The 144,179-nt window shown below is 36.9% G+C and overlaps 7 protein-coding genes across 16 annotated transcripts; 4 read left to right on the forward strand and 3 right to left on the reverse strand.

The window, feature by feature from the left end:
* Positions 1-4,489: 4,489 nt before the first annotated feature.
* LOC308701663 (SLAM family member 5-like) lies at positions 4,490-29,621 on the reverse strand. Of its 10 annotated transcripts, none has more exons than XM_081384037.1 (8): positions 29,567-29,621; positions 26,873-27,275; positions 26,327-26,486; positions 23,381-23,698; positions 15,403-15,693; positions 15,043-15,195; positions 14,853-14,914; positions 4,490-4,795 (listed from the first exon to the last, which is right to left on the reverse strand). In XM_081384037.1, exons 4-8 carry the CDS (start codon positions 23,670-23,672, stop codon positions 4,748-4,750), a joined length of 846 nt encoding a protein of 281 aa, XP_081240163.1. In that variant the 5' UTR covers positions 23,673-23,698; positions 26,327-26,486; positions 26,873-27,275; positions 29,567-29,621; the 3' UTR covers positions 4,490-4,747. The 10 variants fall into 10 exon arrangements, with proteins under 10 accessions (XP_081240163.1, XP_081240164.1, XP_081240157.1 ...); XM_081384038.1 differs by having other exon boundaries at positions 26,873-27,098; positions 29,567-29,617; XM_081384031.1 differs by lacking the exon at positions 26,327-26,486 and having other exon boundaries at positions 27,013-27,275.
* Positions 28,845-36,527, forward strand: LOC308701666 (uncharacterized protein). Its single transcript, XM_081384042.1, has 5 exons — positions 28,845-29,035; positions 32,982-33,302; positions 34,336-34,461; positions 34,615-34,643; positions 35,445-36,527. Exons 1-5 carry the CDS (start codon positions 28,990-28,992, stop codon positions 35,646-35,648), a joined length of 726 nt encoding a protein of 241 aa, XP_081240168.1. The 5' UTR covers positions 28,845-28,989; the 3' UTR covers positions 35,649-36,527.
* A 12,133-nt stretch (positions 36,528-48,660) lies between these two features.
* On the forward strand, positions 48,661-57,880 carry LOC308701779 (uncharacterized protein). Its single transcript, XM_081384211.1, has 6 exons — positions 48,661-48,712; positions 49,929-49,980; positions 55,004-55,363; positions 55,773-55,892; positions 56,518-56,597; positions 57,329-57,880. The coding sequence occupies exons 2-6, from the start codon at positions 49,929-49,931 to the stop codon at positions 57,374-57,376; spliced, it is 660 nt and encodes a 219-aa protein (XP_081240337.1). The 5' UTR covers positions 48,661-48,712; the 3' UTR covers positions 57,377-57,880.
* An 8,436-nt stretch (positions 57,881-66,316) lies between these two features.
* LOC308701668 (uncharacterized protein) lies at positions 66,317-70,736 on the forward strand. The gene is made up of 6 exons (XM_081384044.1): positions 66,317-66,429; positions 66,736-67,056; positions 67,247-67,558; positions 67,670-67,789; positions 68,381-68,437; positions 68,905-70,736. The coding sequence occupies exons 1-6, from the start codon at positions 66,381-66,383 to the stop codon at positions 68,982-68,984; spliced, it is 939 nt and encodes a 312-aa protein (XP_081240170.1). The 5' UTR covers positions 66,317-66,380; the 3' UTR covers positions 68,985-70,736.
* On the reverse strand, positions 69,872-83,653 carry LOC308701667 (uncharacterized protein). The gene is made up of 7 exons (XM_081384043.1): positions 83,278-83,653; positions 82,209-82,541; positions 81,105-81,416; positions 74,344-74,679; positions 73,943-74,065; positions 73,782-73,819; positions 69,872-72,137 (listed from the first exon to the last, which is right to left on the reverse strand). Exons 1-7 carry the CDS (start codon positions 83,318-83,320, stop codon positions 72,081-72,083), a joined length of 1,242 nt encoding a protein of 413 aa, XP_081240169.1. The 5' UTR covers positions 83,321-83,653; the 3' UTR covers positions 69,872-72,080.
* Positions 83,654-90,089: 6,436 nt separating this feature from the next.
* On the forward strand, positions 90,090-98,039 carry LOC308702132 (uncharacterized protein; the record flags this gene model as incomplete). The annotated part of the gene is made up of 6 exons (XM_081384800.1): positions 90,090-90,232; positions 90,321-90,688; positions 95,730-96,014; positions 96,138-96,233; positions 96,528-96,622; positions 97,166-98,039. 6 exons carry the CDS (start codon positions 90,090-90,092, stop codon positions 97,274-97,276), a joined length of 1,098 nt encoding a protein of 365 aa, XP_081240926.1. The 3' UTR covers positions 97,277-98,039.
* A 4,015-nt stretch (positions 98,040-102,054) lies between these two features.
* On the reverse strand, positions 102,055-118,353 carry LOC308701669 (uncharacterized protein). The gene is made up of 5 exons (XM_081384045.1): positions 118,148-118,353; positions 105,746-106,081; positions 103,249-103,593; positions 102,855-102,920; positions 102,055-102,354 (listed from the first exon to the last, which is right to left on the reverse strand). The coding sequence occupies exons 2-5, from the start codon at positions 106,038-106,040 to the stop codon at positions 102,245-102,247; spliced, it is 816 nt and encodes a 271-aa protein (XP_081240171.1). The 5' UTR covers positions 106,041-106,081; positions 118,148-118,353; the 3' UTR covers positions 102,055-102,244.
* Between the last annotated feature and the right edge of the window lie 25,826 nt (positions 118,354-144,179).

The following is a 144,179-nucleotide window of genomic DNA, read 5'->3' on the forward strand; positions in this document are numbered from 1 at the left end:
AGAAAAATAAATAAAAAACTTTCGTTCCATTGACATATGTTGTTTATGTTATAAGATATTTTCTAAAGCAGGGGCCGATCCTGATCCTGGAGATCAACCTACCTCCGGAGTACAGATCTAACCCTGATCAAACGCTCCTGTCTTTAATTATCAAGTGCTCCTGAAGATAGGGTGTTTTTAACACGTGTTTGTAGTTCCTCCATGGAAGCACAATGGGTTGTGGGCAATATTAGCCTTTAGAGTGAGGATAGAGCGACATCAGAGAATGTCTAATAAGGCGATAAGTTTCACTCTCAGTACACTTCCGGCTTCCGAAATGGTTGCAGTTCCACTTTGATTCCATATGAGGGCGCTCACAGGACGAGTGCAGAATGAATGGAGGTCTATAGAGCTATACCCCTCAAAATCCACTTTTCTCAGGATATAATTTTTTGTCTAGTAATTTGAATATTGTATTTGAAAGGAGATGCAAAGAAATTACACATTGCTGGGTGTTAGATTTTTTAGAGTCACTTATTTGCTTTAAAAAGTCTTTTAAAGTGTCAATGACGTCATACACATCGTACGACCAGAGATACTGCTTTACGGGAATCCTTCAGTCACTTTGGTGCTTTCGCGCTCTGCACTTTCTTTTCTCTCGAGGCATCGACAACACAGCTGACACAGGTAAATACACGTGCTAGACGAGTTTTTGTTTTGTTTGTTTCTGGTCCCGCTTCGGATGCCACGATGCCATCAAGCGGTATCTCTGGTCGTAATCAGTCCTTCACTGACCAATCAGCGTTCATTAGCAGAATGCTAGCGTGTTATGGGCAACAACAACTCAACCTGTAAGAAATCGAAAGGACATAAGTACTCGTTCATTCAACCTTCGACCTATAACCCAGGTTGAACTTGCAAAACCTATCGATTCTGAGATTTCTCAACGGCAATCGGGTGAAAGAGACAAATTTAGCCGTCTAGCCCCATAGACTCCCATTCAATCTGCACTCATGGGCGATCGCCCCCAGTGGAACTCTGGTGGAACTACAACCAAAATTCGGTACAATAGGACTTAATAGGGAGTGGGCAGGCTCTCCGTAGACGGGCTCTGGCGACACTCACACTTTTTTGACAACAAAAGACAACTAGACAGCACTAAACTCGGACTTAAAGTGATAGTTCACCCAAAAATGAAAATGCTGTCATCATTTACTCTCCCTCAAGTTGTTCCAAACCTGTATGACTTTCTTTCTTCTGCTAAACACAAAAGAAGATATTTTAAAGAAGGTTGGTAATTAAACAGTTGCTGGTCCCAATTGACTTCCATAGTATTTTTTTTTTTTTTTCCTATGGAAGTCAATGGGGTCCATCAGTCGTTTGGTTACCGACTTTCTTCAAAATATCTTCTTTTGTGTTCAGCAGAAGAAAGAAAGTCATACAGGTTTGGAACAACTTGAGGAAGAGTAAATGATGACAGCATTTTCATTTTTGGGTGAACTATTCCTTTAAATGCACAAAAGAGAACAAGAGGAATTAATGAGACTTATTAACAAGACAGAAACCATAGAAACAAACAGGGAGAGAACGAATGAGAACTGAAGGAATTAACAGATTAGAAGAATTACTGACTAACTTAAACATGCACAGAGCACAAAAGGTGACTATATGATATTAGAATAGATTGGCCTGTAGTTAGGGAGTACATGTTATTCTCCCTTCCCACTATATCATAATTACTGTTTAGTTACCATGGTCTGAACATCACATCCGTTGATCCTTTGACTTTCCATCAGATGTAACACAATCTAACTAGGTGGTTGGATACAAATATTTAGACTTACCTCAAGTTAGGCAAGGCAAGGCAAGTTTATTTTTATTTTATTTGCAGTCCCTTAAAAGAAGTTCTGAAGCGTGAAACATAATTCACATGAGCCAACTCACTACATAATGACATGCAATAGGTGTTTTTTAAAAATACAAACCACTATGTAATTATTAAACAACATAAACATACATCGTTAGACAGGTAATTAACATAATTTAGCTGACATTTATCATTTATTTATGGCTGAAATGTTAGCAATGTTAGCAAAAGTTAGCATCAGCTAGCTAGTTATCTAGCCAGTTAGCATCAGCTTACACTATTTTTCAAAAAGGCTAATTTTCAGCATGGTTCATTAATAAATATTCATTTGTCATTTTAGCTTGTCTTTTTTAATTTGAAGCTAAAACTAATTGTACTCAGATTTTTGCTGTAAATGCATAAAGCAAATCGCTTTGTCAGAGTGGGGGCATTTTACTTGCACCTGTGGGGCAAAACGGGGCTTGGAACACATTCAATTTGTTTTAAAAAATTTAACAACATGAAAACTCTGGATATTTTCCATACTTGGTTTATAATTTAAACCTCCACTCTACCCTATAATTGTTACATATGCATGCAACATTTCAGCCATAAATAAATGATAAATGTCAGCTAAATTATGTTAATTACCTGTCTAACGATGTATGTTTATGTTGTTTAATAATTACATAGTGGTTTGTATTTTTAAAAAACACCTATTGCATGTCATTATGTAGTGAGTTGGCTCATGTGAATTATGTTTCACGCTTCAGAACTTCTTTTAAGGGACTGCATACCAATTCAGAGGCTAAATCCTTCGAAGGAAGCATTCGAAGGCCGTTTGCGTCACCGTGGAACGACAAAGTCAAAGACTCCTTCAAATGTGGCCTCCACATAAGGATACAACAAAAGGATCCTTTGTGGCCATGCCAACCCCAAAATTCATTGCAGTGAAGACAGGAGTTTTTAAAAAGAAATGACCAAATTCCACTTTTAAAAGTAAGGATTAGGTTTCAATTTACTCAAATATCTAATTATAAAAATGTAAAATTAAAAAAAAAACTATTTAAAGCGGTTCAAATGTTGACATATCTTACTAAGATGTGATTATATATAGTTTATACTCTTTATTATACAGAAATAGACCATGGTGAACATACTTAGTTTGTAAACCTTGTTTTGTTTTCAGACATGCAAACGTTACTGCCACTCATCAACAGCAGCAGTCACAGCTGCTAACCGACAAGAACAATCCCTTTTAACGTACCATTTAACAACGTATGTCTGACCTTCGTGGCCTTTGAAGTCTGTGTCCTTAGAAGGATGCAGCCTCTGAATTGGGACGCAGCTCTTGTGAGCATCGATCCTCCCTGGTTTTCATGGTGCATTGTGGGACTTTTTAGGGAGTGAATGCTTCAGTGCAGTGGAAGGATTTTGCAAATGAGACAGCCCTTAAAATGTATAAATCCCTGATCAGTGCCCTGACTACTGAACTAGGGAGCTGACTGAAACACAACCATCATCATTAACAGGTTCACTTGTTTTTGCTATATCTCCAGGAACAGGATGAAGGTGACTGACTTACTACAGGCGAGATTTGGCCAAACTTCTGAAATGGGCCTAAAAACGCTTGGAGAGTCAAGCTGCAAATATGGAAATAAAAACATTAAATTATATTATTTGAGTCATGATATGCTGGATGATAGCATGATAGCAATAAATCAATTTCCAAGCACTTTGAATGGGTGATATATTCCTGTGCTATATACCGGACGGTAACCGTTTTCGTGCCCTGCCGCAACAGTGAAAAAGAAAAGCAAATTAAACTCTGTCCGAACAGGACATCAGCAAATACTTTAAACATCAGTTTACTGTTGGATTTGTTGTGTTGCGTAACGAAGCATCCAGTGTAAACAGAGTCACTGATTACAATGGGTTCATTTAATTCAATTGAGATAACCTCTGTGACCTTCACGTGCACTGCAAGTAACACACAATTATCACACTGAATAACAGGCATAAATGAGTCAGACTTCCTGTGCATTGCTGTGATGCTGCTGCTGTTCCTCAAAAACCCACCACATTTACCAGTTAATTCAATATCACATAACTGATGACCATAGAAGAAAGGTGTATACCAGTCAAATATATCAGTAAACCCCATTATCAGTCGATCTAGTAATAATGACAAGACTTTATCATGAAATATCCACGTATGTCTTAAGATAAGGTATTGGAAGAATATGTGTTGCTGTTGTTCTGGAACTGGTGTGATTTATTATCACTGCAGTCACTCCTCACAGAACACGAGCTCAGCAGAATGACAAGAATTACACTGCTGATTAAATACAATTGAATTATAATAGGTTTGTTGTTGAAATAGCCATCAGCAGTCATGCTCTTAGGCGGTTCCTCTATGAGAACAGCAGCATCTATTTATAGCGAGTAAAAGTAGTGCTATTCTAAGAGATGTGATTCTCTGCTTTGGACACTAGAGAGCGATGATGTGATTGTGTTACATTTGACAAAATATCCAGCAGATCATATTGTGTGATACAGCAGTGCAGTCACTATGTAATGCAGTTAATATCCAGTCAAATTTCCCTAAAAATAATAATTCAGGAACAGTAAATTACAGACAAAAGAGTACAGAGACGGGTGTGATTAATATTTAATAATGAATGTTTATTCATTTCCATATGATAAATTAAAAGTAGAACATTTTAGTTGAGTTTCTGGATGCTGTTATATCGGGGAACCACTAAATTAAAATAGAATTTCATACACCACAATACCAAAATATATGATACAGAGAATGAAGTCAAAACAGATATATCCTGTCTGAGAATAAATGTGGTCAAGAGGTGTGAGTCAGTGTGCAGTACTAACTCTAACATCAGATCCAGTACATACAGTATTTGATCATCGTTTTTTGGGGACATTTTCATACACAGCATCCGTCTTTGATTTCTGTAAGGAAACACAAACTCAATCAGGAACCTGATGATGCGACAGTTTAAAAGCTAATAATAGAGTTTTGCTTCAATTTCACTCATAGTGGAAATGAATTGCATACCAATTCCACTGTTTAACGTATTGTTTTTTTAGTTTTATAATTTATTTAACTGAATGTTTATCTGAATGCCTCTTGATTATTTCAAAATATAGAACAGTATCAACACAGAAGTACAAGAACAGCAGCTAAAGGAAATGACATCATACATGTAAGTCATATACATCACATGACTTAAAATACTAGAAAAAAGGTTGTGAACCACTGCACTACCCCACTGTATTGTGTAAAATGGCAGTGATCTAGCAGTCAGATAATGATACACCACAAACTTCCTGTGTAGACACGGCAATACTTTTCTTAGCACAGGCTAAGCTTGATAGAGCAAGACACGTCATGGTTTTAAGATTTAGAAGTTTTAATTGATTATATGTATTTTATAAAAATGATTTTAAGGTTTGGACCAGGAAGTTTCTGACTGCCAGAGATGCTGGAATAGGCTCCAGCATACCCACAGGACATAGTAGGACTACTATGATATTAGACTACATAGCCTATAGCCTAATAAAAGATCATGAATTTCAAACCTGAACCAAACGTATTTTTATTCAAAGATTAACAGTCTGTCATTAGTCTGCCACAAAACAACAACATTAAAATCATGAACTCAAATGTCATTGTGAAAAAAAAAATGGAAAAAAAAAGACTGTTGTCACAGTGCATAGCTAATCGGACCTTTCAGGTTATAGCCTCTAATAAGCCTTATGCCAAAATTATTATTACAACTAAATTGTCAATGTCGGTCATTAAATAAGAAAACTAAATAATTGTGTAGATGATTTGCTTTGTGTAACCCGACATCAGACATTAGGCCGAAGTATTTTTTGCACACAATGCCGCGACCAATCAATCACTCCTCTAAGACTGGCTGCCTGCACATTCACTGTCTTTGCGACTCCTAGAAACTTGCGCTCACTTCATCTAGGCCAGTGGTTCTCAACTCCAGTCCTCAGGACCCGCTGCTCTGCACATTTTGTATGTCTCTCTTATCTGACACACTCAGTTCAGTTCATGGAGTCTCTCCTAATGAGCTGACGATCTGATTCAGGTGTGTTAAATAAGGGAGACATACAAAATGTGCAGAGCAGTGGGTCACGAGGACTGGAATTGAGAACCACTGATCTAGGCCTACTCTATAAAACAAAAAGGGGAACCAGCCATGTCAACGAAACGAATGAATGAACATTAGCTTATCAATGCATATCTAAATTCGCATATCTAAATTCGCGCCTACGGCATATTTGTAGAACTTCAAAAAAAAGAAATAAAAAAGATGCTGCAGCCAATGATCAGCCGGCGGGGGCATGGCTGCAGGACGACTTAACCTCCACGGACAGTTTTTAATGTTTTATCAGAAAATAACTACTCAAGATTTTGCTTAGTATAATTTTCGGGACAATTAGGGCCGGACTCGGGACAACAGCTTAGATTTCGGGACGTCTGGTCATCCTAGTGTTGGCAGAATGTTGGGCACTGACAGTGACAGTTGGGTAAGGACATTGTGTCACACACTGGCGTTTGCAAATCCATTTGTCCTCCATTTCAGAAGCAGCGCAGGCATGTGTGTCAGGAATAGAATACGGATTGAGTAAAAAGCAAAACTTTTCCGTGGTAGCCTAATACATTTTTTCAGGTGTGCACTGCGCTGAGGTGCAAACAGTACATGCACAATGTACATAGTTTAAAAACATGCTTAAAAAATATAATTTTTGATCGGCCCCCTTAGTGAATATTTTTTAAAAAAGCTAATTTTATTGTTATTTATATGACATTCATGACAAATTACAGTGATTCTATTTTGTATACAGAAAAATTGCCATTATTTATACACATTTTTTTTGTTTTCTTAAATTACATGGAAATGTATGTAAAATTACAAAAAATAATGGCGATAATAGTTGCCATATCACAAAGGACAGTTGGCACTCTGTAAAAAAATCATAAAAAAATGTCTGCCAACAAAAAGCATAAAATAGAATAGTAGAATATCATAGTAAAAAAAAAATAAACTGCAAAAACTTTTACAGAAATTTTCATTCAGCATTTCACAGGAAAACTGTTATTTTACAGGTTTTCCTGAATTATAATGATCTTCACAGTAAAATATTTTGGTTAAAAAACAAAAACAATCGGTGGCAGCAACAGAACATTAAACGCTAACAGATCTGTCATGATATCAGCATATTCACTTATTACAAAATAGTTAGTGGATTAATTAATTTCATAATAAAGTTATTTTAATGAATTAACAGAGGTTAAATGTTGATCTTTTATTGAAAATAATAAAGTTTGAAGTCACCATTATGGTGAGAACATTTGTTGTGGCAATAAATGTGAGAGAAAATCTGATCAAATGAAGTTACTACTTGATTACTACTTGAAGTTGGCTGGTGATATAATCATCACGTAGTGGCCTGATTCATCCAGAATCTATCTCTGAGTATTTAGCTGTTAATTTCACATGATTTACAGCTACCTTGTGATATTATGGAATCAATGTTATTACAACCATGTATTCAGTTAAAAATTTTTTTTTAATCATTATACAGAAAATGTTTTGAAAGTTTAGGCATGCAGAAACATCAAGAATCAACATAACAAAAATCAACAAAAATGGTGACAATCAACAAAAAGCTTTTTTTGTGACTTTAGTAGCTTGTTTTGTGACACTCAGAGTTGATCTGTTTATCTGAATATTTTGTCAATTGTCACATAAGCTGATTCTTGATGTCTGTGTGTGTCTACATGATAAAGTCAAAATATTTTCTGCATTATGACTTTATAAAATGTTTCAAAATATCAAAGCATTGCAGAATTTTATGCAGTAGTATTGTAAGGCTACAATGTGAAATTAAAAAACTCCTATTTTTAAATAATTTAGTTAATGATTTGACTCTGGTTAGTATCAGTGAATCAGGCCACTACATGATGATTATATAATCACCAATAAGTAACCAACATTATACAATCAGATTTTCTCGTGCATTTTTTGTGCCATAACAAATGTGGTTTAGAGACACACAGTTACATCAGCCAGAAAAAAAAAAAAAACATAATATTAAAAAGTCAAGGGTCAAAAGCCCAACTAAAGCAAACACTGATCACCATAATGGTTTTTTATAATTAATAAAAGATCAACATCTAAACCTCTGTTAATCCTCAACAAGAACTTTTTTATGAATTAAATAAAGTCAAACTGGTTTGTAATAAGTTAAGACGTTAAGACAAGACAAGACAATCTTCTGTTAGGATTTAAATGGTTTCTGTTGTCTGAGTTTTGTCAAGTCATATCACATTTATTTATATAGTGCTTTTTACAATAGGTTTGTGAGATTACCATTGTGCTAAAGAGCAGAGCTTGTGCTTTAGTCCAATTTCAGTAATTTATTTATTTATATATTTTGCATTTGAATAAAACAAGGATATTTTACTTACATTTTTGTTTGGCCACCGTAGCGGCCAGTCATTTGACCGTTTATTTTTTATTTATTTTTTTGCATTTAAGTCTCTCTTTTTTTTTTTTTCTACAGTGAACGCATGCGCATTCGACTGTTTCGAATGCGCATGCGTCGCGTCTGAGCGCGTTGTTGTCTTTGGAGCTCCATCGATTGATTTATAATTCTTGATTTCTCTTTAAACTCACTTACAACGAACATTTTCTACTTTTCCTCACCTCATAGTTATAACGCGGATTGTTGAGCAGACGCGTCTCAAGCCTTGTGATCCAACGCTGGATACTCTTATAGGTTACGTCCGTGGATCACGGCTGAACGCGTCTTCTCCGCACTCATTTAAGTTACAAACAAACATTTTTCACCTATCGTGCGCAGGGCCGGTTCTAGACATTAGGAGGCCCTAGGCAAAATTCATGTTGGAGGCCCCCCACCCCCAATAAAAAAACACTTGAAACAAATATGATTCCTAACCTTTTTATTTATACAACATTTAATTTTAAAAGCAGTATATTTTTACTTACACAGTACATAAGTTTGGACACATTACTATTTTTAATGTTTTTGAAAGAAGTCTCTTATGCTCATCAAGCCTGGATTTATTTGATCAAAAATACAGAAAAATAATATAGTGAAAATAGTTAAAATTTAAAATAATGGTTTTCTATTTTACTATACTTTATATTTCTGTGATGCAAAGCTGAATTTAGTGCCACGTGATCATTCTGATTTATTATGTTAGAAATGGTGCTTAATATTTATTTTATAACCTGTGATACTTTTTTTCAGGATCTTTGATTATTAAAAAGTTGTTTTAAAAAAGTCTTCACTGTCACTTTTTATATATTTAACACATCCTTGCTGAATATTCCTGTTTTTTTTTCTCTGTATTTTTGATCAAATAAATGCAGGCTTGTAGAGCATAATAATAAACTTCTTTCAAAAACATTAAAAATAGTAATGGGTCCAGACTTTTACCGGTACTGTATGTACATATTAATCAAACTTTATCTAAGGTAATCTCTTTTTTGTTTAATGAAGATGTTATTGTTGTTGTTGTTATTTTGCTGTTTTATTCAATTTATTCACAGTTCCAGAATCCCACTTCAGTAGATGAGCATAAGTGATTTTATATTGCATTGCTACCTTAAATATGCTATACACAAATCAAGTGGAAGAGAAAGACACGATCGCTACTGAGCAGAAAAAAATATATAAAGTGATATTATTGGCGTAATGTCAGGAATCTAATCATCAGCAGAATTTAGAAGATAGACCCATAGATATGAGATCCTTTATTTGAAACATTTAAAAATGTTGTAGTGTGTTGGCTTTTTAACTTAGAATACAGACGTCTTGTCTTTTAATTGTGTAGCTTTTTTACTAGTCAGCTCCCGACGCGATGTTATTCATTGTACGCGCAAATTCAAAGCGTCGCGTCTTGGGCACGTTACGCTCGCGCTCTTTTAAACTCGTAATAAAGCGGTGAATGATTTTTCCAGAAATGACGCTGATCTACAGTACAAGTTTATATTTAGAATACATTGCAATCACTCCAAAATAGATGACGACAACTAACACATCCATGCTGTATGAGATGTGCTTCTTTGTGTGCTTATTAGGCTTTTGCCTCGCAGCACCTGATGGATGCGTTCTTTACACATACTTTCAGAAGCCGGCACCCGCTTTGTAACGGACACATTAATTGGTTTAACTGTAGTAATGTAACAGTCTATGGTTAAGATAAACATCGTCACTATTTTTAGTTAATAAATAAATATTGAAATAAATTGTAGATAGGACATTTGTACATTTTTTTTTTTTTTTTGTCCCTCTGTCTGGGCCCCATCCCGCCAATCGGGCCCTAGGCACGTGCCTAGTTTGCCTTTGCGTTAATCCGGCTCTGATCGTGCGTCTACTCTACACCCGTACCACTGAAAAGAAGGATTATATCCAAGACTTAAGCCATAAATTAGTATTAATATTGATAGCACCACTGGTAGCGTCGTTGCTAACTTAACTTACTGTCCATCTGTTAAAATGGCGAATATATCAAATGTAAGTAGTCTACCTTTTGGTGCAGGTGAGGACACATTTGAGCTGCACGCGGTGCAGTCTGAGCTGGAAGCTGTTGAGAAACAGATCCACGACCTTTTAGTAAGAAAAGCCGAGCTGATAGACCGGCGTTTGGCTCTCGAAACATCGCGCGCCGAGGCACACAAATCAGAGATTAATGTTACTAACCCGCTGACTCCGACCTCGTCTACTCCGTGCGTTCCTCAACATCGGTCCCGAACGTCGAGGTCGCGATCAGCCATGGTCTCGTTCACTCCGGCTCCAACATGCCATCACGAAGCCTGGATTTTTCCGCAGCGGAAGTCGCGAGTCAGGTCTAGACCAAGAAAACTCTCTCCGACCCTCCCGGTTTTCGAGATATCCACACAAAACCGCTTCTCCCCTCTTCGCGAAACAGAACGCGATGCTGTGATCATCGGCGATTCCATCGTTCGACACGTACACGTTACGTTAAATAAAAGTAAGGTGCATAGTCACTGCTTTCCTGGTGCTCGTGTTTCCGAAGTCGCTGCTCACGTTCCCGAGATTCTGAACGAGCGCGTCGGAACCGTTGTCCTGCACGCGGGAGGGGCCGACATCAGGCTGTGCCAGACGGAAGTTTTGAAGAAAGACTTCAGGAATCTGATCGATACGGTACGCAGCACATCGCCTGATATAACGATTATTGTGTCAGGACCGCTTCCCACGTACCGACTAGGTCATGAAAAGTTTAGTAGATTATTTGCGCTTAATGAATGGTTAATGTCATGGTGCAATGAGCAGAAACTTCTCTTTGTAAATAATTGGAATCTGTTTTGGGAGCGTCCTAGGCTTTACCGTGCTGATGGCTTACACCCAAACAGATTCGGATCGGATCTTCTGTCAGATAACATCTCCAAAATGTTAAATACCTTTTGACTAGTAAACAAAAGTCCAAATCATAGTCTCTGCTGCACCAATTTAACTGATATAAATAGTGTAGAACATTGCATAGAAACTGTGTCTATTCCTCGTTTAGTGAGATCAAATCATAAATCTACTGCAGGATCTAGAAAAAATCTAATTGTTATTAAACCAGAAAATGTTGCTATTGGTAATCAAAAACAATTTTTAAAGCTAGGTCTTTTAAACATTAGATCACTCACACCTAAGGCAGTTATTGTAAATGAAATAGTCACAGATAATAGCTTCGATGTACTTTGCCTTACTGAAACCTGGCTTAAACCAAATGATTATTTCGGTTTAAATGAGTCTACTCCTCCTGGATACTTCTATAAGCATGAGCCCCGTCTGAATGGTCGTGGCGGCGGTGTTGCAACAATCTATAGAGATTTTCTCAATGTTACTCAGAAAACGGGTTATAAGTTTATTTCATTTGAAGTACTTGTACTAAATGTTACGCTCTTAGATGATAGAAAAACATCCCAATTATCTCTAGCCTTGGCTACCGTATATAGACCGCCTGGGCCTTACGCTGATTTCCTAAAAGAGTTTGCAGATTTTCTCTCAGACCTATTAGTTAACTTCGATAAAGCATTAATTGTTGGAGACTTTAATATCCATGTAGATAATCAAAATGATGCGTTAGGGGCTGCGTTTACTGATTTATTAAACTCCTTTGGGGTCAAGCAAAACATTACCGGACCGACTCATCGATTTAATCATACACTCGATTTAATTATATCACATGGAACCGATCCAACCGATATAGATATCATTCCACAAAGTGACGATGTCACTGACCATTACATGGTAACTTGCATATTACGTACTCCTGTAATATATCATGCTGCGCCGCGTTATCGATTAGGCAGAACAATCCTTCCATCCACCATAGATAATTTTTCAAACAGCTTATCGGATCTGTCTCAGCTGCTCAGTGAACCCAAACAAACAGATGAACTTGAGGAATTAACTAGCACTATGAGCACCATTCTCTCTGGATCATTGGATATTGTTGCGCCCATTAGATTAAAAAAGGTCAGAGAGAAAAGTAAAGCACCATGGTACAACAGTACTACGCGTGTTCTAAAGAGAGAAACCCGTAATTTAGAGCGTAAATGGAAACAAACCAACTTAGAGGTCTTTAGAATCGCATGGAAAGACAGTATGTCACGTTATAAAAAGGCCCTAAAAGCGGCCAGGGCTGAGCATCTACGCAAACTAATAGAAAACAACCATAACAATCCTAAGTTCTTATTTAACACCGTGGCGAGACTAACAAATAAACAGATGTCTCCTGAACAAAGTATTCCATTACAGTTTAGTAGTAATGATTTCATGAAGTTCTTCACTGAGAAAATAGAAAACATCAGAACCACAATTGTAAACGTTCAATCCTCAATCGCGCCTTATAATTCAGCCTCAATTATCACGCCGCAAGAACAATTACAGTGCTTTTTAACTATAGAACAAAAAGAGTTAAATAAATTTATCATTTCCTCTAAAACAACAACATGTTTATTAGATCCCATACCAACTAAACTATTGAAAGAAGTGTTACCTGTAGTGGAAGAGCCTCTCCTCAATATTATTAACTCGTCTTTATCTTTAGGTCATGTTCCAAGAACATTTAAATTGGCAGTTATAAAACCTCTCATTAAGAAACCACAATTAGATCCGAATAATCTAGTAAATTATAGACCCATTTCAAATCTACCTTTTATGTCTAAAATACTAGAAAAAGTTGTGTCCGCTCAACTGGGCTCTTTCTTACAAGAAAATGACACCTATGAAAAGTTTCAGTCTGGATTCAGGCCGCATCATAGCACTGAAACTGCGCTCGTTAAAATCACAAATGATTTACTTTTAGCTTCTGACCAAGGCTGTATCTCAATATTAGTTTTACTTGATCTTAGTGCTGCGTTCGATACTATAGATCATACAATACTCTTAGATCGACTACAAAATTATACTGGTGTTCAAGGACAAGCATTAAGCTGGTTTAGATCGTATTTATCTGACCGCTACCATTTTGTTTATTTAAATGGAGAAAAATCTATCATAACTCCAGTAAACTATGGAGTGCCGCAGGGATCTGTGTTAGGCCCTCTATTATTCTCAATATATATGCTGCCACTTGGAAATATTATAAGGAAACATGGAATTAGTTTCCATTGTTATGCTGATGACACTCAAATCTATATTTCATCACGGCCAGATGAAAACGCTAAATTATCCAAATTGACAGAGTGTGTTAAAGATATAAAAGATTGGATGACGCATAATTTTCTTTTATTAAATCCAGACAAGACAGAGGTACTACTTATCGGTTCAAAAAACCACCCACAAAACCTCTCACAATACAACTTTAACATAGTAGGATGTCCTGTTACTTCATCCTCTACAGTAAAAGACCTGGGTGTTATATTAGACTGCAACCTGTCTTTTGAAAATCATATTTCATATGTTACAAGAACAGCCTTTTTCCACCTTAGAAACATTGCTAAGCTACGTAATATGCTATCAGTTTCTGACGCAGAAAAGTTAGTTCATGCATTCATGACCTCGAGACTAGATTACTGTAATGCGTTATTAGCCGGTTGTCCTGCATCCTTAATAAACAAGCTACAGTTAGTCCAAAATGCCGCCGCTAGAGTTCTAACTAGATCAAGAAAATATGATCATATAACACTGATTTTATCATCCCTACATTGGTTACCTATAAAGTCCCGTATTAATTACAAGGTATTGCTACTGACTTATAAAGCCCTAAACGGCTTAGCTCCAGTCTATTTAACCGATCTTCTATCGCCCTATAATCCATCGCGCTCTTTAAGATCACTAAATTCGAGGCTTTTGGTCATACCTAGGATATCCAGATCCACCAAAGGAGGGAGAGCATTTTCACATTTAGCACCAAAACTCTGGAATAGTCTTCCGGATACTGTTCGTTGCTCAGACTCACTCTCCCAGTTTAAAACTAGATTAAAGACGCATCTCTTCAGCCAGGCATTCATATAATACTTTTAATCCTACAGTTAAATCCGACCTCTAGTTCATAAACGCCAGAGGAGAACTGGCCCCCGACTGAGCCCGGGTTCTCCCAAGGTTTTTTTTTTCTCCATTAGGTCACCTGATGGAGTTTTTCGGTTCCTTGCCACTGTTGCCTTTGGCTTGCTCAGTTGGGGATATTTGGGGATATTTAATTGAATTAATCAATCAACGATACTATTGATCAGCATTACCGAACGTAGACGTTCCACTAGAAACAAACATTGATGTATTGTTCTAATTTATTACTGTGAAGCTGCTTTGATACAACCTGTGTTGTGAAAAGCGCTATATAAATAAACTTGACTTGACTTGACTTGACTTGAAGGCAATTATAACAAAAATGGATGGGCCATTATTCACAGGTCTGTTCACTGACTGTCTGATGCTGCAAGAATAAATCAGACTAAGTGGCTGCAACAACTTCTTGTAACACAGTCATGAAGGATCTTACCTTTTGTCGTGTTGTTGGTTTACACAATGCTGAATCGGTTCTGTCTCCCTCCTGGGTCTGAACTGCTTTAACAATAATACTTAATGAATAATTAATGAGTTAAAAACAAGAGAGCTTGCATTCTTATATATAATTTTGTATATCTGATTCAAATGCATTAATAGTTGTAGTTAATAATTGAATTCCTGACCTGTTTTTCTACATTTCCTGCAGATGCAGAAGATCCCGACTACAGCAACTACAATCATCAGAGATCCAGCAGAGATCAACACTATCAGAGACACTGAGACTGGAGGAACTGAAGGAGACTGTGACAGAGTCTGTGGGAGCAGTGCTGTAACGGCTAAAGAGAGACAGTCATTAGTGTAAAGAATGTGTCAGTCTACAACAAAAGAGACCAGGGCTGCGTTTCCAAAAAGCTTTGTGAGCCAAGTTGATCATAGAAAACACTGGTGGCAATGGTCTCCACTATCAACTTGGGCTCACAATGCTTCAGGGAAACACAGCCCAGGTCAGTAAATACACACATATATCATCAGTGCTGTGGTACCTGCACATGTGTGACAGAGTGTGTTGATGTCCAGATGTGTGGTCTGGTTGCTGATGGGATTGTTCAGCACACAGCTGTAGGTGTTTTTATCCTGATATTCCACCTCCAGAGGTAGAGAGAGACTGATGCTGAGATCACACACACTGATGCTGGACAATACACTGATTCCTTTGTACCAGGAGAGAGTTGCATCACACACATTCACCACTGAACACAGCAGTGAACATGATGATGAGGATGATGACAGATTTTGTGAAAAATCTCTAGTGATGTTAGGAGTGGGCAGATGAGCTGGGAAATATGAGAGAATAAACATAACCACAATTTATTGTCAGCAGAAACGCAAAAATCTGGGTTACAATAAGACTCACAACGGCAGTTAATGGGGCGCATCCTCCAACATTAAAGGGATCTAGAATATGTTTTCATGCTTGATTGTAAATAAAAAAAAAAAGAAAAGGGAAAATTGACTTTTTTCCTTTTTTATTAATTTTCTTGTCGAGCACTAGCCTGGCTAGTGTCAGACCTCTTTCCAGAGCTGGACAGTAACGGAGTACATTTACTTGAGTACAGTACTTAAGTACAATTTTGAGGGATCTGTACTTTACTCGAGTATCATTTTTGGGGAGTACTCATGACTTTACTCAAGTACATTTGAGAGGCAAATATTATACTCTTTACTCCACTACATTTCTATCCATAACCGTGAGTACCCGTTACTTCTAAAAAAGAAAAAGAAAAAGGAAAAAAGAAAAATCTCGGAAACCCTCAATTTGTTGTTTCCCTCTCAAACGTGATTGGATTGTGCAGGCGCCACTGATTGGGACAGCCTATCAGCAATCACCTTCAGCTTTCCGCCCAAAGTCAACTCCATGGTCAGATTTAGATAAGAGACGAAACCATAGACGAAACAATGGATGAAGATGCAGCAGGTCCATCCCGGGAATGTGCCAACCCATGGCCCCACCTCGCCAGACTATTTCAATTTTCTGAACAAGTTAATGATAGTTTTCGCTTCAAGTGTGTGCTGTGTTTACCAATGTAAGCACTGTGGCAGAAGTAATGCAATATTTAAAAAATTTACTCTTGTACTCTTGATACTCAAGTACTTTTAAAAACAAGTACTTTAGTACTTTTACTTAAGTAGACATCTGACTGTAGTACTTTTACTTGTACTTGAGTAAAATTTAGCAAGGTGTATCTGTACTTTTACTCAAGTAATGAAGCTGTGTACTCTGTCCGCCTCTGCCTCTTTCTCATTGAGACGTGGTCTGGGAAGCACATGTTCATTTTCTCGTATTTGAGGCGTGGTTTACGAATGCCCAGAGCCGTTTATTTGGCGCTACGAATGTCTATCAAATGCGCCTGTACGTAGCTCATAGCCAATCGTTTCAATTATACCAGATGACGTATGTAGAGCGACAGAAATTCGACGAGGAAGAAGACGAAATAAACTTGCGTTCTAAACTACTTAGAACACTATCTAAGGCTGCATCGAAAGGTAACTTCACGTCTGCTGCCATGTTGTATCCATAGATATAAACAAACTGCTTCGGTGTGTCGCAGAGACGTCGTCATCGTCTTGCTGCTCCCCGTTCTGTGATTGGTTCCTTTTTGAGGGGAAAATCTGGGCCATGGTGTCCAGGCTGCCTAGCAGCGTGAATAAAATCGCGTTGCGTGCAAGGCAGCATGGGGAAACCCAGGATAGTCGAGCACCCAATTTGAGCACAATATTGCTTTGCCTAGGATGTGTGTGCTTTGGATCTGATTGTTCAAAAAACAAATTATTTTTCATGTATTTTACATACATACAGCTCCTCTCTCTCAAGTCTGGCTAAAATACGAAATGTGCTGTAATTGTATGGAATTAATTTTGTTCCAATAATAATGAACGTAACTTTTCAAGAAACTAATTAAAATATAAATTGAAACTGAATAAAACATCTTTGAAACTGAAAAAGAATAAATTGCAGGCAAATTTTTTGACTTCGTTTTTAATACACTGCATGTTTTGCTAACTATTTCTCATATTTCGTTCGCTGATCTGAACTTACAAATGCGCTTCCAGGGTTTTCGCTTAAGCTTCTGAAGTTTTCGTTTACGCTCCCAGAGTTTTCGTTTGCTGTTCTGACACATTTCTCTCGTGGGGGCGGGGCTAGTAGCAGTGTGCTCTTATTGGCTACTGAGTGTTTGATTGACAGCTTCTTCACCTGGAAGTGAAGACGTCAGTGCTGTGTTTATGTGTGGATGTGAGCGTCTGTAAGCACAGCTTTCTATTTAATTTTAATGATATTAAGTTTATATCTGTATTTTTTTTGCTGCTACACTATATTGTTGAGATGATTTCTTATAGAAGGAATAGTAGCCTACAGACGAATCGTTATCATTAGCGATCGTCGCTATCAGGATACTGGATAGCCTACTCGTGGTAAGTCAAATTTATTTATTTTTAATCAATACTATACTAATACTATTTATAATACAGTACTGGCTTTTTTCAGGTGGAGAGGCATTTTAGAGCTCAGTGAGAGCCCATAACATTATACAGCTGAGCTGTGTTGTCTTGATTTAACTGTTAGCCCAATCATTACATGACTTATCTACATTCGGTTACAGTCTTCGATTAGATCATATTTCCCCCCAGCCACCCCAAACAACATTGGGCTAGAGTAATGTACAGTATCTGTACTGTAGCCTACAGTACAAAAAGTACTGTATCAGTCAATGACCGATTCCATAGGACCAGAGCGCTGTCAATCACTGCCTGATTCAACTTTGGCAATGTAAAGCCTTTTTTTTACCATGCCAATAAAGCTATTTAAACCTGAATTTCTCAATTGCTGATTAATTTGCGATGCAGAGTTTTTGAAAGAGGAGAGACACGTCTTGACCACAGAACACGTCTCTGTTCATAACATGTAAACACTCAATTATTTTGAATCTTGAAAATTATTTAATTATTTAGAAATTATTTATTCTGATTACTTTTGTGTGATAAAGATGACTGATAGATAAAGCTATTATATGTAGCTAGTATGAGTAAATACTTTTTCTGTCCATATTTGACTAATAATAATGCCAAAAATTGCACTTCAAATGAACATTTCTGAGAAAAATGCTTAATCTTTAATAGTCTTTAATAATAAATATATGTCCAAATTAAAACCTTAATACATGCAAGTAATTATGACTGAAAACATCTAGCAACTGGGGAATACACAGCCATGGATATATGTTTATATATAGGGCTATACAGCCATCTACTGGTTACACGACAGTATTACAAATGATAAATGCTTCATGACTCCCGAGGTAAATATTTAAGCTAGTACTGTAAAATCCCTTAAAACATTTATATAATTTGTTTGGAAAAAATATTTTAAATCTGCAACTTATTACTGTATGTGGGAGTTCAAAGTAGTTTGTATTGTTAGATTATAATACATTTCCTATCTCATTTTCCAGGGAGTGGAGCAACTTTTCCATAAACAAAATTCTGATGCTGACACAGAGGATGGAGTGATAGTACCAGAGATCCACTGTCCCTGTCAGAAAATAATCTTACTTTGTTCAGACACATCACCTTTGAATGACTGGGATCTTGATCTTCAGACACCTGATTTATTTTATTTTAATATAAACTAGCAAATATTTTAATTTCCTCTAGATTAAAACAAACACAGTTCACAAGAGGTTGCACTTTATTCTTATTAGTCTATGCTGATCTTGGATTAGCATACCAACAGCAAATGTATGTTAAGGGGATAGTTCACCCAAAAATAAAATTCTCTCTTATTTTACTCACCCTCATGCTGTCCCAGATGCATTTTACTTTCTTTCTACAGATAAACACAAATCAAGATTGTAAGGAAAGTAATCCATCTCTGCGAGTCCTAAAGACGCTTTAAAAACCACACACAGTGAGCGTGATGGTAATCCATGCGAAAAATCACTTCCGACCAACTGTCTTACGTACATGGGTTACAATCCACTTGTTTTATGGACTCACAGAGATGGATTATTTCCTTTAAAATCTTTGTCTATGTTATAGTATGTTTATGTGAAGAAGAAATTCATATACATCTGGGATGGCATGAAGGAGAGTAAATGATGAGAGAATCCTCATGTTTTGGGTGGACTATCCTTGTACTGCTTGTGTCCAGTTACTGCTTTGTTACTTGTACTGCAACAGGAACTGCTCAAAGAATCATTGCAACATTTAAAATGTATATGAATTTTTAAAATGTATTCTGTATTTGTAATTTTTCATTTTGTATAGTAATGTATCATGAGAATACTGTGCATTACATGTATATTATGCAGTTAATGTTTTGTGAATTCTGGTCTTTCCTGTCACACCATAATTGCATCTCAAGACCTTCACTCTGATACTTGTGTGTATGCTTTAGTGACAATAAAGAATGTACATTTATTTGAATTCATATTTTCAATTACATTAATTTAACTGGTTGTATAAGTCACAATTGAAATGGTAGATGATTGTTAAAATATATTTACAATTTTAAATCTTAGAAGATAGTATTAATTAAATGAAATAACTAAATACAATTATCAATTAAAAAAAATGGCAACAAGAACATTCTTTCTGTGACATATGTAAAGAAATGCCCTTTGAGGTCTGTATCTGACAGCAGGCCACGATTGTAATTTTCATATTGTTTAAATTCCTCTTATTTAAGTGATCATTAATTTTGATGGTGTAAATGTATATCATGCTAACAGTTAGTAGTGTGCTGGCCATGGCTGCCAACCTTGAGGTTGAAGTTTGACTTTCTTGACAGCTGAATATATCACACACGTTTGCTAGCATTCTCTTTAAATTGTAACAGCTCAACCTAATCAGAGCCTAACATGCAAAAGAATCATCAGGAATAAACAAATATTATCCGAAAACATTGGACACTATACAACATTTTAAGTATTATGTACAGTACTTTAATGTACAATTACACATGAATAGACTGAATAGATCTCTTGTGCTCCTAAAAGCTTCTGTCGACAAAGTAGTAGCAGCAGGTAAATACAGATAAAATTAAAAAACAAACCTAACTTAATATCATTAAAATGAAATAGAATGCTGTGCTTACAGACGCTCAAATCCACACATAAACACAGCACTGACGTCTTCACTTCCTGGTCAAGAAGCTGTCAATAAAAACCTCAGTAGCCAATGAGAACGCACTGCTACTAGCCCCGCCCCCACGAGAGAAATGTGTCAGAACAGCAAACGAAAACTCTGGGAGCTTAAACGAAAACTTCAGAAGCCTAAGCGAAAACTTCAAAAGCGTAAATGAAAACTCTGGAAGCGCATTTGTAAGTTCAGATCAGCGAACGCAATATGAGAAATAGTTAGCAAAACATGCAGTGTATTAAAAACGAAGTAAAAAAATTTGCCTGCGATTTATTCTTTTTCAGTTTCAAAGATATTTTATTCAGTTTTAATTTATATTTTAATTAGTTTCTTGATAAGTTACGTTAATTATTATTGGAACAAAATTAATTCCATATAATTGTTTGGCCCAGCTATGGTAATACAAACAGCAGGGGTGCCGCCAGAAATTCTGGGCCCTATGGAAACCACAATTTCTGGGCCCCCTACATTTTTTTACAGATAAAATTTAACCCAATAAACATGCCCTGTATACTTTAAAAAAGATACTTAGCACATTGCGTAGTTAAAATGTCTAAAGATGAGTACAAAGCCTACAAAAACAAGAAAAAAATTAATTGTATTTATACAAATTTGACTTATAACTCAAACACACGTAATAACCATATTATTTCTATTGGCCTATTTAGTTTTCATAATATAAAATATTAAAATATCTATTTTGTTAACTCCTTATAGCCAATGGTTACTACAGACACTTGTTTTATTCGTTTTTTTATATAATTTTTTTTCTGGGGCATTTTATTCATATTAAGAACGTCAAGTTTGACAATCGATCGTAGCAGCAGCACTGTCACTTCACAGAACACACGGCAAACTGATTTTGTGATTTTTGAAGCGTATACTTTTTGTTTTGTAAAGTTATCATCATGTGGCGAACACAGTAGATAAGACGAGTTGAGAGGCTTCAATCTTCGCGAAGTTTCGCGCTCAGGGCAGGCTCACCTTGTTCGGCTGAAGGTCCTTGCACACTGAATCCGAAATTTTCGCATGCGTTTTTTCGTATCCGTCATTCTGTGGCTCTAAACTGTCAAAACACCATTCAAACCCTTGTTACGGATGCGAAAAACGCAGAAAATCGAACCCGATCCGATTTTTTTTTTTTTTTTTTTTTTTTTGACGGGCGAAAGTTTCGGAGGCAGTGTGCAAGTGTGATTGACATAACGTGAGGTTGTATTTATTTTTTAACGCGCTAAAATATCGGACGCGAATTTGAGAAGGAGAAGGAGGACGTGGGTGTGCAGCAGCCGCTGAATCTGGGTAGAGCTATTTTTTACAGTCTATGGTGTAGAGACATGATAACCCAGAGATGTTATTATTGTTGGATGTAGGCTAAATCATAATTCAGTAATTATTTTACTAAGCTAGCTAGATAAAAGCAGGTCATGTAGCAACAAAAATAAGTAACTGAAAATTTTGGAATACAGGAATAGGGCAAGCTACCTTTCTTTTTGAAAAACTGTGTGACATAGGCTACTGTCGACTTCGGCGTTCTCTGTCTTCTCTTTCCTTTCCTTTTTTGATGCCCTTACTTTTGATGTGACATGCCTGCGTGTGTCACTGTCTGCGCAGCATCATAGCAAGTGCAATAAGCAAGAGACGCTACACTAGCGATCGTAGCTCGGACAGCGCAGGTGGAATGAACAATTGTAAGGGGGAGGGGTGTGACTGAAACAGTAAATACATTATTTGTTTTTTAAATATTAAATCTATGGTCAAAACGGACAAAATACACATTTAGTGCATGAGGGGCCTAGCACATTTAATGTATGTATAAAAAAGAGAAAAGAAATAAGAAAAGAAAAAGGGGGTCTGCTCTTCTGGGCCCTAAATCAGCCTGGGCCCTTAGAATCGTCCTAACCTTCCACCCCTTTACGGCGCCCTTGACAAACAGTAATCGATCACAAAACAATGGTTATATTTCCAAAGGAGTGGTGAACAGCCTTACAAAAGCAAGAGCTTACAAAAGCTACAGTAAACACTATATCAACAGTAATGTTGGCTAGGAGGTGAGATAAAACTTATAATTGGAAATGTTAATAGAAAACGCAACTAGAAATAATAAAACACTTAATTGTGATCTGCAAACAACAGATTGTCCTGACAAAGTGGGAACTGCTCCATTTCAGGATAATCTTTTGTATGTTGCCTGTATTGTACTCATCTTAGCTTCTAGAAGCTGTTCTCCGTAAAATGTGCAGTACACAGATAAACGTTAGGGTTATAATGTTCAGCAACAGTGTTTAAATAAATGTAACCACACTAAGTCCGTCAGTCTTAGGAAGGCTTTGAGCTTCCGCAAGAACCAACAAGGTTCATTCTTGTGTTACGCAGCACGTTTGAGATTCAGTAAAAACCTATGAGGTTTGTTCTAATGCGTCAAGCAGGTTCAGTTGAGCTTCTGTTTATGTGCACTGATCAATGATTGTATGTGAAAAAAAGCCTAAATTCAATCTGATCATAATATAAAGCGAACCATCGCTTTATAAAGAGTCTCTTCAGAAGATTTGGACTAAACCACCTGAATTATATGAATAAGTTTAATGATCTCTTTATGAATGTTTTGATGGAACCATCAATGGATGGACAGTAAACGCTTAGATTCAATTCAAAATATCTTAATTTGTGTTCCGAAGATTAATGAAAGGCATACGGGTTGGAATGACATGAGGGTGAGTAATTAATGACAGAATATTCTCTTTTGGGTGAACTAACCCTTTAACTCAGAATATTCCTTTAATAAAACAAGAATATGTGAACATTTGGACAAATAAACTCTCTACTCACCATAGACAGAAACACTGAATGTTTTTGATGAATGTTCAGCTCCAAATATATCAAGTTTATAGAGTCCAGAGTCTGTGGTTCTGGTGTTTGTGATGGTCAGAGATCCAGTTTGATCGTCCAGCTTCAGTCTGCCTCTGAATCTCCCATCAGGAACATCATATGTGGAGAAAATATGTTTCTCTCTATTTAATTTAGCTAAAAGAGACTTTTCAGCTCCAAAAATCCACAGTACATTGTCGTCTTCTTGTATTTCAGTTACATCAGAGCGTAGAAGGACCAAATCTCCCTCCATCACTGACACTGACTCGCCAAACACACCTGGAGAACATTCAGAAACAGGTTTTATGCAGATTAAGGCTCCTAATGGTTTGCGAAGGATGAAATCAGTTGTGGTTTGAAAGTAAATATGAATTATTACAGTCATTCATGATTAACGCAGAACTATTTTTAAATTTTTTTTATGATAGCTGGGCATGAATTTCCATTTGTTCATTCTGTATGAAATCAATATATATATATATATATTAGACATTTCCCTTATTCTACATGACTTTAAACATTTTAATACATTTACAGGATTTTTCCAGACATAAAAAGTACAATTTAAAAATTCCCTGACAACCAGAGACCTGAATCCGAAGTAAATCTCAAAATAAAATCAAAGTTTGATTTGATCTGCGATAAAAAGTTCAAAAAGTTTAATCTAAACATTAGCGGTAGTTTGTCACTTTGTTCTGAAACAAATGAGATATTAAGGCATGAAAATGCTTTTAAAACTTACCAGTAGGACACCTCCAGCACAAACAGAACAAAACAAACATGCGAAACATTCTCTTCATCTATTCAGTGTCTGGTCTAACAAGACTATCTGCTGAAAACACTCAACCAGGAGTGCATCCTCTCTCTCTCTCTCTCTCTCTCTCTCTCTCTCTCTCTCTCTCTCTCTCTCTCTCTCTCTCTCTCTCTCTCTCTCACACCTTCATCTTTATCATTAAACATTGATGATGTTTGAAAGATAGTTGTCTAAATGTATATTATGTAATACTGATTTTATAATTCAATTGAATATCCAAATAAAAATTGTGAACATGGAAAAACAAAACAAAAAAGTTAAAACCATCTATCATCTCACATAGCCAGTCCTACTGAGGTGTGATTCTAGCAGCTCATCTATTGAGTAAGACTGAAACTGCTGCGGTCGGTTTTCTTCAGAAAGTTTGATCTGTTAGATAGAATGACCTGCAGGAAAGTGGGCTTTTTTTTTTTCTTTTTTTTATGTTTGTTTAGTTTGTAGATGAAGAGCTTCTTCCTGTTCTATTGTTATGAACCCGAGTAAGATGGCGGAGTACATTCTCTTAATTTATTACACAAAAATACAGTAAGGATCTTAAACTCTTGTTCTAGAAAATGAAGAACAAAGAAATGTGCATCAGGTGTACTTTGTTTTTTTATGTTTTTGATTCATTTATGAAGCCACTGCCAACTTTATCCAATATTGTTATATTATAATGCCATCATATTCACTGGTAACTTCTGTAACAAAGTAAAATCTCCAGAGAAGTCATTCAACTCGTGATATTTAGAAGGACAAATATTGATTAATACCTTGATTATAATCACTCATTACATATACATTGAAGCAGCAGAGGATGCTTCAATGCACCAATCCAAATCCACCCCCTTCAGAGATAAGTAGTGGTCACGTGACAAATGAACGACTCGGATTGGTGGAGAGACTCGGGAGGTTAACTAATCATGGCTGTGTTTCTCAAAAGCATCTTGAGCTGAGAAATGCAGCCTATTTCTGTTTCCTTTACAGAGCCGATTTAAGCTGTCACATGACAAAAGAACGAGCGACTCAGACCAGAAGACTTGAGAGGTGAACTAATAATTTCTGTACATTTGCAAGAGCGGCTGTCACGTGACAAGGAACGGCTCGGACCATGAAGACCCTGAATTAATCTAGTCTTTCTTGTTGTCATTGTCTGCATTATCATTTTCAAACTTTTTCATAATATGATCAAAGTTTGCTTAAGTAGACGTAATGGGGAATCTGGCTATGTATTGGCATTAATTAAATTGTGCTTAAATTAATGAAATTAATTGAATAAAGATTTGTTCTTTTTGCTAGAGGAGATTCAAAGATCCAAGTCAGTAAAATGATCCAATCTTCTTGAGTCTCTTCAAATATCTCATCTTTTAGCGATTAGAGCTGTGAAAGACCAGTGCTGAAACAGGTGGGGTTCATGACACAAGGGCTCACTGCAGTTTTTCGACAAAATTAAAGCTTGATAGTTTAACCTCTGTATTATTGTTGAAATTTTACAGTTGTACTATAAATTTATTTTTATTAAACACTATTTTTTACTAACTTATGTAAGATTAATTGCAGTCCTTCTGAAGTTTTTTTCTTCATTTATTAATTTTGTTTTGCCATGTCTGTGTAAATCAGGTGAAGCAGGAGACTGAATTATTATACTTCTGATTACTTCCGACATAACACTATGCTGCTATTTAAATGGTTATCATAATTTTTGATAATGTACCATAAGTCCCCCACCCCCCAGTGGGTCTTGACAGATTATACTTGTAGAGTTTTGGAACCTCTGCTGTGGGCTCTATGTAATGTTTAATGCGTTTTATTTCCACATGGCTGCTTTCACATTACTGGCGTCAAGTTATTTTAATCTTATGTTAACACTTTCTTGTTTTCCCATGTCATCTTAATTCATTTGCTGCTATGACAGATGACAAAACAAAGGTGAAGTGGATAATAAAAATATAATTATTTCAAATATTTTTAGTCTCTGCACAGCAATTACATTATGTCTAAACATCAAATTATACTATAGATTTAGTAGTTCATAGAACACAGAATTGATTTCATGACACCATTTCATTATTTAGATTAAATTAAAAAGGTATAAATCAGAACAACTCTTAAACCTTATATTCTGCTCTCGCAGTACGACGTCTGCTTTGTACGGCTAGACAGATAGTTAACAGCAATGAAGAAGAGAAACTCCAGAAGTCTTGTTGAGGATTGATGTTTTATCTTTTGTTCTCTTTTCTTCCTCAGTTTTATTTCTTAAGTAAGTCTGTAAGACTGAAAGAATAAACAGAAAATAAACATTACAAAAGTAACTCTCTATATTCAGTATACAGTATTCTCTACATCAACACTTTTACACAATAAACTACAGATGTTCTTAATGTATAAAAATTAAACAAACATCCGCAGTATCACCAAACTCACTGCTACACGCATTATCCATATGAATAAACAGATGAAAACAAACCCACTAATTAACCTGAGACGTAGCGCCAAGGCTCATTGGTTAGGCAGATATAACAGTGTGTCAGCAAAACAAAAGGCTTCAACCGAGAGCGTAACTAGAGAAAACTGTTAGTCACAAAAGTAATAAAATACATTACTGAAAGTAAACATGTACATCACATAGTAATTTACAATGCTGATGTGTAATTACTTACAGACAAAGATCTGACCAAGCTCTTTAATGAAGCAGACTCATGAATGATTTCCATGCTGTTGCCATAGACAGTAAAAGAAATGGACACAGCGACCCCATAGACTTCAACGGAGAAAAGTGAAGTCAATTAGAAGCACTCACTTCCTGATGGCTGAGCGTACTGCGCAGACTCAAACTGAGCTTGATGACGTAGATGTGACGTGATCAACCCGTCTGTCTTCTAGTAGCTGTGCCAAGAGAAATCTGAATCATTCCCTTCCGAAACTTGCAGAGACGGAGAGTGTGAGTATGAGCTGTCCATGAGCTAGTAGCAGGAGCAACTTTATGATTCTCTATGGGCTTCTCTCTTGACTTTATGCCTCCACGTCCCCCCGATTGACTGCGAGCTTCTCCTCCTGTCTATACTGTAATTTCCAGAGAGTCGCGTGGTTATGACGCAATCGTTAGCCTAATTTTACAAAACCTGCTTGTACGGGGCCATAACGTAAGATACAAGGTAACGGAGCCTTTTATACATTGTCGTGTTTCTTTAGAAATAAATAATGGACAAATGGAGTCTTTAAACGCCTCAGATGTAAAGTTATTCGCTATCAAAGTGACGCCAAAATGAATGGGAGTTGAAAGATTTAGTATTTTCAGTCATCAGATTCATTTACATTGTGACTGTGTATCAGATGTAATGCAGTCTGTCTGTGTCTGCAAAGGTGTGTGCCAAATGGCCCATACAGATGAATGACCCATTCAGATGTATGGCCCATAGAAACTCAGTGTTTCCCCTACCATTATATAAGGGGGGCCTCGCAAATATTGCTGTATAGTCTTGTCATGTTCGGCTCACATTCTTTACACATTAAAAAGTGTGTGCTGCTCTGCATCTGTGTACAGTAGCCTATAAATCCCGCCTCCTTCGATTTGATAGGATATCTAAAAAATAATTGACATTGACGAGCGTTTTAATTCAAACCGCTGCAGTGAATCTGAAAATACTAAATTGATTAGAGAGTTATTGCATCAAGTGGGCAATTCTTCTGGGCTGAATGAAGGATATAGGGCAGGCTATGTAAATTAATTAATTCTTCATATACATTTACGTTAGTGGCGTGCACAGAGCACCTCAGGGGTCAGGGCGTGAAGGACAAAAAAGTAAAAAAAAAAAAAAAGTAATGTGCATTCCTTGGCATTCTATGAAAATACATTGATACAATTAGAATGCATAACACATCAAACGAAAATAGGGAAATTATGATATTACTAAATATTACCAAACAAAACAGTGAGAATCAAGAAGGTAATTATGAGGAATGCATGTTTAGTTTTGTTGATGTTGTAATTTTTATGTATGTATTATATGCATGAAAGTGTTAGCCATCATGAAATCAGTAACACTTTTCAATAAGGTTTCATTAGTTAAATTTGTTAACATGACCTAATAATGAACTGCACTTCTACAGCATTTATTATATCTTAGTTAATATTAATTTCAAGATTTAGCCTACTAAAACATTAAAATCAAAAGTTTTATTTGTTAACATTAGTTAATACACTGACTGTGACATTACATGGACAAACAATTAACAGTTGTGTTATTATTAACTAAGATTAACAAATACAGTAACAAATGTGTTGCTCATGGTTAGTTCATGTTAGTTTGTACATGAATAGCAAAACAAATTAAACTTATTGTAAAGTGTTACTATGAAATATAATATATAAATTCCTTACAATTTAGAGTTGGACACGGACTTAAAATTTCCTTTCACTAGATGTATTTCCCTAAGCTAATAGCATTGCTATGGGTCTCTTGGATAAAAACTAATGACATTGTCAGACTCAGAATGCAGCTCGAGTTATACATTTATTATAGTTCAGCATAACTCGCATGCTGCCGCAACTTTTACAGTTGCATGGTAGGATAAATGTAACTTTTCCATATTAGCTTAACGTTACTGCTGCTAGTGTAGTTTGAAGACTCACGGCGAACTGCGTACATAGCGCTGCAAAGGAAACTCCGCCTGCAGTCCCTGTTAAAACTGCACGCCCCTGATTTATGTAGCAAAGAGCATTCCCAAACTGTCCAGCGGCCGACCGGGAAAACTGAGCTCTCTCGTTTAATCGAAAATGATCTTCCCGTTCTTTCTCCCAGCGGGGTTATTTTTGCTTCACGGTAAGACCTTTTTTTTTTTTTTTTTTAAACAGACTTGATCTCTTCCGGGTTCACCGCTAAAATCTCTTTATATTCGACAGAAAAACATTTATTATTTGTATTTCGCTCGCATGGTGTTTGCTTTACCATTGTAAGACATTTATTTGTAATAATCTCTCCTCTGGTAAACAATAAATCGAAAGATGAAATGTGACGCAGTTTCGATTTTGGCTTTGTTTGGCGAATGAAAACAATATTGATAAATGTAAATGTTGTCCATGCTCCGTTGAAAGTGGAACCCGTCTGAATGATGGCCAAAAACTTTACTTATGATTTTTGAGAAATGTAATTGTTCATACAATTAAGTGTACGTTACGAATCCAGACAAAACACCAGCAGAGCCGCTTGATAAGACAGCTAGCGTTACGTACAAACATGTGCATTAAACTCTTAAACAAAAATCTATATGGCTATGTTGCATTATTATTAGCATACACAGCGAATGTCACAAAAATACAACTCAAACTAACAGTTGGTTAAGACAGATCCGACCTTGTGCTTTTTCAGACGACTTCTGTAGATTTCTTTCCCCCCGGATGTGCTGTCTGGACAGTGGACACTATTGCGTTTTCAAAATTATAGTCCCACTTACACCTGCTGAAAAAAAAACCCGCTAACCAGCCTGGTCAGCTTAAAAAAAAAAAAAAAAAAGTGTCCCTGCCAGAAGCCCTAAACACAAGCTGAAGCTTGTCCTATTGCCTAACCTTATTTAACTTTAATCAAGCAAAAACATATAAAAATGCACTATGGGATAATTCATTATTGAGTATGTTACACAGGTCAAGCGATTTGGTATAATATGCTATTTTAAAGGCTTCATAGTGTGATTTAAATGTATATATTTTACTTCAATACGAAAATTCACCATGACGTCACAACAGTAATAGACGTTCTTCCGGGTTGCAAAAGCCGAAGCGTTCCCATGGCAACGCTACTAAATTGCATGAAAGGGAGACCCACCGTCGACAGTAAAAATGTTATAAAAATAAAAAAAATTAACTAAATATAATGCGTTTTTTTATCATAATAACAACTGTGTTTAATGATATAAGTAAAAAATATAATACATAGGCCTATGTAATATAGTAGGCCTAAAAAGTTACACATAATTAGCTAAATACTCTCTAGCTCTTTTTTTCTAGCCAAAATAACGTGCTATAAAGCCTATGGTTAAATGGCTTTGCTGAGGTAAATGTTATGTTACATAATTGTTTTCCAGCTGTTATATAGACCTTTGCACGGTTGAAAAACACTGATTGGTCGATATTATGTATGAGGATACATTTCGAAGTTGCATGAGAAAATGGATGTGTAGCGTGAGAGCGTGTGAAAAGTGACAATTGCGTGAGTCTCACGGTGAATGCGTGAGAGTGGGCAGCCCTCTTACTTAAGGCAGTGACTGGCAATGAGTCTGATCTTCAAAAGAGACAAGTTTACTAATATTAATCTCGAATTTCCCTGGCGGAAGATAAATGCTCTGTTGTGATTTTGTAGATGGACCGTTTTGAGAATACACGAAGCAGAGTTGAAGGGCAAGCAGGGTTGGCAGCAGAAATGTAAACGTTGGATGAATCATATAATTTAGGGGATCATTAAGATTTCCTACTTCTGACGACACGACGTCCACTCGCTAACCTCCTCACCCACAGGAAATCGATGAAACCCCTACACCTTTTGCTGTATATCTGACAGCGCAACCCCAAACACAACACGTTTTCATCATCGTTTCAACTCTGATCAACAACAATGTTTTTAACATAGACAGTAAGGGTTTTTAACTATGTAACTGTTGCAGTCGCCGGCTGGATCTCTCCAGTCAGTGAAGCCGCTCGCGTTCTGCCACCCGGAAGTATATTGGTGCCTATATTGTTTACAAAAATTCTGAATAGGACAAACTAATTATACATTCAGACCCTGTTTACACTGGTAAGATGCGTGATCCGATCACAGATGGTCTAATGTTTACATCCGGTCTTACGTGCGTTTACAGTGTCATGAAAATATTTTGAGCTGTTTACAGATACAGGTTGCACTTTGCTGAAAACAACGATAACACTCGTGTTTAATATTAATTATAATCTGTGTACTTTTTGTGTTTTTCGGAGTCATTTTGTTCATTCAGTTTGGAAACCAATAAGCAACGTCACAAAATGTTGGGTAAATGCGTCAACTTTTGGTTTTACATAAACCGCCAATAGTTCTAGAAAATGTTGATTTCACAGGTCTTAATTGTATGTGTGTAATAAACAAAACAGAGGTTTATTTTAGTATTCTTTTCAATGAATTCTCCATTCGCGCTGAGCTCTGCGCTCTCTACGCATCCGGTGTGTTGTGTCTGCTAAATCTTCGTGCTCCCACTCCTCATAAAGAATCGCTGCCACCCTTATATCCGCGCACAGTCGGAATTCCTACTGTCAGGAATGAACACCGGAAGACAAACTCGTGTCACACTGAATACAGTCCGTAGTGAAACATCCCAACTTCTTCTTCTTCTTTTTCTTTCAATTTTATGGCGAAAAAGTAACTTTAAAAACGAAAAACTAACTTTAATGGTGCATTACCACAACCTGTTTGGGCTGGGGTGTAGTACTGAGGTCTAACCTTTCCAATAAAAAAAAAAAAAAAAAAAAAATTCTAAATTCTTTTAATTAGTCCTGTATTCCTCAGGAAACTAAATATATATTTAAAACATATTTCACCTGAGCTTCTTTGTAGGATGTCTTCTAAGTATAATCTTAACTGTTTTCTTTGCAATTGTGAACTTAATCTTTGTCTTTCTTCCTGATATTTAGGACATTGTAGTATAACATGCTCTACAGACTGGACTTTCACAGAATTCACAATTGCCATCAGCATGCTTCTTTATTATTAACAAAATCTTATTTAATCTTGTGTGTCCATACCTCATTCTTGACAACACATCCTCCCTCTCCTTCCTTCTGTTCATATTTCTCCCCTTTCCCACTTTAATCTGATATTATAGAACTGTCTTCCAGTCTGCCCATTGCCCCACAATGCTTGCCATTTACCCTTAACAATGTTTTTAACTATACTCTTAATTTCTGCTTTGCTATAATTAACCTCAATATCTACACTGGAATTTCCAGCTACTTGCTTAGCGCATTTATCTGCCAACTCGTTTCCTACGAGCTGGTGCCCATATAAGAGTTATCTCAGTTCCTGATTGTAACAGATTATTTGCAACTTGTATTATTTCAATTACAATATCCTGTCTTGATTTTGACTGAAAAGTTTTGATGCTGATCAAAGCTGAGCTGGAATCTGAAGCAATTACTGACTTTCTTGGCCTATTGACTTCCACCCATAGCAGAGCTAGCCACACAGCGACCAACTCTGCTGTATAAACTGCCAAATCATCACTGATTCTTTTACCTATTTTAACTTTTAATTTTGCATCCCAACATCTCATACAGACTACACCTCATGTATCCAAATAAGGAGTATTCTAATAGCCTACAAGTATTTAGGTCCAATTCAATCGCAAATTCCGATTTTTCATTTGTGACCCCCTGAATAGTGGGCCATAATCTAATTAAAACCACACGCAGTACCATTTGGTTATCTGGGTATTTTAAGGAGAGAAAGCAGACGGTTCAGGTTATTAGTAGACAGATCTGCACAATTGTTGTGTAGTTTCCATTGCCCGGTAAAACTTTTTTCTTTCTTCTTCTTTCTTATTTATGATTAATTAGATTTTTTTATTGGTGCTTCTCAGGGGCTTCGCTGTTTTATATATATATATATATATATATATATATGAATCAGGGTCAGGGTGTGTTGCATAATGTTCAGTTGTATAAGGTCAACAATGTTCTTCTTCTGTTTGTTTCCATGTGTTACATTAACCAAACATTGGAATATAATTCACTGTTCATTTCTTCTTCAGCTGCATTTGGTGTTGATACAGATGGAGATTCAGTGTCAGTGGTGGAGGGAGATTCAGTCACTCTAAACACTGGTGTTCAAACAAATCAACAAGAAACAATTATTTGGTATTTACAAAAAAAACGCTTAGCTCATATCAGTGGAGATCTCAGTAAGGTTTGTGAAGATGTTCAGTGTAAAGAGAGATTCAGAGACAGACTGAAGCTAGATCATCAGACTGGATCTCTGACCATCACAGACACCAGAAACACAGACTCTGGACTCTATAAACTACAAATCATTGGCAGCAACAGCATCAGTGATAAGATCTTCAATGTTACTGGTGAGTCATTAAATTAATGTTTTAAAGCTGCTGAAGCAGCTTGTATTTTTCAGCGGAGGAAGAAAGCATGTGTCAGGGGCGGCCAGCTATTGTGCTCTTGCCTCACAGACAGAATAAAAAAAAAAATCATATTAATGTGTTGTTTCTGTGTACCTGTATAATATTAATTCACATACAGTGGATCATTTCATGAAAAATTTTAAAGTAGCCCAATTATGCAGGAAAACCGTAGAATTTGCAAAACGTCTACAAAAGGATGTGAAATCATGAACAATACAAATGCAAGATTAAAAATAAAATACATGACTAATATTAAACTGGGGCTGCATCTTATATCACATGCTGTCTTGATACTCATTTTGAATGAGTAATTACTTCACGAACACTAAAAAAAGTGTGTTTGATATAGTATGAGTGTGTGTAGTATGACTGTAATCTGGACGTACTCCATTCGCCATGTTGTCATTATCATGTGATCTACCAGCGTCAGTAATGTTGCTTTACTGCCATTCATAAATCCTTTCCTCTGGCCTCATGGGATAGTAAAGTGTCCATCCTATGCACACCTCAGAATCAAGGAAGAAGTGGGTCATCTGGGCACTCTATGCCTACTCTACTTTTTACTAACATTTAATTACATTCAATTACTTTTGTTGAATACTGTTAATTCGGACATACTTCGTTTGTCACATACTGTTTCACCCAAGTATGCAATTTCGGATGCAGCTACAGTCTCCTGACAGCTATATGTCGGTGCGTTTTATGTGACATTATAAATCTTGCCATTTTTAGATTCAGTTATCAGGAAAAATGCTTAAAAATAGTGTTACTGTTTTCTGTTGAGCTAGCAGTGCTGTGATGCTGCTTTAGCTGTCGTTCTTCACAATCCCACCAGATGGAGCCATTTATTAGTTAAATCAATATCTTTACAGCTGAATGTCAAAGTAGAAAGGTATAAATATGGGTCAAATATATTGAAAAATATTGGATGTATTATCATTCACTTTCTAGTAATAATGATGTCTGTCTTCAGCTGTTCCAGGTTCATGTCTGTCTTCAGGAGCTGTAGTAGGAATAATTGTTGCTGTTCTTCTGGTGGCTGCAGCAGCTGTAACTGGTGGTGTGATTTACTATCGCAAGTGTCAAGCAGGACAAAACGGTATTACATAGCTACACATGTCTTAACAAGATTGAAAATATGAGATTTAATATGTGAAGTGGGAAAAGACTTGTTAAAAGATGAGAAAATATATTTATATTCTAACTAACCAAAGTAATGTGTGTTTAATCGAGTTTGTTATTGTTTAAACAGACATCGAGATGCAGGACCAGCGTGATCAGGTGAGATTGTGTGCAGTAAATCTGTCTGTGAAAAACTGTGAATGCACTATATTCAGATCTGTGAGATCTGGATGTGGTGTTTCTCTAACATTGTGTGTGAAAAAAAAATAACTTTAATTTCAAATTTTAAATAAATAAAAAATATTTTGCAATTAAGAACATGCATAACTATTTGGTCACACTTTAGTTTAGGGTCTAATTCTCACTATTAACTAAAACTCCTAATTACTGCTTACTAATAGTTTGTAAGGTAGTTGTTAAGTTTAGGTATTGGGTAGGATTAAGGGATGTAGAATAAGTTCATGCAGAATAAAGCATTAATGTGTTCTTTATAGGTACTAATAAACAGCCAATACACTATAGTAATATGCATGCTAGAAGCAACTAGGTAATAGTAGTATTAGTTTTACCATGCATTTTTATTATTATTATTATTACATAATTATTAATATGAATTATATAATTTATCTATTTAAAATGGGTGTGTATGATATGACCCCACTTTAGTGTTATGGTGTAACATAAATGTACATTGTAAATAGTTTTTTGTCCTTTTTTATCACCATCGAAGCAGAGGCTCAAGGTGAAAAAAAAAGAAATAAAAACACAAACATGTTGCAATAGTTATTTAAACTAAATAACAAAAAATATAAAGAAAAAAAAATCTTGCAAACTAATTTAGATAACATGTGTCTTATTAGGACACCCCAATTAGAATATTACTGATTCATCAATCCTGTTCATTTGTTTTACATTCTGGCCAATGGTACTTCACCTAAACCGACTGATCCTCTTATGAAGAACTCTACCAATGGTACTTCACCTAAACTGACTGATCCTCTTATGAAGAACTCTACCAATAGTACTTCTCCTAAACCGACTGATCCTCTTATGAAGAACTCTACCAATGGGACGGCTCTTAATGAGAATGAGAAAAACTTGACAAAGGCTGCTAATGGGATGTCCTCTATTCCAACTGAGGCTGCCAAAGAAACTTCAGCATAACATCATGGTTTGACATATCAGTTATTTTGTCCCATCTGTGTACATCCTCTTATAACTGATAGAACTGACACAACTACCTGAGCTGTATGACCAAATTGAACGATGCACACCATTGTACCTCAAGACAGCTATCTTCACAGAGCACAAGTTAGATTGACAGCTGCCTTGTAAATAAATATTTTGTGGTATTTTCTGGAATGAAACATTTCTATTTTTTCCCTGATTCCCTTTTTGGATTTGTCTTTTGTTTGGTGCTCATTGTAATGTGTTTATATAAATGTATTTTAATGTATATATAAATGTATTGTAATGTGTATATATAAATGTACAAAACATATTTTGCAGTTTTTTACGATTGCTATGACAGATTTTTCAATACTTTTAACAATTTTCCAAAACTCTTAACACAGTTAGCACTACTTCCGTCTGTGTAAGCTATACTAGTAACACATTTCTTGTTGCTTTAACACAAAATGCATACAATTAACACAATTTTAAAATGCTTGAACTTCTTTTACACACAAGCTCAAACAAGACCAAAACAATGGATTTTTACTGCCAAATTTACCAATGCTTTCACACTGTATGTCAGAACAGATAACACCATGCTCTAAACCTAACCTTACAGGCTAAAGTCAAGGTAAACAGCTGTGAATTGAAACAAACTGAATTGAAACACAAATATATCCCCTGTATTTTATTATATTGTTACTGAGAAACAGCTGATTGAATTATGCAAACAGATAATTAGAAGATGACTTTTTTTTGTGCTTTTTCTGTTTGTATTTTTTGTATTTTCACATAATAAATGGCAGCTATATTGCATATTTGTGTTATCTTGCAGTAATATCATTTTGCAAATAAAGTCTTTATTGCAGCAATTCTGTCTCTGTCTTCGTTTTTTCATTAACCGTACATTCTATAAAGCACTCTGAGATGGGTCTTTTTTTACAGTTTTTTACAATCACTTTGCTACTATTTTCAGAACCTTGATGTCATTTTTCAAAACTCTAGACACAAAACTCAAAACGGTTATCACTAATGTTCAAAACACTGCATTGTGCATTCACATCTTTAAAGAAATCTTGCACTTTCACAATCATTGGTTCAAAAAACTAATTTACTGTGAAATACCATTGAAACATAACTATAGATCACCCACGAGCAACCGATAGTTTCACTGTGTCATTGTTCGTACAATCATTAAATATTGTAGAACAAAATAGGTGATACAGGTTTCATTATGGTACTACATGTACAGTAAATACATCTCTGTAAAAGTACTGCAGTAGTAGAGAGAATACTACAGACACAGTGGAATCATTGAACAATGTTTGTAATATATTGATGCAAAACACTACAGTACAATCACAACATAGGGTTATTTGAATCAAAGCAAAAATAATTAGCTATGAAATAGAACAGTACTGTATAACATCAAATGCAGTGTTCCTCAACTTGCTTGCTTGTACTGTAAGAAACAAAACAGGAGTGATTACTGTACTTACATTGTCATCAACTCTGTGTTGTGGATTTGGCCACAGGTTCTCATCTACATCACAATGGATGTTTTCATTAGCCAAACATCTTGGAAAAAACCTTCGGGCATGGCGAATCCAGGCCTGACACTGGTCTGCTGTGATGTCATTGTCATCCATGGCCTGGAGAAGAGTGACTTGTTCATGAGGGTGCCTATCATGAACCTTCCATCTCCATACGGAGAAAAATTCCTCTATCGGGTTAAGGAAGGGAGAGTATGGGGGTGAATACAGGGTAGTAAATAGTGCATGGGCCTGACACTAGACACAGTGTCTGATGAAGCATTATGATAAAATACTAGACTACATCCATGGATATTGTAGTCTAATTGGTTCATGTTCCCCGCTAATTGGTGACAATGAATCTCGTCATCTTGAAACTTTCATGATTTAAACATGGAAGATTGTTTGTCTGTTTCCATACAACTATGCTTTAAGAGTAATTCAACAGTTACTTATCATTTTGAGCAGTTGTATCAATTGATAGTTAGATCATTGTAAGGAAATGAATAGACACTCATTTGAAATGTAATGTGTGAATTGCCTTTTGAAATAGTAGCACTTTGATGTTAAGTTGTGTCATATTGAACAGGTGATTTTTGTTGAATGAACAAATGATCTAAGTTTTATGTGTATTGTATCCAAGCAATTGAGAAAAGGGTTAGAGTTTTGAAAAATGTGCATTTTGATCATTGGTTGTGAGTTTTGTGTCTAGAGTTGTGAAAATGACATCAAGGTTCTGAAAAGGGTAACAAAGTGATTGTAAAAAACTGTAAACTTGACAGACTGATCTGATCTGATCTGATCAGCGCTCAATATGACTCCAGTAAACTGAACCAAACAAGTGCTGCTATACTTTAAACAGAAATTACCATTTACTCTAGGGTAGAGAGAAACATTAAAAACACAATTATCATATGTTACCAAAGGTTTGGAACAGTTTTTCCCTGTTGTTTGTTTAAATTCATTTATGATTTAAATTATCAGTAAAGGTTGTTAGGGGTAAACAGTTTAGGATCCACACCCTTCAAGGTAAATAGTAAATACTTGTTTCTATTTGGTTAAAAAGAGGCTTTTGAGCTTTACAAAGTATTTATTTCATTGATTCATATACCTGATTGCACCTTTATTCTGATTAGTATTATTATCTAAGCTCAAGCCACAGTTTGCGAATGTCACGCATTTGAGGCTGAGTCGAATTTTTTGTTTTACACACGTTTCGGATCATCGGCGTCCAACGTCACATCACTGGCAAAAACGACACAAGCTTTGTCGTGTTGTTAATGTTCTTCAAATCACTAACTTACTAGTGTCATAACCCGGCTCGGAGTTTATGACAAAGAAGTAAAACAAAAACACTTAATAGAAAGATAACCAATTTATTTACCAAACCTAAACACAAAATGCCAGCAATAACAAAAACAGAAAGGGGAAGACAAGCCGAGGAGAGAACCACTCTCTCCTCCTGAAAGGCAGGAAGTAGGAAGCTTTTAGCAGGACGTTAAACTCCAAACACAGGTGTCCTCCATTCACCCTCAGGATCGCAGCCCCGCCCTACTGAAACAAAGAATAACAAAGACAGGTATGCAGGCCCATGCAGGCCGTCACACTACTTTCGCTTTCAGTTTTATACAAAATGGCGTCGACATTCGATAAATTCTGGACTTCCGCAAAACTGGGGAAAATAATGCTCAGCATTTTTCTTATACTGTGTGTTTTGCATCAGCATGGTAAGTCATTTTTTATAAGACAAGTGTTATATCTATTATTAGATATGATTAGGGGGGGCGCAGACTAGGAGAAGGCATCGGCGTCGCCATAACAGATGATCCACTCACACGTTATGAATCCTTTTTTAAATGGTGAATATATTTCTGTACTTCAAGTAATTCTATATTATTTATTGTTAGGACGCAGTTTGATTTGAGAGAGGGAGGAAGATTGAACCTCACAACTGCAAAACCTTCAAAAACGAAAAGTTGAGGCAGAGTCGTAGGCCTAGGCTTTAAAATAATAATAAAAAAAATAAAATAATGATTGTTATTATAGTAAAAGTGCAGTAACCATGTTTTTGGCGGGTTGATTACCATTTGTATGAGGGTCATTCTATGAAAATGTCAATTTTTCTGTCCCTAGCCGTTACAGAAATATTACACTTAAAAAAACACTTTAGGGTTACAATATCTTTACATTTTAAAACAATATGTTATTTGAACAATTACATCTTCTTGAGCCATCAATGTGGCAATATTTGATTTTTATTAATTATATAGAATTCCAAACACCACAGAAGTGCTCGTCCCCACCGTCATGTACAGAGGGAAAATGCTTTATTTTGAGGTCAATAACAGATTTTTACACCATTTAAAATACAATAATGTATACAGAACTATCAAATATATTATGTAAATGATATTTAAAAAAAAGCAGAATAAATATTATAACATTTATAATGAAAGTAGTGGTCCCCTGGAGTTGTGTCACTGGTGTTACCATTAAACAAAAATCTCTTATTTTGAAATAAAAATCACACTGATGACATCACTCGACTTCCTTCTTCCAATTTCCTGAATATCTATGAAGAAAAGCCCATGGTAGATCCACTGTCTCTTTTCAGTTATCAGAAATCTTCTCATTTATCTCATGATTTCATATGAAGCTTTTAGTTGAAGTCACTGGTATGACCTACTTTACTGTTAGGTAATTGTAAAAAAAACTAGAATGCAAATGGATTAAACTACTTCATTTAGTTAGTATACCATGATTGACAACATGTGGTTTGATACCTTGCAGCAGCCATTTTGTAAAATGAATTTTTCATGAAAATTATCACTGGTAATCACTTCCATTTATAGATAAACTTTATTCAAAGCTATTCATTTAGATTATATGCCAAATGTAACAATTTAGTCTCATGTACTTAATTATGGTTGAAGAAGAATGATCTTTGGTCTTACGCATGCACTGGAAAAAAAAAATTACATCCCCAAGTCAAAATTTTCTAGTGACTGGTTACATCTAAATTTTTCAATTAGTCTGACGTATTATTTATCATTGAGCCAATGTTAACAGACTATTGCAACAAGAATTGCACTTGGGCCAATTAAAAAAATTTAGATGTTAGCAAGTGAGCGCAAAACAAAGCTCCAGGAATACCACTCAAAATTGGGCAAGTTGACACCTCCTGATAATCTATGTCTTTGTAGAGTAAATGCTTTGATTCTGTTTTTTTTTTTCTATTTCAAAAATTAAGAACTAATGATTGAATGTAGCTTCTTCCAGTAACCACCCGGTGGAGCTAGGGGGATCATACTGCTCACAAAATAAACACGAGGCAATATGTTAATCTTAATGACTGAAAGTCTGGACTGAAAAGAAGTAGGGAGCATCCCCCATCTATTCAGGTCACCCTCTACATTTTTTTTTTTTTACTTTATTGTAGTTATCAGCAGTTAACTGGTTGAGTGAGGGACTGATGGACACTCTTAGATATGTAAAACTACTAACAACTGGAATATTGAAAAGTGGTATCTGGTCATCCAGTCCCCCCAACAGCATTAAAGCCGATTTTGTCCAGTTTATTTTATAGCCTGGAATACTGCTGAAGTTCTCAAAGATTTTAAGAAGATGTGGAAGAGATTTAGAAGGATTTTTAGTAAAAATTAAAATGTCATCAGCATACAAAGAAATGCAATGCGGTGTATCTTGAATAATAATTGGTTCTAAAACCTCTGACTGCCGTATTGCCTGGGCAACAGGTTCCAAAGATAAATAAAATAAAAGTGGAGATAGGGGGCAACCCTGACGGGACGATCTTGTAACTGGAAACCTAGCTGAACAGTTGCTGCCTGTTATAACGACCGCAGAGGGGTTAATATACAATAACTTTATCATAGAGATAAAGCTATCACTAAAACCCATGTTTTGGAGAACAGACCACAAGTAACACCATTCCAGCCGATCTAAAGCCTTCTCAGCATCTAATGAAAGAATGGCATTTTGATCTTCTGAGTTAGAGGCAAAATCTATAGTGTGAAGCAAGTGACGGACATTATCTGATGCTAGCCTAGATTTGATAAACCCAGTTTGGTCATGATGAACTAAATGGGGCATGTAGCGCTCTAGACGTGTAGCTAAGACCTTAGCGTAAAGCTTGACTTCACAGTTCAGAAGACTTAGAGGCCTATAGGAGGAACAGTCATGAGATGGCTTGTCCTTCTTAAGTAATAGAGATATTATTGTGATATTTGTACTGGCAGAAAAGGAGCCTTTGTTAATAGAATAGAAGCAATAGAGGTCCAAGCTGGGGCCAATAGGCCTCAAACAGTTCTGGTGGTATTCCATCCAGGCCCGGAGACCTGCCTCTGTTCATTGCTTTAATAGCTAATCTCAGTTCTTCCAACTGAATGGGTGCCTCTAAGGAACATACAGCTTCAGGAGGCAATTTAGGTAGTTGTAAAGATTGGAGGAATTCAGAACAGGCTTTGTCATCATGAGGCACCTCTGACGTATAAAGACTTTGATAGAATAATTTTTTAAAAAGTACTATTAATGTGTACCGGGTCAGACGTTATGTCCCCCTCTTTAGTCCTTATAGCTGAAATCTTTGCTAGGTCATCATTTTTCCTTAATTTATAAGCGAGCAAACGGCTGGGACGAGCGCTGTTGTGATAGTGATTTTGCCTAGTGCGGTGGATAGTAAATTCTGCTTCTCTTATCAACAAACCACTAAATTCATCAACTAGTTGCCGATATTTTCAAACTAATTTTGTCCGATACCTATACACATTTTTGGCCTGATATATTTACACTTCAATTTTACTGAAGAGAAATCCAAGTCAGTCTCCTGTACTACCTTTACCGTATTACACTCGTGTTGTAGATAAGGCAATACACAAGACAAACAAAACAACATTTGATTCTACCATAAATGTATCATATTACAAATGTAGACAGACATTCACCCCTGAAAAATAGGTAAATTATTTCACTTGGAGAATAAATTATATGCCAGTGCCACATTTTATTTTTAAGTTCAGACTTCAAACTTCAGTCCTTAGGAGTAAAATAAATACAAATAAATTTTCAAATAAAAAGTATTGCCTAAAAAAAACATATAAAGAAACAAAATGCATGTGCCATGGATAAATAAAATGGAATCGCCTCGGCACGGGAATTTCACCAGAGGCGGACAGAGTACACAGCTTCATTACTTGAGTAAAAGTACAGATACCCCTTGCTAAATTTTACTCAAGTACAAGTAAAAGTACTACAGTCAGATGTCTACTTAAGTAAAAGTACTGAAGTACTTGTTTTTAAAAGTACTTGAGTATCAAGAGTACAAGAGTACAAGAGTACATTTTCTAAATAATGCATTACTTCTGCCACAGTGCTTACATTGGTAAACACAGCACACACTTGAAGCGAAAACTATCATTAACTTGTTCCGAAAATTGAAATAGTCTGGCGAGGTGGGGCCACGGGTTGGCACATTCCCGGGATGGACCTGCTGCATCTTCATCCATTGTTTCGTCCATGGTTTCGTCTCTTATCTAAATCTGACAATGGAGTTGACTTTGGCAGAAAGCTGAAGGTGATTGCTGATAGGCTGTCCCAATCAGTGGTGGCTGCACAATCCAATCACGTTTGAGAGGTAAACAACAAATTGAGGGTTTCCGAGATTTTTTTTTTTGAAGAAGAAGAAGTAACGGGTACTCACGGTTATGGATAGAAATGTAGTGGAGTAAAGAGTACAATATTTGCCTCTCAAATGTACTTGAGTAAAGTCATGAGTACTCCCCAAAATTGATACTCGAGTAAAGTACAGATCCCTCAAAATTGTACTTAAGTACTGTACTCAAGTAAATGTACTCCGTTACTGTCCGGCTCTGAATTTCACAATAAGGAAATTATTTTAATCAAAACATATTGTTGATGAAAATCACACAAGAACAAAAAAAATGCTAGTTATTAACAATGCATCAATGTTTTTGAAAATAAAATTTAACGTTTTTACTATTACAGTAATGGTATTAAACTTTTTTACTATTACAGTAATAGTTTCTGTTACTTACTGTTTCAGATGACATCATATTGCGGTTTGAGCTGCGCGCGCTGAAGCTGAAGAGAACAAACATTAAACTGAATTGCTTTGCCAGAAGGTTAATCAACTCAACGGTTGCTGAGAAATGCAACTAAACCAAAGAATGTACAACTATGTATTACAATAGTGTATACAATTATAATAATATGACAGTCCCAAATTCATATATTTTAATGTTTTGCATTGCCGTTTGATCATGCGCGATGAAGCTGAAGAGAACGAGTACCTGGAAACTGAATAACCTTTCTAGCAGGTTGTTTAAATCAACGAAACGCACCCTATGTGAGATTAATCAGATATTTATGTTACATAAACTTAATATTACGACTTATCATATATCTGCACAAAATGACATGAATGCACAAGCGAACTTAGGCTAACTGTGCTGGTCAGAACGTGTAATCCCTGTTCTATTGCCACAACAACGCGCTGAAACACGGCAACTAAACCCAGGGAATTCACAACGTTTTATTACAATAGTGTTCTCATTATAATGGTATGTATATGACAATCCCAATTATAGTTATAAATGTGCATTGCTATTTGAGCTGCGCGTGCTAAAGTAAAAGATGATCACCACCACCGGTAGGCTACAATTAAAGGGTTAGTTCACCCAAAATTGAAAATTCTGTCAGTAATTTCTCACCCTCATGTTGTTCCAACCCCATAAGACCTTCGTTCATCTTCGGAACACAAATTAAGATATTTTTGATTAAATCTGAGAGCTGGATCACTCCTCCATAGGCTTCTAAGGGATTGAAACTTGCCGGCCCAGAAAAGTTATTAAAGACATCGTTAATATAGTCCAAGTGACTACAGTGGCTCAATCTTAAGTTTATCAAGCGACAAGAATACTTTTTGTGAAAAAAAAAAAAAAAAAAACGTATTCAACTATTCATTTCCTTCTCTCTGGGCTGCCCTCGAGTGAGTTCACGTAGTAAAACAGCGCAGCTTCTGTGTTGTACATCACACGCATCACACACATGACCAGCGTTGGCCAATAGTGAGCCTACGTGTGATGTAACTCACTCGAGGCCCACAGAGAAGGAAATGAATAGTTGAATAAAGTCGTTATTTTTGTTTACTTTTTGCGCACTTTTTGCGCACTCATCGCTTGATAAACTTAAGATTGAGCCACTGTAGTCACTTGGACTATTTTAACGATGTCTTTAATAACTTTTCTGGGCCGGCAAGTTTCAATCTCTTAGAAGCCTATAGAGGAGTGAGACAGCTCTCAGATTGAATAAAAAATATCTTAATTTGTGTTCCGAAGATGAACGTAGGTCTTACGGGGTTGGAACAACATGAGGGTGAGTAATTACTGACAGAATTTTCATTTTTGGGTGAACTAACCCTTTAAGCACTTACTGCACCGTTCATTAACTCAACCAAACGCATTCTATATTAGATTAATCAGATACACACATAATTAACATATTACAACTTACAATGGTACAAAATGCTGCGAATGCTCAAGCGAACTTGACTGTGCTTGTCATGAAGGCTTAACTCCATAGACACGCTCTTTCCGCCACAATGCGCTCGTCGTGCTGAAACACTGGCGAATACAAATTCACAACATTCTTTTACAGATGTGTTCTTATTATAATGTTATGAAACCTATGTGACAGATTTGTGCTGCATGTTGCACTTAACTGTATCTTCCTTTTCGAAGTGATTCTAATAATTTAAAACCATCATGGCGGACAGCGTGCATCTCTCAACTGAATATAATCTATTATATATCGGCTTTGATATATCGGCCTTAAGGCCATTGCACACTGAGTCCGAAATTCGCATCCGAAATGTTCGCACGTTAAAAAAAAAATTCGACCTCACGTTATGTCAATCACGCTTGCACACTGTCTACGAAACTTTCGTCCGTAAAAAAAAAAATCGGATTGGGTTCGATTTTCTGCGTTTTTCGCATCCACAGCCAGTGTTTTGTGAGGTTTTTTGAAAATTCAGAGCCACCATACAAGCGACCGACAAAATCCAGAATGACGTCTGACAAGTTGATACACTTCGTCTCGCAGCACAAGTACTGTATGAAAAACAAAATTCGGATTACAAAGACACTGAATAAAATATAACCTGTATACAGCTGTTCTGTCTGCCCAGCGCTTCTGCCGGCCGCGCGCGCGCGTGTGTGTGTGTGTGTCCGTCCAGACATACTGCCAGTTTCTGTTCAGGATCGATTGGTTCACGGAAATTGGTGGTCTTCTTTTTAATATGTGGCTCCAGTATCGCTAGCAAAGCATCAAACTGTTCCACTGACATTCTGAGGTAAATTTTGAATCGTTTGGGATAATTTCGCAACTCCTTGATAAGGAGGTGAAACTCTCCTTCCTCTCGGCGCTATCTCAGGATTGGATGGACCCAATATTTCCTCTTTCTTTTTCTCTTTTTAAAAAGAAAGAGGGCAACAAATTCATCCTCACTGCTTGACGAATCCATTTAGTATTTTTTGCGTTTTTTTCCGCAAAGGTTTAATAAATACGCATCGGACTCAGTGTGCAAGGTTTCTGTGCGTGACGAATTTTACTGCTGACGAACACGAAAAAACGCATACGAAAATTTCGGACTCAGTGTGCAATGGCCTTTATTTTCTTATAACGATAACATCAAAAATGTCCATTTATAGGCCGATATCGATATGTGGTCAGTATATCGTGCATCCCTAATTATCTGTTAATTTCTTCTTCAGGTGTTACTGGTGTTGAGACCAACAGAGTGGCGGTGAAGGAGGGAGATTCAGTCATTCTACACACAGAGCCGGTTCTAGACATTAGGAGGCCCTAGGCAAAATTCATGTTGGAGGCCCCCCACCCCCAATAAAAAAAACACTTGAAACAAATATGATTCCTAACCTTTTTATTTATACAACATTTAATTTTAAAAGCAGTATATTTTTACTTACACAGTACATAAGTTTGGACACATTACTATTTTTAATGTTTTTGAAAGAAGTCTCTTATGCTCATCAAGCCTGGATTTATTTGATCAAAAATACAGAAAAATAATATAGTGAAATATTATTAAAATTTTAAATAATGGTTTTCTATTTTACTATACTTTATATTTCTGTGATGCAAAGCTGAATTTAGTGTCAAGTGATCATTCTGATTTATTATCAAATGTTAGAAAGGGTGCTTAATATTTATTTTATAATCTGTGATACTTTTTTTCAGGATTTTTGATTATTAAAAAGTTGTTTTAAAAAAGTCTTCACTATCATTTTTTATATATTTAACACATCCTTGCTGAATATTCCTGTTTTTTTTCTGTATTTTTGATCAAATAAATGCAGGCTTGTAGAGCATTATAATAAACTTCTTTCAAAAAACATTAAAAATAGTAATGGGTCCAGACTTTTACCGGTAGCCTACTGTATGTACATATTAATCAAACTTTATCTAAGGTAATCTCTTTTTTGTTTAATGAAGATGTTATTGTTGTTGTTGTTATTTTGCTGTTTTATTCAATTTATTCACAGTTCCAGAATCCCACTTCAGTAAATGAGCATAAGTGCTTTTATATCGCATTGCTACTTTAAATATGCTATACACAAATCAAGTGGAAGAGAAAGACACGATCGCTACTGAGCAGAAGAAAATGTATAAACTGATATTATTGGCGTAATGTCAGGGTATAATCTAATCATCAGCAGAATTTAGAAGATAGACCCATGAGATCCTTTATTTGAAACATTTAAAAATGTTGTAGTGTGTTGGCTTTTTAACTTAGAATACAGACGCCTTGTCTTTTAATTTTGTAGCTTTTTTACTAGTCAGCTCCCGACGCGATGTTATTCATTCATTGTACGCGCAAATTCAAAGCGTCGCGTCTGGGCACGTTAATGACGCTCGCGCTCTTTTAAACTCGTAATAAAGCGGTGAATGATTTTTACAGAAATGACGCTGATCTACAGGACAAGTTTATATTTAGAATACATTGCAATCACTCCAAAATAGATGACGACAACTCACACACCTGCATTTTGAGCTGTGCTTCTTTGTGTGCTTAGGCTTTTGCCTCGCAGCACCTGATGGATGCGTTCGTTACACATACTTTCAGAAGCCGGCACCCGCTTTGTAACGGACACATTAATTGGTTTAACTGCAGTAATGTAACAGTCTATGGTGAAGATAAACATCGTCACTATTTTTAGTTAATTAATAAATATTGAAATAAATTGTAGATAGGATATTTTTACATTATATTATTTTTTTTTTTTTTGTCCCTCTGTCTGGGCCCCATCCCGCCAATCGGGCCCTAGGCACGTGCCTAGTTTGCCTTTGCGTTAATCCGGCTCTGCCGACAGACTAGACAGAGCAGGTTAGTTATGATATATAAAAAAAGAAATCTCAGCTCTCAGATTCTGTCAATTTTATTGCGAAATTCAAACAATAAATACCGTTTTGGCGCTTGTAAATGTGACGTGACAGATCCCTAGCGGCACGTGAACTGATCATCTCAGCTAATAGTAAATAAACACGAATGAACAATGTTAAAAGAAACAGTACAACAACTTACCGAAATGTATATTCATCATACATAATATCGATCAATCTGTGTTTTTTAAACCGCGGAAAGGGTCAATAAAACAGCTGGAGAACAATTATGTCACATAACATTTACCTCAGGAAAGCCATTTAATGACCATAATATAGCCTAGGGCTAGGCTTATAGCACATTAGTTTGCTAGAAAAAAAGAGCTATAGAGAGTATTTAGCTAAATATGAGTAGCCTACTAGGCCTATATTACATATTTATTATATTTTTACTTATATCATTAAATAAAGTTGTTATAATAAAAAACGCATTATATTTAATGATTTGAATTGAATTTGAATTATTTTTAACCTTAAATAATACTACCAGCTGATAGGGCTCTCTGTATGTTTACAGCATTAGGTGAGATTTTTTTTTCTTGAGAAAAATTAATGCCTATCTTGTGTACCTCCAAATTAGTCAATATTAAATCAAATCACAAGAATTGAACTGAATTGAAATCCTGAAATTTGTTTTAAGCAATAATAAAAAACATTATAACAATATAAACATTGTTACAATATAAACATTGTAACATGTTGTCACTAAACCTAATAAAATTCAGTTTAGTTAAAATGTTTTGACAATCAAGATTATGCAAGATTATTTTTTTACATCCCAACCCCCCCCCCAAAGCAAAACTCAAAAGTTGGCAGCTACATACTTGAGAATAAAAGACACGCTGTAAATGGAGAGAGAGAGAGAGAGAGAGAGAGAGAGAGAGAGAGAGAGAGAGAGAGAGAGAGAGAGGGAGAGAGAGAGAGGATGAGGGCGGGGAATGAAGTAGTTCCACATCTCTGCTTATTTCGTTTCACTTAATATTTCTTGTGACTTGCTGCACACATTTGTTCTTGTCAGTCACAGGCAAGGTAAGATCTGATAATATATTGTTAAAAAGCTGGTTAGAAGTCGTGGTGTTTCATAGATGTTTGATGCTCTTTGACGAAGAAAACCTTCAAAACACTGTTGAAGCAGAGATGTGAAGACAGTTGTCAATTAAAAACAATAGCCATACTATAACATATCTAAAATAACATCATAAACAATCTAATTTAAAAGTGAGTCTGGTTTGTGTCTGTAGTGGATTTTTCTTAAAACCCGACTATCTAGCATCTACAAATCAACACTTAATAACTTTTATGCTCTAGCTCTTTGCGTCTTCCGTCGACAACTGGCTGAGTCTCTTACTCTAACTTCTTTGCTGCCCTAAACTGACCTGCTGCCAGCAGAAATTTACAGACAGACATCAGCAAATGTCCTCTAAATGCTTTAATAACGGCCGGGAGAGTCTTCGAGCAGTTCTCAGAGAAACTCTCCCAAGAAGAATCAAGGCCAGAGGATCTCAGACAAATTCCATTTAGAAATCCCCCAGTACACAAGAATACAACAGTTTTTAGAGGTATGGCATAAATGTCAGGCTGCATTACATAATTTCCCCACTATTTGACTGGTTCTTCATATGCAAACCCCTCTGTTACTGGGTAAAGCAAACTTTGTTTTAATGATGACTTCATTTGTTCAGAACAAGAACAGACTGTAGTTTCATTTCCCAAACTATTTTATTTATACACACACACACACACACGCACACACTCAGTAACAAGTTTTCCATTGGTTTCGTACAGTACATCCTGTTCAAATGTTAGATGTTAAATAAGGTTAGATGTTAGAAACATGGTTAGTTTAAGATTTTCTATGACATGTCAACAAATTGCCATGACAGTGTCATTGTAGTGAATGATATGTTCTTGTTTATTGTGGCTTAAGTCACGGTACGATTTGAAATCTTTGCCGTAGGCTACTGATAAAAACTCAGGCTAAACATTTAAATATAGTCATGGTTGTTTATTATTTTGCTTTATCTGAACCGGACCCCTAAAAAGAATGGGAAAAATTAAACATAATTGGGCCGAGGCTCAATTCAATCTAGCAAAAAGCACCGGTTTCTTGTGTACCAAAGGTCATTCATTTGACCTCTGGGCCATAAGTTTGAGTGCATATAGTTTATTTTGTCTAGTTACTTTACTTTGTTTAGTCAAATGAAGTTAAATGAAGCTCTAAATGTTTGACACAACCTTCTGCCAGATGGAAAACTCTCTGCTGATGACTCTTGCGGCGCTCCTGCTCCTCGGTGTTCGTAAGTAAAATGATTATTCCTAAATATACTTCATTGTTGTGTTCTTAAATGATGCATGTTACATGATCTGCAGAAAATATCTGCTGTTAGTTGGAGATGCTGATGTACAGTTAGAGTTTTATCCGTCTGTTTAATATTTTAATATATGGATTTGATATATCAGCAAGACAAAACGAACCAAGGGACACTTAGTATTGCAATGACTAGAATAGTCAGATGCTTTCAGTCGCAACATTGTGCATATAGAAGAACGTTTATAATGCAAAACAGTAACATTAGGGCCTGCAAGAATGCATTACAAAATTAGTGCAAGTGTCAATAGTGTCCTGATAAAATACATAATTTCTTGTAGTGTTTTTTATTATTCTTTCAAATTCTTACTCTTACTTCCATATTTACTGGAAATTGATGCAACACGAATATTTTAACATTTTTGCAAGTTATCTAATATGGTGATTTCACTAATAGGGTGAATTTGGTATATGGGTCATCCTCGCAAAAACTCTTACAAGTTTCTTTATTATTCCTGAAAAATGTTTTTTTTTCTGCACTGCATACTTCAATCTTAGTAGACCGTGTTACTATTTGTCATGTGCATGTCCAGTGGTAATGTTTTTTTAGAAGATGCAAAGATGTCTTTAAAAAAGAAATAAAAAAATTGGCTTCGCCATAAAAATGCCAAAAATCATGGGGCAATTACTTTGCCTACTGTTAAAGAGGTAAATCCCACCAAATGACATTTTTAAGCCCATTGTCTGCTAATATAAATCATATCTTGTTAAAGTGCAATACACAATAGTTGACCATTTAGTTTAGGAACATAAGAAGACATAAACAAAATCGTCGGAAAAACATTTCAAAAGAACAGATGTTGTGCTTAAAGATATTGTAAACCATTTATCATATTTAACGCCAGCACTAATAAATGAGCTTTTGATATATTTTTGTTTTCAATCAAAAATAAATGTACTTTTTTTTTTATCAACAAGGACACTAAATTATGAATCAGTGAAATTCATGATCTTTTTTTAAATAAAAATTTAAAAATCTTTTTTTTTTTAATTGTATGTAGTCAAAATATGTTTGTGAATAAACACAGGCATTGTACATTAGATTTCCTATGTATATATATATATATATATATATATATATATATATATACATATATATATATATATATATATATATATATATATATAATTTTTTAAATGTATTGACGTTAAAATGTTTTAATGTCAATGCATTTTAAAATCAAAATTAGTCATTTATATTATTCATTTTAAGTTTTACCAGTCATTTTATGCTTACATTTTATGTTTTTTATACAATTACATAAATAATTAAAAATCAACAATATATATATGAAGAGTTCAGATGCAAAAGCCTCTAAGTGCCATCTGAAATTTTCTCCTAGAATGATCATTTTTATCAAGCTCGTATATTTAAGTTCAGTAATTTCGCTTAAATGACAATTAATAGGTCATTTGCATTGCCATTTAAGTGAAATTATTGAACTTGAATATATATATATATATATATATATATATATATATATATATATATATATATATATACAGTACCAGTCAAAAGTTTGGAAACATTACTATTTTTAATGTTTTTGCAAGAAGTCTCTTATGCTCATCAAGCCTGCAGTTAAAAAAAAAAAAAAAAAAAAAAGTAATATTATGAAATATTATCTAATATAGATATCTAATATCTATCTAATATAATCTCTTTTTTAATATATTTTAAAATGTAATTTATTTTTGTGATGCAAAGCTAAATTTTCATCAGCAAGTACTCCAGTCTTTGGTGTCTTATGATCCTTCAGAAATCATTCTAATATGATGATTTGATACCCAGTTATTATCAATGTTGGAAACAGTTGTGCTGTTTAATATATTTTTTTGGAATACTTTTTTCAGGATTCATTGACGAGTAAAACGTTAACAGCATTTATTCATAAAAACAGCATTTATTCAAAATAAAAACATTTCTAACAATATAAATCGTTACCATCACCTTTTATCAATTTAACGCATCCTTGTTGAATTAAAGTACTAATTTCTTAAAAAAAAAAAAAATAATTGTTCCCAAACTTTTGAACGGTAGTGTATATTGTTACAAAAGATTTCTATTCTAAATAAATACAGTTCTTTTTAACTTTTTATTCATCAAATAATCCTGAAAAAAGTATCTCAGGTTATAAAAACATATTAAGCAGCACAACTGTTTCCAACATTGATCATAAATCATCATATTAGAATGATTTCTGAAGGATCATAAGACACCAAAGACTGAAGCACTTGCTGATGAAAATTCAGCTTTGTATCACAAAAATAAATTACATTTTAAAGTATATTAAAAAAGAGAACCATTATTTTAAATTGTAATAATATTTCATAATATTACTGTTTTTTTTTTTTTTTTTTTTTTTTTTTTTAACTGCAGGCTTGATAAGCATAAGAGACTTATTTCAAAAACATTAAAAATAGTAATGTTTTCAAACTTTTGACTGGTACTGTATATTAGATTAGATTCAATTTATTGTCATTACACAAGTACAGGTACAAGGCAACGAAATGCAATTTAGGACCGACCTGAAATTAGTAAGAATACAGCATAACATGAGGAGAGTTCAGGAGAAAAAAAAAAAAAAGGCAACCCCCAGACTATGCTCCAATAGGGAGTACAGTTTGGGGAAAGTAAAACACCTCAGCAATTTGCACATAATCAGTACACAACATGAACACACAAGACTTGCAACAGGGGAGGGGTGAGGGGGGAGGGGTTGGAGGTAATCCAGCACAGGCAAGCAGCCATCCGGTCCTGCAGCCATTTCGGCGCTGGTCACAGACCCGCCTGACAAACTGGTGGTAAAAAGCGTCGAAGGCGTGGGATGGGGGGTGGGGGAGGGTGATTGCATATCTGTATCTATGTAAGAGTTCGTGTATGTGTAGGCCTGAAGAGTCGCTATGCCTGGCATCCCAATCTAGGTGCCTCAGTCCGCAGGATGTCATAGCGAAACACAGCAATTGCCATGGAGACAACCTTGATCAGGTCCCAGACAGAGTCAACAATCAGCAGGTGTCAGTGTGGAGTCGGGGAAGGAACGAGAGCGTCTCGCTGCAGTGCTCTCTCCAGAGGGAGTTGTTGTTCCAGCAGCGGCCTCGGCCAAGGCCAGTGCTGATAGAGGGGGGCCAAAAGCAGATAAGATTGTGGTTGTTTGGTCTTGGGACGAGTAGCCGCATTCCAATTTACACAGCTCCTGGTCCGTTTGGGTCTCCGAAACGATCCATTTGCCTTTGCAAAGCTGTGAGCTTCTCCATGATGTTATCCATATTGTGGTTCATAGTCACAGTCTGAGTGCCAACAGCTCTGCCCACTGCTTCAATCATAACGGGCAGCCTTGTGGGGCTTTGGACAGCTGTCACCGTCTTCTTAATTCCTCGATAAACCAGGGCAATGCCTAATCCAAACAGCAGAAAACCTGTTATCATGGTTCCGAATAGGTAGATATCTTCAGTGTCCTCCACGGAAAGAGCCGCCAGACACACGACCCGCCACCTCTCCCACGCGTCCATCGTGTAGCCAGCTGCGAACGTTCCGGCAGGGCAGTCAGGTTCCCCCGAACCCAAGCTTCTCGTCGAGAAGATGGTGTCAATTGCGTTGAGAGACCAGTTGATCAAATCCATAATTTCTTAATTTGTAGAGCAGTGCGGAGAGAGTCTCTCAAAGTACAAGACAGTAGACGAGACGAGAGGAGCAAAGCAGGGAAGATAAGGGAGAGGAGGGTAGAAAAATGCGACCGCCTTCGTTGAGAGCCAAAGCAAGAATATATATATATAATTTTGGTGATTTTTGGTAATCCAAATTGTAGATCCGTTAAGTATCTGATTCTGAATAGCCATCTATGTTTGCATAGTGCAAAAGGGATCACGCAATCATGCAGTCAAATGTGCAAAGTGTGTGAATGCCTTCGAGCACAGTGCAAAAAGTGCAAGAGCGTAATGAGTGCAAATGATCCAGCTATCTGCTTTCTTACCTCAGTAACAAGCCGTTTTTATGCTTGAATAATGCAGAGCATGTCACATTTTTACATGCAAATTGTCAAATAAAGTTCTAGAGTTCTTAAAATGTCAAATGCAAGTGAGATTTTATTGAGAGTGGCGAGTTGGAGAATATTGGTAGCACACTGTATTAAAAATATAATATCACAACTAAAACGATGTCTTGCAATGTGATAAAATAAGAGCACATATCAACTGCAATCAAAATGATGTACATATACTGTCTAACCAAAAAATTATTCAGACACCAGATATAATTTTTACTAGTGGGTGCAGGACACTATAGTTCATTAAGTGAGGATAGCAAAATAAAGTAAACTGTGACATATTATATCCAAATTATCTTCATACAGTGGACTAACAGTAAACATTTTTTTTTTTAAAGGTGGGACCAAAAATAATTCAGACACTTTGACCTGACCATGTTTTGCTTAAGTGTTTTTTTCTTTAATTGGTAATGCGACCTTTTTACACCACAGGCTGAACAAAATGAAGCATTGCTTGGTAATTGTTTGACGTAAATTGGAATTATGTAATTGTGTACTTAAATTTAACAGCTGACAGATATTCAAATTCATTTGTGAGACAGTCTAACAGAACGATGGCCAAAACCAGTGAAATATCAACTGATTTGATAACTCTGAGTTCTTGTCATATTTTATTACCATTTTCTACACTATAGCGAATAAACTGTGATAATGTGAGAAATGTTGAAGGTGTCTGAATAAATTTTGGTTTGACTGTATATAAGTTTGTGAATTCTCTGCAGCAGTATTTTAAGTTACAAATGTTTCTTTCATTTGCATTTAACACTTAAAATTTTTAAAATAAATGGAATTGTATTTATTTTCCAAACTACACATTTTATGTGGAGAAGAACAATTCTGGTATTGCAACATTTTCAACATATTCCAACATTGTCATGAAAGAAAGTGTGTGTTTTCCCTTTACAGGAGAAGGAACATCACAGTTTACAACCCCACATGTCTCAACCCCCGATACTACAATAACCACTGTGGCCCCATGTCCGAAACCCATCCATATCACTCAGTATGTTCTGGCCCGGCTGAGGGTAACATGGAAGAAGAGTCCGTGCGAGGGTCGGCTGTATCTGTATTTCCCTAATCAGAGTGCAGCCCCTTTGTGCTTTAGCAGCCACATATCAGAGAGCTGGTCGAGTGAACTCTGTAAGGACATGAGATGTGGAGACTTCAAGGGCGTTAAGCCCACACAGAAGGCTAATGGTCGTATGCTCACAAGCAACATGACGTTAATCAATGAACACTGCACCGGCCTGCAAATCACTTGCGAAGGTACACTGTAAAAAATTATATGATCAACAAGTTATGACAACATGTGTTTTTACATTGCCTTAACTTATCAAAATAAGTTAAGACATTTGAAACTTTTTCAATAAGGTACATTTTCAAAAAAAAAAAATGTTTTAAGTCAGTTTAATGTAATTTAAGTTGAAATGACTTAAACAGCCAAGTTGGTTGTACTTTAAAAAACATTTAAGCAAGGAACTTTTTTTTTGCAGTGTATGTGCGTGCGTTCTTTTTCTTTTCCAGAGAAGAGTTTTACTTTATACATTCTATAACTCTGTATGTTGGAATGTTTTTTTCTTTTCTTATCAGGTTTCATCGACAAAATAATTGTTAACGCTATATGCTGTGCATTTTGAATAACGCATCATTTTATTTTCTTCCCACATCTTCTCAGATACTCTAGGAAGTGAGTTGGCTGCCTATAAAGCAGCCACTGGCATATCACTTTTCTTGATGTTGGGAGTCATTCTGTTTCAGTATGGTCAGCCTACTTACAAAGCCATCCGCAAAAGACGTGAGTTAGTGAAGCGTGTCTTTAATCTCACATTACCTATAAAAAATGTAAATGTTTATATATGCAGGCACATAGCACCAAAATGTCTCTGTGTTTGATTATATACAGTCCAAAAAACTAAGGTTTAATTGAAAATCTGGGTAACACTTTACAGTAAGGTTCCATTTGGTACCATTTAACATGAAACTTCTAATGCATTTATTTATCTTTTTAATGTTAATTTTACCACTACATAATTAAAATCAAATGTTGAATATTATTTAATGGTCCTTAGCTTATGTTAACTAACATTAACAAAGATTTATAAACAAATGTGGGCTAATTCCTCGATGTAGTTAAAATAAGTTAATGCATTTACTTATGTTAACTAATGGGACCTTTTTGCGAAGTGTTACCAAAATCTGATTTCTTTTTTTTGGGGGGGGGGGGGGGGGATTTAAAATTTTTTTGTAATAATGTCAAATCCCATATTGCCATGTAATTGCCCAAATGTCAGTATTAAATATATTTAATTAATTGTGTGCCATAACTTTGACAGCCTAATAATCACACATGTTGTAAAAAAACAAACAACAAAAAACAGATCTTGATTTGTATTTTTAATCTCTTCCTGTTGTTCAAACAGTTCAGATTCGTGAAGATGAGAAAACTTCTGCTGTTATGTCACTTCATCCATCGTTCTATGAAAGAAACACACAAACATCGGTAAGATCATTTATCATTAGTTTCTGTTGTGTGTGTTTGTATCATTCAGCAGTGAGTCAAATGGAGATCAGTGTGTGATAATCGTCATCACTTATCAGGTATTTTCTTTCTTTAATGTATTTCCAAAAGAAGTTATTTTACTGTTAATGTTGTATTGTTGATGTATAAAATATTTAAGTAAAAGTCATCTATAGTTGATTTATTGTCTTGTGGCTTTGATGAAACACAGAGTTAAATTAAAGGAGTTTATTGTAGCTCCTGTTTCAACAGATTATGATACTTTCATATTATGATTGATCTCATTACATATTACTTAGCAAGTAATACATTTTAAAGCAATTAATTAACACAAAATGATTGCAAGATATTTTAATATAAGAAATTAATAAAATGTTATATAAGTGTCACAGAAAGCAGGAAAAAAATGAATAAAATACAACTAACCGAAAATTTGTGCAAAAGAGAGAACAAAAATTAAACTCATTAACTTTTAAAGGGAGAAAGAAACTCAAACAATATTCAGACACAAATTCATGCATGAAACTTTAGTTCAGGCTAATATTAATACAATATTAATCTATTATTATTTAGGTTTTTACAAAATTGTCAGTTTTCCCATTCAGCTTGTGTTGTTATGATTTAACAAAGTTAGGCCTTTGCAGTTCATGCTAATATTTGTTTTTTGTCTTTATTAAAATATCTTCTTATATTTGGTGTGATGTGTTTTACAGAACGCTGAAGAGAAGAGTCACGTGGAGTATGTGTCTGTGTCAGCATGAGAAGATGATTTAATATTTCAATATAACCAGTGTTGGGTGAAACGCGTTACTGTAATTAAAATACTTATCCACTGAAAAGGTAACGTAGCCTAAGGGATTAGCCTACTGTTCATTTTTAGATAGGCCTAATTTAATTACAGTTAGCCTACTTATAATGTACAGTAAAGCAATTCGTTATACCTGATATCACGCGATACTTCCTGATGCCCGCCGGCCCAAAGTTGCAAGGGTGGAGACAACCACCATTCAACCCGGAAAAAAAGTCATACAACTATTACAATGACTCCGAAGCTGTTAGGTTACGGTAATAAGTTTATTAGTTTATTTCGTTTATAAGTTAATATTTATCCAAATGAGTCCATATTGAATCAAATCAAAAGAATATAATTGAATTTAAATTGTGAAATTTGTGTCAAGCAATAAAATGTACACAAAAAAAAAAGTGTACCATGTAAACATTGTAACATGTTGTCACTAAACCTAATAAAATTCTGTTTAATTACTAAAATGTTTTGACAATCACACTTATTGTAATGCAAGATTATTATTATTTTTTTATCCCCCCAATCCAAACTGGGAGATATTAACCAAAAACAAGTCAAACCACATGTGAGATATTTACAAACTGTAATCAAAATAAAACACAAATACAGGGTTTCCTTCATCATTGCACAATAAAGCTGCACAATATGTACCAACATGTAAATGAAATGTGGGGACTTGCACTGGTCTTGGTCTTGACTCGGTCTTGGGTATCTAGACTTTACTAGGCCTATTAAATAAATGCTTTTAAAATGACAGTTGATTACTCGCTGGGTTTGTATTGCTGGGTTAATGTAACACACAAACAAACAGCAGAAGAACATCATTGATTCACACTTCCACTCTCAGACAAACATACACGAGTCTCATAGACGATCTTCAACAACTTTATAAACCACATCCTGATTCATGCAATCTCATGCATGAATCTTCATGCAAACCACACTGCATTCATACAACCAAGAGACCATTGCACATTTTACAAAACCTTTAACCCCTGATGAAGATCACCACCGGAAAATGGTGGTCCATTACTTTAATTAAAAACATTGCATTTATTTACCTATATTTACAGTTTGACTATCCTGGGATTATTATAATAATATCAACGTCTTTGGTTTTACATGCAGGACAAATATTGAATGCAACATTTTAAATCTATTAAAACAATTATTAAACTAAAGTTGGAATAACTCAGTTTCAATAGGCTTTGGAAAGATGTGTGTGTGTCTGTGTCAAGTCAAGTCACTTTCTTTTATATATAGTGATTTTAACAATATAGATTGCTTCAAAGCAGCTTTACTGTGTATGTGTGAGCTTTTGTGTGTGTGTATGTGTGTGTGTGTGTGTGTGTGTGTACATTAGTAGGGTCAGACTCTGTCGGGGGAGGTCTTGCTCACATTACTTCTGTTGTGTTTGATTAGATCAGTTGTGCTAGTGTTATTACATCAGAAAATGTTTCACATGTTTGTTTTGTTCTGTTTGTGTTTCTGCCGTCTGATCGGCAAGTTATCAATTCTGTAATTTAGTCACATCTCAGAGTAATAAACTCCTGCGACGGTTCAAATTAGATTATTTTCATCTTCTGTAATCAAATCTCTCTTGTTGTTTAAGGTGTAAACCCGTCTATATTGGTCCAATCTCCAGTTCGCCAATACACGGGGAAGGTATCACGTGTTACTGTCCTTTTCTCATGCGAAGTATTGGTTGGTTAAATGCAATATATTAATCATATATTTACTCGTTAATTCATCTGACTCCATAAATGAAAGGGTTTTAATAATATCTGTGCCTCACTTAAAAGTGAGCGAATGTTTGACTATTCCTTTTAACCATTAAATGAACAACGTCAAAATCAGTTAGAATAATCACATTAGGATTTATTATGTCAGGTAAATGTATCATGCCAATTTCATAATCAATTCAAAGATAATCGATACAAAACATCAAATTCTCCGGAATAAAGAAAAGATGCAAACCCAACATTAAGAAATACATGAGGCTGAGAGATCTCGGTCTCTCAGCCTCACGGGCCAATCTGAAGTACAGAAAAGGCCCCGATCTCCCTGCTGCAATTCCTTAAATAGACAAACCTTTTACCTGGAAACATGTAACAATAGAAACTTGCATGCAGTGGTCGCATCTTCATTGGGGGTGTGGGACCATTTGCTTGAGACCACCTTCCTTTGTAAGTCAGTTATCCATAAACTCTTAAAAACCTTATTACCTTTTATTTTATTTATCTGGATATGATATATCTGTACCAGTCGCACTGTGACATTTTAAATGATACCAAACATGAAAATACTCTGTGATAATCATTCACATTAAACTATACATTTTCTTGGGTGATCTTCAGGTGATCATCTGAGAGAGAGAGGGGGTGAGGGGAGAGGGAAAGAGATGTAGATTAAGATGACTCGGAGGTGAGACTTCGTCTCTATGGTGCATGAGAGCCAGTTCAAATGCTAATCTCCAGAGAGGTCCTTTGTCCTCTCAGGGCCTGGTCACCCCCAAAACGGACTGTCTGGAATTTCCTAGTTTATCAATTCTTACAAAGGTATGTTAGGTTCAATGATTACAAATGCAAATCATCCCCAGAAATTTAAAAATATATAATTTAAAACATTTTATAACATTTTATTTGTAATCATAAACAACTACAAAAGTCAAACAATAAAAAGTGTTGTATATATCCAGCATATTTAAACATGTAATTTCAAACTGTAATTAATTTATCATATACATTTTAATTAGGATATATATATATATATATATATATATATATATATATATATTTCCATAATTTTTGTTCTACAGCAGATCATTTAAAAACACATTAAAGATCAAATCATTGATTCACTCGTGTCTGTTTGTTACAGTGGCCGAGTAGGGTCACAACACCTACAAACGCCACAACAACTACATATTCAGAAAACACCTCCAAATTCAGTAAACACATGCAAACGCCGCCACAACAACTACATATTGGAGGTGTTTTCTGAATATAGTTGTTGTGGTGTTTGTATGTGTTGTGACCCTTCTCGGCCACCGTAGTTTGTTCATAGTGTGACTTTTCATTTAGTTTGTAGTCTCTGCTGATGTTAAAGGTTACAAACTGATCTCAGACTTTCTAAACCAACATGAGCATTAATCTGAAAACCTGTTCATGTTCATCAGGAGTGTTTGCTGCCGAAACAAATGAAATACAGTCAGTGTCAGTGATGGAGGGAGATTCTGTCACGCTGAACACTGATGTTACTAAAATACATGAAGACGAAGACATGCTGTGGAAATATGTAGAAATTATGGGATCTTCACATATGATGTTGCTGATGGGAGATTCAGAGACAGACTGAAGCTGGACGATCAAACTGGATCTCTGATCATCACAAACACCACAACTGAACAAACTGGAGTTTATCAACTACTGATAGCTACAGCTAAACTGACATCAAAAACATTCAGTGTTTCTGTCTATGGTGAGTAGAGATGTAATTCCTCCTGTGTTTCTGTTTCATTTCATTTAAATATTGTATTATGTGATAGTTTGAGTTCTCAAAAGCATTGTAAGCCCAAGTTGATTGTGGAGAGAGACCATTGCCACCAGTGTTCTCTGTGATTAACTTATGTCACAATGCAATTGGAAACGCAGCCCTGGTCTCTTTTGTTGTAGACTGACACATTCTTTAATGACCGTCTCTCTTTAGCCGTTACAGCACTGCTCCCACAGACTCTGTCACAGTCTCCTTCAGTTCCTCCAGTCTCAGTGTGTTGATCTCTGCTGGATCTCTGATTATTGTTGCTATAGTCGGGATCTTCTGCATCTGCAGGAAACAGGTCAGGAATTAAATTATTAACTATAAATATTGATGCATTTGAATCAGATACAAAATTATATACAAGAATGCCAGCTCTGTTGTTTTTAACTCATCTGTATTATTGTTAAAGCAGTTCAGACCCAGGAGGAAGACAGAGCAGATTCAGCATTGTGTAAACCAACAACACGACACAAGGTAAGATCCTTCATGACTGTGTTGCTCCACTGCTGTCATACTCCACACGCCTGCGCTACTTCTGACGTCAAGGACAAATGAATTTGCAACAGTTGTTTAGTCGTGTTCAGTGTAGACACCCAACATTCTGCCACCAACTTTTGTGTTAGCGGAAGATTTTTTTTTTTAACCTTGCTCATACATGGTATGACATACAAACGCTATGGTCATACATGATTTTATCCATCACGGGTTAAAACGATATACTTCATTGTTTGCCGTGGGCGAGGAGACTTAAGCGCAACATGCCTTCAGACGTGATGTGGAATGCTTGTCCTTCTCTTGCGCTCTTTTATTTACCACAGAAAATTGTTTTCCCAACATGAAAATATACATGGGCACCTGAAAAACAGGGCAAGTTGGCATTTGACCAGCATTTTAAGGGGCCCCTGGACTTTACCTTTTAAGGGGCCCTTCATCCCCCAGAACTATTACTTACATTCACTTTTTTTTTTTTTCTCTAAATCACAAAGTGCAAGTTATCAGTCTTTTATTTTGCTGGAATAAATGCCATCATCCGAACCTACAGGTCTGTCCTATTAAATGTACACACATATCACTGCATGAACTACAAACTGGCACACAGTCCGAACAGTGGCTGAGACAGAAAAATTGAGACTGTTGTCGTAAGCAGCTTAAAAGAAGTTAGGATATACTTCATGGAGAGCTATATGGCGCTTTCTCATTCCGTTTGTTCTGTTCTCATTCTGTTTGTTCTGAATTTGAACACCGAACTTCAAACTCATTGGTGCCATTTGTTCAGTTCATTTTTGAAGATAACTTTTGCCTGTTTGGTTTAGATTTAAGGGTTTTGGACTGCTGAGCCCTTCCTCAGCCCGGGGCCGTTGCATTAATGCTGCCCTGAATATAGGCCTACCTAAATGACTTGCATGTATGATGTAATTTCCTCTAGCTTCTGTTCTTGTGCTTATGTACTGATGCTACAGTTCTACATTGTAAAAAAAAAAAAAAACAATACGTTAAACAGTGGAATTGGTCTGCAATTAATTTCCACTCTGAGTGAATTTGAAGCAAAATTCTATTATTAGCTTTTAAACTGTGGCATCATCAGGGTCCTGATTGAGTTTGTGTTTCCTTACAGAAATCAAAGACGGATGCTGTGTATGAAAATGTCCCCAAAAAACGATGATCAAATACTGTATGTACTGGATCTGATGTTAGAGTTAGTACTGCACACTGACTCACACCTCTTGACCACATTTATTCTCAGACAGAATATCTGTTTTGATTTCACTCTTTGTATCATATATTTTGGTATTGTGGTGTATGAAATTTTATTTTAATTTAGTGGTTCCCCAATATAATAGCATCCAGAAACTCAACAAAAATGTTCTACTTTTAATTTATCATATGGAAATATATAAACATTCATTATTAAATATTAATCACACCCATCTCTGTACTCTTTTGTCTGTAATTTACTGTTCCTCAATTGTTATTTTTAGGGAAATTTGACTGGATATTAACTGTATTACATAGTGACTGCTGTATCACACAATATGATCTGCTGGATATTTTTTCAAATGTAACACAATCACATCATCGCTCTCTAGTGTCCAAAGCAGAGAATCACATCTCTAAGAATAGCACGGTAACACTTTACTTGAAGGGTTGTGCATAAGACTGACATGACACCGTCATAATCATGACATGACACATGTCATAAATATGAAGGAGTTCTTATGCATGTTTATGACAACTGTCATTAAGTGTCATTCGCTCAATTATGACATTTTTAATGCAAATATGACATTGTGTGAGATGTCTTTGTTATGGCAACTTGACATTACTAAGACAACACAACCTCTCATAAATATGTCATAAACATGACATAGCAGATTAATTATCAAACTTAAGAAACCACTTAGGCTTTAGGGGTTAACATTTCATTAAACTGTCATGTGGTTGGTTTTGACATTGGCTGTCATGAAGCCATTATAACATTTTAATGACAAATCAAATTTGTACCACTGTACTTGAGGTCAAGAAAAACATTCATGACACAGTTACAATGGCCTCATGACAGCCAATGTCAAAACCAACCACCTGACAGTTTAATGAAATGCTAACCCATAAAGCTAAGTGGTTTCTGAAGTTTGATAATTCATCTGCTATGTCATGTTTATGACAATTTATGTTGTCTTGGTAATGTCAAGTTGTCATGACAAAGACACTGACTGGTTATGATGTATTGGTTTATGTCAAGTTGTCATAACAAAGACATCTCAAACAATGTCATATTTGCATTAAAAATGTCATAATTGAGCGAATGACACTTAATGACAGTTGTCATAAACATGCATAAGACCTCCTTCATATTTATGACATCTGCCATGTCATGATTATGAAGGTGTCATGTCAGTCTTATGCACACCCCTTCAAGTAAAGTGTTACCAAGTCTTGTCATTATTACTAGATCGACTGATAATGGGGTTTACTGATATATTTGACTGGTATACACCTTTCTTCTTTGGTCGTGATAAATGTGGTAGGTTTAGCAGCATCAATGCAGAGGAAAAGTAACTCATTTATGCCTTTTTATTCAGTGTGATAATTGTGTGTTACTTGCAGTACACGTGAAGATGACAGGTTATCTCAATTGTAATAAGTGACTCTGAACATTGGATGCTGCGCCTGCGCGATGTGACACGACAAATCCGACAGTAAATTATGTTTAAAGTCTTTGCTGATGTCCTGTTCTGACAGCCCTGGTGTTGCAGCAGACCTACAGAGACAGATTACAACATGAAACAAACAAAGAGGAAAATCGTGAATCGCGTCTGTTCTCTGTCAGATCCTCTGAGCAGCGCCTGCAATGCAGATAGTCTGTACCATAGGGTCTGTATGCGGTATCTTCCCGTATCAAAATAAGAGTCCCTGCTCAGATTGTCCATGTAAAAGGGTAATAGTCTGTTCTCAATGTCCATATTCAGAGTGCAAAAGGGAATGTATTTATTAATTGTTCACACTTTTCACAGTCGCACTACTTCTGACAGAGTTTTCATGGTTTGGGATTTTTAACAAAAAAATAATTTGTACCTAGGCCCGCAGGTGCAAGTAAAATGCCCCCACTCTGACAAAGCAATTTGCTTTTATACATTTACAGCAAAATCAGATTACAAGCAGTTTAAGCTTAAAATAAAAAAAAGACAAGCCAAAATAACAGTAGATAAATATGAATATTAATTCATGAACCATGCTGAAAATCAGCCTATTTGAAAAATTGTGTTAGCTGATACTAACTGGTTAGCTAACTAGCTAGCTGATGCTAACTTGAGGTAATTTTTAAATATAAAATCCAAATATTTTTATCGAAACACCTAGGTAGATTACATTTGATGGAAAACCAAAGGATGTGTTGTTCATCTTCCAGAATCTGACAGTAATTTTTTGGAGTTTATTTTTAGTTCATTTTTAGTCCATCTCCTACCCTGAACTCCGGTTTGCAGAGATGGACAAAAAATTAACTCCCAAAACTTACTGTCAGATTCTGGAAGATGAATTCTTCAAATAGTGGTAGAAGAGGATGTGGTGCTGGTCCTTCAAGAGTCACTCTCAATCTGTCTGTCTATAAAGCCTATAAAAAAACAGTCTTCATGTATTTTATACACTTCAGCTTGTGACTCTTATTAAGAGGGGGTACATTTTTAGGATTCTTTACCTAACCTAAGTCTCCGAGATCCTGACACCTTGCTCTTCTGGAGACTCCAGGTAGGTTGCAGTTCTGGAAAATGGTGGCGCTGAAGACTAAAGGGTTCCTGATGGTTTCACACTTAATTCTTCACCTTCATTCTTAATTCTTTTGCAGTGTCTTATCTTCTCCACCTGTATTTGTCTGAACCTGCTGACCCAATGAGCATTTCACTTTCCAATGGTCATGCCTTAACTGCAATTTCTAGTATTGCATTAGTATTGCATTCTTCTCATGGGGATTTAATAATTGTTGACTTTTCAGTCTGAGTTAAATCTCTTTTTTTGGCTTATATTATCTGTAAAAGAAAACGTGCCTTATAATTCTGCACACCTGAATTAAAGGCGTTTTTCATTTCCAGCCTTCATGAACAAGTATATATCGCTTATAAATGATTAAATACAAAATGAATAGTAGTTATTAAGATTAATATGTTTTGGAATTGGCAAAATGTGCCTGGGAATAAAATATGATCAGAAAATCAACGTGCCTAATAATTCTGCATGCACTGTATGTGTTAAATATGATCAATGTTTTGCTATTGCTTTTCTCTGTCTGTGTCAGACACCGTTTCTCATCATGGTTTAGGCCTATTGTTTCTGTCGAGTAGAATAGAGACTTTATAGCAGCAGAACAGGAAGAAGCTCTTCACCTTCACACATGCTCTAAATAGCCATTCTCTCTCACAAACAAGTTGGTCCACCAACAGATCAAACCACATCTCTGAAGAACACCAACCGCATCTTTCGGTTTGACTCAGAAGATGAACATCAGTAAATGTATGTGAGATCAGACACGGTTTTAACTTTTTCCATACACTGAAAATGAGAGCTAAATAAATATACACAGCCATTTTAAAATTAGACTTACACTCCATTTCACTGTACCATATTCATCATATATTTTCATCCAACATTCACACAATATTCTTCTACTTTTAAATATTTAACGTCGTCAATGTTAAATTTCAAAGATTATCAAAATGATAAAAAATTTTTATGTTTTCCACTATTAAAAACATAGTTTTACATGTAGTCTTATTATAAGACTGTATGTAACCATTTATAACATGCGTCAGAGCGGTTGTGCATGTGCACTATAGGAGGGTCACTCTCTATCAGGGGAGGATTCACACACATGATTAACAGTTCTGTTACGCTTGCTTTAATCAGTTTGAGTTTTCACTGAACTGAAAATGTTTCACACGCTTGTTTTGTTCTGTTTGTTCTGCTGCCGTCTCATTGGTAAGTTATTCATATATTTGAGTGGTGTCATTTATTTGCATTTCAGTTATGATTAATTTATCATGTAACATTACATTTATTTTGCTACAGAAGATCATTTTAAAACACATTGAAGATAAATATATTGATTCACACGTCTGACTGTTGAAATGTGTCACCTTCCATTTTGTTTAGCATCTCTGCTGCTGTTCTTCAATTCATATTTAAAGGTTAAAATCTGATTTCAGGCTTTGTAAGAGCCTTAATCAGTGACAAAAAAAAAAAAAAACAACAACAAAAAAAAAAAAACCTCTTCATGTTCTCCAGGTGTGTTTGGTGATTCAGTGTCAGTGATGGAGGGAGATTCTGTCACTCTAAACTCTGATCTTACTGAAATACATGAAGATGAAGACATACTGTGGAAATATGGAGCTGAAAAGTCTCTCATAGCTCAAATCAATAAAGCTGCTGGAATCTTCTCCACATCTGATGATGTTCTTGATGGGAGATTCAGAGACAGACTGAAGCTGGACGATCAAACTGGATCTCTGACCATCACAAACACCAGAACTGAACATACTGGAGATTATGAACTACTGATAAGTGGAGCGAAACGATCATCAAAAACATTCAGTGTTTCTGTCTATGGTGAGTCGAGACATTATCCTGCCCTTTGTATTTTGTTAGCTATTTACATATTGAAATGTTTGATAATTTCATAGTTTGAGAAGACAGACATAATCACTGATATAGTCATCACACTAAACAAATTGAACTAAAAAATAAGATTGTTGTTTAGATTCATCCAAATTTCTCTTTATTCTCTCATGTTTTCCAGCTCGTTTGCCTGTTCCTGTCATCATCCGTAACTCTGCACAATGTTCATCATCATCATCATCATCATCATCATCATCATCAAATTGTTCATTGGTGTGTTCATCAGTGTTGAAAGTGTGTGATGCGACTCTCTCCTGGTACGCAGGAATCAGTGTATTGTCCAGCATCAGTGTGTGTGATCTCAGCATCAGTCTCTCTCTACCTCTGGAGGTGGAATATCAGGATAAAAACACCTACAGCTGTGTGCTGAACAATCCCATCAGCAACCAGACCACACATCTGGACATCAACACACTCTGTCACACATGTGCAGGTACCACAGCACTGATGATATATGTGTGTATTTACTGACCTGATGTATCAAGTTATATTTACTGTAGTGCTTATATTCACTCGCAGTAATGGCTCATTTTGTCCATTACAGATGAGGCTCAACCATTGTTTTATATAGTGTTGATCTCTGCTTCTGCTGGATCTCTGATGATTGTTGCTGCCGTTGGGATCTTCTGGATCTGCAAGAAATGTAGAAAAATTGACAGAGGAGGCAAGTGTTACGAAGAAGTATTATAACAAATAATGATTTTAAAATTTGCTCTAAATATTTTGGATCGATTGATAGCACTATCATTTAATCAATTATTGTCACACAATTATTCTCATAATTCCTTTTTATAAATTATCAAAGTTCGTTTTTATTAAAAACACTGGAAATGCAAAAACAGAAATGAAAATCTGCATGTTTTCAGCAATAAAAATGCTTTCTCCATTTTATAAACATAATCTTACATGTGTAAAGAAACTGCTAATGCTCAAATTAAAATCTCTATGAATGATGACTTGATAAATTTTACCATGCAAAAACTGAAAATGACTTTACTCTTGTTAAACATCCTGCCGGGGTTTGATTTATAAATGAAAGAATGTTTCTCTAAATTTAATGGTAAACACAAACTCTTCTGAATGTTTTGTGTGTGAAAAAGTTATAGGCCTAATGTTAAAAGGTTGATGCCATTAATTAATTAATTAAATGTGTGCATTAATGTTTTAACTTTGACAGCCCTAATAATTATATGTTGTAAAGCAACAGATCAAGTTGAGTTTGTTTGTTTTAATGCATCTTTTATTGTTGAAACAGTTGAGACTCGTGAAGACGAGATCACTTACGCTGATCCAGTGTTCATCAAAAGAAAAGGTAAGACAATCAATGATGTTACACATAAAAATACAGACCAAAGATTACATTTGAGCAAGCAATTAGTCATTTGAACTTGACTACATTTTGGCAACTGAGAAATACTGCAGGATCTCCAATTTTTAAATTAATTTGTTAAATTAATGTAATTACATTGAGGAAAAGAAACATTTTAACAGTTTGTACATCAAGACTTTTTTTTTTTTGTACATCAAGAGTTCTTGATAACTAGCTAGAAATAGTATGCTAAATATAATTTAATTTATTAGTATTATGTATTATTATTAGATTAAAAGGCGTTTCCTCAAGCTGATTTATGTTAGCTTTGACGTAAGAGTGATTTTTTTTTCATATAATAGTGCAGATCACATTACATCTCAATCAATCTTCAGAAATAACCTGCTCCATTTTTTTATTATTATCATATATTTTGTTATGCATTGTTTTTGTTTTGTTTTTTATTACAGAAAGTAAAAAGGGAGGATCACATGGATTATGCCCCTCTCAACATGAGCAGATGATCAAACAAATTTTACTAGAGTACTAGACATCTGTTTGATCACTTTCACTGCAAACCTCCTTTCATGTTTCATCTTAAAGTACAGAGCTATGTAAAATTTTACTATGTAAAGTAGTGAAGACCCTGCTTTATTAATTTATTTACATCTAAACCGATATTGTTTGATCTGTTGGACAAATAGCTTGTGCGTGAGAATGTGTCTGCTGCTGGAGGTTTGTGTTTGATGTCAGTTTTTGAGTGTGTTCGAGGTGTCAGTGTGTTTGAGTAAAGAGTGTGGTTGAAGGGCTTTTTCCATTCCTGCTCATGAAACCGTTTGATTCTGCTCTACAGAATTTCTTTTTACAACACAATTCTGAACTTGTGTTCACAAAAAGGTCTTAAATCAAACACTGATATTACTGTGAAATATGAAAATATCTTATACTTTGTGTGCAAATGCAACATGACCATATACATGCATGCAGTGTTCGTGCAGACAAGCTCTGCTAGTTTCAGTAGTTATTTCCAGCTATAGGAAGCGAGGCAGAAGTTATTTCTAAGAACTATTCTTGATTCTCACATCTTTTTTAAAATAAAGGTCATATCCTGTTTTGTTTTTTGTTTGTTTTTTTCTGTCAATGTCTGGGAATTATTTAAGAATAAATTTAATGTGCGATGTACTGTTCTATATTTATAGTAGCATGCCCATGTTTGATGGATGTTGTAATTTCTTTAGTTTTCATTGGTTGTGTGAAGAAAATAACTAAAAGTAGAAAATGATGGCAAAACAGTGCACATCAGTGCTGCTGTCCAAAGGTAAAACATAAATCATCAAAATGTAGGTATTAAATATTCTTTAAAATTCTTATCTCTTCAGAAAAAAAGTGTGAAAATTCCAATCAATTTGAATAATTTTTTTTTCTTTTTTTTTTTCTGATTTCCAGTATTGGCACTGTTAGTGTTCTCTTCTGAATGGGAACTTGTACTGCGTCCTCGTTTCCTCACTCCTCTGTCCTCCATCCTATTACCGGAAACCGATTGAGCTCACCCATCTTGAAGGACATCTCAATTCTCTAATTGCACCGCAAGGAAGCGAATATCGAGGAGTGAGGAGGCTTCCTGAGGAGTCATGGGGTGCTTTCAGTTCTTTTTTGTGCATCCTCGTTTCCTTTCCTTGCTTCCTTTATTTGCGTCTCAGCTCCACCCCCTGTAGGATATGAGGGAAGGCTGCAAGGAAAGAAAAGGAGGACAGAGGAATCAAGGGAAAGCTTATTTATACATTGGATTACTTGATCACTCAAGATACACCTGTGGATACACCCGTGTATCCTCGCTTATGACTCCTGGAAGCCTCGCTCTTTGCGGTGCAATTGGTGCAATTAGAGAATTGAGATGTTGAAACAAGCTGGCCTTAACACACGGTACTAACAAGGTGTACATAATAAAGTGCCTGGTGAGTGGATGTTTACAAATAGTATGAATAATGTATAACGCCATCTTGTGTCCTAAATAGGAATTCACGGTTTAAAAACACCAGTTATGAGTGAAAAATATTTTTAATGAAATTTAACCCATGAACAAACAAATATCTTTCCAATTAATTTCCATATTTTAGAAAGAAAATGGTGTTTATAAAGGAAGAACTTCAAGGCCCTTTTTTAATGCTGACTGATGCAAAGTTGTGTACAAATATTTACAAATAGTTTGATTTGATTTTTGTCTTTTCACATAACATAAAACATCTTTATATGCACAGATCATTTACCACATTTGAATATCTAACAAAAATAAACTGAGTGTAAAAAGGAAACATTCATGTCCAGTTTATTGAATTACATCATGGTAAGATTCATGATACAGGATTTTGTGAGGGTTTGGCAAATGACAGTATTTTAGCTTTGAAATTACAAAATATTAACATGACAAAAATAGATGACAATTACACTATTTACAATGAGAACAAAAGATTAATAATAAAAAAGGACAAACATTGATTGAAAGGTCTAGCTAAAGCATTAGAATCTGAAGACCACAATACAGTACACGATATGTAGTAAGAGCAAGATGTCAAATCGAAAAATGATAGGCACCTACAGTATCGGTAGTGCAAAATCAAACTGCATGTCGTTTGATTGACAGCTGCTTTCAAATTCTCAACTGTGCATTTGTGACGAGTGCTTGTGTCTTACAGAACAAGGCCATCTGTGACTACTAGTAGTCAAATACACTTCTTGATGATAATGGCTGTCTTGGAAGGGTAAAACAATCAGTACAAGAGGACGAACACAGACGGGGCAAAATAACCAATGTTAAACAAGATCAGTGCAAAAAAACAAGAACAAAACAAAACAAAATCAAAGGTCTCACTGTTCCTGTGCGGATCTCTTTAGCAGCTTTAATAAACCTCTACACACTGTGAAACAGGGGCAAGTGTTTGACGTTTTCCAGACAAGGCTTAAACCAAATCCCAGACTAAAATGTAGGCTATGTTTGAGCTATTTGAACTGAAAGCAACGCCAACTTGCACTAAAATATCTTAAAAATAGTCAGTGCCATTGTTTCATCTCAAGATGCACACCAATCATTTTTTTTAAGGCACGTTTTAAAAGCTACTTAAATGTCTTAATTGAACTAAGGGCTAACCCTGGCTTAATCTAAACCCTGTCTGTGAAACCAGGCCTTTCTATTCTATTGCTGGTTAAGTGTCACTTTTATTCATTCTTTAAAGCTTGTTTCCTGCATAACTTGCTTTTTTTAAAATAGTAAGGCTATGTAAAAAAGTTAAAGGTTCAGGAGAACAAGGAGGCAGGAACTTCACTGTTCTTCACTGTCATTGCTCCTCCTATCAATCCAGAGCACATATCGACCGCAAAGTGGGCACCCGCGAACACCCTTCTGAAACCTAAAATGACAAATGGGACACCCAACAGTCTCATGGACTTTACGGACATGGCAGCCAGTCCACAAGACTGAAAGTGCATATGAAGTGTGCCATTTGGGACAGGGCCCATGAGACACTCGAAACTCTTGGCCCCGCCCTGCTTGCCATAGGCTTAACCGTTTCATTGAGTTTCACCCTCTTCTTCTCTCATTATCCATCTTCTCTTTAGTGTCCCATTAAATAAATGTACCAAAATAATAATGTTACTGTGATGTTCCATTGGCAGTCTGACAAACGGGTGAGTATTTTACATCATTCGCCTGTAAGAGAAAACAGATTCACAAAAGGTAAAATAAATGAACAGGATTGATGATTCAGTCACACAAACAGAAATAAAATTAGACTTGTAATTGTGTTTAAGGAATCTGCAGTGGTTTCCTTTTCCTAAATATTTGACATAATACTGTACTACAGTAGTACAACATTTGAATGTCAAAGCCTGATCCTTTTTGATTAAAATAATATGACAGGGTTCTCAAGTCTCACGCATTGGCCGTGAGACACACGCAATTCAACCAGTTCACACGCTCACACGCCACACCGTGTATTTCTCACGCTGAAAAGGCAATGCCAACCAAGTTGTCCTGCAAGCTTTATATATAACGTTGTATACGAGCGCAGGCAGTGTGAAGTTTCCTGCCGCCAGCACGTATCTCGACCAGATTGCGTTCGTTACTAGGCAACATAGATGCGCGAACCATAGGCGCGAACACACGGAAGTTGACGGAAAATTCTCGGCCGCCGTACGTTCGTTACTAAGTAACCAACAACATCACGCGAACACACGTCGTGATGGAGAGTTGGAATTAAGAAAGCTCGTCTAACATTTTTAGGCCAGAACATTAAATATATCAATGTTATCAAGGCGTCAAAATGTGCAACAAACACTTACAACACAAAACACATAGCTGCAGTGTGTACTCTTGTGTACACACACACACAGACACACACACACACGTAGTGTTTTAATTTTTTATGGGGACTTTCCATAGACATAATGATTTTTATACTGTACAAACTGTATATTCTATTCCCTTACACTAACCCTACCCCTAAACCTACCCATCACAGAAAACTTTCTGCAATTTCACATTTTCAAAAAAACATAACTTTTTTGATTTATAAGCCGTTTTCCTCATGGGGACCAAAAAATGTCCCCACACGAACAAGGATTCCTGATATTGCCATCCTTGTGGGGACATTTTGTCCCCATAATGTAAGGTTTACCAGGCCACACACACACACACACACACACACACACACACACACACACACACACACACACACACACACACACACACACACACACACACACACACACACACACCTTAATACTATGTCATTTGTTCACAATGTCCCACACCACACAATAAATCATTATACCATTACGACTAGACACATTCAAAATGCAAAAAGATTTGTTTTTCCAAACTGTTTGGAGCAATTTGTTATATTTTTGGATATTTGTAATTTTGAAATATAACATTAAAGAGTATATTTGATGTGATTAATTGCTCTGTCATTTATCAGATTTACCAATTGTTATAATTTCAATTTGTGCTGGTTAATTATGAACAATGGGTAAAATTGGGGGGCGGGGACGGACGGGCGGGGGCGGGGCTCCATTAGGGGTCCTCCCCTAACCGCATGTGATCTCACTCCAAGCTTTTGATAAAACTTGAGAACCCTGAATATGAAACTACTCATGGAGAATGTGGGTTCCTCTCTGTGTGTGTGTGTGTATTAACAATTATTTAATAATAAAATACGAATATGCCACTGCTTTTCAATCTAAAGTAAAACAGTTTCTATGTACTGATTTTTAATTAAACTACATAAAACTGTTCAGATATGTAAGTGCTGTGTGTCTGTTTGCATGCGAGTTTTCGTGTGTTTTATTTTACCTCATTATGATGATTTGGCTCTGTCCTGGTCGTGGTGCCTGTTAGAACAATAATGACAAAAAAAACTTTATTCCAATCAGAATGAAAATACATATTTTCACATACGTTCACACACAAACTCATATTCGCATCTTGTTAAATCAGCTGTATGTGATACTAACCGTCTGTTGTTGCTTGACTCCTGCAATTCTTGCGATAGTAAATCACAGCAGCAACAGCAGCAGCAACAACAAACACCAGAAGAACAACTATTCCTGCAACAGTAGCTGAATTTGGACCTAAAGCTGTAACAAAAAAAGATAGACATCAATTTTACTGATGTTTTTGACCAACATTTACACCTTTCTGTTTTGTTCATTAGTTGTGTGGTTCTGATTTAACTGATAAATGGTGGGTTTTAGAGAAGCAGGAACTAAAATGACATCAAAGCACGTCGATGCTCACAGGAAAACTGATTTTGTGTATTGTGCAGGTTTATAACAGTCATCATAATGTTGGTCAAAACTGTCCACAATAATAGGCACTTTATTTAGAATGCACTGACAGACTAAATGACACTCACCAGTCACAGTAACACTGAAGCTCCTAATCCTCCTAAAACTGAAGCTGATGCTGCTGATGATGATCTCTAGTGTATATTCTCCAGTGTCTGTGGTTCTGGTGTTTGTGATAGTCAGAGATCCAGTCTGATGATCCAGCTTCAGTCTGTCTCTGAATCTCCCATCACACTGTTCATCTTCACAGATCTTACTCGGATCTCCAGGGATTTCAGCGATGAGAATGTCCTTAAAATACCACGTGATCAAATAATTTGTGTTTTTTATCACACCAGGATCTAAAGTGACAGGTTCTTCCTCTTTCACTGTCTTCACTTCATTTAGTTCAGCTGCAGAAACACCTGAAACACAAACAAACAGATGCTGGAAGATCTATTTGCTGAAAACAACAAACTACACAATTTTAAAAGTCTGTGGATATTAAAATAATTATTTTATTTGATATGATGAACAGATTTAATTTAGGCTTTTAATCAAATATAATCATTGATCAACACACATACGCACAAAAAAACATATACGATAGACAGAAGCTCAAAAAGGTTCGTAAAGACATGCATTTATCATAAGAAGTGTTCTTTTCTCATTTTCTGTATTTATACCATGGTCTGTCTGAATACACTATTCTGATTGGCTGGAAGTTAAAACTGCAAATACACAGGTAGTTTCAATTGAATCACCGTTAATGCATTGCCCTTATTGAAACCACACCATAGACTGCAAAAACATGGACAGCGCATCTCCACTTCCTTCCACTGTAGAAAAATTAAGCCGAAACATCTATCCACACAGAAACATTCAGGAGCACAGAAACTTGTTATTAATGTTGTGAAGGAAGTGGATTCTGGAATCCACTGCTGCTTCGACGTATAGGCTATCTAACGAATGATTATAATCAAGGTATTAAAGCTACAATATGCAAGAATTCTTTGCCGCTAGAGGGCGCTACATTCCAAACAACAACAACAACGGCGTAGCTTGATGACGATGTGAAGGAGTGTGGAATGATGGGAACTGTCATTTTAAACTCCACCGTGGATGTAAATCAGTCAGACGGGAATCGAAAAATCATGTTCATGGATGAGGCGAAGTTTATTTTTTTATAATGACATGCTTTTTGTGGCGAGGGGGGCGTGGTTCAGCGCGGTCTGTAATGGGAGAGAGAAGAGATGAGCAAGTAGGTCAAGTTCAAATGACGAACACCTGTGTCTTATTGCTGTGATCCGCGTGGAGAGACCACTTATAAGCCGCGCGCTGGAACGAGAGAGAGACTGAAGAGAAAATTGGACGCAGAGAAAGAAAACCGGTGGATCCGAGCTCTCATTTTTGAACTGTTTTGTGCCGTCCCGGTTGCCACGGTGAATGCGCGTTGTGCACGACTTTTGTTTGTTTTGCTTTATTTTAATAAAGTACGAGTCCCAGTCACGCCAACCCCTGTCTTCTTCCTTCCTGACTCTTGAACCTCATCACACTTTTATTTCATTAAAATGAATTAACCGCAAGAAAAGTAAGGTTTAATACTAAATTCGTTATCATAGATGTTACTGTATGTCGAATTCATTGTTGTGATAACGATGCGCAGTTTTTCTGTATTTTCTTTGATATATTGATCTCTCCTGTCACTGAAGCTAGATCTGTGTCTGTCAAGAAGAGATGCTTAAATGAGAACACTAGTGTCCTATTTATGAAGGCTATATCTTTAACACCAAGCATATCTGCAGACTCTGTGGATTTTCTCCTAGATTCTTTTAACTCAAAAGTTAAAGGTGTAATTGATGATATTGCTCCTGTTAAAGTCAGGAAGAAGAGTGGCAGACAAAAAGCACCTTGGAGAAACTCAACAGCAGAGCAAAATATGAAAAGACAATGCAGAAAAGTAGAGCGCATGTGGCGGAAGACAAAACTTGTAATCCATTATAACATCTACAAAGACAGCATCCATGCTTTCAATATGGAACTAGGCAAAGCTAGACAGACTTTCTTCTCAAATATTATAAACAGTAATTTAAACAACACACGCACTCTTTTTGCTACTGTAGAGAGACTGACAAACCCCCCAAGCCAGATTCCCAGTGAAATGCTCTCAGACAGCAAGTGCAGTGAGTTTGCTTCTTTCTTCTCTGAGAAAATCAATAATATCAGAAAGGTGATCAGCACATCCTTGAGTTACACTGAGGTCAGACAGATCAGACCACCTGAGAAAGTAGCTACTATGTCTGATTTCAAAGAAATTGATGGCAAAATTTTGGAAGAAACCGCACAGCGCCTTAAAACATCAACATGCGCTCTTGACACACTTCCCACATCTTTTTTCAAAAGTGTGTTAAACAGTTTAGAAGCAGATCTTCTAGAAGTGGTAAATGCCTCACTTCTCTCTGGGAGTTTTCCAAACTCCCTGAAAACTGCAGTTGTCAAGCCCCTCCTGAAAAAGAGCAATCTGGATAAGACCATATTAAGCAACTATAGACCGATCTCAAATCTTCCTTTCATAGGTAAGATCATTGAAAAAGTTGTCTCCAATCAGCTGAACAAATTCTTATGCTCGAATGGATACTTTGACAATTTTCAATCTGGTTTCCGACCGCACCACAGCACAGAGACAGCGCTCATAAAGATAATAAACGATATTCGCTTAAATACTGATTCAGGCAAATTATCGGTGCTGGTACTACTCGACCTCAGTGCTGCATTTGACACTGTCGATCACAACATACTTCTGGACAGGCTGGAAAACTGGGTGGGGCTTTCTGGGATAGTCCTAAAATGGTTCAGGTCATACTTAGATGGGAGAGGTTATTATGTGAGTATAGGAGACCATAAGTCTGAGTGGACATCCATGACATGCGGAGTCCCTCAAGGCTCAATTCTTGCACCACTCCTGTTCAACCTGTATATGCTCCCAATGAGCCAAATAATGAGAAAGAACCAAATTGCTTACCACAGCTATGCAGACGACACACAGATTTACTTAGCCCTATCGCCTAACGATTACAGCCCCATTGACTCCCTGTGCCAATGCATTGATGAAGTCAACAGTTGGATGTGTCAAAACTTTCTTCAGTTAAACAAAGACAAAACTGAAGTCATTGCTTTTGGAAACAAAGATGAAGTTCTCAAGGTGAACGCATACCTTCACTCTAGGGGTCAAACAACCAAAAATCAAGTCAGGAATCTTGGTGTGACACTAGAGTCAGACCTTAGTTTCAGTAGTCATGTCAAAGCTATAACTAAATCAGCATACTATCATCTGAAAAATATTGCAAGAATTAGATGCTTTGTTTCCAGACAAGACCTAGAGAAACTTGTTCATGCTTTCATCACCAGCAGGGTGGATTATTGTAATGGACTCCTCACTGGACTTCCCAGTTCCCAAAAAGACCATAAGACAGTTGCAGCTCATACAGAACGCTGCCGCCAGGATTCTGAGCAGAACTAGAAAATATGAACATATCACACCAGTCCTCAGGTCTTTACACTAGCTCCCAGTTAAATTTAGGATTGATTTTAAAGTATTATTACTGGTATATAAATCATTCAATGGCCTAGGACCTCAATATATTGCAGATATGCTCACTGAATATAAACCCAACAGATCACTCAGATCACTAGGATCATATCAGCTAGAAATACCAAGGGTTCACTCTAAGCATGGCGAGTCCGCTTTTAGCTATTATGCCAGCCGCAGCTGGAACCAGCTTCCAGAGGAGATCAGACGTGCTCCTACAGTAGTCACTTTCAAATCCAGACTCAAAACACTTCTGTTTAGCTATGCATTTAATGAATGAGCACTGTGGCGCTGTTCGTCCGACTGTTTGTACTGTACTATACTGTATTTTATTTTTTTATTTTTCTAGCCTGTTTTAATTATTCTTATTTTTTTTTATTATTTTAATTTCTTCTATGTAAAGCACTTTGAATTGCCATTGTGTATGAAATGTGCTATATAAATAAACTTGCCTTGCCTTGCCTTACGTGTTCTAAACAATTGTTGTAAAAGTACATTCGAACATACCCACATCATTTGCCAAAATACTGATTAATCTTTATGTATAACACATGCTATATTTATTTACATGGCCATAAACACCAGACGTGATAAACAATGTCAATAAACTAAACACAAATCTAAAGCAATACTTCCCTTACATAAACATAACCATTACCGAATGCTACATTTGGAAAATATAAAATTAAGCATGCTTTGTCGACAGAACCAGCTGCAATCGGTAAAGAATAATTGTGTTCCATAATGACTGCAAGAAACAAGCTAACATTTGTTGCTTGATAGACGCTACAACTACAACTTCCGCATTTGTCCAGGATGCGATATTTTTTTGTCCAGGACTCCACGCAGTACGAGCGGAAACCGAGGATAACGCGGATATGACGCAATTGACTGGCGACTCCCAGCTCCCCCCTGCTCTAACGCCCCGTTTCCTTGGTTAAAATCGCAATTTTCTCACGATTTAAAAATAGTTGGAAACATTTGGGATATTGTAAGTAATCAACTTAACAAAATATATAACACTGGCCTTGAGATTATGGGATATTTTAATGCAAAATTCTTGCATATTGTACCTTTAATAAAAAAAAAATCTCCTTCTAAATATCAAATTAATTGAATGACTTCTCTAAGCATATGAGATTTTTCTTCATTTTAGAAGTTACCAGTGTGATTACTGAAATGTTCTTTTCATGTATTCTCTAATGTCTCTATTAAATATCTGAGAGGAGACTTAGGGTCTGGTCCAATGCCAGGAATACAGTAACCATGCTTGCTCATTTAGCCCAGCTTCCAGACATGAAATATGGACTTGTTTTGTTTGAGAAAGTTCTTAAACGTGTTAAAACATATATCTGTTCTTCTAGCTCACCGTCATGGTGGTTTGACTATAGGTCACAAGGGTCAATGGAACCAATAGTTTAAGCGACCATTTTTTAGCATTTACTTTACTGTTCTATATTAATGTGTCCTCTCATTGAAGGAAAGAACATGTTATCTGGATGTTTTGGGAAGAGTCTCCTGTTTATAGCGCCCTACCAAATACAACCTTGAAGAAGCTGTGTGTCTGTGTATGAGTTAGTATACTTAGTGACAGGTTAAGAAACAAGTGGCATTATTGGAGATCGACTGACGTGTTCGACATGTTGGCGCCTAGACACACATCATGTGACCTCGGAGGAACACTCGTACCAGACTCAGGGCCCTGGTGGCAGCCGTACAGACTATGGAGATGTGCTACTGCCTATCAGTCCATGTGTGGAAATTTACTGTTTATCTATTTCTTAGCCAATCAGAATCATTCAACCTGAAGCAATGACATAGCTTAGACCTTGGTAAAGGGTATAACTGCTGTGATCTTTGGAACTGTAAGGGAGCGGCCTACAATCTCATGAGTCTTGAAGCTGACTTCTGCTGATGAAACTGCTTATCTTTGCTTATCTGCTTACATAACAGGGCAGCCCGAGGCATAAGCGAACTAAGCGGCTGCTTAATCGAGTTTTTATTTTATTTTATTTTTTTATTATATGAATTAACTTAAACAAGTGACATAAATGAATGAATGAATAATTCAAGACAAGAAAATTCAGATTTCATGATCAATATACCTGCCTACAACAGCTGCTGTGTCTGCCAATGTTTGAGTCATGCGGATAAACTAGGCACCTAGCGTGTGCTGGAATATGTTGTGTGTGTGTGTGTGTGTGTGTGTGTGAGGCGCGGGCGCAATCGAACAGCGGAAACATAAAAACATACTCCGTCATGTTCATACAAGACATCATTCAAACTGCAAAGTGTTGCAAAATGTTGGAGGATATTTTGCAAATAATTTATTTAATATGTTTTGTGACAGTTTGTTTTCAGAAGTTTCAAAGAGTTAGTAGGCTAAAAGAGTAAAGAAAACGTTACAACTTTTTTAAGTATCTATTTTTTAATAAGTATTTATTTTGTATTAATACATAACCTCATTGTATTAATTTATATTGTAACATTATAGCGTGACATTTGTGTCAATAATCGTCAAGCACAGGTGACTCCATGTGGTGGGAGGGGGCCCCCAAATCAAATTCTGCTTAGGGCCCCCAAAAGGCTCGGGCCAGCACTGTCTGCTTATATTTAGTAAAAAATAAATAAATACAAATCTTCAATTTATTCTAATTCTGATTCTTGTCTTTCATTGAATGCACTTCTGACTCCTGGTCTTAATTAATCATATACGGTCCTTGGGTCTTTAACTGTATATTCCCTAACAGTTGCCTGTGACTTTTATTGATAAAACAGCTTTGTTACGGAATCGCTAAATGACATATTACTCAGCAATGAGGGGGAAATACACACACAATCTCTCTCTCTTTCTTCTCCCAAATTACACAATTAAATGTAATCTTATTACAGTACTTTATCTCTGGGTCTAATTAAAAGCTGGCAAACTGTTTTATCTAACGAGACATAACTTATAAAAATAACCTTCATCTTTAGCCTTCCAGTCAAATATTGAGCTGCAAACATCAATAACAGCTTGAAGTTGTCATGCTGGCAAATTACCATGGTATAAATGGGATAATCCATGTGGTTCTTTGTCTCCACATTGAGCATTAAAATGCATGTAATGCACACCTAACCATTGATTATCCCTTACATAATCCATTCACAATTTTAAGAAATGTTTTGTTTTTCATGCTGCTAAGAGTCACTGCTGTTATAAACACCACAAACTTGTGATATAAACATATATAACATGCTTTTAAATGTTTAATGACTCACCATGAACAGCTAGATTGAAGATCTTTTCACTGTTGCGGCTGTTGATCTGTAGATGATAAACTCCAGAGTCTGTGTTTCTGGTGTTTGTGATGGTCAGAGATCCAGTCTGATGATCAAGCTCCAGTCTGTCTCTGAATCTCTCAGTGCCTTCTTTACACTGAACATCTGTACAGATCTTACTCTGATTTCCATTGATTTGAGCGATTTGAGTGTCATTAAAATACCATCTAATTCTGTCTTGCTGGTTTGTTTTAACACCAGTGTTTAGAGTGACTGAATCTCCCTCCTTCACAAACACAAACATTTCAGCTCCTGTGGAAGAAATTAACAGATAATCATAAATCGCTTACAATATAGTGGGTAATTTTATAGCAATGTTTTTTCTAGTCAAGTCAAATGATTTATAGAGCACAACATAAACACAACGTTTGTTGATCCACAGTGCTTTACAGACGGTCAAAAGGTTAATGGAGAAAAGGTAATAAATAATAATAATAATAATAATAAAAGAATATATAAAAATAAAATAAAAAATCCATACACAACATCACTCAAATGCAAGAGTATAAAAATGAGTCTTTAAGCTAGATTTAAAAACGTTGAGTGAAGGAGAGGCCCTGATATTAAAGGGTAAGCTGTTCCAAAGTTTAGGGGAAGCAACCGCGAAAGCTCTGTCACCTTTGGATTTGCAGCGTGAATGAGGGACAGATAAAAGAAGCTGGTTACAAGATCTTAATGACCTAGAGGTTGTATATGGCTGGATAAGGTCACGGATATAATCTGGGGCTGATTTTTGCAGTGCCTTATATACAAAAAGAAGGACCTTAAAATCAACTCTGAATTTAATAGGGAGCCAGTGCAATGAAGCAAGAACAGGAGTAATATGCTCCCGCATTTTTGTTCTTATTCTTGCAATAACACACATCATAGCCATGTCATTTTATGCATTGTTCATGTGAAAAGTCTTAAGGTAAAAGAGATGATCTCCATAATATTTCAATATTGAGTCAAAGCTCACTTTTCATTTTTTTACTTTTAAAAATATTCAGCTGTATTTTAACATTTATTAAAGGAAAAAGCATTGAATGATTGAATTACACTCACCACTGACAGTAACATTGAAGCTCTTAAGGCTGTCAGTATTGCTGATGCTACTGGTGATCTGTAGTTCATAAAGTCCAGAGTCTGCGTGTCGGATATCACTGATAGTCAGAGATCCAGTCTGATGATCCAGCTTCAGTCTGTCTCTGAATCTCTCATCACCACCTTTACACTGAACATCTGTACAGATACTAATATTTCCAATAATTTGAGCTATACGAGTGTTTTGAAAAAACCATTTAATTCTGTCTTTCTGGTTTATCTTAACATTGGTGTCTAGAGTGATTGACTTTCCCTCCTTCGCTGTTACTCTGTCGATCTCAACACCAGTAACACCTGGAGAAGAAATTAACAAATAATCATAAATCATGAATGTCTGGGATAGTGGAACAAAATTATACATCAGAAGAGTGCTGTGAAAATGTTATTCTACAGATCATACAGACTGTGAGAAATATGTCTGTATTCAAAATTTAACATGCAAACAGTAAAAGAACATCATAGATTCACACATTCACTCATCAGACAAACACAAGTCTCATGAATGATCTTGTTCAAGTTTTAGAGATATTAAAAATTAAACTTCCATATCACAAAGTAAAGGCTCCAAAGTTTATGAACCATAACGAAAATTAAACCCAAAACCATGGTTATTGTAGACGTAGTTAAACCATGGGTAACCTCAAATGAACCATGGTCTTACATTAACAATTGTTTTGATAACTGTGGTTATACAAATTGTAATCAACCCGCTAAACACATGGTTACTACACTTTTACTATAACCATGATTATTTTAAAGCCTAGGCCTACGACCCTAGCTGCCTCAGACTTTCCTTTTTGACGAAGGTTTTGCAGTTGGGAGGTTCAATCTTCCTCCCTCTCCCAAATCAAACTGCGTCAAAACATTAAATAATATAGAACTACTTGAAGTTTTACAGAAATATATTCACCATTTAAAACAGGATTAATAACGTGTGAGTGGGTCATCTGTTAAAGGCCTTCCTCAGTCTGCACCCTCATATTCATATCTAATAATAGATATAACGTCTGTCTTATAAAAAATTACTTACCATGCAGGAGAAAAACACACAGTGTGAGAAAAATGCCGAGCATTATTTTCCCCACTTTCGCGGAAGTTCAGATTCTGTCGAATGTTTATGTCGATGCCATTTTACATGAAAGCGAAAGTAACTTGCGCCTAGTAGAGATTTGAAGAAGCAGCGTCGAAAACATTAACAACACGACAAAGCTTGTGTCGTTTTAGCCAGTGATGTGACATTCGACGCTGAAGCTCCGAAACGTGTGTAAAAAAACAGAAAAACAGAATATGTTAGTGATGTGACGTTCGGCACCGAGGATTCGAAGCTTGTATCAAAAAAACTAAACATAACACATTGAAGCAGTGTAACGGAGCTTGATTCGTTTTGCCATAACCACGTGATCTGTGACGTCCGAAGCTTCACACACAGTCACGTGACTGCTTTGTATTCAGATCTATTTTTTACAGTCTATGATTCAGATTCAAAAATAGCGCGAACGCCTTGAGCAGGTTTCGAGTGTCATGCCCTTCGGTAGTAGTAAATAAAAAAAGAAATAGACTTAGCCCTCACACTGTTGAACAAGTCCGTTCCTTAATAAAAAAACTTTAATTTATTAAATTACCCACAAAATAAAATGTTAGCTCCCCAGTTCACAAGCACTTTCACTACCCAGTTCACAAGCACTTCACCATTCCACACAATTTTATTTTATTTTGATTATGCCTACATAAGCCTATGAACTCGTAGGATTAGGACTGAGGCTAAAGTTTATGTGAATAAGGCTGCATTTGTAGATCAAAGCAGATTCATAAGAATTGTTTCTGTACAAGTGAATAAGTCTCATTTATTATGATTTCTTTCATAAATTAATTCATACATTTGTTTGTTCATACATTGTATAAGAACTACATCAACACTAACATATGAATGATGAGGATTAATTGTATTGATTTGTGGTTTACAGAGCACAAAGTGATTTATTAAATGAAAAAAGAAACAAACAAAAACGGTCTTCTGGGACAGAAAGGCAGCTTTTCCACCTTTTGACCACAAGATGTCGTTAGTGTGCAATGTGTTGAAAAGCTTCGAGTAATGAAACATTTTATGATACAGTCGAGGGGGAGAGCCCCAGTGCTTCACAAAGCTTCATTTCACCATCACTAGAATATGTGACTTTTTCTTCGACTTTGCCTCGTCTTACAGATGCGTGACATTTGCAAATGGCGTGAGAAGAGAAGGAGGGTAGGGGAGAAAAAGGAGGAAAACTGCTTCTTCTTCTTCTTCTTCTTCTGATGTTTATCAGCGGTTGGCAAACCAGCTTGTGCATTACCTCCACCTACTGGAGTGTGGAGCATCAATGAGCAAAAATACAAAACTTTATATTCTTATATAATTTCCTGTTCCTTTAAAAATATTATCAGAGCTATTCTATTAGGTTTATTCCTTTGCTGTTTACTCAATAAATACTCTAAAGTCATGATGTTTGCCATTTCTTCTTTTACTTTTGTTTTCAGTATTAGTCATTCATTATGATATGCTCTACAGTTTCATACAATCCTCAGTTTTCTTGTTTTTTTTGTGGTTGGCATCCAGCTTATTGGTGCATTACCGCCAACTTCTGCTCCTCAGTGTGATCCGATAATAGGTTTACAGTCTATTTCCTTACTCTCTCTTCTTCACTAATACACACTCATTCATTATTCATTACTCACTCGCTCACTCACACACTCACTCACTCACACACACACACACACACTCACACACTCACTCACTCACACAAAAACTTTCCCCACTTCCTTACACTATATTTAATTCAAAGAGCCGTGACTGCTTCCGTTGGCTTGCTTTATCACAAAGAAAGTGGATTCAGTGTAATATTTGTCAATAAATATACACTACTTTTCAATTAATAGTGTGAGTATTAGAAAAAATTAACACTCACGATAAGTCTATTACTATAAGAATAAAGTGGGTTCTATATTTCTATCAGTTTTATTTTGATAAACATGAAATAATATTTTATTTTTACAAAGCTATAATTTTTACTGCTATAAAAATAGCATTAGCATAAGTAAAGTTAGCCTATATTTATTATTATTATTGTTATTATTTAAGCAACATGAAATACACTTTCGTACAAATGCAAGTACAACATTTATACCATTATACATACAATAGTATTGTACAAATACAATACAATACAATACAAAAAAAAAAGAAAAACAACTATAGAAAAAAGAAAAGAAACAATGTTAAATGATCACGTGAGATAATAATATAAATCAATAAAGGTGCAATCAGGTATAAAAAAATCAAATAAATACTTTTTAAAGCTCAAAAGCCTTTTTTTTTTAACCAAATAGAAACAAGTATTTACCTTTACTGATCACATTAATCGTAATACTAAATGAATTTAAACAAACAACAGGGGAAAAACTGTTCAAAACCTTTGAATTGTTACATATGATCATTGTGTTTTCATGTGATCATGTTTGTGAAGAATCAGACCACAGGTTTCAGTTTGACTCAGACATCGAGCTGTTAGTGTCTCACCTCAGTATGACCGGCAATGAGAGATGGGAGATGATTTTACCTGTTTTATCATTCACTACAACTAAATGATTGTGGAACATTTTAAAGTCCATGATCTTTATTTTAGCTCAAATTTTAAGGAAGATGTACACAATATTGCACTCTTATACTTGTACATATCAGTCAGGCAACTATACATTTCAATATGAATCAATGTTAAATGATAAAAAAGAAGATTTTTTTTTTTTCTATATAAGTACATTTAAAGTCTCAATAAGAGCCAGATGAATGTTTCTATGTAAATACAGTGCATGTGTGTGTGCATTAGAAGGGTTAAACTGTGTCGTGGGAGGATTCACACCAGCTTGACTGTTTCCAGCGGATATACTGTAGTGTTATTACATCAGACACTGAACTACTGAAGAAAATGCTTCACGTGTTTCTTTTCTTTTGTTTGTGCAGGAGGCTTCTTGGTAAGTTAAAAATAGCATCTTTATCGCTTAATTTCTTTCTGTTTCAGAACACTATCTATTTCTACTGTTCAAATTAGGGGTTTGCATTTGCTTTTCTTCTCAAATCAATCAAATCAATCTGATTGACTTTGTATTCAGGCTTTTGGTAATGTCCCACATACACAACTATGATTAAAAATGTCCAGCAGAATTAAACTCGGCACTCTACAGTTGATAACTTTAAAGATAAAGATCACACTTATCTGTCTGTTCATATTTATCTTTTAAGTCTTTGCTGCTGTTCTTGAATTCACCTTGGATTTCAGACTTTCTAAACATAATCTGGGATTAAAACCTTTTTGTGTTCTACAGGTGTGTTTGGTTCTGAGACAAATGAAATACAGTCAGTGATGGAGGGAGATTCTGTCACTTTACAAACTAATGTTACTGAAATACATGGAGATAAAGACATACTGTGGTCTTTTGGAGCTGAAAAGTCTCTCATAGCTAAAATCAATAGAGACACTAACATTTCCTCCACATATGATGATGTTCTTGATGGGAGATTCAGAGACAGACTGAAGCTGGACGATCAAACTGGATCTCTGACCATCACAAACACCACAACTGAACATGCTGGAGTTTATCAACTAGAGATAAGTGGAGCTAAACTGACATTAAAAACATTCAGTGTTTCGGTCTATGGTGAGTAGAGACATCATACTGTATGTCCAAAACGTTCATATTCTTCTTGTTACTGCAACTAATTTATTAAATGATTTCAGTGTGGGATGACAAACACACTTTATTAGATTTATCCTTATTCCTTTTATTCTCTCATGTTTTCCAGCTCGTCTGCCTGTTCCTGTCATCAGTATAAACTGTTCATCATCATTATGTTCATTGTTGTGTTCAGTGTTGAATGTGTGTGATGCGACTCTCTCCTGGTACAAAGGAATCAGTGTATTGTCCAGCATCAGTGTGTGTGATCTCAGCATCAGTCTCTCTCTACCTCTGGAGGTGGAATATCAGGATAAAAACACCTACAGCTGTGTGCTGAACAATCCCATCAGCAACCAGACCACACATCTGGACATCAACACACTCTGTCACACATGTGCAGGTACCACAGCACTGATCATATATGTGTGTATTTACTGACCTGATCTCTGTCTTCTGTTGTAGATCACACATATTCACTCACACTAATGACTGTCTCTCTTTTCCTCTCCTTCAGTTCCTCCAGTCTCAGTCTCTCTGATAGTGTTGATCTCTGCTGGATCTCTGATGATTGTTGCTGGATTTGGGATCTTCTGGATCTGCAGGAAACACATAAAAACTGATCAAGAAGGCAAGTGTTTACTGCTTATTAGAAAGAATTATAAATATAGTGTTGTACTGAGTTTGACCATTTCTGTGAATTACACTTAATTTGCAATATGAATGTGTATATCTAAGACACTAGATGGCGCTACATACACACATAACCTGTTAAGGGAACTACCTTAGTGACAAGTTAGGAGACAGTTTTGGCAATTTTATCTGACATTAATCACATAAATGAACACTTTAACTTTTTGAATACAAAGATTTAATTAAATTTCAGTTTTTTTTTTTGATTTTTTTATTGTTATAGTTGTTGATGATGATGATGATGATGATGATGAAAGAGTGCAGACTCATGATGAAGAGATCACTTACGCTGATCCGACATTCTACAAACAAAATGCACGTAAACTGGTAAGTTAATTTTCTATTTCTGTGTCTTATTGTGTGGATGAGTGCAGGTGTATGTGCTTTATATGATGATCTGACACACATTTACAATTAAGATGAGTTTTTATTCTTCTGCTCTGATGGGTTGAGTAGATCAGTGGTTCTCAGCTTATGGGTTGTGACCCAAAAAAAGGTAGTAGGTCTGTTCAGATAGCAGACAGCAGGGGAGGAAAAAACCTAGATAATACAACTCAAGTAACCATATCATGCATAGATAGCTAAATAAATAGACGTTTAAAATGGAAGAGGATGTTGATTCCAATAGTTTGTGTGTCCAATCAAACTGTATAGTGTTTGGGACAATTTCATTCCTGCAGGTCTTTCCTTTGTCCAATAATAACAATATTTGCCACAGTGTTTGTTTTAGCCTATAATCACACTTGCTGTTATGCATCTGAATTCCTTTCATTTGAAACATTTATTAATTTTCTTTTTGTATCTTGTGTAATGTTTTTTGTTACAGACAGCTACAGAGGAGAATCACGTGGACTATGCGTCTGTCTGCACAAGAAAGTCCCCTTCACTAGTGGGCTCTGAGCATTTGGTTTCAGTATGTGAACTCTGATCTTTACAAGTTGTGGACAATTTCTGGAGTTGTTGAGAATTCACGTATCTGAACACCAATTATGGTAAAGTACTAAACTTCACAACATCCCTACTGGGACCAGCTCAGATTGAGAGTCTGAAACCTGTGGCCTGATGTTCTTAATACTGAGAATGATATTTAGAACTATCTTTATTGTTCTCTAGTTATTGTCCTTGGTGTGAACGTGCCTTTAGTCATTATTAGATCGACTGATAATTGGTTTTACTGATAACTTTGACTGATATTTACTTCTTTCTTTAATCATCACTTTGTATGATATTGATTTAACTGATAAATGTGTTTTTTTGAGGAACAGCACCAGCATCAAAGCACTGCACAGTGCGCAGTAAAACTGACTAATTTTATGCCTAAAGGGCCTTACACACCGGGACGAATATCGGCGCGCGTTATTCGCCAGCGTTTTTCAACGCGTTTTTTGTATTCACACCCAAGCGATTTTCGCTGACGATGAGCCGAGTGAACATGCAAATTCATTCCCTGACATTAGATGGCGCGATTGTCAAACGTTCGTGGGAAAAAGTTACAAGCCTATGTACATGAAAGACAATTAAGTAAAATGAAACTCACCATCAAGGCCCATTTGCTCTGCAATACCACTCCATAACAGTTCTCTTTTATCAAGATTTTTGTAGTCGCGTTTGTCATATAGTTCTTTATGTTCCGACACCAACGAGGCCAGCAGCTCTACATTCATCTTGCCTTGCATCTTCCTCGTCTTATTTCTTCCCAGCAGTGAAGACGCTATCTTCTTCGCCTGTATGTGTGCTCGGCAAGACCGTTTTGTGTTTGAGCGCCCCCAAGTTGTGTTTTACTGTAACTTCAGAAGCTCCAGACACGTGAGCAAAAGCGCCAATCTCATTGGTCGGATAGTTTTTGACGCGGCGCGTCAAACCAAAAAAACGAACCCGAGGCGTTTTTTTAAAAATGACGCTTTTACGCGTGGCGTTTTTCGCGTCGGTGTGCACACTCACATTGGCGCCCTTTGTTTAGTCACGAGGCGTTAAACGTCGGCGAATATCGCGCGCGAAATTCGTCCCGGTGTGAACAGGCCTTAATTGTGTTACTTGGAGTGCATGTGAAGGTGACAGAGATTATCTCAATTATATTTAAATATTGAGTCAAATATCAAGTTTTCATGTTTTGAAAGCTTTACTTATGTGTGTTCCTCCTGGCCCACAGTATAATTTTGCCTAGGATAAACAATCTGAATGTGTGCACTGCTTGGAAATGGAGCATACGCGGTCAGCTCTCGAAGGTGGTTGGCTGTGTACACTATGATCAGTTTCCCTTGAATATGTTCCACTTCTGCCTGGCCGTGATTTGATGGAAGCAGACAAGGCTTGCGTGCCCAAGCTATATCTCGTGGGGTTCGCGAATGGAGCTAGTGGAGAGTTTGAGCCGGCTTCTGACCTTTCTCAGCTCTCAATATTTAGCTCCAGTGCTCGTTTTGGGACCTGGAATCCCACTTTGAGCGTATGTTGCTGGGACTGTCCACTTCTGAAGAGGTAGACGTCCTAAGCATCGATACGGACTCGCCAGCCCTTTCCCCGCAGTACGATGAGCCTGTGGAGGTTTTAACTCATGCCGTGGTTAATATAAACTGGCCGGTCGAGAAGCGGTAAGCGTTTGGGTAAAAAAGTAATAATAATAGATGTACGCTTGATCAGAATTACAGCCTCCACGTCAAGGTTTGCCATTCTTTCCAGATCTCCAAACGAAGATGTAGAGATTCTGGAAAAAGCAGTCTCCTCATGTCCTCCCACAGTTGATTCATCGATCGTGGGGCTCTCAGAGAACTGTTATGGGACGATGCCCAGGGTTGAAGAGACATTAGCTGTATATCTCTCCCCTGACACTGCATCATCTCTGAACATCAGGTTCCTCGTACCGGTGCCCCCTTCCGAGAAGGAGCGAGTTACGTCCACTACTCCTCGGAGCTCTCAGAAAATCGATTCGTCAACCCCACCGCCCATGGTGCTTCTTTCGGTGCACGATGGTTTCCATCGAACCAAAACCTTGTTGCCCGCCCATCAGCGGTGCAGACATGAGGGGTTTGAGCTCCATAAGGAGATCTGTAGAATATCGATTCGATTAAATCCTGGAGGGAATTCGTTTCAGAACACCGAATGTACAACTCGAAATGTTCCAATGGTCAGCCTCAGGAGGCTGATTCCTCTAGTAAATTTCCTGGCAAGCTTGACAAGAACTTCCCAATATATTTCAGTGGATCGTAGATACGATTTGAAAAGGGTCCAGACTCCAGTTTGGCTCTTGTGGTAGATTTTTCCCTAAACCTAACTATCTGGGGCGTCTCCAAATCGGCACTGAATTGATCTATTTACCTGGGGGCGTCTAGAATCGACACCAAATACCTTTCCTTTACCTGGGAAGTCTCCAATCGACACCCAATACATTTATACTCTTGCTCTTGTGTCTTCTGTTGACAACTGGCTGAGTTTCTTACTCTAACTTATTTGCTTCTCTAACTTAATTGCTGCGCCGCAATAATCGACAAACAGACTTCAGCAAATGTCCTTTAAATGGTTTAATCATGGCCGAAGGAGATCCCAAACAGTTCTCAAAGAATCTCCCCCAAGATGAAGCAAGGCCTGAGGATCTCAGACAAATTCCATTGAGAATCACACCAGTAGTAAGAATATATATATTGTTTATATAACAGAGACAACAAATAAAATCATTGTGACTAATATATCACCTTCTATCAATATGAATGGTTCAGTTGGTGAAAGCAAGCCCCCACCTTTTTCACCCTCTGCAACTGGCATAAGCAAACGCTGTTTTGGTGATTACTTTTGAAATCAACAGGGTTTCAAACCTAGTCATCTGTCTAGTTTCATTTCCCCAATTTGTTATTTATACACACACACACTCAAAGTCACACGTTTTCTGAAAGGGCACACATACATTTAGCCAAAGAACAGAACATTTTAGTACATTCTGTATATCAGCTCAGAACCAATGAGGTTTTTCCTGAGGGGCAACCAGTTTTGCACGAGCATGGTAACAGGCTGGTGTCTTCATTCCTTGATTCCTTGTTTAAAAAGTAGTTGAGGTGTTGGGAGCATCTTGACATCTTGCAAGATCATGTCATGGATGCGTCCTGCATAGCGTGGGTTGCGATCATGGAAGGCCGCTCAGTTCAGGGTCTGCGAAGAGATCATCCTCTCTCTTGGCATATATTGCCTAGAGATGTTAACAGTTATGCTAGTCCTAAGGCATTTTTCTCCCAGACCACAGAGGCCATTATGTTCTCATTCAAACAAACAATATGTCGGTGGTCTTGTATATAAACCACTGAGTTGCCCTGTTCAGACTGGCGCACCAGATCCTTGTGGTCTCATGGCAAGTTGCTCTCCCTGAGAGCACTGATTTATCCCTGAGCACCTGACTCTTTGCCCACTGTGGTTCTTCCCCTCTAATCCTGCTCCTTTAGGACTGGACGCCATGGTGCAAATGTGGCCGAGGCTTCGTCTGTACGCGTTCCAACCGATCACTCTGCTCCTGGGAGTTCTAGAAGGAGTTTGCGGGCTGAGTTTGGTTTCAGTGGCTTTAGTGCTGGTGTTCCTGTGAGACAGTTTCTCTACCAGTCTTAGCCTATTCATGCTCAAAGTGTATTATGTCTTACTATGTTTTATTTTTTAAATAAAACCTTTAGAACAGGGGGTGCCCAATTTTGTTCCTGGAGATCTACCTTCCTGCAAAGTTCAGCTCCAACCCTGATCAACACACCTGAACCAGCTAATGATCTGAACACACCTGAACCAGGTGCTTCTCCCTAGTTCAGTAGCCACTACTAGTCAGGGCACCGATCAGGGAGTCGGCCATTTTAAGGGCTGTCTCAATCGCAAAATCCTTCCAGTGCACTGAAACGTTTGCTCCCTAAAAAGTCCCACAATGTGTAACGGCCACCTAGTGTTAAATAGTGTTCATGACATGAAAGTTGATGTGCCTTTAAGATAACTTCTTCTATGGCGTACGTTATTGTATGCGTGCTGTTTTTATGTGAGCGTGCACGCACAGTGAGAGTGAGATTGCTCGCGCAAAGAGCAAGATGACCGCTCTACTGCTGACCGTTGTTTTATTATAATGTGTTTACTTTCACTTTGATTTGTAGCATGTTTCAGAGTGTTTTCTTTTCCCTTTTTACATTCGCTCTTTGACATGTATGTGAAGAGTATGCTTAACTGAGAGGAAACATCAATAAAAGTCTCATGGAACTACCAGTTCGTTTGCACTGTCTTGTATTCTTCATCTGGGCAGACTTCAAACTCTCTGATAGACGTTGCAAATGCACCATGAAAATCAGAAGCATCGATACTCACTGAGGCTGCAGCAGAAGACTGATGAATGCTGCCTTCGGAAGACACATCAAGGCATGAAGGCATGTCCGAATCCAATATTAGCTTCCCTTCCTGTCTCCTGATATACCTTCATCCGATCTTTTTTTTTTTTTTTTTTTTTCAGGCAGTATAGATGTATCCTTCACTGCCTTTCATATCCCACAATCCTGTGCTTTCCATTCTGTGACAGTTGCGCTAGAAAAATAAAGATGGCGGCTGAAAATAGCTGGTCAGCTTGTGTGTAAATGTATGTTTTTGACCAACGTTTTCCTCTTCTGATGTCATTTCTTGTGAGAAATTATTATTGTAGTAGTTAAATATTTGCTTAGTTTTCGCCAAACCTCTCTCTGTTTTGCTGTAGATCATTAAACCATTAAGCTGCCTCAGAAGTCTGTCCGAAATCAGTTTTTTGAGGAACCTTCGTGCACAAATGCTGCTTCATTTCCTACAACGAGGCAACAAGTCAGTTTTCGGATGCAGCCTAAGGTAAAACTTGTGAAGTGCGAAACAAATCACGTGAGCCAACCTATGACACGCAGTAAGTGTTTTTTTTTAAATACACATCTTTTTTTATTAATTCAGCATAAACATACGTCGCTAGACAGGTAATTAGTATAATGTAGCTAACATTTGTAACTTATTTATACATTTTGCACATATATGCAGGCTAACAAGCAAAGTTTATAATATGTATTATTATATATATTTATATAGAAATATATTTATAATATAATATTAAAAAAAAAATATATATATATATATATATATATAACAAAGATATCAGTCCTGCTGTTGTTTATACATACCAGTAATGATGTTGCACAATGATGTTGCTCTAATAAAGTCATCAGTGTCCCAATGTAGTGAGCCAGGGTCCTTACTGTCCTTACCAGTGCCCGAACTCATGTACACACTATACATATTCAAGACCTTGGGAACCTAGGGAGCTGATTAAGACGCACCATAAGATCTTCAGGAGTACTTGATCATTACAGACAGGAGTGTTTGATCAGAGTTAGATCTGAACTCTGCGGGAAGGTCGATCTCCAGGATCAGTATTGGGCACCCCTGCAACTGTAGACAATATTTCACCTGTAATAAAGCAGTTTAGAATGTGTTTTTTTTTTTTTTGGCTTTTCTCGCCAACTTGCTTGATATAAAAGTTTCAATTTCTCTTATGAAAAATAATGTTTAGAACCTACTTTTAAAATATGTTTTAAATATGATCATTATGTTGCTATTGCTTTTCTCTCTCTGTGTCAGACACTGTTTCTCACAATGGTTTAGGCCTATTGTTTCTGTAGATTATAGAGACTCATACAAAGTAGTTTATAGCAGGACAGGAAGAAGCTCTTCACCTATGTTCACACTTGCTCTAAATAACCATTCTCTCTCACAAACAAGTTGGTCCACCAGCAGATCAAACCACATCTCTGAAGAACACCAACCGCATCTTTCAGTTTGACTCAGAAGACGAACTTCAGTAAACCGGTATGTGAGATCAGACATGGGTTTTAACTTTTTCCATACACTGAAAATGAGAGCTGAATAAATATACACAGCCATTTTAAAATTAGAGTTACGCTCCATTTCACTGTTCAATGTTCATCATATATTTTCATCCAATTTTCACACAGTATTCTTCTACTTTTAAATATTTGACATCAACTACATTTCAAAGATGATAAAAAAATTTATGTTTTCCACTATTAAAAACATAGTTTTTTTTTTACATGTAGTCTTATTATAAGACTGTATGTAACCATTTATAACATGCGTCAGAGCGGTTGTGCGCGTGCACTATAGGAGGGTCACTCTCTGTCAGGGGAGGATTCACACACAACATTAACAGTTCTGTTACGCTTGCTTTAATCAGTTTGAGTTTTTGCTGAACTGAAAATGTTTCACACGCTTGTTTTGTTCTGTTTGTGCTTCTGCCGTCTCATTGGTAAGTTATTCATATATTTGTGTGGTGTCATTTATTTGCATTTCAGAGTAATACGCTACTGCTACAGTTCAAATAGTTTTCAGCTGTATTTATCATGTAACTTTACATTTATTTTGCTACAGAAGATCATTTTAAAACACATTGAAGATAAATATATTGATTCACACATCAAAGACTGTTGAAATGTGTCACCTTCCATTTTGTTCAGCATCTCTGCTGCTGTTCTTCAATTTATATTTAAATGTAAGCAAATTGAGCTCAGGCTTTGTTAAGAGCCTTAATCAGTGACAAAACCTCTTCATGTTCTCCAGGAGTGTTTGGTGATTCAGTGTCAGTGATGGAGGGAGATTCTGTCACTCTAAACTCTAATGTTACTGAAATACCTGAAGATGAAGACATGCTGTGGAAATTTGGAGCTGAAAAGTCTTACATAGCTCAAATCAATAAAGCTGCTGGAATCTTTTTCACATCCGATGTTCCTGATGAGAGATTCAGAGACAGACTGAAGCTGGACAATCAAACTGGATCTCTGATCATCACAAACACCAGAACTGCACATGCTGGAGTTTATGAACTACTGATAAGTGGAGCGAAACGATCATCAAAAACATTCAGTGTTTCAGTCTATGGTGAGTAGAGACATTATCCTGCCCTTTGTATTTTGTTAACTATTTACACATTGAAATATTTGATCATTTTATAGTTTGAGAAGACAGACACAGTCATCGCACTAAACACATTGAACTGAAAATAAGATTGTTGTTTAGATTCATCCAGATTTATCTTTATGCTCTCATGTTTTCCAGCTCGTCTGCCTGTTCCTGTCATCAGCAGAAACTGTTCATCATTATCACACCAGAATTGTTCATTAGTGTGTTCATCAGTGTTGAATGTGTGTGATGCGACTCTCTCCTGGTATGCAGGAATCAGTGTATTGTCCAGCATCAGTGTGTGTGATCTCAGCATCAGTCTCTCTCTACCTCTGGAGGTGGAATATCAGGATAAAAACACCTACAGCTGTGTGCTGAACAATCCCATCAGCAACCAGACCACACATCTGGACATCAACACACTCTGTCACACATGTGCAGGTACCACAGCACTGATGATATATGTGTGTGTTTACTGACCTGATCTCTGTCTTCTGTTGTAGATCAGACTGATGCGTTCACTTACACCAATGTCTCTCTTTTCCTCTCCTTCTCCTCCTCCAGTCTCAGTGTCTCTGATAGTGTTGATCTCTGCTGGATCTCTGATGATTGTTACTGCAGTCGGGATCTTTTGCATCTGCAAGAAAACTGATAGAGAAGGCAAGTGTTACCGACTGCTTATAAAAGAGAATTATAAATATTTAGTGTAGTACTGAGTTTGACCATGTCTGTGAATTACACTTAATTTGCAATATGTATGTGTATATCTAAGACACTAGATGGCGCTACATACACACATTCAACCTGTTAAGGGAACTACCTTAGTGACAAGTTAGGAGACAGTTTTGGCTATTCTGACATTAATCACATACATTAACACTTTAAATTATTTTTGAATACAAAGATTTAGTTAAATTTCAGTTTTGTTTTTAATGCCTATTTTTATTGTTATAGTCCTTGATGATGATGATGATGATGAAAGAGTGCAGACTCGTGATGAAGAGATCAGAAACACTGATCCGACATCCGAACGAAATGCACGTAAACTGGTAAGTTAATTTTCTATTTCTGTGTCTTATTGTGTGGATGAGTGCAGGTGTATGTGCTTTATATGATGATCTGACACACACTTACAATTAAGATGAGTTTTTATTCTTCTGCTTTGATGGGTTGAGTAGATCAGTGGTTCTCAGCTTATGGGTTGTGACCAAAAAAGAAAAAAAGGTAGTAGATCTGTTATGATATCAGACAGCAGGGAATGAAAAAACCTAGATGACAACTCAAGTAACCATATCATGCGTAGTTAGCTAAATAAATAGACATTTAAAATGGATGAGGATGTTGATTCCAATAGTTTGTGTCCAATCAAACTATATAATATTTGGGACAATTTCATTGCTGCAGTTCTTTCCTTTATCCAATAATAACAATATTTGCCACAGTGTTTGTTTTAGCCTAGTAACTCACACTTGCTGATATGCATCTGAATCTGAAGTGTGCATTCACAATATTAATTAGGCTATTTAAATTCCTTTCATTTCAAACATTTATTAATTTTCTTTTTGTATCTTGTTTAATGTTTTTTGTTACAGACAGCTTCAGAGGAGAATCACGTGGACTATGCGTCTGTCTGCACGAGAGTAGTCTATAAGTCCCATTCACTAGTGGGCTCTGAGTATTTGGTTTCATTAGGTGAACTCTGATCTTTACAAGTTGTGGACAAGTTCTGGAGTTGCTGAGAATCCACATATCTGAACACAAATTATGGAAAAGCACTAAACTTCACAACATCCCTACTGGGACCAGCTCAGTTTGAGAGTCTGAAACCTGTGGTCTGATGTTCTTAAATATATACGTGTGGTTTGATCAGTTGCTTAAACAAAAAGTGTGTGCATAAGAGTGCCTATAAATAAACATGGGGTTGATGTGCATTTGAGAGGGCATGACCCATACATAAAAGAATTGTATTTGAAATATATTTTCTGGATATGTTTTGGAATATATGCAAATATTTGAAATTGGCCCAATAAATATATTTCATACTTATATTTCATATATTTTTGTTATATTTCAGAATATATTTCAATGTATTTGGAATATATGCCACATATATTTTTGACACTTTTGGGGACCCGTACAGAAAAAAATACATTGAAATATATTCTGAAATATAACAAAAATATATGAAATATAAGTATGAAATATATTTATTGGGCCAATTTCAAATATGTGCATATATTCCAAAACATATCCAGAAAATATATTTCTTTTGTGTATGGGGATAGAGGTGTGAAAACAGCGTGCAGTTGAAGGGCTAATGCCAACATGAAACTAACAGTTTACTTGCATGCAATAGTGACTCCATGCATTACAATGTCTAAGCAAGTACATATGCTTGCTTGCATCACTTCTGTATTTGGCTTTTGAAACTTTTGTTAAATTAGAATCACTAATAAAATTAGTTTTAAAAATCAACTAAAGGAACAAGGCAGTGCATTTAAATATTTAATACATTCCTGGAAAAGAAAGAGTCAGCACCATGGCAATTTTATACATTTTATTTTTGAGTTTAGATTTTTTGAGGAAAAAACAAGACAAAACAGAAATTTTAATAGCATAGACAAGATCAATGTACAATGAGTGAAGGTACAATATAAAACACATGACTGACTTTGTAATCAATTACTTGCAGGAACAAGCAGACTCTCCTTTTAGGCTATATGTGCTTCCCACCTGCTACAAGTACGGGCATGTCCTAGCTTAGGGTATGTTTACACAACAACGATGTACTAAAAATGGAATTTTGGGGGGAAAAAACTCCCAATTTTCATTTGCCTTTTCCATGTACAGATGACAGCATTGTCAAAATAACCGGATCCGCAAAAATGCCTATATAACCCTGCATTATTCACATCAGGCCAGTAGTTGGCGACATCACTTTGTAAAGAAACACTTCACACCTCCAATACACATGCGCCTGACATCACTGTTTTCACAAATTTGCAGTTCCAGGCCTCCGAAACACCATTGTTGTGTAAATGAATGGCCAACATGCATAAAAAGTTTCACGTTTTAGTTGAAGACGGTGTCTTGTAAATGACCCCTTAGTGATGGGCGCTTTCGAAACGTTGCTTAGTGAAGCTTCTGTAAGTGAAACAGGTCAGTTTAGCTCAAAGAGAATTGTTTCTTTTTATAGGGAATTTTGAAAGAGTCACGGACGAACAAATGAATCGTCCAGCTCTCAATTAAACAGGCCGTAACTATCAACTCTGCAGCGGATATTAATATCCAAAATATAGTGAAAATACTATGGGAATAAGATCAGCAGTTTAAGACGTTAATTTCATAAGCACATAACACAAGACACTTCTTCCTGACTTTACTTTACTTACTGACTTACTTTACAAATGTACTTTCAAGTTAACTTTCAGTTCAATGAACACTTCAGCTTACGCCTAACAAACTCATGAAGAATCTCTGTGTTCTACACGCATCCAGGGCTCTTGTTCAGCACCAAAGCCAATGCAAATAACCGTTTTATCAATCTTTACATGCGTCTCTGAGTTTGACCTCTTTTAAGAAGGTGATTTTGAATCTCATTAGGTTGTGGTTAACATTGTCCATTCTTTGCTCTTCTCTCTCTTTTCTTTTGCTTTTTTCATTCTATATATAAGCTCTGCTTAGTTTAGTTGTATAGTTTCATTTATTAAACCCTTTATATCTGCACTTGATTGTCTTTGTGTTTGCAGTTCACAGATCAGTCACTTAAACGTTCGATCTTGCTACATGCTTTTGTACTGTTAGTACAACAAAGAGAATGTTATCCTGCTATTCTTCTATACCTTTATAATTAAATATAACCCGCTGTAATTTATGCCGCTTATATAATAATTTTGTATATATTTTTCCCCTTTGAGCTAATTTGCTACATGCCATTTCCATTCTCTTTACTAACATGCTATTTCCATTCTCTTTAAACTAATAATATTTGCACCAGTGTAGTACATTTTAAAACTGCATACAATAAAAACATTCAGTGCAGCCTATATGATTATATTTATTAAAATCATAAATGGATGCTGTTATTGGGACCTTACAATAAATAATACAGTAAACCCATACACAAAAGAAATATATTTGAAATATATTTTCAAAATATATTTTTGGAATATATGCAAATATTTGAAATTGGCCCAATAAATATATTTTAGTTAAATATATGAAGAGTTCAGATGCAAAAGCCTCTAAATGCCATCTGAAATTTTCTTATAGAATGATTATTTTTATCAAGCTCGTATATTTAAATTCAGTAATTTCACTTAAATGGCAATGAAAATTACCTATTAATTATCATTTAAGTGAAATTACTGAACTTAAATATACAAGCTTGATAAAAATAATCATTCTATAAGAAAATTTCAAATGGCATTTAGAGGCTTTTGCATCTGAACTCTTCATATGTAAATATATGTTTTAACTTTTGCAAATTGTTTCATTTGAAATATATTTTGAAATTTAAAAAGTTAGCATTTTCACAAACAAACAACACATTTTCAATGTATTTTTTAGATAGACCACTTCAGCCATGGATGTGGGCATGGGAGAGCAGTGCTCTACCACTTCCCCCGCCCACATTTTTCCTACTGGTCGGGGATCGAACCGGCAACCCTTCGGTTACAAGTCCGAAGCCCTAACCAGTAGGCCACGGCTGCCCCTTTACTGACTTTATTGGCCTAAAATTACAATTTTTTCCCAATTTTTACAGAATTGAATACAGTTATTTAATAGTTCTATCTATTGTTTAAGTGTACTTCACTGTTGGAGTGTCACTGTTATACTTGCATCATAAATATTGTGCATATTTTCAATATTTAAATGACTTCAGGAAAGATGTTAATAAAACAACAATAAATCTAATAATTGCACTTAGTGTTAGGTATGTGCCACCTAATATGGCCTAATAGTCTTAGGAAAGCAACTATCTGTCATTTTACATTGCAGTCATTTAAATGTAAGTACAGTATTTATTATAGCTATATGTGTCATAATACAGTAGTGAAATATGGTAGCCTACTGTTGTGTATAGGGGAAAAGGTAGAGGAATTACTATGATCAAAATACATTTTCGACCCTTCTTTAGCAAGCTAAACATTTTATGACCATATATTTTGTCATATATTTTACATTACATGTTATAAATGTAAATATATTTCACATTTAACATCATATATTTTTGTTATATTTCAGAATATATTTCAAAATGATAAATATAAGTGAACAACAATGCAAATATATTTCAATGTATTTGGAATGCCACATATATTTTTGACACTTTAAAATATATTTCAATATATTTCTTTTGTGTATGGGAAGCTGTCCTTGAAGGTCCAGGAAGGAAGCCACAGTAATATATTTTTTATATATATGGACTATACTTTGAAAAGATGTGTTCGGCTTTATGTATTCATGTCAAAAATGAAGTAAACTTTGGACTTAACAATATGAGCTCCACGTGTCGCGGTCAACGTGCCACCCTGTCAGATTACTGCAAGGACACCACATCAAATTTGATTTATGAGCCTATATTAAATATCGGTTGGATGAAATATAGCTGCGGATGCATGATGTCCATTTTAGTGAACACATAGTTAAAGGGATATTTTACCGCTGGAAAGATTAATGTGTATTTAAATTGGGTCATTTATGTAGTAGAAATGTGAAATTATTTTACAAATTGGTGCCTTCTAGATTGAGAAAAGCCAGAAAATGTATTTTTGGCTCATGTGGATTAAAGACAACAACTCCCAGAATGCACTTGCTTCGCTGCCCTACGAGGCCACTCCCAAGCCACGCCTACCGCTTACAGAGGGCAGTATCGGAAGACATTATACAACTAGGCTACTAGTTGACTTGACACTGAAAAGACGCCTTTTTATCGTGAGATCCCACCCCCCATGGGCGGGTTGAAAACATGCGGAACGAGCTCCTCCTACTGGCTGTAGTCTCTCGCCTCTGGCCAAAAGAGCCTCTGATGACACAAAATGCAGATTTCTGCGTCATCGGAGGATTTATTCCAGACACACAATACAGAAATCTGTCGTCTCAGGGGGACATGAGGGAGGGAAGCACGGTCATTCGAAAATACTACCGGCTTTCTACTGATACAAAACTTAATACTAATCGGTGAAGTATCCCTTTAATCAAAACTGACTGTATATATACCATGATTATGTATATGAAAAAAGCTTACTTTAAAAATTAAACAATGTAATTATTCCGTTAAGTCATCATATTTTGGCAAGATATTCCAGCCATTATACATTTTTGTATCTTGTCATCTTTCAAACAAACCAATATTTTTTGCAGTTACAACTTCTGGCCACTGTGTGGAAGCCTATGGAGTGAGGCAATAGTGTGTCCACTGTGTGTCATGTGCAGTTACACTGAAACCCGTGAATTTAAAAGAAAATGACTATTGAATAGCTGCTCACCAACATGTTTAACAGGACTAGAATAACTGCACGGTTAGTTAAATCCAGTAAAATGTCACTAAGCTTCACAGCATTGAGGATCCAAAATAGCCAGGGTCCATCCATGATGCACAAACATTGCAAATGCACACGTCACATTTACACATGGCACTGGTTATAAGCTAAATGGTCGTGACAGAATTACACATACATTAAAAAAAACTCTTCATCTGTCCAACAGACATTTGGTTTATTATTTAATAAGGGATATGAGATGTTATTATTATGGGCCTGTTTTCTACACTGTTCACCTGGAAGAAAACAGATTGACAGAAGGTAAAGGAAATGAACAGGATTGTTGTTTCAGCTACACACACACACACACACACACACACACTACTCTTCAGTTTAAACTCCAGAGTCAGTTTAAAGAATCTTCAAACAGATAAACTAAATCACATTGTCATCTTATTAGCAATTCTACATGTTTGAATGCAGTGTTTGATGCTTTGATTAAATTACCCACAAACTATTCAATAAGGATTTGATTGTTTCTATAAAATGGCACACACAAATATATCTGCATCATGTGACTTTTTTGCATGTGATTTGAAACATGAAACTTCTAACTCGCAGAGAGTTAAAATGTCTGTCATCTTCCCTAAACAATTTCACATCTAAAAAAGCAGCACAATCTTAAATAGTCATTATACTGATGTGTGTGTAATGATGACTGAATGAAACAACATCACACACACACACACACACACACACACACACACACACACACACAAAAGAAAGAAATTCTCACCAGTTACACCTGCAAGCACCAGCAGAACACCAACAACTCCTGGTATTATTAAATACATAATCCAATCTGTAATGAAAAAAATATATAGTCATTAACTAGAGATTGACAACAATTGATTCATATGCCTTTCCACCTTCATCAGTTGTGTGCTATTTATGGAACCGATATCACCAGAGCACCATCTGGTGCTCATGGGAAAACTGACCGATTAATAACTTTCAATTGTGACAAAAGTGTGTCACTTGACATGCATGTCACGGTGATACAAATGATCTCAATTATACTTTAATTTTCAGAGCTCTCTTTTTCAGACAGGCCACAATGAATACAAAATCATTGAAAAACACTAGACCTGCTCAAGGGAAAATTAACTGAATGACTGAATTTTACTCACTAGGGCCTGTCCCATTTTCTCTGATAATGCTGATGCTGCGCTGGCGGCGGATGATGCTGCTGTTGCTGAAGATCTCAAGATGATAAACTCCAGAGTCTGTGTTTCTGGTGTTTGTGATGGTCAGAGATCCAGTCTGATGATCCAGCTTCAGTCTGTCTCTGAATCTCTCTTTACACTGAACATCTGTACAGATCTTACGGAGATCTCCAGTGATTTCAGCTAAACGACTGTCATTGAAATACCACATCATCAAATCTTTGGGGTTTTTCACTACACCGGGATCTAAAGTGACAGATTCTCCCTCCTTCACGGACTTTGTCTTATCCGTCTCTGCACCAGGAACATCTAAAACACAAATAAACATCTGGTATAATAGGATAGAGGAATCTTCTGTGGGATTCTGAAACCTCCTTTCCGCTCTCTCTCTGACATTTACATGTGATTGCTGCATTTGTCCCCTAGTGATTGTGATTGTCCCCCTAGTGGGGAGGAGAAGCAACATTTAACTTTTATTAACCATGGTGGAATTACTTATTTGAATGAATATGAGTGTATTACTATATCCACAAATGACCCTCAATACATCTGAAAAAACAAACAAAGAAAAATATGGTAGGCAAAGCTGTGCCTTCGCTAGCCTGCTAACTAACATTACAGTATTGATGTAGTGTTTACTGTTGCTTCTGTAAGTTCTTGCTTTTGTAAGACTGTTCTTAGGAAAATTATCAGTGATTTTGTGATCGATTACTGTTTGTATTACCATGGTTTTCCGACAAATATGATTAAATGGTGTATACCATCGAATATATAATCAATCAGAAACAAAAAACAACATACCACTCTGAAACTTCCTGTAAAATCTGTTTTTGCAAAGTCAGTACATGGAATCCGGTCATCACAATCCTCTTGTCCGTTAACATTGTCAGGGTCTGAATCGGGCTCGAATTGTTTTGAAATTGACGCCATTGTTAATATTTACATCTGAGTAGATCTTGCGGTTATGAAGGGCGGTACATTTCTGTGCTGCCAAATCACATCACACTGGGCCAGCTAAACAATCACAATTACATAGGCCTACATTTTGCATTTCGGAAGGAGGGGCTTCATTGAAAACGACGAGACAGACTGGGAAGCTGTAAAATATGTGAAAAATAATGCACATTTTGAACAATCAAGGATGAAAAGATATTATAGTACACCCCAAAAACAAAATCAAGACTTCATAGAAGGGCATAAAAGGACCCCTTTAAAAACGTACGTTTTCAAAAAATGAGCCAAACTGCTTCAAAGTTTCCGTTTTCGCTATGGGTGTGTGTTATTAACTTTGTAGAACAAAACGTCAAAGTGTAGTCCATAAATGTTTGGGACGCAACTGTACACAGGCAAAGAGAATAAACAGCTCTAAAAGTAACTGATGTAAACACATTGGCCCTCATTTATCATTCTTGCGTAGAAACGGGCGTATATATTGGCGTAAGATTATGCTTACACTCCTCTCATCGCCTGATTTATGAAGCTGTGCGTACCTTTGAAATCCAGGTGTACGCAATACCTGCCCTTGATAAATGCCGCGGCTGAAAACGAGCGTCATTAGAATAACACGCCCCTATATATTCAAGTCTCCGCTCCCCCCACGCCCTCATTTTACGCCATGGACACACGGAAGACGGCAAAGAAGAGAAACTTCTTTGAGAAAGAGAAAGCGAAACCAGGGAAGTGGAAAGAAACTAAATTGATTTCTAGATTTTTATTATTAATGACGCTTATTGTTATTTAGAAGAAGAATGTCGTTATTATTATTATTATTTAAAAGAAGAAGAATGTCATTTTTATTATTTTGTCAGTCTGAATTTTTTTTTTTTTTTGGTCATTGAACGCCTTTCATTACTAAACCCCGTGCACACCTGCCGGGCCTAACCCTGGCCTAACCATCGTTTCAAAGAATAGTACAACGGCGAGCGCGTCGAATATAAACGCCTCGTCCGTTTGGGGAGGTGCGCGCGCAGTCTGCGGAGACTCGCGCTGCGGAGCCTGCAGGCGAAAGTATAAACAAGGCTTCAAACGTCAGGTAAAGCGCACAGGCTCGCAACTTAAGGAATACATATGCCTACAATTCAAATGCTTTGGTAAAGTCACACAAATTAAACATTGAAGTCCATGTTGCACAAAAATAAACACTTAAGTTTATAATTACTATGTTGTTGTTTTTTTTTACAGTGGGTCATAATATATCATATCTTTTAGTTTGTCAGTGCGTTTTGCAGTGTTAGGAATTGTTTTTCTGCGCATTCCCGCACTCGAAACGTGCGTACACCACCTCCTGAGCTGGCGTAGGATTTGAGCGTGCCGTACGCCAACGTCCATATTGATAAATCTCAAAGTCACCGTGGTTTTGGGTGTACGCCAGGTGTACGCTGGAAATTTGGTGTACGCACTTTTGATAAATGAGGGCCATTGTGATATGCATGTTTTTTTAAACATTTGTTAAATGACTCACCATGGACAGTAACACTAAATATCTTTCCAATGACGGTGTTGCTGCTGATGATCTGTAGTTTATAAACTCCAGAGTTTGTGTTTGTGATGTTTGTGATGGTCAGAGATCCAGTCTGATGATCCAGCTTCAGTCTGTCTCTGAATCTCTCAGTATCTTCATTACACTGAACATCTGTACAGATATTACTGAGATCTCCACTGATTTGAGCGATGCGGGTGTTATTAAAATACCATTTGATCTTTTCTTGTTGGTTTGTTTCAACATCAGTGTGAAGAGTGACTGAATCTCCCTCCATCACTGACACTGACACTCTGTCTGTCTTAACACCAAACACACCTGGAGAAGAAAAGAACAGGTAATCACTTAAATCACTTTAAGAAAGTATAGGACACATACAACATGCATAGTAACATTTTCTGTAAATTTCCAAACAATATAAACATTGTATTGGTAAACAGCATTGTCAATTACTTTATACCATTACATCACAAATAAGCTCACAACAATGTACTAGTATAGCATACAACATAAAAGCCTCAGTAGGAAACGAATTATTAATTTCACATAAACTCTTAAAAATAAAGTTTCCAAAAGGGTGTTTTTGCAGTGATGCCATTGAAGAACCATTTTTGGTTCCCCAAAGAACCTTTCAGTGATCAGCTCTTTAAAAAAATATAAATCTAAAGAACCTTTAGTGGAATGGAAAGATTCCATCATGGATGTTAAAGGTTCCTCGTGGAACCATCAATGCCAAAGAACCTTTATTTTTAAGAATAGTTACTGTCACACATTCAAGTCTGTCACTGTCAACATCTCGATCTTGTGATATATCTTGAGATATTTCGGACCTGAGGACAGAGGACCGCGTCACCTTAATTCAGTGGCGTGCACAGACCTCCTCAGGGGCAGAGGCAGAAGGACCAAAAAGGGCACTGATTTTACATTTATTAATTAAATTAATTACCTGTATTTAAAGCAGTAGCCTACCGTCTGTTGTGTTTTTAAATATTTTAATGACTTCCTCACAATTAGTTGTAATATCTCGCTCGATGGAGAGCAGCAGTAGGTCAGAGAGCCTCTCTTCCAAATGAAAAGACGTTGATACAATTAAAATGTATAACTCATCAAACAAAAATAGGGAAATTATGATAATATTACTAAATATTATTTACTTTACCAAACACAACAGTTAGAATCAAGAAGGTAATTATGAGGAATTCATGTTTAGTTTTGTTGATGTTGTACATTTTTTGTATGTATTCATGAAAGTGTTACACTTTACAATATGATTTCATTAGTTAGATTTGTTAACATTGTTCTGTTCTTTAGACAGACTGACGAACACGAGCACCTGCTCCATCACATAACTTTATTAAACTGACTTCATTAACCAAAACATACACATGTGACTCTGGATGTCATTATATCAGATGACCACTAGATGTCCTCATAACCTCATATATGTATAACATATCTAATATGTTACAAACATGAACTAATAATGAACTGCACTTCTACAGCATAATCTTAGTTAATATTAATTTCAGCATTTACTAAAACATTATTAAAATCAAAATTTGTATTTGTTAACATTAGTTAATGCACTGATTGACATTACATGAACAAACAATTAACAGTTGTATTATTATTAACTAAGATTAAACAAATACAGTAACAAATGTGTTGCTCAGTAGTTCATGTTAGTTAATGAACCTTATTGTAAAGTGTTACTATGAAATCAAAGATATAAATTCCTTAAAATTTAGAGTTGGACATGGACTTAAAATTTCCTTTCACTAAATGCATTTCCCCAAGCTAATAACACTTGCTTTGCCTTGGATAAAAAGAAACTATTATAATATAATAATAATGACTTTATTCAGGACTCAAAATGGAAGGTCCATAGTACAAGTTTAAAAAAATGACAATAGTTACAACATTGCAATAAATATACAGTACATAGAAATCAATTAATAAAAGGTCTATAACTTTAACTTGTAATACAAACAGGAGCGCCAATGTCTCCACAGTCTAGATTTATACCAAACAGAGCTAAAATCATTTTGGGCTAAAATAATAATATGCGAAAATCCGCCACAATCTTCATTCGTTTTTATTGTGAATCACCAGAAACAAATGCATACTTACCAAGCAGTAAAAACCACAATAGGACGAAAATAAGAAAGCCCATCGCCTCCTCTGACACTGATACAGATTCTGTGGAAACAAAAGTAGCCTAGCCTACCGTTCAGGACGCCAAAAACAAAAGTAATCAGACGAATGGGAGTTTGTGGACGCCAAAAACGAAAGTAATCAGACTAATGGGAGTTCGTTGACGCCAAAAACGAAAGTATGAGTCAGTCATGAAAGACCCACAGCTCCTGATGAAATCCGAGAGCAATTATAGTCCATCACTGACATTTCCATACCAAGTATGTCTCATTTATACACACTCACCAGTTTGAAAACACACAACACTTAGAAACGCCCACTTTTGTAGAAACCCCATTTGTAAAAAAATAAAAAAAAACCATTATAAACCATTATTATATTTAGTAGTGTTTAGTACCTAGCCTATATCATACTCTGGCATACTACCCTAAATTACATTGTATCACTATAAGAAATATTCATGTTACAATTCAAAAGATAGAATTAAAGAAACATAAGATATAAAGTGCAGAGATCTCCTGTTATCTTCTTGATATTTTAGGCTATCCAACATTTGTAAAAGCAGTCCTCATCTTGTGAGATATATATATATATATATATATATATATATATATATATATATATATATATATATATATATATATATTACTTAAAATGCCCCTATAGTGAAACAGTAAATACTGAAAACAAAAAAACTCGGTGTCAAAGTCTTGATCCCAATCCTGTTTTCCCTAGTGATGGGAGAAACAAAGCATTTCAAAGCTTTGAATCCATTGAACCAATTGCTTCGCAAAATGATTCACTGTTTCGAAGCGTTCGGACCGTGGGGACCCCTGCTGGTCAAAACAGCGTATATTCAACAAAAACTCATGCCAAACATGCATAAAACAATGACAAAGGTCACATGGGCCACATCTGGATCACACACAGCAAGCCACAACTCACATTAAAACCGGCTCATATGAACTTTGCCGCTTCCAGAACTGAGCCATATGTGCCATAGTTTGCCAGCCCAGATGAGGCCCGGAAACGTCTCGGTTACGTATGTAACCCTCGTTCCCTGAGTAGGGAACGGAGACGTTACGTCGGATGACGACGAATGGGGTTTTGCTTAGAAAGCCTATAATCTTCAAGTATATAAAACGAGCCAATGGCAATGAAATGCCATGGGTCTGCGGAATTTGCATAGCGTAACTCCGCCCCATCCTGGGGGTATATAAGGAAGTGCGCGAGCAACATGCAGATATGTTTTCGCTGAGGAGCCGAGACTGAACTCAGGCGTTCCAGCGGTACAGCGGAAGTGGCAGGGAGACGTAACGTCTCCGTTCCCTACTCAGGGAACAAGGGTTACATACGTAACCGAAACGTTCCCTTTCGTTGTCACTTCGAGTTACGTCGGATGACGACGAATGGGGTTCCCAGTGTAATCGGTGGGGGGCGGTGGGGGGCGGTGGGGGGCGGTGTGGGGCGGTGTGGCGCAATGGATAAGACACTTGCCTTTGGTGTGAGAGACCCAGGTTCGAATCCACTGTGAGACACCAATGTGTCCCTGAGCAAGACACTTAACCCCTAGTTGCTCCAGAGGCGTGCGACCTCTGACATATATAGCAATTGTAAGTCGCTTTGGATAAAAGCGTCAGCTAAATGAATAAATGTAAATGTAAATGTAAATGTAATCACGCCACCTGTCGACTGTCTTCCAGTGCCCTGCGTAAGTCTGAGCTCCCTGTCGTGAGACTGGCACGGACGAAGGACTCCTACTTAACACAGGAATACCAAGGTACACTGGGAAGCATATCTCAGTGGAAATATGCAATCATGCCCAGCCCGAAATGGGGGACTTAGAATACACATATGACCGCGAAGGGCTGCATATGGAGAATCACTGGGGTGTCCAGCCGCAGAGGGAATATTTCAACCCCAGGGGTGGCAAGGTGGCTTGCCAAGGGAAAGACACATGCTCAGAGAGGCTTACAGTGGAATACACATGTGGGGGTCGCCCAGAGGGGGAACCATGCTCATGGAGGCACCTAGCCAAGCGCGAAAGCTGCCCGTGGCATAACTCTGGCGTTGACGTCGTCAGTGCTGGAGGAGACTCAGGGCTTATTAGGCTCACCTGAGGAGAATATCGCACGTATCCCGTCCGTGGAGAGGAATGGCGAGCAAGCGAAGACACCTGAGCAGAATCTAGTACCGGCTAGTTGAAGCGAGTACATGAGAAGAAACTGGCTCTACTCGGAGATTGTAAAATCTCGCGAAAGTGTTAGGTGTCGCCCAGCCTGCAGCTCTGCAGATGTCTGTTAGCGAAACACCATGCGCTAGAGCCCAAGAGGATGACACACTCCGGGTGGAGTGGGCCGTCACACCAAGGGGGCATGGTCGACCTTGCTGCTGATAAGCCAAAGCAATGGCGTCCACTATCCAGTGAGACAACCTTTGCTTTGAGAAAGCCTTTCCCTTCAGCTTCCCACCATGACAGACAAAGAGCTGGTCTGAGGTCCTGAAACACTGCGTTCTGTCGACGTAAGCACGGAGGGCGCGTACTGGACAGAGCAGTGCCAAGGCTGGGTCTGCCTCCTCCAAAGGCAGCGCTTGCAGGTTCACCACCTGGTCCCGAAAGGGAGTGGTGGGAACCTTGGGCACCTATCCAGGCCAGGGTCTCAGGATCACGTGAGAGTTAGCCGGTCCCAAGAGGGTACGAGGGGAGGACGAGGAGGATTCAGTCTCCTCGCTTCCCTCAGGAAACTGATGATCAGGTCGTGCTTTCCCAAGGACTTACCATCAACTGCGTCGTGATGTGCGGCAATGGCGGCAACATACACTTTCAGGGTGGAGGGAGACAGCCTTCGCTCCAACCCTTCTTGCAGGAAGGAAAGCACGACACTAATCGGGCATTTCGTGAGTTCTAGATGTTTAGAAGAACACCAGTTGACGAAGAGGTTCCACTTCAACGCATAGGCATGTCTCGTGGACGATGCTCTAGCGGAAGTGATGGTAGCCACTACCGCTGGTGGTAGGGTACTCAAACCTACCTCTTCCCGTCCAGGAGCCACACGTGGAGGTTCCAAAGATCGGGACGAGGGTGCCATAAGGTGCCCCGTCCCTGAGAAAGTAGGTCCTTCCTCAGAGGAATTGGCCAGGGAGGTGCTGTCGCGAGGAGAACTAGTTCTGGGAACCAGGTGCGGTTGTGCCAATACGGGGCAACCAATATTACCTGCTCCTCGTCCTCCCTGATCTTGCGCAAAGTCTGCGCAAGAAGGATCACTGGGGGAAACGCATACTTGCGTAGGCCCCGCGGCCAGCTGTGCGCCAGTGCATCCATGCCAAGCGTGCCCTCGGTCAGGGAATAATACAGGTCGCAATGGGATGAGTCGTGGGAGGCAAACAGATCTACCTGTGCGTCCCCAAACTGATCCCAAATCAGCTGGACTGACTGGGGATGGAGTCGCCATTCTCCAGCGAGAGGCCGAAACCGAGACAGCTCGTCGGCCGCCTGGTTCAGGTGTCCAGGGATAAAAATGGCTCGAAGCGACCTCAGATGCTTCTGACTCCATATGAAGAGGTGGCGGGCGAGTTGCGACATACGGCGGGAGCGTAGACCACCTTGATGGTTGATGTACGCTACTGTGGCAGTATTGTCTGATCGGACTAGTACGTGTTGACCCCTGATCAATGCACGGACGCGGGCAAGGCGTACAGCAAGCAACTCGAGGCAATTGACATGCCAAAGGCGCTGGGGTCCTATCCAGAAGCCCGCGGCAGCATGTCCATTGCACATGGCACCCCAGCCCGTGGTGGAGGCATCTGTTGAGACAACAACATGCCTGGAAGCTCGTTCTAAGGGCACTCCGGCCCGTAGAAAATTGAGGTTCGACCACGGGGTGAAGGTCTGACGGCAGGTCGGAGTCACTGGGACTCGGAGCGTGCCGTGTTGCCATGCCCACCTCGGGACTCGATCGCGAAGCCAAAGCTGAAGCGGTCTCATATGAAGCAATCCGAGCGGTGTGACTGCGGCTGCGGATGCCAAATGCCCCAGGAGCCTCTGAAAATATTTCAGTGGAACCGCACTCTTGCCCTCGAACCGACGAAGGCAAGTCAGCAGTGACTGCACGCGCTCGCTCGTAAGCTGCGCGCACATGGCGACTGAGTCGATCTCCATACCGAGAAAAGAGATCCTCTGCACGGGGCAGAGTTTGCTCTTCTCCCAGTTGACCCAGTCCACCGGATTTCTTCAGTACAATGAAGTAGGGGCTGTAGAAGACGGACTTCCTTTCGGCTGGAGGGACAGTCTCGATCGCACCCTTCGCCAGTAGGGTGGCGACCTCCGCTCTCATGACAGGGGCATTGCCACCGACCATAGTGAAGCGAACTCCCCTGAAGCGGGGAGGAGACCGCGCGAACTGAATGGCGTAGCCGAGCCTGATGGTCCTCGTGACCCAGCGGGACAGACCGGGAAGCTCTAACCAGGCTCCCAGGAACTGAACCAGCGGGGTCATGCGGACCACAGACGTACCCTCGGTGGTGCAGCAAGGCAGAATGACTGGCCCAGGCGAGGGTGGCATAGCGGCCCGGTGCGGGGGCACGGTCATTAGCCGCGTCCTGCCAGAGGAGGACCAGCGTCCCACGGGGGCGTGCTCTGGCAGGGGTCTGGCGACAGAGGGGGACGAGAGTGGCGAGGCTCGTGAGCGGCGCGCACTGTCATCCGAGAACTCAGTGTGCTCAGAGATGGGAGAGTGAGTTCTTTCTTTAACCACATTAGGGTGCTGCCCGTCATGGGACAAGCAGCGGGAGTGGGACAACCAAGGATTCTCCCCCGGCCCTCCACCGGGGGAAGGAGCGGCCCTGCTACCGTCTCCTGAAAAAGAACTCAAAGCCATCTCTGAGCAGCCCGTCTCAGGAGCGCCGCTTAGCCTGGCGTTTAGCGAGGCGCGGGGCGGGAGAGGGCTGTGGCGCCTTCCTGCGGCTTCCTCCACGATGGTCGGTGGCGGCACGCAACTTATCGAAGAGTGCTGGGTCAGTCCTCCCCTCGTGCATGTCACGTAACATCTGGGCCTGGTAGACCTGCAGAGTCGCCATGGCATGCAGTGAGGAGGCCGCCAGCCCCGCAGCTCTGTAGGTCTTCGCCACGAGGGTGGAGGAGAACCTACAGGCCTTGGAGGGGTGCTTAGGGTCACCACGGGAAGAAGCACTCTGAGGACACAGCTGCATCGCAACAGAGCGTTCAACCTGGGGAACCCCAGTGTACCCTTTGGCGGCCGCCTGATCGAGAGGAGGCAAGGCGGAGGAGGTCGCCGAGTGATCACGAGAAGACAGGGGTGCCTTCCAGGACCTCGTGACCTCCTCATGCACATCCGGGAAGAAAGGCATTGGGGTTGGACGCCGACGAGGGTCAGCGGCCGCACCCAAAAACCAATCGTCCAGCCACGAGCGCACTGGACCAGGTGGCGGGGACCACTCTAGTCAAATGGCCGCGGCTGCCCGGGAAAGCATGGCCGTCAGCTCGGGATCTGACTCGGGCAATGCTGGAGCACCCGAGGGTGGCAGCACAGCCGAATCATCACTTCCCAAGGACTCCTGCCCACCTTGTGATGCAGCGATCGACATCAAATCTTCCTCTGGAGCGCCGAATGAGACCTGCGGCAAGTCAGAGGACTGTACTGCAGGCTCATTCGGAACACTCAAGGGTTGCACAGTGCTAGAGTGAGGTGTGGAGCGTGGAATAGTCGGCGCTTTGTTCCACACCGTAACCCTCAGGTCACCCTGGCCGCCAGCCGAAGTACCAGCTCTCGTGGAGCTCGTAGATCGGGGTGCGGGTGAGGGGACTCTACCACGAAGGTCACTGAGTCTCGACCGCAACCGTGCGATGGGCATGTTCCCGCAGTGGGAACATGACTCATCCACAAACGTTGTCTTAGCGTGCTCAACACCCAGACACACAAGACAGCGATTGTGCCCATCAGAGTCAGAAATGTATAGACCGCACCCAGAAGTGCACGGGCGAGGCATCTTTAAAAAGACGTGCCGCGTGCAATGCTCTTTTGTGAAAGGAGATTTCTCCGCAAGTGATGAAGCGACCAGGGAGATGAACACACAAACTCTGGCAAATCACTGCACAGATAAGCAGGGAATGTGCACTCGCTGGAACTCGCTGTCACACCAACACTTGGAGAGAGGCTCGTCTCGAAGAGTGAAGAGATGAACTCAGTATTGGCTGTGGAGTGAAGAATCAACTTGGCTCCTCAGCGAAGACATATCTGCATGTTGCTCGCGCACTTCCTTATATAATTTAAAAGGAGAATGTGAAGCTTATAACTGAATGACAATAATGATTATCTTTAGTTAAGCTGTAAAGCTATTAAAAAAAAAAAAAATCGTGCTGTCTTAGAATTTTAGGTTTTCTGTTGGTAAAGGGACAAAATTGTATAATTAGACAACTTTACGCATGAATGGAAATAAATTGTGGTAATAAAAACAATTTGCTTTTGATTGCAACAGATGCTGTTGATTAGGTTGATCTTGTACTGAACTCTGAATTCTCCATTATTTTTATATTTTGACATGTTTAATAATTGTATAGTTTGAGATGATAGAAACACTCACTCACTGTTATGCCACTACACTGAAAATAAGATTTTTTACTAGATTTAACCACATTTCTGTTTATTCTCTCATGTTTTCCAGCTCATCTGCCCACTCCTAACATTACCAGAAACTGTTCATCATCATCATCAAATTGTTCATTGGTGTGTTCATCAGTGTCGAATGTGTGTGATGCGAGTATGAGCCAAACAACAACACAAATCACGTTCATGTTCATTTTTATCGTTGACCAGAAAGGAGACTGTAACAAATAAATGTCTTAGAATGGTCTAGCAAAATACATACATTAAACTAATTTCCTGCGAATATAAACTAAACTGCTTCACGTTAGTTCATCGTTGTCCTAAAGAGACAAGAGAAATTATAACCAAAAAATGTCTTACCGTACAAAAGTAAATAAACGCGCAATGAGCGCATATTCGAGAAATTCTGCATTTTCACAATGTTTGCCTAAAATGACAGCAGATTCGGTGACGTAAAAGTGCTGTTTCACCAGAGAAACTGAAAGTAATCTGTGATGCGTCCAACGTTCTTTAAACTGTACAAAACAAAAGTCTTTTTCAGCTTCTGTTTGTAGTGATGGGCGGTTAGGCTCGTTTGAGATGAGCCTCGCCCTGCAGTGAAGAAAAGAGAAGAGAGGAGAAGAGAGAAAAAGTGCAGACAAGATGGACATACAGATCTCTCTCGTAGAAGTGGATAGACACATCAAAGGCTGATGTCGCGTCACTCGCGTGATTCACGCTCATGCGCTGTGTTGCTGCTTGCTGGACATAACTGGATTTAGGTTCCGTTATTTTTATGTGAAAATAAATATGATGAATAAGACATCCAAAGCATTTGCTATTTTATTCTATTCGAAAAACGTGTTTCCATTATTTTTTACTTTAATACAGGATTATTATATTAATTTTTAAGATTAATATTTTTATTTAGAAATATGACAACAGTTATATGAAACAGACATAGCACTGTCAGAAAATTTGGGAATATTCACACATAATTTATAACATGATATCAGAGATTTAAAATCAAACATTTAAAAGAGATCAACACACACATCATTAAACCAATGAGCATTAAACTGTGTCTCAGCAAGTCATTTCCCATCATGCTTTTGATCAGAGAGAAACATCTTCCGACTGCAGAGAATCCGAGACGTCTGCCTCGCCGTCGCCAGAGGTTTTTTTTTTTTTTTTTTAAATAAGAGGAAACATTAATTGGCGTATTGACAAAGCCACAATTTAAGGCAATGTTGCAGTGTTAGCAGCATAAAAGAAAAAGCGCAACAGCTCCTAATGTTGTCATAAACAGGGAAGGAGACCAGAGGCCGTTTTGTTTTAAAATGGATGTCACTGGAGGAGAAGCTTCACTATGCTGAAAAACAAAACAAAAAAAAAAAACTGCTTTTTTAGCCTATTGGCTAAACTTCAACAGCCTCAGGCTCACTCTAAATGTGGCTTGGTCTATTTTTAGTTTACATAAAAAAAAAATGCTGTTTTCTAAGAGAAGTCAGACAAATGCATGACATGTACGATTCAGTTTACGGCACTTCTCATTCGTTTCTATGGGACAGAGTCCCTGCTCGCACTGACATCAGCGTCAGGTCTGCTATACTAGATACTTGAGCGCCTTGGGACAGACTTTGATACTTTGGGAGTGACGGCTTTGATGGCTGCAGACTCTGGACTTGGGACCACCAGACTCTGAAGCACTGGACTTGGGAGCTAGATGCAATGTTTAGGGGAAGGTTCCTCCTCCTTCCCCACAGTGAAGCAGGAGCCACTTATCCAAAAGGTTATAACTCACTCAGTAGCCGCGTTTCCACTGTCGGGCCAGGGCCGGGCCGTGCTAGTGCGTGCCAGGGCCAGTCGCGTTTCCACTGTCACTTCCGGGGCTTGATCGGGGCTTACTCGGGGCCAACGGCCAGGATTTCTGGCCCGTCGAATACCTTGGGCCAAAGCGGGCCAGCTCGGGCTAGAGGAGTGGTTACCAACAGAGGAGGAGTTTACCGTTGGGAGACGGCAGCGCCGGATGATTCTGTCAGCATTTAAGACTTAAAAATAAAATAATTTAAATCGCGTTCATGTTTGAATGCCTTCTGTTTGTGATGCAAAAGACTATGCGCGCTAGCCGTTACCATAGTAAACATAGTAAACGCTTGAAGATACGCATAGTAAAAAAAAAAAACATAGCGAACGCTTGAAGAAATCAGACCAATCTTAAAGGCTATCACAGTCATGTTTTTATTTTATCTGTCATAGCCTACGTCTCGTCTCTTTAAACCGGACTATCAAAAAATAAAGTAACTTTTTTTTTTCGGGAGCTTCCTCTGTTTCTCTGACTGAAAATATCTGTATGGGAGTCGAGCTAAAGCTCCTCAGGTCGTATGGCATATATTTGTAGAAATTATCATTTTTTCTAAATGTGATGTAAATATGTCCTGTAACTAAGTTACCAGATAAAGAAACAGACACGACTGAAAAAGTAAGTGTGTCCTCTTTCTTTTGTGAAATAGACCTAACGGTAATTTATTTCTGAGTGACTAATGTGCAATTTTTACATAAATTAATTCATTATGATCAATGTATCACTTTTTATTGTAAACCTGTGGTAAAACATCGATGCTTGGGTTTTAAATATTCAAGTAGCTGCTAAAAAAAAAAAAAAAAAAAAAAAGCTAGCAACGCCTCTTTTATCGTGTTTGTTTTCAACGCTGTTTCCAGTGATTTATGATTAGTTTTCTGATAAAACTTCCATTTGTTGGTGAAATGATGGGTTAGTGTGACGTTGTCCCAGAGAGGCGTGTTACGGGCGTGTTTTAGTGAAGCGCTGTGGAGCTTCTGGCCCGACAGTGGAAACGCATGCCCGGTGCTATTGGCCCGAGGCTATTAGCCCGGCACGGCCCGTTTAAAGCCCTGGCCCGGCCCTGGCCCGACAGTGGAAACGCGGCTATTGATCCTCGAGGACCATCAGAGATAAGTGTAGATTGTAACGCGTTATGCAATCCATAGCAAAATAAATAAATCAAATCAAAGCCTGGGAGGTCAGTGATATTAGCAATGTCCAGTAACTCTCTGATGTGGTCTTTGATATGTGAGTTTCTTGGTGAAATCAGACGAGTCTCACTGCTGGACCCATATTTGGTCTGGTGTTCTGTAACAGTTGTTTAGTAAAAACAGGACGTTGAAGCCAAATGCAGCTGAAGGTTTATTTAAACATAACAGAAGTAAATCCAGGCCAGAACATGCATCATCAACGCAACAGAAACTAAAACAAATGCATATATCCACAATGGACAACACAAGAGAAAGACCATGAGAAACACTGGGGTATTTATGCACAAGGCAAAATAAGACACACCTGGGAAAAATCAGGAACTAATCAGGGTTACTATGGAGACAAATAAGGGAACCGTGGTAACAAACAAGGCAGCATGGCAAACAGGGAAAGAATACAGAAAAAAGGAAAAGGAACAGAAAACACTTCAATTAAAAAAATCCTATAAAGACAGGGGAACGCAGACTGGGATCACAATATTACATTTGATTTTGAACTTACTATGCCACCGTTAAAAAAAGTATGTTTTATAAAGTATAAATATGGGTTGTATTGAATGAAATTTGGACGTACTATATCCCCAACGTTGTCACTGTCACGTGATCTACCAGCGTCAGTTGCGTCACTTCACTGCCAGTAGTGTGTTGGACGTCGGCTCCTGCTGGATGTAACCGATCACCGAGAGCTTCCGCGTGCAGGCTGGAAGAACTGAAAAAAGAGACGTGAAGTCAGACACTTTCTGCTTCAGTTCTTACCGTGGTGACGCTCGTGCTGTGTCTGCATACTTTATTACAGCTGAAGTTTATATCCATTTTTATCCCTTCCCCCTCCTCATCCCGAATGAATACGTCACAATATTCCTCATTTAAATAATTCCCGCCCAAGGGATATACAAAATAAAGGGGCAGGGCCTGGTTGACTTGCATTAGTATTGGCTAATTTCCCTACTGTAGTCGAAAAACAGTGACAGAAATCTGAATTCCCAGTACTCATAAAAGAGTAGGCAAAAAGTAGCTGGATGACATACTTCTTCCAGCAGGATTCTGAAGTGTGCATTTGATGGACACTTTAATAACCCAGGCCAGGAGGGGATTAATGAATGGCAGTGAAGCAACGTACCTGACGCTGAAAAATCACATGATATTTAAAAATACAGTCATACTACACACATTCATACATACTTTTTTTTTAGCAGTCATTAAGTAATTATATTAGTAATCAAAATAAGTACATAGTCAAGAGAGAGATTTCAGATGCAGCCAGTGTGTTGAAACTCGCAGTTATGGTAAGGCTCTGGACATTTCCCAAACACACTTGAAGCGCTTGACCAATCATAACACACTGGTCCAGCCAACCAATCAGAGCACATTGTGCTTTTTCGAAAGGAGGGGCTTCACAGAGACAGGAACAGAGTATTACTGACAGTGACAGTAACACTCTGTTTAGTTCATTATTTTTCCTCAGCTCGCAGCTCGAGCTTCAACAATGACAAATATGGGGGAAATAGTGTTTTTTGAATGTTCAAGCATGAAAACCTGTTCTAGTAGAGCCCAGAAACAAAATCAAGACTTGTAAAAGGGAATAATATGGCCTCTTTAAATGTAATGACTTAAATCCAGATAAATGACTGACTGAATTTGATGAGGAAATATTTGAAGCACAAATCCTGCGAATGAGAGGAGGAGCTGGTGATGTTGCTTGACGGATGTGCCCTGCCTGAACTGATGCTTGATTTACTAAATATGAGTAAAATATGATCAGTGTGTTTTTCATTAGTTTAACAATGTGTCTGATCATAGTTTATTGTTTCCGTAGATTAAAAAAGTAAAAAAGCACGTAGCAGGACAGGAAGAAACTCTTCACCTAAACACCTCTGAATGCTCACTCTCACCTACAAGATGTTTGTCCATCCAACAGATCATGTTTCTGTAGAAAACCGACCGCAGCAGGTTTCAGTCTGACTCAGAAGATGAACGTCAGTAAAACTGGTACTGTGAAATGGCACATGGTTTTAACTGTGTGCTTTGGTGTTTCCATACACTAAAACTACAAATATATACAACCGTATTTATATCGATAGTGCAAGGCTCCATTTTACCATGAAATGTATTTCAAAAAAGGCACACACACACACACACACACACACACACACACACACACACACACACACACACACACACACACACACACACACACACACACACACACACACACACACACACACACACACACAGACAGACAGACAGACACACACACACACACACACACACACAGACACACACACATATTTTAAACATATTCATGTTCAGTGCAAGTGTGTGTTAAATAGGAGGGTCACACGTTGTCAGAGGGAGGATTCACAAACCAGATAAACAGCTTGAGTGTTTTCACCGGATATAGTCTTTAGATCAGACTGTTCAGTAAACCGTTGAATAAAATGTTTTACATGTTAGTTTTGTTTCTCTTAGTGTGCTGGTGGAGACTGATCGGTGAGTTATAAAAGCATTTTATAATATATATACGGCTTCATTTTTTTCTGTATCAGGGTAATAAAGCTGCTAGACGTCAGATTATAATTTTCATCAGCTGAGGTCTCTGTTTTTGACCACATTTTGTTATTGAAATTTCTGCACTTTCTATTGTGATTGTACATTTTTCTTGCTCAGAAATCCAAAACCATTGATCTGATTTCAAATCACAGTTATGAAACTTTAGTTATTATATCTCAGCATCAAAATGTTATTGCAAATTCTCTCCAGCAATTTCTAAGAAATATTTTTAAAAATTATTCAGCAGTATATCATATCGTCACCTTCCTAAAATAATTGCCCCAGTCATTTTTTTCAGGTTTCTCAGAAAACACAAAAAACTGAACCAATACTTGAGAGGTTGAGTAGTTTTTCGTTCTTGATGCAGCTGCCATCTTGAACAGCTTGTAAAATTGCCTAAGTCTCATTGTCTTTTGACTTATAAAACGGCCAAAGTTACACTCTTGACAGGCCATTATACTATGCACTGCATAGTGGTTTACAGCATCACACAAAAAAAAGCTCTGCTGGATATTTTAGCAAATGTAACACAAGCACATCATCACTCTCTAGTGTCCAAAGCAGAAAATCACATCTCTATAATAATATCTCTACTATTAACCGATAGGATGCGCTATAAGCCCACTGGCAACTATAGTTGCCGCAGTGCATAGTTGTCATTTTCCTTTTGTAAATATTTTTCTAGATGTTGTCCATGTTTTATTTCTCAATGACATGCAAGCAAACAACCAAATAAAGGATTTCAAGAAAAAAAAAAAGGTATTCACTTCCTCCCTGTCACATGAGGCTGTCAACTTCCTACCCCTACTTCCAGGAAGCATGGCGAAGGCAAAACCTCCCAAAGAAAGGTCATTTTCATGTTACTAATAAGTATTTTTTGTTGACATATATATATCTACATATTCATGAAGGTCTCTAGAATCAGCCAAACAAAACAAATCTTACAAGAGATATATAGTTTTTTGTATACTTAGTCAAAAGTCCAAGCGGCAACTATAGTTGCCGGTGGGCAAATGCCTTGTAAGTACATATATCATGGGAAAATGGGGTATACTGTGTTAATAGGTTTATAAATCAAGTTCATTGGTCTTGTTTAGTGCATAAACATAACTTAACCCTTTAAATGACATCTCTATATAGATATATATTTTTTCTTCATTCTATTTATTTGTATTTATTTATTTTCATTTAACTTTTTGATACATAATGCCCTGTTATGGCTGCACTTTGTTCTGCACTATGTTCCACAACTTTAACCCTTGGGCGCTGTTCGTTTGCGGTTTACAGTCAGTGAGAGACCCCAGGCAACAAAATGTAATTTTGTAACAATATATATATTTAAAAAAAAAATAATTTTACTCAGTTTATTATACTCTACAGTTGGACATTTTTACTCCACAAAATGTTCAAAAAAAGAAAAGAAAAATTCTCCAAAAAAAAACAAAAATTAATAAATAATAAATTTGCCTTATAAAATACCCACATTTCTAACTTTCATTCATGTGGATAACATGGATAATTTGACATGGTTTAGTGTAAGATTTTTGGCCAAATCTTGGAAAATGCAGTTTTAAGGTAAAAAAAAAAAAAAAAATCACTTTAACCAGTAGATGGCTGCAGAGCTCTAAAAGTACTAAAAGTTTCAAACTAAAAGACATCTTTTCACAAGTTTTTCCAGTTAGATTCATATCTACATATAATGAAATCACAATTATAACAACAAAAGTTACTTTTTGTCAAAGTTTGGCAATTTTTGTACTGAAAAAAAATCTGTTTTTCAATAATGTTCCATTATGATTAGAATCAAACCTGATCAGAATGTTACAAAGAGAAAAGTTGGAGTTTTTAGAGTTTATCATTTATTTCAAACATCTGTTTTTCATATAATTCTACAAATTTAAAGTGTGCCACTTCATTTCTGTCTGTGCGTTCTGTGTTGTTTCTGATTTTGAGGATGAATTTTGTCCATTGATCAAATTCATTTGATTCTAATCATAATATAACATTACTGAAAAACAGATTTTCTTTTTCAGTACAAAAAGTGCCTAAACTTTGACAAAAATGAACTTTTATTATTATTATTGTGATTTCATTATATGTATGAGTACAACTGGAAAAACTTTCAAATGTCTTTCAGTTAGTCAAAAAGCAAATAGCGGAGCTCTGCAGCCATCTACTGGTTAAAGTGATAATTTGTTACTTTTAAAACAGCATTTTCCAAAAGATGGGCAAAAATCTTACACTAAACCATGTCAAATGATCCATGTTATTCCCATGAATGAAAGTCAGAAATGTGGGTCAAAAAGACCCTGAACAGCGCACAATGGTTAAGGCAAATGGATTTGTTGTTTGTTGTGTTTTCATATTTAAGAGATTATAAGCTAGATGCAGTTTTTTTGGGTCTGCATCAAATGTTCTTCGACTTTTATACATAATAAATTTGTTTATGAATAAAGATTGATCTGTTGAAAGCAGTTATTTTGAGATAAATGCCAAATGTTCTCCTCCTATTCATATTTTACATTGAAGGGGTGCATACAACATATTTGCCCACCGGCAACTATAGTTTCCGCACATTCAAATATAATTTTCAAGAAAGAAAAAAAAACTGGGGAAAATAAATGCAGAACATGTTCACATGTTACACTATTAACAGGATTATATGCATGAAAAATTTGGGCACAAATGGGTTAAGAGATGCTGCTGTTCTAGATGGCATATGTCCATCTTATATAATCAGCTTTATGTGATGCTCTGTTTGTTCATAAGGCTCAGTCAATGTTAAAACTGTGACAGAAACCTTACCTAAGAATTCAGATTTCAAAGAACAGCCTTCACCTTCCTCCAATATAAATAAACTAAATAAAAACGTATTAAAATCACAGTTGATTAGACACTGGTCATATTGCTAAAGATCGAGTTGTACATCAGTTAGCTTTAGTAAATGTCAAAAGTTGAATCTTAAAATGTAACAGGTGAACATTTCGTCCATCAGTAAGTAATGTACAGACTCAGAGACAGTCACTCTATAAATGATTCGCTTAGTTCAGTTATTTCTGATAACAAACTCACAGATTCAGTCATAATGAGTGAAACAGATCTGTTTAATGTCATTGATCACATTTCATTGTTACAGAAAATAATATAGTGTGTTTATGGGCTAACATTTTAAAGCACATTTCCCTTTACTGTTGCAAAGCTACACAAACAACAAACAATACAAAAAAGGTCTAAAAATATTCCACTCAAAGTGCAAGGCACCCAAGTTCTGTCTTTTACTGAGGTTGTGCTTTTCTGAGGCCTATCACAGTACTCTGACACTGACATGACTTTTCTGCCCAGCTAACAATTTTTGGTTCCCATAACGTTAGTTTTTGGTACCCAGAACATTCTCAGAATGTTAGTTTATGGTTCCCAGAACGTTATTTTTTATGGTAACCACCCAGCAACGTTCTGGGAACGTTATTTTATTGTTACATAAAAATAAAACCAAAAAAGAACGTTCCCCTAACGTAAGTATTTGGTTCCCCAAAAAATAACCAAAAAATAACATTAGGGGAACGTTCTGTGTTAACTGGGTGAGAACATTTAGAATAAAGTGCACCATGTGACACTGCTAAATCCTGCAGTTGATTTGGGAACCCCAGATCTCAGAATTCAGAGAGATCTGATGATGTTCTGTAAGACAATGAGCTCTTTGAACAAGAAGATCAAACAGGATAAACTTAAGAAACAGATTTGTACAATTGCAATTTTGTTCAGACAAGAGTATTCAAGTGAAAAGCTTAATACATCATTCAGATGATTAATACCAGTTAACATGCTTGCACAGCAGCCAGTAACAAGTATGGAACATACAAAACAACAATATGTTGCAAATGAAAATACAATTTGGCATTTTGTTCCTAAGATTGAGAACTTGATCAAGGACACAATGTGGTGATATTTTTTACGGATCAACCCTTGTGGGATTTTAACTGACTTTCTTTCAGAACCACAAAGCTACGCCATTACAAACAAAAACACAAAGTTAGACTTAAACATAAATGGATTCCAGCTGAAAACACCAGCTTGTAACGTGATTATCAGAGACAACAGCATGCTGGTGTTTTCATCAGGGATGTTCCTCTCTAGTGTTGTCAGCTGACAATAGTAAACAATAGACAAAAGAGACAATAGTAAAGATTGTAACATTACCATAATCAGTAGTACACACTCAGTTCAGTACCTGAGTGATTGACTGACAGCCGCTCTGTGAAGAGCTGGACATTACTTGGTCAAAATATTAATCTTGAATGATTCATGTTCAGTTATTAATGTAATGTCTCACTGTTCCTGTTTGGATCACTTCAATAAACCCCAACCCTCTATTTAATGAAAAACAAAGCACTCTAGTGTATTGCTGCCAACACATTTCTTTAATTAACTGTTTGAACATCTAATGCAATGTTTACATAATTCAATATTTTTACATTTTTAATGGAATATTTAAATGACTTAAAAACTGAATTATAGCAAATTAGTTTGAATTAGTTGAAATTGGAGTTGAGGTGATATTTCATTAATCTTCTCTTTGTGTTCTCTTCCTGAAAGAACCTAAGTAATCAACTAGATAAAAAAGTTTGTAGACTAACTTTGATGATGGCTTGAGAAAGCATAGCAGGGAAGTTTGAAGAAGTTTTAACACGTTTAAAAATAAAGTTTATGTTGGATTTTTCAAGCAAACATAATAATGTTATTGTGGTGTCTCAATGGCAGACTCAGTCACAGACAGTTCAGGGGAATTCACATCCGTCAATAGAATGTTATACTGATTAAGGGACGGGTCCTCAACAACACATGCCTGTAATAAAACAGATTGACAGAAGGTAAAATAAGTGAATGGAACTGATGCTTCATTGACACAAACATAAAAATATATAAGACTTGAAATGCTGTTTTCCCCTGATATTTGATGAATGCATGGTGGTTTTCTTTTACAAAAAAAAAAAAAAAAAAAATATATATATATATATATATATATATATATATATATTTATTTATTTATTATTTTTTTTGTAAAAGAAAACCACCATGCATATATATATAATTAATGTCTTAAATGTGAGACGCTTCTCTTAAAGGGGTCATCATTTTTTTTCAATCTCTTGACATATAAAACTCATTCCAAGTTTTAAAACTTAAACATTCCTCTGCACAGCAAAAACAGCTTTTGTTGAAACCATCTTCCTAAACTGCCTGCACATCTAAAAATGCTTGAGCTATCATACTGGCGAATATGAATAATACAGCACTACTCCAACTAAACTTATCACTCTGCTCTCTTAATAAATTTGCACTTTTTGTTTTCATATTGTCAATTACTTTATTTGGGAGTTTACTTGTAAGAAACATTTATATTACACCCTGATCCGTAGACTAGGGTTGTAACAGCCTATATGGCAAATAAATAGAATTAAAATAATATAATGATAGCAATACAAATTATTGCAATTTTATAATAACATAAAATGTATACACAAATTCATATTTATTGTATAGTAAAACAGTATGAGAGGGAGCAGTGTATAGTCTGGTGTTTCTATACAATGATTTCTGAGAGAAACTACATAAAACACTCAAATATGTTGCAAACTCACAGATCTGAATCAGTTTTTATGCAGGCAGATTCAGTGCTCATATATCTTACCTGATAATGGAGATTCGTCCTGCAACCTGCACACAGTACTTTGGTTAATTAGAATAAAAATAAAAATGTTTACATCTTTTAAAGATTAAAATTTTCAAACAATAAATGTAATATTTTCATCTTGTTACATCAACTGTTTGTAATACTCACATATGATTTTTCCTCTGCAACAGTAAACCACCGCAGCAGATGCAGCACCGAGCAGCAGAACACCAGGAAACACCAGAGCAACAGCATTTATTCCTGCTACAACAGCTGAAGACAGACAGACATTATTACTTACAGTGTGACTGATACAAACTACTTTACCAATATATTATGTGTCTGCTACTTTGATCATCATTTGTATCACATTTAAATTAACTTATAAATGGCGCCTTCTGGTGGGTTTTAGAAGAACAGCATCACAGTGAGCTGAACAGGAAACCGCATTCATAATTTTAGATATTTTTCATGTTAATTGTGTATCGCCTGATGTGCATGCATCATTTTAATATTGAGTACACAATGAAAACATTTACTGGGTTGATTTGAGTGACTTAATGATACTCACGAATGACAGCAACACTGAAGTTCTTTATGATGCTGAATCTGATGTTGTTGATTTCTAGTTTATATTCTCCAGTGTCTGTGTTTCTGGTGTTTGTGATGGTCAGAGATCCAGTCTGATGATCCAGCTTCAGCCTGTCTCTGAATCTCTCTTTACACTGAACATCTGTACAGATCTTACTCTGATCTCCAGTGATTTCAGCGATGAGAGTGTCATTAAAATACCACATAATCGAATTATTATTATTATTATTATTTTCACCAGGATCTAAAGTGACCGATTCTCCCTCCTTCACTGACTTTCTCTTCATTTTATCTCGTTCAGCAGCAGAAACACCTGAAACACAAACCAACAGCTGATTGTAGGATCTTTTTAAAACTAACTAAACACACAATATCAAGAACTGCTGATATAAAAATTGATTCTTCATGCTTATCTTAACTTTCAGCCTATTTACCATTTGTTGACCTTTAGTGCTTATAAAACACAATTTGCATAGTTGTTTTTACATCAAATCTTCTGCAGTTTGGATTCCTAGTGAACTAAAAAACACAAAGTAGTATGAAACACATAGTATGAAATAACAGATGGATTTAAAGGTGCAGTAAGCAATTTCTGAGAAACGCTGTTGATGTTTCAAATCAACCCAAACAAACACATCCATCCCTTTATTGCCTCACCCCCAAAATGCATGAACATGCAATGCATGAGTTGATGTCACTTTATCATAACTGAAGCAAGGACAAAATTATTCTTTGCGAAAAATAAAGCAAAGATGATGAAACGCCAAGGAAGAACAAAAAATGAACATACAGTAAACGAGTATAAGCAAGAGTTGGTTGTTAGCGGCAGTAGCAGCACACCATCTCCAGAGAAATAATGAAACTCAAAACTGTCCTGTTACTATAGCTAATATTACAACAACAGCATAATCTTGGTTCTGGGTCTCATGTATGGAGCAAAAATAATACAACCTTGACGTCCATTTTCAGGCTTTACCCAGCACTGGAAAGCTTTTCTAATATTAACATGGATCTTAAAGCTCATGCCTGATCATAACCCTTCATTTTTCCGGTGACATAGAGAGCCTAAGTCCCTCCCCTTCCGGTGGACCACCATGGGACCTTATTTCAGAAAAATATTGTATGGTAGTCAACGGCGAGAGAAAACAAATATTTTGATCTCGTTTGAATTGTGCCCTGTTTAAAGTCAAGAAAGTCGCAGTTTGATGTAAAACTGTTGAGGTATAAGACTGTGAAAATAATTACAAAGACTACAAACCCAAAAGGCGCACATGTGACGTCATACCTTTTCTCTCATTGAATGAAGCTAACTTTACTGAAGCTAATGTCTGACATTTTTTCTATAGTCTTATGTTATAATCGTAACGTTACGGCGTCATGCCTGAGTGTTTTGTACCAGACTGCACACATACGAGCAACGGATCTTGCTTCTTCGCACATAGTGGGAGACGAGAGATGTAGTTCATTGAGCGATTTTCACATACAACTAATTGTTACTCTTCTGTTTTATGACAAACTGCGACTTTCCTGACTTTCATAATTATCTTTTAAATTGACAAACATCATATGTCTAATTCAGGGCAGAGTTCAGACGGAATAAAAAGATAAGTTGTCTCTCGCCATTAACTACCATAAATATTTTTTTCCGAAATAAGGTCTCATGAGCCGGAAGCGGAGGGGAGGGACGGCGCTCTATTCCTCTGACCTTTCGTAATGTCTCTCAGCCATCTCTCTTTCTCTGATTGGCTACAAGTGTGTTGTTGTGCTCAGTCTGATCCACTTTCAACAGCGTTTCTCAGAAATTGCTTACTGTACCTTAAACAGATGATAATTAAAAGTACTCAGAGATTGTTTGATGAGGTGTCATCTTCACAACAAAACTAACTGATAAAATAAAAACTCAATCATGGAAAACACTTTAAAGGGGACCTATCATGCAAAATTCACCAACATATTTCCGGTGCGGATTCCTGACCTGCTCAAACCGTTCAGCACATTTCCACTGCAGAAAAGGAGGGTTCCAGGCCGGAAAGGTCGGTTCAATTCCAGCCAAAAAAACTTGCTGGTCTCGAATGGAACTGGGGTGCGGGGGTAATGCTGTTAGTTTAAATAAGGTATGCACAGGCTTTACAATGGCACGTGCGAGTGATTTGAGTGCTTGAAAACAAAAGTTCACTAGATGATCTCTAGACAATGCGTCTTTCTACGCTCACGGGGAATATACTTTGGGAGGTCTGCGCACTCAACTGTGTGCGAGACAGAAAATTAAGTGGACAATGGTCTAAATGTTCTCCGTTTTATCAATTTATCAACTAACCATTCAGAAACATCTTCATTTAGATGCATTCTAGAGGTTCTACTTCTGCTGGAGTCTCTCCTTCATTAGTGTCCCACTCCACCTCTAGCATATATCAGTGGTATTTTCACTGTCATTCATTTTTGTTTTCCTGTTTTGTTGTTGCTAGAGTATCCTTAGCATGAGCTGTTAAGGCACCACTCTCTTCTGGAAAGGGGGAGCAGCAGTTCATTTGCATTTAAAGATACAGACACCCAAAAATTGGCATTTATGGCATGGTATAATAAATCATTTATGGGGTGTTTTGAGCTGATACTTCCCAGACATATTCTGTAGACACCTGACACTTATATTACATCTTGTAAAAAATGGCATAATAGGTCCCCTTTAACTGTAAACGTGAATAAATGTGAATTATGTCACTGCAAAAATAACACTAAACACATTATTGATGCAGTTTAAATTTACAGTTCTTGTTTTTAAACATAGCGACTCACCATGAACAAAAATGCTGAATTTCGTCATGATGCTGGCCCTGCTGCTGATAATGTTTAGTTTATAAAGTCCAGAGTCTGTGTTTGTGATGTTTGTGATGGTCAGAGATCCAGTCTGATGATCCAGCTTCAGTCTGTCTCTGAATCTCTCTGTGCCTTCATTACACTGATCAACTGTACAGATCTTACTGAGATCTCCAGTGAATCGAGCTATACGAGTGTCATTGAAATACCATATAATCTTCTCTTGTTGGTTTGTTTTAACATTAGTGTTCAGAGTGACTGAATCTCCCTCCATCACGGACACTGGAACTTCATCTGAAGCAGACGCACCTGAAGAAGAAATGAACAGCTCATTATAAAGCAAACATTATTACACAACAGGAAAGTGCAGTGAAAATGTTTCCTCCAGATCATAAAGATTGTGAATAGAGAAATATGTCTGGATTCATAATGTAACATGCAAACAAACAGCAGAAGAACATCTTTCACTCATCAGACAAACATATATTCAGTCTCAAGGATGCTCTTATAATGACTTCTCTGACTTCTTATAGTGGATCAACTGATGAGATCAAAAATGTATTTAATGAGTCAATACTATTATACTCACTAGCGACAGTAACAATAAAACTCTTCATGATGCTGCTTCTGCTGTTGATGATCTGTAGTTGATAAAGTCCAGCGTCTGATGTCCTGGTGTTTGTGACGTTCAGAGATCCAGTCCGTTTGTCCAGCTTCAGTCTGTCTCTAAATATCTCTTTACACTGAACATCTGTACAGATCTTACTCTGATCTCCAGTGATTTCAGCTATGCTAATGTTATTAAAATACCATATCATTTCTTCTTGTTGTTTTTTTTCTATAAGATATTTTAGAGTGACTGAATCTCCCTCCACCACAGACACTAACTCTCCATCTGTACCAACACCAAAAACACCTGAAGAAGAAATTAACAGTTATGAGCCAAACAACAACACACAAATCACGTTCACTTTCATTTTTATCGTTGACCAGAAAAGAAACAAATAATAATCTTAGAATGGTCTAGCAAAATATATACAGGCCAATTAAAATAATTTTCGTCGAATATAAACTTCACGTTCGTTCATCGTTGTCCTAAAGAGACAGGAGAAATTATAGCCTACAAATGTCTTACCGTACAAAAGTAAATAAACGCGCAATGAGCGCATATTTGAGACATTCTGCATTTTCACAATGTTTGCCTAAAATGACAGCAGATTCGGGGATGTAAAAGTGCTGTTTCACCAGTGAAACTGAAAGTAATATGTGATTCGTCCAACGTTCTTTAAACTGTACAAAACAAGTCTTTTCCAGCTTCTGTTTGTAGTGATGGCCGGCTAGGCTCGTTTGAGATGAGCCTCGCCCTGCAGTGAGGAGAGGAGAGGAGAGGAGAGGAGAGAAAAAGAGCAGCAACGACGGACATGCAGATCTCTCGTAGAAGTGGATCAGACACATAAAAGGCGGATGTCGCGTCACTCGGTCTTTTAATCACTGTCTTAGTAAGCCACGTTAAGCCTTTTCTTATAACGGTTTTCTATGGGAGGAAAATGCTTAACATGTAAATAAACGCGTTGCGTTCATATTCTGGGCTCATCTGATTTGTTGTACATAGTAGCCTATGGTTTATTAATATGATGTTTACTGAGTTTGGTCTTTTAATATCACTGTTAGTACAGTACCACGTTAAGCGTTTCAGGATTGCTGCTTGCTGGACATAACTGGATTCAGGTTCTGTTGGTTTTAATGTGAAAATAAATATGATGAACAAGACATCCAAAGCATTTGCTATTTTATTCCATTCGAAAAATGTGTTTTCCATTATTTTTTTACTTCAATACAGGCATGTTTTTTTTTTTTTTTTTTTTTTTTTTTTAAATATGACAACAGTTATATGAAACAGACATAGCACTGTCAAAAATTTGGGAATTTTAACACAGAATTTATACACATAAAAACATTAAATAAGAGAAATAATATAAATGATATAAATCATTGATTTATATGATTTTCATATGATTTATAAATCATAAATCATGATATAAAATCAAACATTTTAAAAGAGATCAATACGGTTGTTTAAACCAATGAGCATTAAAGGAACACTTCGACTTTTTGGGACTTTAGCTTATTCACCGTATCCCCCAGAGTTAGAAAAGTCCATACCTTTTTCATCTCAGTGCGTGCTGTAAGTCTGTTTGATACGGTGACCGGGAGGGGACATGTTCGGTTCACTTATTTTTGTCGTGGCCACAACATATAAACTTGTGGGAACGTCATATTAAGTCGTGGGAACGTCATATTAAGTCGTGGGAACGTGATTATAAGTCGTGGCCACGAGATAATTTTGTTGAGGTAATGACATCATTGTCGTGGCCACGCGATGCAAAGTCGTAGCCTCGAGATCATATGTTGAGGGAATGATATATTTTTCTCGTGGCCACGACTTCATATTTTGAGAGAACGACATCTATTTGTCGTGGCCACGAGTTATGTTGAGGGAGCCAATGCGGCCAATACTGTAACCGTACCATAGACTGGGCTCCCAGCTAACAATTTTTGGTTATAAGAACGTTTCCGTAACGTTCCCATTAAGTTATAAAAACGTTATTTCTGAATGTTCTAGAAACGTTCAAAGTGTCCAGTTTTTTAGACGTTGTATTAACGTTATTTCTTAGTTATAAGAACGTTATTCAAAACGTTATTAGAACGTTCAATTCTCCTGTTATATAAACGTTGTATTAACGTTCTTGCTTGGTTATAAGAATGTGGGCTCCCAGCTAACAATTTTAGGTTATAAGAACATTTCCATAACGTTCCCATTAAGTTATAAAACCGTTATTTCTGAATGTTCTAGGAACGTTCAAAGCGTCCAGTTTTTTAGACGTTGTATTAACGTTATTTCTTAGTTATAAGAACGTTATTCAAAACGTTATTACAACGTTCAATTCTCCTGTTATATAAACGTTGTATTAACGTTCTTGCTTGGTTATAAGAACGTTATTCAAACGTTATTAGAACGTTCAATTCTTAGGTAATAAGAATGTTTCCATAACGTTCCCATTAAGTTATAAAAACTTTATTTCTGAATGTTCTAGGAATGTTATTTATTAGTTATAAGAACGTTATTAAAAACGTTATTAGAACGTTTAATTATCTTGTTATAAAACGTTGTATTAATGTTATTGCTTGGTTATGAGAACGTTATTCAAAATCTTATTAGAACGTTCAATTATCTTGTTACATAAACGTTGTATTAATGGTTTTCCTTCACTCTAAAAAATGCTGGGTTATTTTTTAAACCCAAATGCTGGGTTGAGCATTTTGACTATGTTGCTGGGTTATTTTCTCAGGAATCAGCTGACAATGACCCAGCATTTGGGTTTGTTTTGGAAATTTTGACCCAGCGCTTACCTCCTCGCGAGTCGCGCGCTTTTGTCCACACACACTATTCACTACGTCAACAGGAGGACGAGAGGTTCAAGCAGGAGCAAGCATAAAGGTGAGCAACCCTGTTTTATTAAAACTATCCTAACGTTAATTATTTTGTTGATGCTGTGTATTTTACAATAGAATCAATGGTCACCTATACCATGTTTCCCAGCTAACAATTTTTGGTTCCCATAACGTTAGTTTTTGATACCCAGAACATTCTCAGAATGTTAGTTTATGGTTCCCAGAACGTTATTTTTTATGGTAACCACCCAGCAACGTTCTGGGAACGTTATTTTATTGTTACATAAAAATAAAACCAAAAAAGAACGTTCCCCTAACGTAAGTATTTGGTTCCCAAAAAAATAACCAAAAAATAACATTAGGGGAACGTTCTGTGTTAACTGGGTTGGTCTCTATAAATTGGTACTTTGAAGATCGAAATGATTGTGTACAGATGGTGGACAACCAAAATGCCTATTACCGCCGCGCCAGTGTACTTATGATGGGGAATTGTTTCATTTGGACAATGGGGAATTGTTTTAATTTGGACTCTGTGCTTGTGTTTTGAGCCAGTGACCATAGACCTGCATTATATGACTGACAGACAAGAACGGTTTGACCTAAAAATATCAAAATTGAAACTACTGCGGAAACAAAGACACCTACATCTTGGATGCCCTTGAGGTAAGCTAAAACATATCAAAAATTAATTTCAAAGTAAACTATCCCTTTAATGTAAATAAAAACATGCTTAAAAACACTCTTTTTTTTTTTATCTGCACCTAAGGCAATAATAATTATAATGGATGGACTGTTATTCACAGGTCTGTTCACTGACCGTCTGATGCAGCAAACTTCAATCTGACTAACTGACTGCAACAGTCATGAAGGATCTTACCTTTTGTCGTGTTGTTGGTTTACACAATTCTGAATCTGCTCTGTCTTCCTCCTGGGTCTGAACTGCATTAACAATAATACAGATGAGTTAAAAACAACAGAGCTGGCATTCTTGTAGAGAATTTTGTATATATCTGATTCAAATGCATTAATATTTATAGTTAATAATTGAATTCCTGACCTATTTTTCTACATTTCCTGCAGATGCAGAAGATCCCGACTACAGCAACAATCATCAGAGATCCAGCAGAGATCAACATTATCAGAGACACTGAGACTGGAGGAACTGAAGGAGACTGTGAAAGAGTCTGTGGGAGCAGTGCTGTAACGGCTAAAGAGAGACGGTCATTAGCGTCTCTCCGAAAATAAAGTACATAATTGTACCTTTAGGGGTACAATGGCTTGTCACTGGGGCTGTACCCTCAAGGGTACAATATTGTACCTTAACCTTTAAAAGAAACGATACATATATGTACCTTTTAATGCTTTTTGACCCGCAAAAAGGTACATATATGTACATTGAGGTCCAATAATAAGCCCTATGGGGTACGTTAGTGTAGATTGTACCTTGGGGGACAGAAATGGACTCCTACTGTACCCCTATTTCTGACAGATGAGAATGAGTCAGTCTACAACAAAATAGTCCAGGGCTGCGTTCCCAAACGCATTGTGAAAGAAGTTGATCACAGAGAACACTGGTGGCAATGGTCTCCACAATCAACTTGGGCTCACAATGCTTTAGGGAAACAGACCAGGCCAGTAAATACACACATATATCATCAGTGCTGTGGTACCTGCACATGTGTGACAGAGTGTGTTGATGTCCAGATGTGTGGTCTGGTTGCTGATGGGATTGTTCAGCACACAGCTGTAGGTGTTTTTATCCTGATATTCCACCTCCAGAGGTAGAGAGAGACTGATGCTGAGATCACACACACTGATGCTGGACAATACACTGATTCCTTTGTACCAGGAGAGAGTCGCATCACACACATTCAACACTGATGAACACACCAGTGAACAATTTGATGATGATGATGATGAAGAACAGTCTCTGGTGATGTTAGGAGTGTGCAGATGAGCTGGGAAATATGAGAGAATAAACAAAACCACAATTTATTTTCAGCCGAAAAGCAAAAATTTGGTTTTCAATGAGACTCACAATGACAGTGAACAGGGCAGATCCGCAAACATCAAAATACTCACTGTGCAGTGACCAGATGTGAACAATATGAGTGTTAACATGAGTTTATTGTTAAAACGAAATCACACACTATCCTTTTGTGTGTAAAGTTATATATATATATATATTTTTTTTTTTTTTTGCTTTGACATCACAACACCTTAAACACTAAAATGAATTATTTAAACAACTTTACAGCTCAAATAATACACAGGATCCAACAAATGAATTAATGTAAGTGTTTTTATAAAAACTAATGTAAGTGTTGTGTAATGTTATTTTATATAAAAAAATAAGCATTACATTTCTGCTTTTAAAATGTCTAAAAACTGACACCAGCGCCAAAAATGCTGGGTTAAAAACAACCCAATTTGGGTTAAAAACAACCCAATTTGGGTTATTTGACAACCCAGCGCTGGGTAAATATTGGACAGAACACATGCTGGGTTATTTTGACCCAGCAGGTTGGGTTTTTATACATGAACCCATCTGCTGGGTTGTTTTTAATCAGTGCTGGGTCAAACAACCCCCATGCTACAGGTTATTCATTTTAGACAATAATAATAAAAAAATGAATAAAAAAAAATTAAATATTAATAACAATAATAACACTACTGTTTATTGATTCAATTAAAGTGTTTATTCCAGGAAATTAATATAATCAAATACATTCATGTTAAAAAAACAGTTAGACATCTGCAACATAAACGGAGGCCCACAAAAATCATTTGTGCTAAAATGTTGGTATGTTAAAAGATTATAAAATGGTAAGATTCTCAAAATTCAAAACTCTACACTAATAAACTGTAAAATAGCCTATAGCTAAAGATTCTCTTCACAAAGAATACAATAAAAAACACATAAGTACATACATTGCAATTCACTTAAATAAGCAATCATTTAGTCCTGTGCAGCAAAAATGGGAGGCACATAAAAACTCTGCGAATAAACAGTAAGTACAGTAGGCCTACATACATTACAATTCATTTTAAATAAGCAATCATTTAGTCATGTGTAAAAAAAAATGGGAGGCACATAAAAACTCTGCGAATAAACAGTAAGTACAGTACATACATTACAATTCATTTTAAATAAGCAATCATTTAGTCATGTGTAGCAAAATAAAAACATGAAACTCTATACCTATAAACTGTAAAATAGCCTAGCTAAAAATTATCTTCACAAAAAGATACAAAAAAAAAAAAAAAAAAAAAACTGAGTCAACTGTTCCAGAGTTTCCACATTCACCAAAAAACTGTCCAGCCATTCCAAGCTCCAAGGGGGGGAAGGGCTTCTGTTCTCTGTCAGATCCTCTGTATGGGCAGCGACTGCTATCTTCCCGTATCAAAATAAGAGTCTCTGCTCAGATTGTCCATGTAAAAAGGTAATAGTCTTTTCTCAATGTCCATATTCAGAGTGCAAAAAGGGAATATAATAATTGTTCTTACTTTTCACAGTCGCACTACTTCTGACAGAGTTTTCATGGTTTGGGATTTTTAACAAAAAATGTAACGTAACTTTATTTGTACCAAGGCCCGCAGGTGCCAGTAAAATGCCCCCACTCTGACAAAGCAATTTGCTTACATTTACAGCAAAATCAGATTACAAGCAGTTTAATCTTAAAATAAAAAAGACAAGCCAAAATAACAGTAGATAGCCTAAATATGAATATTAATTCATGAACCATGCTGAAAATCAGCCTATTTGAAAAATTGTGTTAGCTGGTTAGCTAACTAGCTAGCTGGTGCTAACTTGTGGTAATTTTCTATTTTTATCCAAACACCTAGTTAGATTACATTTGATGGAAAACCAAAGGATGTGTTGTTCAGAACATGGTAACTACATTAATTATGATAGTGGCAAGCGATGCCCCCTGGGGGCGTTTTACCCCACTGCAGAGCCGGAGAGCCACATTTTACCACACAGCAGTTTTGCTCAGCTGTGCATTGTGACAAACTTCTGGATGAGGATGACGAAATAAGGGCCCCATTTTATTTCACGTTCAAAAACAAAGAGGACATGTACTTATTTGAGGTTAGGGACAACAAAAACGATAGAGTGGCCCTGAAATTTGATTTTTCTTTTTTTTATACTTCTTTGTGTAATTGCGCTTGTATAATTTTATAGTTAATGATGATCAACTGTAATATGGTAATGGTAAAATAATGGTATGTCCGCACTGAAAGGTAAATGTAAATTAAATTGTATTCTTGTTATTGTTATGTCTCCAACAAATTAATAATATGCTCACACTTCCGGCCTTTTTGAAATTAAGTTTAATTTGTGTTCAAGTTTACACATTAACCCCAGGCAGAATTAATTAACTTAAGGAATTAGAGTTATCTTGACTTTAAACTAATGATTACCCTTTGAATGTCTATTCAAAAGCTGTTCATTTTTGGAGGAAAATGAGTCTCACACAAGCATTGTTTTATTTCAGTAAAGGAGCCTGAAGGCCTACGAGCAACAGCAGTCTGAGCAAAAAATAGCAGCAGGAGTAACAATAACCATTAAATAGTTTTAGGACAGAACAGTCACTAAGATTTAAAAATGAAATGTGACAGCGCATACGTGGGCAAACCTGCTGTGAAACTGCTGGGGTAAAACTGTGGCTCTGCAGACAGATATTATTGGAGAGACTACTTCTTCTTTTTTTTTTTTTCTTTTTTTTAAATGTCATGATTCTGAAAATATAATTTTATTTTCCTTAAATAACATGTAGGCCTACTCCCTAACTAAAGGCTGTCATATTCTCATGTCAAATAACAGTGAAGGTCTGCTTAACAACAAACTTTAAAACACTTTTTTTCCCTCACAGCTGTGTGAAATCCGTTTAAACTTCACAGTGAATCATCACTAATTTACTGTAATTCACTAATTTACCCCGGTTGTCATAGCAAATACAACCCCGACAGGCTGATTGGGACCCCTCGCTCCCGCTTATTACATGTCTACCCACCAAATAAATCAATAATTTGACACAAAATATTGATTTAAAAAAGAGTTTATTGATTTAAAAACGATTGTATTGCTTCGGCTAAAGAAAATAGTCTGTTCCGTCTCTACGGTTAAAATCCTGCGTCCATAGTGCTCTGTTTTTCATATCAAGAAATAACAGACCGCATTCTACATTGGAATTCAACCAAGCCATGTAAAATAAATATATGTTTGAGAATATTCTTTAAAAAAAAAAAAAAAATTATGTTACAATCTACACTTTTAAAATATGTGTTAAATTTGATCAATGTTTTGCTATTGCTTTTCTCATGTGTCAGACACAGTTTCTCATCATGGTTTAGGCCTATTGTTTCTGAGTAGAAACGAGAACTACTTTATAGCAGCAGAACAGGAAGAAGCTCTTCACCTATACACACATGCTCTAAATAGCCATTCTCTCTCACAAACAAGTTGGTCCACCAGCAGATCAAACCACAGCTCTGAAGAACACCAACTGCATCTTTCAGTTTGACTCAGAAGACGTGAGATCAGACATGGGTTTTAACTTTTTCCATACACTGAAAATGAGAGCTGAATAAATATACACAGCCATTTTAAAATTAGAGTTACGCTTCATTTCACTGTACCATATTTATCATATATTTTCATACAATATTCACACAATATTCTTCTACTTTTAAATATTTGACATCGTCAATCAACTACATCTCAAAGATTATCAAAATTATATTAAAAAAATCACTATTAAAAACATAGTTTTATTATAAGACTATGTAACCATTTATAACATGCGTCAGAGCAGTTGTGCCTGTGCACTATAGGAGGGTCACTCTCTGTCAGGGGAGGATTCATAGACAACATTAACAGTTCTGTTTCGCTTGCTTTAATCAGTTTGAGTTTTTGCTGAACTGAAAATGTTTCACACGCTTGTTTTGTTCTGTTTGTGCTGCTGCCGTCTCATTGGTAAGTTATTAATATATTTGTGTGGTGTCCTTTATTTGCATTTCAGTTACAATTAATGTATTATGTAACTTTACATTTATTTTGCTACAGAAGATAATTTTAAAACACACTGAAAATAAATTGATTCACACATGTCTGACTGTTGATGTGTCACTTTCCATTTTGTCTAGCATCTCTGCTGCTGTTCTTCAATTCATATTTAAACTGATTTCAGGCTTTGTAAGAGCCAGTAACAAAACCTCTTCATGTTCATCAGGTGTGTTTGGTGATTCAGTGTCAGTGATGGAGGGAGATTCTGTCACTCTAAACACTGATCTTACAGAAATACAAGAAGATCATCACATACTGTGGAAACATGGTGCTGAGAAGTCTCTGATAGCTCAAATCAGTAAAGCTGCTGGAATCTTCTCCACATCTGATGGTCCTGATGGGAGATTCAGAGACAGACTGAAGCTGGACAATCAAACTGGATCTCTGACCATCACAAACACCACAACTGAACATGCTGGAGTTTATCAGCTACTGAAAAGTGGAGTGAAACGATCATCAAAAACATTCAGTGTTTCTGTCTATGGTGAGTATAGAGATCATTTCTTCAGTCCTTCAAATATTCTTGTTATTTCGAATTTGGTTATTTGTTAAGGAATATTTTGGCTTCAGTAGAAGTTAAACTTATTTGACAGCATAATGTTGATTACAAAAATAATCTTTAGTTAAGATGTAAAGCTATTTAAATAATATTTTTTTGTGCTGGTTTAGAATTTTAGGTGTTCTGGGACAAAATTGTATAATTATAGACAACTGTACGCATTTTTTTTTTTTTTTACTAACATTCTTGTTGTTCATGTCTTGTGGCTGTACTATTGAAATCCCCATTGTAAGAGTCTGTAACCCCAATTCTCGCTTTTCTGCAGGACAAATGGAAATACATTGTGGTAATATTGGTAAAATTGGTAAACACAATTTGCTTTTGATTGCAACAAATGCTGTTGATTAGGTTTAACTTGTAGTGAACTCAGAATTCTCCATTATTTTTTTATATTTTGACTTGTTTAATAATTTTACAGTTTAAGATGATAGAAACACTCACTCACTGTTATGCCACTACACTGAAAATAAGATTATTGACTAGATTTAACCACATTTATGTTTATTCTCTCATGGTTTCCAGCTCGTCTGCCTGTTCCTGTCATCAGCAGAAACTGTTCTTCATCATCATCACACCAGAATTGTTCATTGGTGTGTTCATCAGTGTTGAATGTGTGTGATGCGACTCTCTCCTGGTACGGAGGAATCAGTGTATTGTCCAGCATCAGTGTGTGTGATCTCAGCATCAGTCTCTCTCTACCTCTGGAGGTGGAATATCAGGATAAAAACACCTACAGCTGTGTGCTGAACAATCCCATCAGCAACCAGACCACACATCTGGACATCAACACACTCTGTCACACATGTGCAGGTACCACAGCACTGATGTGTTTATTTACTGACCTGATCTATCAAGTTATATTCACTGTAGTGCGGATATTCACAATTTTTTTGTCAATTACAGATGAGGCTCTACCATTGTTTTATATAGTGTTGATCTCTGCTGCTGCTGGGTCTCTGTTTATTGTTGCTGTCTTTGGGATTTTATGCATCTGCAAGAAATGTAGAAAAATTGACAGAGGAGGTAAGTATTACAAAGAAGTATAACAAATAATAATTTTAAAATATGCTCTAAATATTTTTGATCGATTAAGAAGCCTTCCCAAGTGAAAAAGGCGTACTATTAAATGTATTAAAAATGTACTAGAGTTTGTTTTTAGTACAATAAAAATATACTATAATGCATTTTAATACATTTTACAGTATGTCTTTTTCACCTGGGAATTAATTATCATTTAATCAATTATTCTCACAATTCCTTTTTATGAATTCTCTAAAATAATAATAAAAAAAGAATTCCAAAACACTGGAAATGCAAAATCAGAAATGAAAACCATGTATTCAACTATAAAAAGGCTTTCTCCATTTTATAAACATAATCTTACATGTGTAAAGATGCAGCTGGTGCTCAAATTAAAATCTCTATATGACAACTTATTAAATTTCACATATAAAGAATGCATATGACTTTACTTTTACTTTAAGGCATCCTTAAAGAATCTCTCTCTAGATTTAATGTTAAACACAAACTCTACTCTGAATGTTTTGTGTATGTGAAAGTTATAGGCCTAATGTTAAATTAAATTTGTTGATGCCATTGATGCAAAAAACAAAAAACAAAATCAGCACCATTAAAAATTTAATTAAATTTGTGTTTAACGTTAAAGCCCTAATAATTATAGGTTGTAAAGGAACAGATCAAGTTGAATTTTGTTGTTTTAATGCATCTTTTCTTGTTGAAACAGTTGAGACTCGTGCAGAAGAGATCACTTACGCTGATCCAGTGTTCATCAAAAGAAACACACAGAAATCGGTAAGACAATAAAAAAAGATTACACATTAAAATACACATCACAGATTACATTTAAGCAAGCAATTAGTCATTTGAACTGGACTACATTTCAGCAACAGAGAAACACTGCAGGATCTCCATTTTTTTTAAACTAATTTGTTAAAGTAATGTACTTACATTGAGGAAAATAAACATTTCAATAATTAATGTTTTGAAAAAGTCAAAAAATATTTTGTTGTTAAATTTTATTGTGTCAGATAACTACTATCTATACATAGGCCTAGGGCATGTTAGTATGCTAAATATAATTTAATTTAATATTAAATAAAACAACCTCTTTTTAACTCAAAATAAACAATTTACTTAAAAAAAACATTTCCTAAAGCTGGTTTATTTTAGCTTGACCATAGGAGGGACATTTTTCCCATATAACAGTGTAGATCAATGTTATTAGAAAAAAAACTATAGGCCTATAACACAGTCTTCAGATTGAACCTTCCCTGTATGTTATTATTAGCTTATATGTTGTTATGCGTTGTTTTTTTGTTTTGTTTTTTTGTTTAACAGAAAGTGAAAGAGGAGGATCACGTGGATTATGCACCTCTCACCATGAGAAGATGACCAAACCTAATTCTTTTTATAAGAAAAAGACAGCTTTTATGTTTCATCTTAAAGTACAGAGCCCCCTGAAGGGACATGGAGATGGTTAAAAAAAATTAGATGGGAGAGAAAAAAAAAAAAAAGTATTGCATTTCCCAGAGAAACATTGCATTCTCTCGCAAAACTATAATTGTTTTTTATTTTTTTCTTCCATCACCTTGTCTCTTTATGGGCTCCGTATTAAAGAGGCCATGGGTATGAATCTCATGGAAAAAAAAACTCAAAACATAAATGTAAAATATTCATCTAAAGGAGAAGAGACCCTGATTTATTCATTTATTTACATCTAAACAGATATCTGTTGGACAAATAGCCTGTGCGTGAGAATGTGTCTACTGCTGGAGATTTGTGTTTGTGTCCACGATTTGTGTCAGTTTTTGAGTGTGTTTGAGGTGTCAGTAGTGTGTCTGTGTGAAGAGTGTGGTTGAAGGTAGGAATGGACAAATGAAGCCTCATGAAGCACTGGGGCTTTCCCCTGATTGTTCCAGGAAAAGATTCAAAGCATGGAGAGTGTCGAGAAACAGCACCATCTGGTGTTTAGCCAAAAATAAAGCAGCCAAAACCCTGTGAAAGAAACTTCACTGGACGAAGCAGCCACCACAGACCACACATTCAGATAGTTTCATGTTATGTGGACAAATAAAAGCTTAAAGGGATAGTTCACTTTGAAATTAATTTTTGATATGTTTTAGCTTACCTCAAGGGCATCCAAGATGTAGGTGTCTTTGTTTCCGCAGTAGTTTCAATTTTGATATTTTTAGGTCAAACCGTTCTTGTCTGTCAGTCATATAATGCAGGTCTATGGTCACTGGCTCAAAACACAAGCACAGAGTCCAAATTAAAACAATTCCCCATCGTCCAAATGAAACAATTCCCCATCATAAGTACACATTGATGGCCTAAGACACGAAACGAGCGGTTTGTGTGAGAAAACGAACAGTATTTATATCGTTGTTATCTCTTGAAAACAGCACACGTCCAAATGATCTGACGGCGCGGGCGGGTATAGATACATAGATGTCGCCTTGGCTACTGCAGTTCATTGGAACGAAACCGTAGCCAAGCGACATCTAGTGTATATATCTATACCCGCCAGCAACTGCAGTTCATTGGAACGAAACCGTAGCCAAGGCGACATCTATGTATATATCTATACCCGCCCGCGCCGTCAGATCATTTGGACGTGTGCTGTTTTCAAGAGATAACAACGATATAAATTTAACAGTGCGTCTGAGTGTGTGTTGAATTTCTCTCTGTGATAAATTAATTTACCCATTAAACTGGCTTTTAATGCCATTATGGATATCAATAGGCTATGATGTAGGCCAGGGTTCACCAATCTTGGTCCTGGAGGGCCGCTGTCCTGCAGAGTTTAGCTCCAACCCCAATTAAACACACCTGAACCAGCTAATCAAGGTCTCACTAGGCATACTAGAAATTTCAAACAGGTGTGTTGGAGCTGGTTGGAGCTAAACTCTGCAGGGACAGCGGCCCTCCAAGACCGAGATTGGTGAACCCTGATGTAGGCTAATAGAAGAATAGGCTACACAGGCTATATGAATTGCAAATGGCAAATATTTTATTTTCTTGAAATAAATTGTATTCTTCCTGTTACTTGTATGACTCGATATTTAAAAATGTAATTAAAAAAGTCTGAATGAAAATGTACTCTTAAAGTAAGATCTGGGGGTTCCAACATTCCGACATGCAAAATGAATCGCACACATGATTGGACAGAAAACGAGGCTTTGTTTGTCATCGGTAAAGTGATTTCTACGTTAACAACACAAAAAGTTTCACAAAAAGGTCTTAAATCAAAGTGTGAAATATAAAAATATCATATACTTTGTGTGTGCATATGCAACATGACCTTATAAACGCATGTGTAGCCGGTCAATTTAGACATTTGAGTTTAATTTGATATATTTTATGTGTAAAGACAAATGTTGTATAAACTTTTAACTTCAGCAAAACTTATTTTCAATGTTAATTAGTGGGACATCGAAGGAAAATATATCGCTACAATATGTAATTTTTTTTCGCCGCTGCGGTTCGCTAACCTCTCACAATAACAAAGGCATAGATTGATGACACAGTAAATGGGCGTAGAATCATGGAAGTTGTCGTCATGCTGATTGGATCTAACCAGAGCCCGCCTACGAAGAGCCTGGCCACTCCCTATTAAGTCCTATTGTACCGAATTTTGGCTGTAGTTCCACCAGAGTTCCACTGGGGGCAATCGCCCATGAGTGCAAAATGAATGGGAGTCTATGGGGCTAGATGGCTAAATTTGTCTCTTTCACCCGATTGCCATTGAGAAATCTCAGATTTGATTGTAGGTTTTGCAAGTTCAACAGGTCAAAAGTTGAATGAACGAGCACTTATGTCCTTTCGATTTCTTACATTCTTACATTACATTATTTCATTATATCCTGAGAAAAGTGGAT

The sequence above is a fragment of the Scardinius erythrophthalmus genome, assembly GCF_964197995.2.
Source record: "Scardinius erythrophthalmus genome assembly, chromosome: 14".
NCBI lineage: Eukaryota > Metazoa > Chordata > Actinopteri > Cypriniformes > Leuciscidae > Scardinius > Scardinius erythrophthalmus.

What these genes read in the sequence shown, in the direction of transcription:
- LOC308701663 (XM_081384030.1), bottom strand. Translation starts at nt 23,804, where the DNA reads ATGACTGTAATAATTCATATTTACTTTCAAACCACAACTGATTTCATC. An exon ending in ATTCAGTGTTTCTGTCTATG is followed by an intron (nt 15,694 to 23,380) that starts GTGAGTAGAGAG and finishes CATATTTCCCAG; the next exon opens with CTCATCTGCCCACTCCTAAC. An exon ending in ACTCTGTCACACATGTGCAG is followed by an intron (nt 15,196 to 15,402) that starts GTACCACAGCAC and finishes GTCTCTCTTTAG; the next exon opens with CCGTTACAGCACTGCTCCCA.
- LOC308701669 (XM_081384045.1), bottom strand. Translation starts at nt 106,040, where the DNA reads ATGGAGGGAGATTCAGTCACTCTTCACACTGATGTTGAAACAAACCAA. An exon ending in ATTTAGTGTTACTGTCCATG is followed by an intron (nt 103,594 to 105,745) that starts GTGAGTCATTTA and finishes TTTGTGTTTTAG; the next exon opens with ATGTTCCTGGTGCAGAGACG. An exon ending in AGAAAATGGGACAGGCCCTA is followed by an intron (nt 102,921 to 103,248) that starts GTGAGTAAAATT and finishes TTTTCATTACAG; the next exon opens with ATTGGATTATGTATTTAATA.
- LOC308701668 (XM_081384044.1), top strand. Translation starts at nt 66,381, where the DNA reads ATGTTTCACACGCTTGTTTTGTTCTGTTTGTTCTGCTGCCGTCTCATT. An exon ending in GTTCTGCTGCCGTCTCATTG is followed by an intron (nt 66,430 to 66,735) that starts GTAAGTTATTCA and finishes CATGTTCTCCAG; the next exon opens with GTGTGTTTGGTGATTCAGTG. An exon ending in AGTGTTCATCAAAAGAAAAG is followed by an intron (nt 68,438 to 68,904) that starts GTAAGACAATCA and finishes TTTTTATTACAG; the next exon opens with AAAGTAAAAAGGGAGGATCA.
- LOC308701667 (XM_081384043.1), bottom strand. Translation starts at nt 83,320, where the DNA reads ATGCTCGGCATTTTTCTCACACTGTGTGTTTTTCTCCTGCATG. An exon ending in CTTCAATGTTACTGTCAGTG is followed by an intron (nt 81,417 to 82,208) that starts GTGAGTGTAATT and finishes TTTCTTCCACAG; the next exon opens with GAGCTGAAATGTTTGTGTTT. An exon ending in CTTCAGTGTTACTGTGACTG is followed by an intron (nt 74,066 to 74,343) that starts GTGAGTGTCATT and finishes TTTTTGTTACAG; the next exon opens with CTTTAGGTCCAAATTCAGCT.
- LOC308701779 (XM_081384211.1), top strand. Translation starts at nt 49,929, where the DNA reads ATGGAAAACTCTCTGCTGATGACTCTTGCGGCGCTCCTGCTCCTCGGT. An exon ending in GCTCCTGCTCCTCGGTGTTC is followed by an intron (nt 49,981 to 55,003) that starts GTAAGTAAAATG and finishes TTCCCTTTACAG; the next exon opens with GAGAAGGAACATCACAGTTT. An exon ending in AAAGAAACACACAAACATCG is followed by an intron (nt 56,598 to 57,328) that starts GTAAGATCATTT and finishes TGTGTTTTACAG; the next exon opens with AACGCTGAAGAGAAGAGTCA.
- LOC308701666 (XM_081384042.1), top strand. Translation starts at nt 28,990, where the DNA reads ATGATCTTCCCGTTCTTTCTCCCAGCGGGGTTATTTTTGCTTCACG. An exon ending in GTGTCAAGCAGGACAAAACG is followed by an intron (nt 34,462 to 34,614) that starts GTATTACATAGC and finishes TTGTTTAAACAG; the next exon opens with ACATCGAGATGCAGGACCAG. An exon ending in TGCAGGACCAGCGTGATCAG is followed by an intron (nt 34,644 to 35,444) that starts GTGAGATTGTGT and finishes CCTCTTATGAAG; the next exon opens with AACTCTACCAATGGTACTTC.